Source organism: Pelecanus crispus, chromosome 3 (genome assembly GCF_030463565.1).
Source record: "Pelecanus crispus isolate bPelCri1 chromosome 3, bPelCri1.pri, whole genome shotgun sequence".
NCBI lineage: Eukaryota > Metazoa > Chordata > Aves > Pelecaniformes > Pelecanidae > Pelecanus > Pelecanus crispus.
Window position 1 is genome coordinate 23,319,235 of NC_134645.1, and position 121,896 is coordinate 23,441,130.

At 38.0% G+C, this 121,896-nt stretch overlaps 1 protein-coding gene across 3 annotated transcripts; it reads right to left on the bottom strand.

Moving 5' to 3' along the window:
- Nucleotides 1–37,810: 37,810 nt before the first annotated feature.
- On the bottom strand, nucleotides 37,811–121,266 carry CEP170 (centrosomal protein 170). Of its 3 annotated transcripts, XM_009479701.2 has the most exons (19): nucleotides 121,162–121,266; nucleotides 116,102–116,191; nucleotides 110,460–110,538; nucleotides 109,770–109,828; nucleotides 109,499–109,661; nucleotides 106,629–106,763; nucleotides 98,229–98,705; nucleotides 96,287–96,457; nucleotides 95,811–96,106; nucleotides 80,714–80,863; nucleotides 67,988–68,114; nucleotides 61,547–63,376; nucleotides 55,196–55,430; nucleotides 49,531–49,678; nucleotides 47,925–48,077; nucleotides 47,531–47,619; nucleotides 41,256–41,349; nucleotides 39,771–39,822; nucleotides 37,811–38,097 (listed from the first exon to the last, which is right to left on the bottom strand). In XM_009479701.2, exons 1-19 carry the CDS (start codon nucleotides 121,264–121,266, stop codon nucleotides 37,811–37,813), a joined length of 4,740 nt encoding a protein of 1,579 aa, XP_009477976.1. The 3 variants fall into 3 exon arrangements, with proteins under 3 accessions (XP_009477976.1, XP_009477978.1, XP_009477977.1); XM_009479703.2 differs by lacking the exon at nucleotides 95,811–96,106 and having other exon boundaries at nucleotides 49,501–49,678; nucleotides 55,196–55,322; nucleotides 96,279–96,457; XM_009479702.2 differs by lacking the exon at nucleotides 95,811–96,106 and having other exon boundaries at nucleotides 96,279–96,457.
- Nucleotides 121,267–121,896: the final 630 nt, after the last annotated feature.

Consider the following 121,896-nt stretch of genomic DNA (forward strand, 5'->3'; position numbering starts at 1 on the left):
GGCCAGCAGGTCGAGGGAGGTGATTTTCCCCCTCTACTCCACTCTCATGACACCCCACCTGGAGTACTGTGTTCAGCTCTGGAGCTCCCAACGTAAGAAGGACATGGATCTGTTGGAGTGAGTCCAGAGGAGGGCCACAAAGATGATCGGAGGGCTGGAGCACCTCTCCTATGAAGACAGGCTGAGAGTGTTGGGATTGTTCAGGCTGGAGAAGAGAAGGCTCCAGGGAGACCTTATAGCAGCCTTCCAGTTTGTGAAAAAGGCCTACAAGAAAGCTGGAGACGGACTTTTTACAAGGGCCTGTATTGATAGGACAAGGGGTAATGGCTTTAAACTGAAAGAGGGTAGGTTTAGATTAGATATAAGGAAGAGATTCTTCACTATGAGGCACTGGAACAGGTTGCCCAGAGAAGCTGTGGATGCCCCATCCCTGGAAGTGTTCAAGGCCAGGTTGGCTGGGGCTCTGAGCCACCTGGTCTAGTGGAAGATGTCCCTGACCACAGCAGGGAGGTTGGAACTAGCTGATCTTTCAGGTCCCTTCCAACCCAAACCATTCTATGATTCTATGATTCTTTGAGGAAAGGCTGAGAGAGCTGGGAATGTTCAGCCTGCAGAAGAGATGGTTCGGGGGGGAAGTCATCAATGTGTACAAATATCTGAAGGGAAGGTGTAAAGAAGATGGAGCCAGACTCTTCTCAGTGGTGTCCAGTGATAGGACCAGAGGCAATGGGCACAAATTAAAACACAGGAGGTTCTGTTTGAACATCAGGAAACACTTTTCTACTGTGCAGGTGACTGAGCACTGGTACAGGTTGCCCAGAGAAGTTGTGGAGTCTTCCTCCTTGGAGATATTCAAAAGCCATCTGGACATGGTCCTAGGCCGCCTGCTCTAGGTGGTCCTGCTTGAGCATGAGAGTTGGACAAGATGGCCTTCAGAGGTCCCTTCCAACATCAACCATTCTGTGATTCTGTGAGTGCTCTGAATCATTAATGCTGATGTTTGGTAACTCTTGGAACACTGGCAAAATTCTAGATAATGGAAGAAAATTTATGCTATGACAATATTAAAAACACCTATTAGAGACTACCAGTCTGACATCAGTCTTGGCCAAGAGACTAGAATGGATGGAAATTACTCTATTAGTGAGGAATTAAAGATGACAGTGTAATTAAAGCTAAGCAGCATGGGTACAAACAGTGGATATTTTCATTCATGTGATTGTTTAATGGCATTACAGTTTGGGGTGCAAATACACCCACCCAAAAAAAAAAAAATGTTGATTTAATAAACTGGTTTATGACGGTTTTTGTAAAAAAACACTTTGACAGAATTAAAATTACATGTATAGAATCTTCACATTTAAGCCAGGATACAGCAGTTGCATTTATAATTAATTCATTCAGTTTTTCATCCCTCACTCTGAAGTACAAACTCTGAACCTAAAAGAAGATATAAAATCATTAATAAGATTTACAAGTGAGATTGGAGATCCAGAAAGTAGTTAAAAGGACAGATTACTGACAAAAGTCCAACCAGGTTTCTGGGTAAACTGTTCATAAGTAGGGGGAAAAAAGTAAGCAAGCAAATAAACAGCCCATACTCACCAAGAGAATATGGAATGTTTTACTTATGGGACAGGAGACTATATGCTATGTCTTAAAAAGACTGTAACCTGCACCGCATGGTCAGATCAACATAAGCATGCTCTTTCTGAAGCTGTGACCAAGAGCAATAAGGAAATGATGCATATACAGATTGGAACTCAAGATTGCATGTGTTAAAACATTACTTCTTTTTGTATCCATGCTAATGCCACTGGAGTCATGTGACCAGTTCTAATGGCTAAGCCTTAAGAAGAGTAGGAAATAAATTACAGAAGATAGAGAAAATAAATCACAAGCATAACTAAGATGTGGAAAATGTTCCTTACAATGGAGGACTTTTAACTGCTTCCAAAAAACAGACTAACCTATTTAAAATGAGCATAAATCTCTCTGCATTACAAAGTGGTGAAAATGTCATCATATGTGACGCCCATCTACAAGAAGGGCCAGAAGGAGGACCCGGGGAACTACAGGCCTGTCAGCCTGACCTCAGTGCCGGGAAAGATTATGGAGCGGTTCATCTTGAGTGAACTCAACAGGCAAGTGCAGATCAATCAGGGGATCAGGCCCAGCCAGCATGGGTTTATGAAAGGCAGGTCCTACTTGACCAACCTGATCTCCTTTTATGACCTGGTGACCTGCCTGGTAGATGAAGGAAAGGCTGTGGACATCATTTACCTGGACTTTGCCAAAGCCTTTGACACCATCTCCCATAGCATTCTCCTTGGGAAGCTGGCAGCTCATGGCTTGGACGGGCATACTCTTCGCTGGGTAAAAAACTGGGTGGGTGTCCAAGCCCAGAGAATAGTGGTGAATGCAGTTAAGTCCAGTTGGCGGCTGGTTGCAAGTGGTGTTCGCCAAAGTTCTGCTTTGGGGCCAGCCTTGTTTAATATCTTTATCGATGATCTGGATGAGGGGATTGAGTGCACCCTCAGTAAGTTTGCAGATGACACCAGACTCAGTGAGAGTGTCAATCTGCTGGAGGGTAGGATGGCCCTGCAGAGGGACTTGGACAGGCTGGACCGATGGGCCGCGGCCAACTGTATGAGGTTTACAAGGCCAAGTGATGGGTCCTGCACTTGGGTCACAACAACCCCATGCAACGCTACAGGCTTGGGCAAGAGTGGCTGGAAAGCTGCCTGGCCAAAAAGGACCTGGGGGTGTTGGTCGACAGCCGGCTGAACATGAGCCAGCAGTGTGCCCAGGTGGCCAAGAAGGCCAACAGCATCCTGACTTGTATCAGGAATAGTGTGGCCAGCAGGAGCAAGGAAGTGATTGTCTCCCTGTACACGGTGCTGGTGAGGCCGCACCTGGAATACTGTGTCCAGTTTTGGGCCCCTCACTACAAGAAAGACATTGAGGTGCTGCAGCGTGTCCAGAGAAGGGCAACAAAGCTGGTGAAGGGTCTGGAGCACAGGCCTTATGAGGAGCGGCTGAGGGAACTGGGGTTGTTTAGCCTGGAGAAGAGGAGGCTGAGGGGAGACCTTATCGCTCTCTACAACTACCTGAAAGGAGGTTGTAGTGAGGTGGGTATTGGGCTCTTCTCCCAGGTAGTTAGCGATAGGACGAGAGGAAATGGGCTCAAGCTGCGCCAGGGGAGGTTTAGATTGGATATTAGGAAAAATTTCTTCACGGAAAGGGTAGTCAGGCATTGGAACAGGCTGCCCAGAGAGGTGGTGGAGTCACCATCCCTGGAAGCGTTAAAAAAACAGGTAGATGTGGCACTTTGGGACATGGTTTAGTCTAGTCTAGCCTTGATTGTTTTAGTGTGGACTTGGTAGTGTAGGCTAATGGTTGGACTGGATGATCTTAAAGGTCTTTTCCAACCTAAACGATTCTATGATTCTATATCTCTGAGATGTCTCTTCAATCTAGTAAAGTCTAGTTGAATGCTGGAACACACTTAAGTATAGCATCAACTACATTTAATTATTTTTTATGTTTCTCTAATTCTCCAGCCCACCCTGTCAAGAAAGAAACTGCTAGAGATCTTCTTAAGACTTCCCAGTGGCTGATGACTCACACAGTAAAGGAACTTTGTGCAGCAGAAACATAATATATGCAGATAGCTTTTTCAGTTACCTCAGAGAGCCCCTTTGGCTCATCTCACTAATTCAATGCACATATTGGAAACTATATGCTTTGAATTATTACTTTTTTCCCTTCAGAATGAAAATATTACCAGTTATACAATGGAAGTCCTGACATTTAGCCTAAATTGTTCATGTCTTTGAACTTCACTAGCCTCTCCTGAATTTGTCTAAAACTGCTGCTTGTCCCTGTTTTTCTGTGTTGCTTTTTCAATCGTTGTAGTAATGCTTGGGTCATGACTTCAGGCAGGAAATATCCAAAAGGATTTGCTGAATACTAATAAGATGATCACATAGACAGTAAATTTCTTTAGTAATAACAAATGTGGAAGGAGATACAGATAATAAGGAATGGTACTGCGACAGAACTGTTCTAGTTTATGTCTTTTGTAATGTTCCTTGAAGCATCAGGCATTCAAACTGTAAATGACACAAGCAAACAGTAACGAGTTCTTTTGTGTAGAAAGCAGTGAACAGCCCCACTAACAATACTATTGTAATCCAACAGTATACCTTTGAAGTTAACAAAAGAAACAACCGCTGAGATTAAACGATTAGCCAAAATCTGTATATGATAAGAAAAGAGTTAAGCAACTATCACTTTGATTTATAGCTGTGCAGCTAAATCCACCTAATATCAGGAGCCTCAGTAAGAATCAGATTCCTGATATAGCCTTTGGCTATATATCTGAGTGAAGCCAGAGAGAAAGTTAAAAAGTCAACACCATATCTGAAAAACTCAGTGTAAATGAAGTCATCATTTAATGAAGCCAAGTAAGATCTTTTCAAGCCAATGGTTTAGCCAAGGCATTCTGAAACTAACCGCAAAAAAGACATAATCCAAGTGTTTGAATCCATGGTCACTAATCAAAAAACTCTAATTCCAAACTTCAGCCTCCCTTGACTAATGTTTTTTAACAGAACTAGACACTGTTGCGACAGTTCCACCAAATTCTTGCCATTTTTGTCAGCTCATTTGCTTCCTTCAGCATCAGTCATACATGGCTGGTTCTGACAGATAGGCTTGTGATAAACGCACAAACTTAATTCATCATCAGGGAAGTGGTTGAGTCACCATCCCTGAAGGTATTTAAAAGACGTGTAGATGTGGCACTTAGGGACATGGTTTAGTGGTGGACTTGGCACTGTTCGGTTTATGGTTGGGCTCAATGATCTTGAAGGGCTTTTCCAACCTAAATGATTCTATGACTCTATGATCTTAAATCAGTTGTACTTATTTACCCCAATGCAAAGTGAAGTAGATGATGATGTTCTAATTGAATAGCACTTTTTAAACTTGCCTACCATACATATAAATCAGAATGCAGGCTTATGTAAATTTTTGTAGCTTTATTGGTAAAATCAAGTTACTTTAGAGAATGAATTAGTATGGATTCTTATTTAAAATATGTTTGTTTACTACCATATCGTAAAGAGAAAAGTGTCATTTGCATGTATCTCAAGCTGTTAATGCATCTGATTTCTTCTTAGCACTGCAGTATATCAGAGACAACTTCTAAGTTTGTAAACACCAACAAATTAATGTCAGTCCCTCATGTAGGAGTCAATTACATTTTCATATGAGCCATGCATTGCATCTATTTTCCATACGGATAGTAAAACATTGTTTAGAAACAGTCTTTTGGAAGGGAAATGCATTTATCACTTTCCATAGGATGACAGCCATTGATTTCAGACTGTTGTTTTCTGTCGCATTCTTTGAATTTAAACCACAGATGTCTGGAACTAAGTTGTCTTTGCGTATACAGACCGCAGAAAAATGCCAGCCTGCATCTAAGTGATATTAAATTCTGTTAATGGTATGACCATTTGCAATCATTGTTTAAAAAGTATGCACCCATTCAATGTTTTGTAGCTTTTCCTAATGGCTTATGAAACTTTCTTCAGCAGCAATGAAAAACACTGCTAACCTTGTCACTGTCACTTGGTTCAGCAGCTTCTCTGTATTTAGCCGTGACTGGGCCCTTCCTCTGACTTTTCAGTTGGGTCCCACCTAAAGCTTTAATAGGTCTTGTTTCATAATATCTCTAAGACAGTCTTTCCACTTCTGCACCACCCACCCAGGTTTTCTTCCTCTTCTGTTTTACCTACTACAGCCTTCTCTTTTATGGCTTTCACAGATACATTTTACTCCACTCTTGTGCATTCAAAATGCTGAGGGAAGCTCATTTCCCTTTCTTGCTGCTGGTTCCTCCTTCACCAGACTAAAGAACTCAATTTCCCTTTTGAGTAGCAGAAGGATGAATCTCCATGCTACTCATTTCCACCACTGAAACATAGACCTCTGCCAATAGCACCAGTCCGTCTGTTAAATTTTCATACAAGCAGCTGAAAACTTTCTACCATGCCCCAACATTATGTGTGTAAAGAGGTCTTCAAACTTAGGTGTCAGCACCCTGAGAACATCCCCCCTGTGGGAGGTCTGGCTCCCAGGGCTAAGGGGCAATTTAGAGCTGGTGCAGCTGAGTGCAGCCCCCTTCCTCTGGTGCCCTTGGAGGAAGGCTCCCAGGCAGCACTTTGGGGAGGCCTCAGACGGGGCCAAGCCCCCTTCACTTGGTTTGAAGCTGAGGCTCTACTGATAGATCACCTGGGCTACGTATTGCTCCTGCTGCATCACAGCCATGTATGTGGCTGGCCACAAATCCTGTTGATCCGGACTCTGACCCATGGACTGATTTCCTGGCCTGGCTTCAGCCTGACCTGTCACCACCCCGAGGCTGTGTCTGATCCTGGTTGCCTTCACCAGGCCTGATCCTGGCCCCCACCTGGGAGCCGATGGCCCATCCTGGCCTCATCCCTTTCCCAGGGAGGTGCCCAATGCCTACAGCTGGGGCAGCCCCGGTGCCCCCCAGCCTGCCCCACTCTCTGGCTGGGGCGGTGGGACAGGCCCTGGCTGGTGATGCCCTGCCCTGCCAGCCCAGGAAGCCCCCCGTGGCTCCTGGTTCCCTGGGGTGCCAGGGAGCAGCTGGCCCACACTGCCCCGACAATAGGCAAAGCTACCTGGTTACCTGCCTTCAAAGTCCTCCCCATGAATCTGATCTGTGGTGAAGATAAAAGCTAAATCAAAGTCTGGTTTTGTCTAGTTTGGCTTAGTATATTCGTAGTGCTTCTTGTGGACCAGTACACAGTTACATGTTGTCATTCTCACTTTTTCGTCATGTTCTTAGCTGCTTGTACAGAGCCATGTAAAGGAAGATATTAATTCATGGCATATTCAGTCACTGGGAAATATTACTGGCATTAGAGAAGTCAGTAGCTTAGAAACTCAGTGTTAATCACTCTTATCTGGAAACCTGCGGATGAAGTTCTGAATTAATTTACTCTAAATTAAATCACTGCTCTAAAATGATTTCTTTTATTTTAGTCTCTCTACAAGCTATATGGTTTTGAAAAACCAAACAAGAAATGGAAGGAAGTTGAATATTCTGCGTTTTGAAGTCTTGTTATGATTTGGCAATCTTTAATGCTTCCCATGTGGAACAAGAGGCCCTTTTTAAAATCTTGGTTGGCTGTACAGTGAACAAGAGTCCCTCAGTCTGGGGAAGACAATTTATCTCTACACTCTGAACTATTTGGTATTTTTGAAAATTCAATATTTTCTCTGCATATACTTCCTATAAAATGAGGTCAAATTCTAATATCGCTTTTGAAGTGTAAGTCAGAGTAACTTCATTGACTTCAGACTGGAGACCTGGAGAGTTTTAGTACTTACATAATTTCATGTTTTCTACTGTCATCAAGACGGCAGCCTTCCCAAAATCTGTATGGATGACAAAATTATATCCCCAGTTACTTCCCCCCAAATGATATTGATTAGTTTAATAGCTTTTGGCATTATGCCCAGAATTGTCTTTAATAAATAATTTTCCTACTCTCTAAAGATTTTTTTCTGTCTCGAATTTACATAGTTTTTATAACAAGTCTCTTTGATTAAAAGCACTATTAAGTATAGTTAAGAATGAATGGAACCAAATTTGAGCAATTCATCATTTTCAATTCCACAAGCCAATATTGGTAAGTATAGAATAGCTCTGGCTGTCCTTCACTGAGATATGGGTAATTTTTCAAAGCATAATGCCTGTCCAACCTGGAAAACAGCCACAGGATATCTTATAAAAATTCCATTCACCAGTATTGTTGCCGCTATGATGCTCAATAAGACTCTGCAGAGGTTGTTGACTGGTCTCTGTAGAGTTTACAGTTCTTCCAGACTGTAAGTGAAAATTTTGCTATGGCTTCCTCTAAATGACCTTGTTATACTTCCATGCTTTTCACTAATAGTTACTAGATGTCCTTTTTTCAGGTAGGTATTCCTAAACTCAGACACAAAATGGAACCGTATGCTTTAGGGATGAGTATCTGCATACTCAGGTGTGTGGTCTGCAAACTCAGAGGAAGAAAATTGCTCTTCTTTCATCCTTGCTGTTTTGTCTAATGTAACCAAGCCATGTTCACCTGTTTACATTCTGTGCTTGTGGGTGTTCTCTGAATGGTATTAGGATTCAAAACTAAAGGATTTCTAAGAGATGGACAGACTGACAGATGGACAATGATGTCTGTGGTGGGTTGACCCCAGCTAGCAGGTCAGCCCCCAGCCAGTCTCTCGATCACTTCCCCCAGTGGGGTGGAGGAGACAATCAGAAGGGCAAAGTGAGGAAAAAACCTTTTACGTCAAGATAAAGACAGTTTAATAAGTGAAGGGGTGGGGGAAGAAAAACCCCAAGTAATGCAAAAGCAATCACTCGCCACCAGCAGACCAATGCCCAGACAGTCACCAAGCAACAGCTATTTTAGAAAAGCTCCCCCCCCTGTTTTACTGCTGAGCATAATCTTATATGGTCTGGAACATCCCTTTGGTCAGCTGGGGTCAGCTGTCCCGTGGCTGTGTCCTCTCCCAACCTCTTGTTCACTCCCAGCCTGCTCACTGGGACAGCAGAGTGAGAAACAGAGAAAGCCTTGGGGCTGCACAGCAATAGCTAAAACACTGTTTTGGTTGACCATCTAAAACACAGCACCAAATGGGCTACTGTGAAGAAAATTATCTCCCTCCCAGCCAAACCCAGTACAGTGTTTTTTAAGAAATGGGCATGTGTTCTCTTTCCTGAACAAGCCCTAGGGCAGAATTTATTTCAGTCCACCGTGAATTGTGTGGAGCTTGTTTGGCTTAATACACTGGGGGTATTTCCCTGACCAGAACCAGGTGTCTTTTGGTGGTACTCTGCTTAAGCACAGTCTTAAAATTTCAGTTCGTGGGAGTATTCATTCAGACAGATAAAAGAGGATTCTTTAATATTACAGAATAGAAAGAAGATGGACACAGAAGTCATTGAAGTACTTTGCAAAACAGAGCTGAAAAATATAGGTACTACTCCCTGTGCTGTCAATCTGTCTGTTCACTGAAGAACTGCAGCATAGTGGAATCATGCTCATTTGCAGACAGAACTTGGCTAAGAGTAGTAGTGCCTTCTTCCAAGAAAGCAGATGTGCAGGCTGTCTTCTATACTATTAAATAAAACAAAGCCAGTGATGGTTCACTGGCCTTGAAGCCAAGTGGCATGAGCTATATCCCCACTGACTAGCACCTGACCCACATTCTCCTACGTGGAGTTTTTCAGTTCTCAGAGGCTGTGCCACCATACCTTGGAGAGGTATCTTTGTAGGATGAGACAAAATGTGTCTCTTCTTGCCTCTCTGAGTGTGAAACGAGGGCAGGCAGGAGCATCTGAGCATACAAAGCTTGCTGGACAGTGCTGAAGGATCAGGAAGGGCCAAAGGAAGTAAGCCTTGTGCAGTATTCTTTATACAATGTGTTGGCACATGCTTTTACCTGGACTGTTCCTGGGCATCATCTCAGAGAGTGCTAGTTGGCACAGACCAAAATAGTGTCAGGAATTAAGCAGTGTGAAGGATTAAAGATACCTTACTCAATCACATGTTTTAACCCAGAGCTATTGCACAACATAGACAAAGCCACAGGGTCTGAAAAAGACCTTTTGCACCACAGCACACAAATAAATCAGGCCATGCTCTTATGGATGTGGGCTTCTATTGCTATCTAAGATACAGCTTCCCCAGACCACTATAGTTGCATGGCTAAGCAACCATTGGCAAGCAACTGTTTCATTGCTAGTAATGAAGGGTTATATTGCTGTTGCCAACTGGCAACTTTTATTTTAAGAATGTACCTGAAATTAAGTATGGTTTCCAGATAAAGTTGATTTCCAACTGTAGCATAAGTTGGAATGATGCATATAGTTTGTGCTCAGACAAAAGCCAAGAGGCATGTTAACCAAGAGGAGGACTGTGTTGTGGATTTGGGAAACTACATGAACATCGCTGCAAAGCACTGGCAAGTTGCAGCACAGGATTCTCAGAATATCCAGCATTCATATTCTTTGACTTTGCCAGTGACGAAGCAATTATGAGGGTCCTTTTGACCACCTTTGTTTTGGGACTTTCTGTCTTTTCTTCCCCAGCTGATGGCAAAACCCTGCGTACAAACCATGTGACTGCAAAGGAATTCAAATATGCTTTCAGCATTTGGTGCTGGAACACCTGTTTGAGAGGCTGAAGGAAAAGTGGCACTTAATTCAAAAGCACAAAATGCAACTATTACAACCATTGCACAGAACTGCAAGTTCACACCAGGATATGTCTACAAAACTAAAGAGAAGTATTTTGCATGCTAAAGTTCACTGTTGTTGAAGGACTCTTTCACCAGTTCACACAAGTGCCCTCTCCCAAGCAATACGGAGCTAGGGTCAGGGAAAATTAAGATGCTGTACAAATTAACATCTATGCCATATGTGGTGTTGTGATGAGTGATCGATTGCTAATGCTTGTACTGTTTTATGGGTTGTGAAATACCTTGGGACATGTTTTAATGGTATGTTACAGGGTATTGAAATGCCTGTTGTGCTTATTTTTTTAGACTCCTGGTGTGAATGGACTGCCAATCTTCAAGGGTTACAGTACGCCAAATTAATTTTATAGATTGTGTTGGTAAAGGTCGATTCATTTAGCAAATAAAATATCAGTTAATTGCATCTCTGTGCTTGCTCATTAGGGACATGGGGTGCCATTTAATTGGTCCATGTAAATTGCTTAAGCTTTTGCGTGTGTCTGTGCACATTTTAATAAAAAAATTTTGCAGATCAGTGGCTTCCTCTTTCTTGCATTTAAAGCACTGAGAATGCGTGCTTGAATGTGCTGACTTAGAAGAATACTGACAACAAGTTATTGTACTTCAATCACTAAATGAGGTTCACCTCGTAATTCAAAAATGGATGGGAAGGCATCTTTGGTATGAAGAGAGGAGGATTTCCTGGTAGATCAGTACTGAATTCAGTAGAAAGGGAAATTTTGTGTTTTGCCCGGTGTGTTTGGCTTAATTATTCTGCATCTCTTTCCCAACACTGGATTTTCAGTATCACCCTCCCCAAGGAGGTCAATCCCCACATAAAAAGAAACTGCAAAAAGCACAATCCAAGCACTAAATGTAGTACTGCTTCATAAAAGTAACAACTTAATGCATCATAGGCCAGTTGGGAGTTGTTGCCCAAGATCAGATGCTGGGAGCACTGTCAATCACATCTTCAAATTGCACAGATAGGAGGCTTTGCTGGACTGCTGGTTAGTGTCTTTTGTCTTTCATGATTGTTCATCTGGCACTGCTACCCAGACCTATGAATGCCCAGCTTAGTGAGATTGCATTATGAAGATTAATTGTTCTGTTACTGAAGCCAAAATTATGGTGCTTGGCCTATTCATCTGTTCACCAGAATATAATTGTCCCTCTCTGTGCAATTATCTGCATAGGAACACATCCTTAGCTTGCTGTAACAGGTGTTAGCTGGCCATCAGGAATCAGCAGGTCTCTGCGGGTACCATGTAGGAAATATGAGGGCTTTAATGCTGAGTAAGGCTTTCTGAAATGCCATCCATCTTCCAGTAAGTAGATGGACAGATGGTCAGAAGACACAGAATCAAGGAGCTGTAGGGATAACAGGGGCTGGGGCAGGGGTCATCTGTACTCGAGGCTGTCACCTGCATCTTCATGACAATCTTATTGCAAGCTAAACACGTAGAGAGGCCAGAAGTAAGAGACTGGTGTATACTTGAGGCTTGAGGAAAAAGCCTCAAGATGGAGCCTGAAACATCTTTGCTACATTATTGGCATACTTTAAGTGGAATCCACGCTGTTCCTGTGAGAACTGACTTTCAGGAGGAAAATAACCTCATAAAACCTTACAGATAAATTCTGTAGAGAAGTAAGCAGCTCCCAGGTCTTTGGCCATCTTAGTTTGATGGGGGTTGTAATTTGTATTTGTCAGAGTAACTTGATGGTTCAGAGCCAAAGCAGGGTAAAACTTCAATAGACTTGCACCACTATAAAACTACTGTGAGCAAGAGAAGAATCAGCACAGGTATTGCTTTGTACCTCACGCTTGAGGCGTTGAAGAAGGCCTCAAATCAGAGTTGATCCTCAGTTGCACTGCCTCCATTTATTTAACATGGCATTGCAACTGTTTTAATATCCCACAGACAGAAAGGGGATGACTAATTCAAGAACCTTCTTTTATTAATGACCTAGATATTTAATCAGCAGCTGTTTACTTCATCCACCTTTCAGCTATTTAAAGATATTCTGCTTGCTTATCTTTGAAGTTCCTTGTTTACCCCTCGTTGAGTGTGTGACGAGTTTTGACATCCTGTGCTAATTTAATTTTGTTTTTCAAGTCTATGGCATGAGAACAGTTCTTAAAGCTGTTTTTCATTGTATTTTTATATTCTCATGGCTGAGAGAGAATCAGCTAGATTCTTCCAGAAGCTCTGGAGGTTGTAGTACTGTCAGTAGAAAGAAGATGGAGCACTGCTGCGTCCCAGAGCCTGCAGAATCTGCACATGGGCTACACCATGACAGTCTATAAATAGAAGCTGCATGAGGCAGCATGATAAGCCCTCCATCTCGCTATCCTGATGTGAATTGCCTTGTTAGGAGCTTGAAACATAGCCATGATATCGCCAAATAGCACTGCATGTATACCGAGACAACTTAATAAAGCTTACGTTAAGCTAGTCACTGTGGGCAGGAAGGCCCTCAGGTGATGGTTCAACTGCATTTATTTGGTGAGGAGTAATGAATTACTGCTGCTATGAAGCATGAATATTTTATGGGTTGTGATATTTGTTAATAAATGAGTGTTTGGAAGATTTGGGGTAGCAAGGGGAGAGTTAATGCCAGGCTCTGTAGTGTTGAAACACAAATCAGGTATTTCTTGACTTAAATAGATAGGATAATGCAAACTTTCCCTGGTGGAATGAATCTTACTGACAGTACAATTCTTCTGCCAGTATTCATTATGCTCTGGGACAAAAATGTAACTGTTTCGGTTTTTAAAAAAAATTGCTATCTGAAAACCAGGTATTTTGTTTGTTATAACAAATTGCCAGTTATGTTGATGAGTGACAGATTTTAGTAGTGCTGACATCTGGAGTATGCTAATTAGACACATATCAGCAGTACCCTTATAACAGGAGTGCAACATTTGTTTGCTTCTATCTTGCATGGCAGTGGAATACACTTGAACACAGAAATATTTTTCAGTTTTAGAAGAATGCATTCAAGCGTTAACCTTCAGGGTATCAGCCATTATCTGTGATTAATGACCAACTGGTAATAAACAGCCCAAAGCAAACATGAAATTAATGTTGTAGCCAAACATCAGCAGATAAAATTTGGCTAAACAGCTGCATTTCTAAATCAACTGTCACCTAAAATGTCACATAATCTGTGTCATATTATGAAGTAGATGTTTTGCTCAAAAGAGGATCTACTGATAAGTATGCTACATTGTTAAACTGGAACTGGGCTTCACCTATGAGGACTTTTTTCTTACGCTGACAAGTTGCTGGCCTGCTGGTGAATGTATACTGAAGTGTTTTCTTTTTCTGTGGATGACAGTTCAGACACTGGGCATTTCTCAAAGAAACAGAAAGAAACCTAGGATGCAAAGCTCTTGTTGTTTTACCTTATTTGTTTATATGACAGTTTAAATGGGACAAGTGTGTTGATACAGAAGACTGCCATTTTTTTCCAAAGAAAACAGGGAGCAGGAAAGTAAATTTCACATGATTTCACTGTTGCAGTTTCTCCAAGAAGCAGACTAGAGGGAAAGAGGCTGATGCAACTGAAGAACATGCACGATTTCTGAAATCCTGCATTTCATACTATTTCACTTTATTCCTTCTCTAAACCTTAACTAATATATTTGAGTTCATTTGTGTGGGCACAGGACACAGAAGGTCATTTTCTTAGGTACAGAAGGGAAACTGCCAATACTTTGGGTGATGTGACTGAAACTAAGATTTTAGAAAATCATCTTCAAAATCTAAGGAATGTAAGTTTTTTTCCAGAGCTCCTAATTTATATGAATGCCACCTTCAAGGAATGCCACAAAATAAATCACACACATGAAGGCTTACAAGACAGGAAAGCTACTAAGCTGGGCTACTGCCTAGAAATAAGTTCCAGTAGCACCTTGTTACAAGCTACTGCCTCAGCCACACAGTGCTTGTGTGAGTTATGCATACTGAAGAGTATGAGAAAAGGTGTTACACAGAGTAAGTTTGACATTCAGAATAAGAAGCCTTTTGCCTTCCGCTTTGAACCTTCTTGGAGGTATTTGGGTTAAAGTTTCAGAATGATTTCCAAAAGCACAGACATGGCAAAGGTTTTCCTCATAATAAAATAGGTGTGGTCCATACCAGTAACATCATTCCATGGGTGGCAAATTAAATAAAGCATATTGTCAACAAAGCCTACATTGTAGTATGACACATACTGTGAAATATATTGCTGTGGCTGTGTTACCTAACACAGGAACATCTATACCAGCGAAGCGCTTCCTCACGGGTAGTTTAACTCTGTATGCTGCTATTCAGCAAAGTTAATTTGTATGGCTTGAACTACAAATCAATATTTTTTCCATTAACTTTGCAATAATGAAAGGTACTGGAGTGAAACTGTTGATATATTCAATATCTAATTCCCAAATAATAGTTTTGGAAAGGATTTGGGCTGACATTATTTATCATCTATGAGAAGGGTTTAAGTTTCCAATATTTTGACGACAGAAGTTACAAACCAAAACAAGTCCATTAACCTTTAGTCTGTGTTCAGCCATACTAGTTTCTGTATGGGCACTGCGTCTTTTCTTCACTATGGCTTGGACGGGTGTAGTTTTTGCTGGGTAAAAAACTGGTTGGGTGGCCGAGCCCAGAGAATAGTGGTGAATGGAGTTAAATCCAATTGGCGACCGGTCACAAGTGCTGTTCCCCAGAGCTCTGTTTTGGGGCCAGTCTTGTTTAGTATCTTTATCAACGATCTGGATGAGGGGATTGAGTGCACCCTCAGTAAGTTTGCAGATGACACCAGACTCAGTGAGAGTGTCAATCTGCTGGAGGGTAGGATGGCCCTGCAGAGGGACCTGGACAGGCTGGATCAATGGGCTGAAGCCAACTGTATGAGGTTTAACGAGGCCAAGTGATGGGTCCTGCACTTGGGTCACAACAACCCCATGCAACGCTACAGGCTTGGGCAAGAGTGGCTGGAAAGCTGCCTGGCCGAAAAGGACCTGGGGGTGTTGGTAGATAGCCGGCTGAACATGAGCCAGCAGGGTGCCCAGGTGGCCAAGAAGGCCAACAGCATCCTGGCTTGTATCAGGAATAGTGTGGCCAGCAGGAGCAAGGAAGTGATTGTCTCCCTGTACTGGGCACTGGTGAGGCCGCACCTGGAATACTGTGTCCAGTTTTGGGCCCCTCACTCCAAGAAGGACATTGAGGTGCTGCAGCGTGTCCAGAGAAGGGCAACAAAGCTGGTGAAGGGTCTGGAGCACAGGCCTTATGAGGAGCGGCTGAGGGAACTGGGGTTGTTTAGTCCGGAGAAGAGGAGGCTGAGGGGAGACCTTATTGCTCTCTACAACTACCTGAAAGGGGGTTGTAGTGAGGTGGGTATTGGTCTCTTCTCCCAAGTAGTTAGCGATAGGACGAGAGGAAATGGGCTCAAGCTGCGCCAGGGGAGGTTTAGATTGGATATTAGGAGAAATTTCTTCACGGAAAGGGTAGTCAGGCATTGGAACAGGCTGCCCAGAGAGGTGGTGGAGTCACCATCCCTGGAAGCATTCAAAAAACGGGTAGGCATGGCACTTTGGGACATGGTTTAGTGGACATAACGTGGCATTGGGTTGATGATTGGAATGATGATCTTAGAGATCCTTTCCAACCTTAATGATTCCTAGTTTTTACTCTCATTAAAAAATAATCCAGCCACCAAGCCAGGAAACATGAAATTGCTACTCTACCCTTAATTGGTTTAGTGGTGGACTTGGTAGTGTTAGGTTAGTGGTTGGACTGGATGATCTTAAAGGTCTTTTCCAACCTAAACGATTCTATGAGTCTATGATTCTACAATTCTATGCTTCTCATCTGCTTGGGTGTCCTCTTTATCTTATCTGATATTTCTTTACTGGTGAAGGTGTAAATTTTGATTATGTGTGGACCAGAGTAAAAATACCTATTATCTACAAGTAATCAGAGCAAAACCGTAAGCATGCCATTTCTCAGATTCCTGAAAAGGGATCAGATGAATGTCACTTAGAAGAGATCTAAGACCTGATCCTGGATTCCTTGTCCAAATCTTCCACTGACTTCAGTGAGAGTTTGAGGACTATAAGAAAAAATGGATGAACAGCCCTAAAAAGACAGCTTATGTCCATGTTGCCAGGGTTCCTAGTGGTTTATTCATGAAAGACTTTCCTCTTCTTTCTCGCTGCTAGTTTTGTTCCACCAAACAGAACAAGAAGTCTCACTTACCCAAGACGTACAAGTTTTGCATCCCATGTAGAAGCAGCCTGTGAAACACAAACCAACAAATCTTAATGCCTTCCCATGCTCAGGTACAGATGACGAGGAAGACTCGTCTTTGGTTTCTGTTCCACAGGACAAAGGATAAACTCTCCACTGATCCAAAAAAGGGATATTGACACACCCCTCTGTTTACCCCAACCTGCACCATGTGGTCACATCTATCTTTTTTGACTTGTCTACTGAGTATATCAGCTGAGAGAATCACCTTCAGCAAGATACAGCCCACCTTAAAAAATCTCTAGTAAAAAGACACTACCAGTGGCGGCTGTCCCTACAGCTTTCCTCTGCCTCAAGAACTGGGACAGTCCTTTAATTCATACCCAAAGGTCACAGCACAACTCTTAGCTCATTCCTGAAGGTTAAAAATTCAGACTTTCACAGATGTGGTAAAATTTAATGATATTTCAGAATTGAGATTGAACCCTAAGAGAAGAATGCATCCAGTTACAAAGATGCACCACTAATTTTCAAATTGCACCAATTCTAAAGGTCTTTTACCAAAATCAATTTCTGTAATGTGAAAGGAAAAAAAAAAAAAGTTGAACTAATAGCCTTTTCCCTGGATTCTAACTGAATCTGAATTTCCATTTAATATATGCTATTATAAATGGCCAGTCCCACATCTCAGGACAAAAACACTTAATGCATAACAATGCATAATACACAGAGGAAAAAAATAATGGGGGGAAGTAGAAAGCCACTTAGTTATCTAAGTTCAGGATCAGTTTTACTGCACAGTAGAATTAAAAATGAACCTGATGTGCTGATTCTTCCCTGGATTTCCTGCTTCATTACAGAACAGCCTTACCAAGACTGGAAATTATTACTATACTTTAGTAAGCTTCCAAACCTGCCTGGCTTATTTCCAGTGAGTTGAGAAGAGTTAGGGTAAATTGAATGCTTATGCAATTAATTAAAGAAATGCAGCACCTTCTCCACAGATAGACCTCAGTCCTGTGTTTTTACTACTTACTAGACCTCTTCCTTCTTTTGAGAATATAGAACTTGAAATTACTTCTGAGAACGAAAGCTCCCAGCAGTCTCAAATCCCAAACCCAAGCATTTTCTCAGTATACAAATACCAGTCTCATGGAGTAAACCACAGCAGAAAACAGGTAAAGAGAAAGATAATAATGAGCAAAAGACGGCATGCAAAGTAATCTCTGCATGTATCTTCCTCAAGAAGGAAACGAAAGTGACTGCACTGGAAATTGTTGGAAAAGAAGGTGCTTCCTACAAATGAGAAAACAAATCCCTGAAACGTGCTGCTAGTCACAGTGCATTGCAGAAATTCATGTTCAAGTTACCCATTCCACTAAGCTGCAGTGGGCTTCTCAAAGTTGGCAAATGGTTTCTTCATAAAGAACAAGGCAGGTGGGGGGTGGGGGGTGGGCAGGGGTAAAGGGCAGTGGTTAAGGATATGAGGCACTTATTTGTGGCTTAAAATAAAGACAGCACACAATACTGTGTGCTGGGCTCCTATTCATTGCCCTTTTTCAAATTTCAGGAACAGACATCTAAAATAACATCTGAAAGCACCTTATTGAGATACTGGAGGAGCCTACACCTCTCTATCTGCAAACTAATATAAAAATCCTTGTTATCTGTCCTCCACAGGCCACTTATTTTAGTCATTTACAAGTAGAGTTCCTAAGGTCCTTTGCATGTTCTTTTAAATATGAGGTCCTAGATAACAAAAGCTGCTTCAAGGAGGCACTGGTGTGTACAGCCTGACCTGACCTTCACCTGCTTCAAGTACAAAACAGACCAGTACATACAGATAGTAGTCGGACAGTCTTGATTTTTTTCTCTCCCCATCCCTATCTTGGATACTAGTACCTAAAGATCAAGTATCTGTATCTAATGTAACTGTATTATACACAGAGCAACAGTCTCAGAAAAAGCATCCACGCAACTTTATTCCTATATACCATACTGGGACTTGTATGCACTGGCGCATGTACACACACAGACGCACACGCAGAGCAATTGCATACGTAATTACCGGCTGTTTCCCATCTGTAACTTGCTGTTTGTCCATGCAGTTGCTGTAACTGTGAGCAACACCACAGTCATGGTTCTGAAACTTTAGGCCGATGTGCCATCTAGTGACAACACAGATGATCCTGGAAACCAAACTCAGATTCTTTCTACCATTTTATCTGAAATAGAAATCACTGACTCTTGCCACATGAGCCCACTTAAGTTTGGAAGAGATTTGTGTTTTCAGGTTTTTACTTTGTGCTGCAGGAGAAGGTTTGGGCTCTGTATTCATGAGTTTGCACACAAACCTGCGTGTTTGTTTTGAAACAATGCTTAGCCTGCAATGGACAACTTTGAAGCTGCTTTCTCCAGCATCTCAAGTTGTGTTTACTACTCACATTCTTAGAAAGTCCTCCTTTATGGTGGTCCAAGAACCTCCCAGGTATTTGAGACACTATACTGGCCACTAATAGTCCTTTCTTCTTTTTCTCTTTTTCCTGTCTGCAGTTAGAACAGCTTGATTAGTTTATGATGAGGTTCATTTATATTTGAAAATGTCCAACTGCCAGGAAATTGGCGCATGAAAAGCAGATGAGGGAAGAGAGTTTAACGTTTTATTCTGAAAATGCCCTTAATTTAAATATTGGCAAGAGGTGATCATTCAGCAGTGCAATATCATCATCTGCATTACAACCATACCTGAAAGACAGTGAAAAGGAACAAGAAAGCTGACAGAAGACCTTGCATTTTTATGGCTTGCATGGGGCTTTGTTTTAAATAAAACATTTCTTAAACTAGTTATGTATTATTGTATATATATGTTAAACATATATACATATCTGTCTGTCTATCTATCTATGTTAAAAAATAGACACCTGTCAAATTAACATCTAAATGAAGATTAATTACTCCCAAGAATTCTTGAGTGGCATTTTCAAATGGTAATCACAAGAGAGACAGAAAACAGTAGCGCAAGGTGCATACCTGTACAAGACAGCTGACACAGGTCAGAGCTGCCATGATAAAACACTGGAACCTACAGAGGACTTGGCTAAAAGTCATTCATAAGATACACTTAAGCATGAATAAAGGTTGAGAAAAGGAATCAGCTGTTCTCAACCATTTTGTAAGCAGAAGATAAACACTATTCAAACCTTTTTTTTTTTAATTGAAATTACTCACTCAGCTGCTACAAAAGTAGATCGAGATCAGAAGAGCTGATCCAAGCTGGAAGGTACTTGAAGACCTCAAAGAGAAACAGACAATTAACAAGAGAAACAATTAACAGAAAAATGTACGATCAGCTCTGATAATAGAAGTGGCCACTAGATGCGGTTTTGTCTGAAGAATAAATTCATTCATCCAGGCTAATGTCAAAGTCACATTCTAAAAACAAGATGTGTACAGCAGTGACCGTTGTAACTGTTTCTACTGGCACAAATTTTTTAAAGTGACTAGTAAGTTTGGTTACCTCTAATTTTGGCATCCAAAGACTCCAGTTTGCAGGCTGTGCTGCACAGCTGATACCTGAATGTACCTTAGTCTTCTTATTGTTGAAAATTTCACCACAGAACTATATAGCTACTTACTACAGAAGCAAAACTGCTCTCTCACCTGCTTTCATGGGTACAACATTCCTAAAAGAAGAATAAATACTGTTTTATCTTCTGAGTTGAAGTTTCTACACAGAGGATGTTTAGCAGTGAAGACACAGAAATACATCTATAGTCTACAGAGGCACAGTGTTCCCTTCCCAAGGATGACCTGGAGCACTAAAAGGGCGCTGTATTGACTCAGTCGGAGTAATTCAGTCTCTAGTCTGCATACTTCAGTCACAGGATACACAGCTTTACAGATAGGCCCACCAAAATTATAGAATCATAGAATTGCTTAGGTTGCAAAAGACCTTTAAGATCATCAAGTCCAGCCATTAACCTAGCACTGCCAAGTCCACCACTAAACTATGTCCTGAAGCATCACATCTACACGTCTTTTAAATACCCCCAGGGATGGGAACTCAACCACTTCCCTGGGCAGCCTATTCCAATGCTTGACTAGCCTTTCCGTGAAGAACTTTTTCCTAGTATCCAATCTAAACCTCCCCTGGCACAGCTTAAGCCCATTTCCTCTCATCCTATCACTTGTTACTTGGAAGAAAAGACCAACACCCACCTCCCTACAACACTTGTGCTCCAGACCCTTCACCAGCTTTGTTGCCCTTCTCTGGACATGGTGCAGCACCTCAATGTCTTTCTTGTAGCAAGAGGCCCAAAACTGGACACAGTATTCCAGTTGTGGCCTCACCAGTGCCAAGTACAGGGGGATGATCACTTCCCTAGTCCTGCTGGCCACACTATTTCTGATACAAGCCAGGATGCTGTTGGCCGCCTTAGCCACCTGCGCACACTGCCAGCTCATAGTCATTTCTTCCAGAGCCATGAGCAGAAAAATAGACAGAAATGGTCATGATAGAACTCTCTTTATCAAGTATGTGGTACACCATCACTTCTTGTAGGGCTGTGAAAGTCCAGGTCAGCATGAAATCCTCTCTCTCCGTGCTCTCTGATGGTCTAGAGCTAGCAGACAGCCAGAGCGCATGGTCTGATCCAGGTCTTTTGCTGGGACTCAGACCCAATGGTTGACCAGTCCCCTCCTCTTGCTTTCTTCACTTAAGTTTCTTCTCTCAAGGACTGACATGATGGGACTGAGTGATAACAGCAAGTTACTAAACCTGACTCAAGCGGCATGCAGGTGGTATACCTTGTCATAGTTGGTATCTCTCCTGGAAAGGATGTAGACCTGTGAAAATTTACAGCTGCAGGGGAATTTCAGACATTACTACAGCAAATAGTAGATATAACAGTGAAAGATCTATACAACCTGTCATGTATCTGTATGCAGATGGACAATAGTGAAGGTCAGATTTCCTTTTACTGCATATTATCTTTGTTTTCCTTTGGGAAACACCTTTTCCAGTAGTATAGGTTCAGGTAGTAACACCACTATTTTATGTTAATATAATTGTAAAATCTGTATTCCCAGTAAAGGTGTGGCTTGATTTGTAGTTCTTCAGTTTACAGTGCTCCACTGAGCTGAAGTAATGCACTTCAAGAAGCACCCCGAGACACAGAGGGCATCTTGGATCAGACTCTAGGAGGTTGGTCAGATCCCACTCGGGTTGCCCCCATGATTTCTCTTACCCATAACCATGAAACTACCAAAGCTGTACAGAAGGAAGAGCAGAGCTCCCACTGAGTTCAGCTGGAGTCTAATGGAGGAGTTTGGAGTCATTTCCGTGTCTGATGGGTTTCGGATAGCTCCCTGATAGCACAGAGAAGGGTAGTAATAATGGCTACAGACTGAGGCAGGGCAAGTGAATCAGTAAGGATGAGGGAAAGTCACACAGTGAGGTTCCTAGCTCCACTAAATCACACAGGATTGGAGTATCCCTAAAGGGTATTTTGTGCTATCTGTTACTCTGACAGGCAGCAATCTGCAGTGCAGAGACTCCAGGCAGCAGGGCAGCAGGCAGACACAGGGAACTTCGAGAATTATCATCTTCCTGTTTCTATTTCTGCCCACAGTAGGTAGGTAGTGGGGCAGGAAGAGAAGGGGCGAGCTGTGGGGAAGAAGCAGCTCCAACCCCACACTATCCAGTTCACTCTGCTTTTACTCCCCTTCTTGTACAGCTCCACTCTCCTCCTTCTGTACCTCCTACATTAAGTAGGAATGGTAGTGGAAGGAGCTTTCTACATTGTATATGGCAGTGCTGCTTCTCCTTCAGTCCTCTACCTATTGTCATATAGCAGCTACAAGCCAAAATGATGTTTCTGTCCCTTTCCCCCATGATCGCTGCATGTAGGGCATCATCCTACCAGAGCCTCAAGTGGCTGAAGGAGACAGCACTTGAGTTTTACTGCACATTGCTACACAAATGGCAGCTTCAATGGCTTTTAAATCCAAGACCTGTTTTTAAGAATCGTGATGTCTGCTGCAGTCAAGCAAGGCAATTTTACAGTTTCTAAAAGCCCAGAACAATTGAGCTACCAATTGCAAAACTGGGCTGAGTCACTCACTATATCAGGTTTGATATTTATAAATAATTCTGCATGGATGTATATAGGACAAAGTACAGTTTAGCCATCTGCCACACAACTGGATGGCTTGTGTCAGACAGTGGCTGATTTGAAGGTTGACAGGTGTAGCTTTCCTGAAGGAAAGAAAGAAAAAAAGAGAGACAGGGAGAAGGGAACAAGTATTAGTGCAGAGGCATAAAATCTCCACAGTCTTTTCTAGTTTGTGTTTGCTCTTCTATTTCCCTCACCAATGTCCTATTTCAGCACCTCCCAGGTGCTCATTCAGCGGCATAGCTGGGGCATCTAATGTGTGTAAGACTTGTGTGCTGGCTATTTTGACCTCTTTGGTCAGAAACAAGAGCCTGTGCCAGTGAGATGCATATAGTGGAGGGGACAGAGATCTGCCAGCTACCACCACGGTCTGCTGACTCCCTCATTTTAGTTACAATGAACGTTTGAGTTCTGGATATGTTTCCGTTGCAAAGAAAGTAAGTGTAGAAACACTTCCCTCAATATACATCTATTAAATAGTCTGGTCTGATCTGTTTATTCTTTCCCAAGACAATAGCACCTCAGTTTGCCATCTGGTGATGTGTAGAAGGTGAGCAGAAGAGTTACTTGTGTGGGGTTGAGACAGAAAAGTTTCTAGAAGAAATAGCTGCTGAACAGCAGTAATAGATGGCACAGAGAATAGAAAACCTGAGCATCTGCTCTTCTTTTCTAAGGCTTCCCCTCTTGCTGAGCTGGGAATGATCAAGAAGCAAGAGACAGCCAAGTATCTGTGCCAGGAATCACAACAGCAATGCCTCAAAGTCTGTACATGGTAAATAGCCAGGATAACCTTACAAATGTTTAGAAAAAGCTCAGTATGAATGTGGGCTGACATGGTAACATTTTGAGTTGATAGAGTGTAGTGCAGGCACTCAGTCTAGAATAATCGACCTGATTTTCAGCAGTTCTAATTACCCATATTCCTTGTAATGGAGTGAGTGTCAGTGAAGGGTAAACAGCTGAAATGGGGTAGTGTGAACTCTTGGTTTAAGTACTAGAAGGTAAATCAATATAATGCAAATCTTTCTAATCACTTCGTACTTCAGCTCTGTGTCTCAGCACAGTCTCCAGAGATGAGCAGGATTTAAAGGGAAACAAAAAATGAAGAAAGGAAACAGAAAATTTGCACGTTCTTGGGATCTGAAAAATCTAAAATGATTATTTCATATCATACCTGAAACCATGATTTTAGACATGATTTCACCTTTTCTCTTAACTACATATGCCATATTCCAAATGTCTATAGAATAAAAATCTAAGGCTTTAAATCACTAACTTTTAGAAGTGCAGTGAACTCATTTCATGTCCAGATGCCAGTCACATGTGAAATGAGTTTGATATGACCAATTCATTTTCACTGCTAGCAGAAGTCTTGGTTCCTTCCTTAGCACCACAAGTATGCATGTATATAAGGTTTACAATCTAGCTCACATTACAAATTATCATCAAAGTTCATTGGCAAAGCCACAGGGAGTTGCCTGCAAGAATTTGCTTGCAAAATGTTATCCAGTTGTTTTAAGAGTTTCACTACAAATTCCTCCTATTAATGAAAAAATTTCATAAAGCTAAGGCAAATGGCTATACATAACATAAAAATGAAACAGGATGAAAGATGAGAGAGGTTCCCCATTCCTCAAGAGATTGATTCTTATTTGCATAAATCTGAAAAAACTGGCAGAAATTCACAGTGTATATGGGAAGCAGGACCGAATACAAAGCAAAGTAAATGACTGTTTTTGTCAGTTTGCCTTGTATGCCCAAAGGAATACTATAGCCAAAATTTGCAGCCACAGACACCAGTCATTTTTTATGTCAGCCATTTACATGCCCTCACCATTAATTATCTTTGTCTGAATTGCTATATTTGGCTGCGCAGTTGAGACAGGAGTGTTGAAATTTAGCAGAAGCTATTGCATATTGCACTGCGAATCAGGAGGTGGTTTTAATGCCATTTGAGAAAAGCCATGTTGTAGTTTGAACTTTAATTTGGTATCATTAACGTACTCCATGACTAATGCTGAAATCCTAAGGGCTGTTTCTCATGGCCTCAAGCTTAATTCCCTAATTATCAACTAGCATGTTATCCTCACTGTCTGTAGTTTCTCAACTGTGCATTGGAAATGTAAAAGTTACAAAGGCAGATTTAATCCTTCTGTTGTATGATGGAAAATGTCTAAGGAGTTATAACCAAAAAAACCCTGTAGCTTTCTTACAAACCACTTTGTCAGATTCTTTTCTCTAAGTTCAATGAAGTGCCATGAGATAGACGAGACAAAGAATAAAGTATCCTGTAGGTAATGAGAGCACCACACGCAAAATTTGATAGTGAACTTACTTGTGTCATGTTGTTCTGAAGTGTAAATGTGAAGGGCAGGAATTAAAGGCCACTGATATCAAGATTATAATGTTTAGTATCAAATAGGAGATACATGTAATTGTCTTGGTTTAATTTCTCTGACGGCAAAGGAGCCTCTTCAAGGTGAAGGAAAGCCAGACTAGGAGACTGACCCAGTACTCTCATCTTCTCATATAAAATCACATCCCTTATTCTCAGACCATCAGGACCAGGCAGTCGTGCTGAACAAGCCACAACATATCTAGGACCACTCTAGGTGTGCTGAAATGTGGAAGAATTACCAGGGCTTAAGGTTCAACTGGGCCTAAAAAGAAAACGGTGAAGGCAGAGCAAGAGAAACAGCAGTAAAAGCTGGTGCTTCTTTCAGTCTCAAGGTTGGAGACATTGTTTTACATTTTTTACCTTTTCATTTCATGGACAGTAAGCATCCTGCCTACCTGCAGCAGACTTCTTTCAAGACCTTCAAATTCAAATTCCGCCCTCCTCCACCTCTCTGAAGTGCACAACCTGTAGCAGGAGTTTTGTTATGTGACCTGGCTGGTGATGGCCAGCCTTCCTCCTGGCCGAGGCAAAGCCTGGCCTTTGCTACAGCTATTCTTCCCTGAGTGAGCCAGACTTGTTTTAGTCCTCACTAGCAGGTTGTTTACAGGAGCTGTAAACTCTCCACAGCTGCACTGAAATCAAGAAGAGTTGTTGTTGTTCAGCCCCCATAAGCACCTGGCCGTAGCAATAATAATGTCACTATTGAAGTGCTTAAGGCACAATCTCTTCATGCGTTCCACTGCTGAGATTACGTAGCACAAATTGCTTATTTATAGCAGTTTATTAAAGCTATCTCAAGCTAATTTCTCATCTAATAGCTATTGTTCATCACTGCTCAGGTAACTCACACTCCTGGAAACAGTCAAATGTGGTAGCCTACCCTTTTCATTTACATAATTTTTGAAAACTCAGTTATAGGTCATTGATTACTGCATCCAGTTCTGGAGCCTTCAGCACAGGAAAGACATGGACCTGTTGGAGCGGGTCCAGAGGAGGGCCACAAAAATGATCCGAGAGCTGGAACACCTCTCCTACGAGACCAGGCTGAGAGAGTTGGGGTTGTTCAGCCTGGAGAAGAGAAGGCTGCGGGGAGATCTTATTGTGGCCTTTCAGTACTTAAAGGGGGCCTATAGGAAAGATGGGGACAGACTTTTTTGCAGGGCCTGTTGTGATAGGACAAGGAGTAATGGTTTTGAACTAAAAGAAGCTAGATGTAGAGTAGATATAAGGAAGAAATATTTTTACGATGAGGGTGGTCAGGCACTGTAACAGGTTGCCCAGAGAGGTGGTAGATGCCCCATCCCTGGCAACATTCAAGGTCAGGTTGGACGGGGCTCTGAGCAACCTGATCTAGTTGAAGATGTCGCTGCTCACTGCAGCGGGGGTGGGCTAGATGACCTCTACAGGTCCATTCCAACCCAAACTGTTCTATGATTCTATGGTATGCCTTTTGATGTAAATAATAATACATGTTGCTGAGAGCACGACAAGTCTGGAAACCCAAGATAAGTACCAAATGGCATTTTGCAGCAAAGGGTTAGCTTCTCAATATGAGCACTTAATTACATTGCTTGGCACAGCTGACGTATTAATTCTTATGGATGTTCCCCTGGAAAACATTATAGAGAATTAGGGAATAAGTACAGGCACAAAAATATCCAGCTGAAACATTGCTTTTGCTTCTTGTGTGATGTCAGCAGGATGGAGTCTCTGTGACTGTACCTGTGTAATGGATGCAGTGTTGTGGTTTAACCCCAGCTGGCAGCTCAGCAGCACACAGCCACTCACTCACTCACCTCGGTGGAATGGGGGAGAGACTCACAAGAGTAAAAGTGAGAAAACTCGTGGGTTGAGATAAAGACAGTTTAACAGGTAAAGCAAAAGCCATGCACCCTCAGAGTGCTGGGGCATGTATGTAAAGTCACCGACTGATCAGCCAGTCTCCGACCTGCATCTGTAACAGCTCATACGTGCATCTTTCTGCGTGGTAAAAGTTGGAAACTGTTCATTCACACGTCACTAATCTTTCTTCTGAATATCTGTCAGCAGGCAAACACAAAGTACTTACAAAAAAGGAAGTAATGGCCAAAGTTATTCTCTTTGTTAGGCATTTGTAGGTCGTGTGCTGACATGGAGGGGATAAAAATATTCCAGTTACTCCAGTTCCCAGGAAGTCAAAAATAAACATAGAAACGATAAACTAGTAAATGTGTAAGTTTAGCCAGAATGATTCAAATTATAGCTCTGTCATGAGAACTTCACTTTAAAAAAAAAAAAAAAAAAAGAGAAACTTTGAAATGCAGAAGGATCTTAAATTTGGGGAATAAAATTATTTTTGCCTGGACCACATATAAAGGGGAATTTCCATGCAGGGAATACTCAGGATACCTTTCCATTAATTTTTCTCCAATTACTTCCTGTAATTAAATCCTGACTTCTTGTTAGTGCTCTACCAGCTCAGTTAATAAGACTTTTTGCCCAAAGTTCAGGGTCCAGCTTTCTGATTTTTAATATCTCGACTTTTCAGTCATTTTCCCTGTTTGACCCCGAGCAATAGCATTTTGGCTTCTCCATCTGTCAGCATTGTTTGTACATCTGGGAAAAAAACTCCTGCGTTTGAGCCAACCTCCTGATTTCTTGATTCTGTGGATCTTATTCACCTGTCAAATGCCTTTTATTTTTTAACACTCCAGATTTAGCAACAACACCTGACTGGTTCTGGTATCTCAGTGTAGCAATGGCCCTTTACTCCCCTCTCTCATGTTTTTTGAACCAGTTCAAGGGATTTTGAAAGCCCCTGAGGAATTTGCTTCAAGCAACCCCATGCAAGAACCACTGTTTCACAGATCTGTTGTTTCACTGAACATCTGCCCTCCTTTTTGCATTACCAGAAGTTTCACACATTCTAAGAAACAGATGTAATCATTTACTCAAGCTTTCAAAAGTGTTCAAAATGTCATGAACAGGATCAGCACCCTCTTTTTATCCTGTAAATTAGACGTAGACTCACTTTCCAGAGCCCTTGCTGGCATTCCCCTCTTTTGTGTCTGCTGGAAGGGCTGGAAAGGTTGTCTCTGTCCCACGAGTGACACAGCCCACAGCTGCTCTGGCTGCCTCAGCCGTCCCTGTGACCAAGGTCTGCTGAACTGCAGAAATTGCTCTGCCAACCGCTAGCTCCTGCAGTTCTCCTGCAGTCCTCGCTGTTCCTGAGTTAGAAAATTAATGAGTTAGAAAAGCACAGTATGCCCTCTTACCTGTGTCCTCCTGGGTGAGGAGAGAGCCTCCGCAGGATAGCCTGATTTTCCATCCAGGCAATCGACTTCCAAAGAAATCTCCAACACTTTGAATTTCTTTGCAGCGTGACCTATTACTTATTGAAATCCAGACTGGGAAAGTTGTAGCTGGGTTTGCAGGTTTACCTGAAGATTTGGTAGAGGGTGGTCCAAGCAAAGCTTTATTTTCCTCAGTTCTATCTGGGAAACTGAAATCCTGTTAAAAAATGTTTTCTGTGAAGTTACTTCCTCCCCCACCCATTTTATTTACTTGAGAAATTTCTAGTCCTGATGGTAATGTATTTTGAAAACCTTTGATTCCCATGAGACCATTCATTATTTGTTGAAGCTTGGTTCAGCAGGAGTACCAGGTCACAATTTCTTTCCTTCGAAGCTCTGCTGCTATGAATAGCAGCACTGCTTTGTCTTTATCATCCACTCATTGGACTTCAGTGCACTGGTTTCTATCAGAGGCAAAATCAGTGAGACAAAGCTAGTATGATATTCCTTGGTGAAATTGCCTTGCAGGAGAGCCAGAGTGCAGGCACAGCTAGAGCCGGGAGGGGCCAGGGAGAATTTGACTGTCTTAAAATGATCACTGTCTCTCCTGCCTCCGGTTTCTCCTTTGACAGCGATGCCAAAAAACTTGTACAGAACATGGGATTATCCACTCAGCCTTGTCCTTCCAGATCCCTGAGTAAAATGAAAGCTTGATCTGCAAGCCTTTCTGGTTCGTCATTAACTTCGTATAATTCAGTGATAGCCGTGACAAAGAAATTAGGAAACTTGATCATTTTTCAAGGGAAGGCAGATTTAATAGGCCATGTGGCCTTTCTCAAGATAACAACTTTAATACGTGAATTCTTGGTAAAATGGCAGCTTAACTAAAAAATTTTAGAGGCTTCAGATCTTATTTTTTTCTCCCAGATGTAATCATGTGATCAACAAGATACATCACCGTATTTTTCTTTTTTTCCTGAAAAGTTGACAGGCAGGTGAATGGCTTTAGATCTTTTCTGAACTCTAAATACCAATATTATTTTTTTGGTATCACAACCCTGTGGACATTTAACATACATGAACAATACACATGCAATCAGTAGCTGAGGCTCTAGACCAGAGGGTTTCCTCAGAACCCTCCAGAAACACCTGAGGTCTACAGCTGCGCACCGCCTACAGGAAAACTGCTTTGTGACTAACTCTGTGGAGGTACAAAATATCATCTTTCATATGTTGCTGATAGTTTTTGGATAATTGAACAAAATACACTTGCTTAGATGCCTTTCACTCTGGGCTTCTGCATACATTTGGAAATGGAATCCTTACCTTAGGAAACTAAAATACATGGCTACATCAGTGCTTCTGCAGTGCTGCAAAACTAGTTAACAGTATTTTGCTGGCAGCAAATCTAAAGACCCAAGTGTCGGTGGCTGAAAACTTCTATTAATATGATCTCTGTTAGTCCATTAAATCTTAAGATAAAAAAAAAAAATTGGACACATTTAAATATATGCACATAAATCAAGATAATTTGCATGGAGAATTAGAGCACTTCAAGCAAAGGCAGACCATATTAATTCAAACAAAACTGATACACATCACTGCTTTCAGTGTTTCTAATGGACAGAAATAAGGATAAACCTGAAAAATAAATTTTCAGGAGACCTATGAAAATGTTGAGCTATGGACAGCACTGAGGATTACGTGTGTGACAACTCCATGTTTAACAGAAAGTATCCCAAAATGCCAAGTTAGCCTCCTGTTCCAACCGACCACTGGGGAGGCTGCCAAGGCAAGCCAGCTAACGCAGCTTGCTCGGAGAGATACTTAATCTCAGCAGCTCCAAATACGCCAGCAAGGAGCACTGTTAGAAACCCAGACAGGGGAAAGAGAGGGAGAAGGGAGCAAAATTGATCTGGCTGGAAAGACAGAGGTCATGAGCTCTGCCACATCCACCCGGGAGTCAGGAAAAACTTTGATATCAAAAAATGGGCACTGTCCAATCAAATGGTGCGTTATTACTACCGCCAGGCTATATGTTGTCACTTACTGACATTTCAGTCGTGGCACAGCCTTGCCTCAGCACTTTCTAGACAGCAAATACAGTAAGATTTTTCTTAGTCTGTTTTCCCATCTGTAAGACCAGGATGGAGCTATTTCCTCACAGAAATGTCTGTATGGAATAAATGTTTGTGAAGTGGCTTGAAAGATTTCAGAAGGAAAGCACCACTGGAGGGTAAAATCTTGTAGCTGTTTCTTTGGCTTCAGTACTGCCGTGCAAGCCTACAAGCAATACTGGTGTTTGTAACATTATCGGGGCCAATCTTCAGCGCTGCCGTCCGGGAGGCTCCACAAAGTGGCAAGACTGGTTCATTGATCTGCAGGGATTCTCCGAAGCTCATTTAGCTACAATCTTTTCATCGCATCTCCCTGGAGAAAACCCTTAATTAGAAATTTCCTGCAGCTATGCTTTTTAATCTTATCTATTGCTTTATAGATTTTTTTTTCTACTATCCTATGCTTTCCATTTTTTGTCTCCCTGCATTTTAAGCAGTAAGACAAGTTCCAGCATGTTTCCTCATCTGGAGGAATTTAAATATCAATTAAAATAAACCATTGATGTCAGCCAGGATGAATTTCTTCCTACTAATTTTTAAAATCGTTGCTTTTGCAATGTCACATTAAAGCTTATAATCAACTCATTTAACAATGCTTTTAAAAAATGCCTGTGCTGGGGGGAGCAGCTTTTCTGAATTTTACAAAACTGAATATAAGCAAATCCCAAAATGTAGTGTTCTGGTTTTGGGCTCAGTTAAGCAAGTACGTAACTTCAGTTACATGAACCTTTCCATTGACTTCAGGGAGACCGGCTCTGCGTAACTTGTAATAGAGTGCTGTAGCATTAGGGGACAAATGCATGATTTTATTGAAGACTTTTCTCCCAGTTGCATAAAATCCACATATTTGCCCAATAAAATCACTTCATCTTTAATAAGGAAATGACGGCTTTCTGTGTTAATGTCACTTTGAACTTTGGAAAATGCTTAAATTGGCCAAAGTTAGAAATTTAGATACTCAGACAGCTTGGAAGCCTGAAAACATATTCTCAAAAACTCCAAGCGGCAAATGCTGCTTACACCAAAGAGCAAACCCTGCTCACGTAGATGGAAACATAGCACCTCTCCTAAGTTCAGTATGCCTGGTGCTAATGGCGGCGCTGAGATAAGGCACTAGGCTGTGTTTTCAAATTTGTATTTGAACTTCTGCTGCCCTCGGAATAATTTCAGTGAAGCTACAGATGCGATTTTTCAGTAAACCCCAGCATTTTTAAATGTGCAAAGGTGTTGGAGAGGTGCTGTCTTTGAGGAGGCTGTACATTTAGAAGATCAACTCAAGAAATCACTAAAGCAACATTTTTACCTCAGACTTGCAATGGGAAGAAAGCAACTTGTAAGGTGTTAAGAACATTGCATAAGTTGCATTAAAAAAAGTTGATTTTTGTAAATGACTTTTATCAGCCGTCCATCGTACTGACGGCAGCAATAACGTGAGGAGCTTGGTTTGCATCTAACCTTGCACATTCGGAAACAAAGAAAAAATGAACAGGGTTGTGCGGCACATTTTTGAGAGCACTTGAGTTCCCAAGTGTGCAGATAATAAGATCACAATATTATACACCTGCATCTTTAGTCAGCCAAATAAATTTCACCTGTGAGGTGCAAAAATGATTTTAGGAAAACAGCGTAACATACACTGCACTGGAGGATATGAGTTTGTTTGGGCGGGGGGGTTATTCCTCTGTATGGAGATTTCTATTGTTTCAGTCAGTTTATTTGAGAAACTCCGGCTACTCTGCAGAGAGAAAAGTGACGCAATTACTAACACACATAGTAATGCCTAAGTATTTCCAGCTGCCACCCTCTGCCAGGGAGCAGGGAGGCTGCAGTCTCTCTTGCACCTGAGGCACATCTTGGACTAGGAAGCGTGTATCCCTGCATGGCTTCTGACCAGCTCTGCAAGCACCGTGCTCCCGGCCAAATTCTGAGGTGCCATCTGCACCTCCCAGCTCTGCTTTGCACTTGAGGTGCCTCAAAGTAACTGCACCGCTCAGTACCAGGTACTACGCTGGCCTGGGGCTCGGGATTTCCTCCCCAGCCCCACTGACTTCTCTCCTGTCACTTGATTTCTTCCTAGAGTTCTTAGAAAAGTTTGCTTAGCCTTTTGCACTTTATTTAGAGTCTCCTAATCCAATAATGTCTGCTGAGAACATGGTATTTTGCCTGCTTATTTATTAATCATTCGTCATACTGGGAAATACCATTTATGTAATTTTCGCCAATAACTTTATTAAGGCATTTCACTTCTAAATGCTTTTAAAATCTCCTGAAGTATCTGCAGTCATCTCTCTCATCTCTCAAGAAAATGAGTCAGTGATAACCTGAGCCACAACTCACATCCACGTCTGTATTTTTCTTCACTGATAAATAACGTTACCTCAGAGGTGATGCTGTGAATGAAATGTGAAGTCACCCGTTAACTTTTTAGAAGTTTATATAGAATCCTTGTTCTTTGTGCCCAGCTTCATACAGGTCCATGTGTGCATGAATAGCCATACAGAACTTAGAAACCTCATGTTGCACATCTTTTAAAAATCCTTATTATTAATTCAGCTTTTTCTGTTAAGAAAGACTACAGTTTGCTTGAAAGATAAGTCATGGTGCTGCTAAACTGTTATTTTTTTAATATAATATAAAGATCTCTAGAGTCCTGATAGGGCTTTTAGCTACTCCATAGGAGCAGAAAGCTTTATAAATTTTAAATGTGTATTAATTTTTAAAACAGGTCTAAAAATGCTAGCCCTAAGGAATTGATGGATTATAGCAATATTACTTAGCAAGGACACACGCTAATTGCTAAGTCAAAGTGCAGGATTGAAATGAACAAATCTCTATCCCCTCACTCCACCCCTAAGGTCCTACTGCTTGAATAATTTTTGCAAATATAACTTTTGAAAATGTTGCCCTGTGTTCCCATGAAGATATTCAATAACTACGAACTCGTATTTTAATACAGCTCCCCCCCCAAGAGGGCATTTTGTAATACCCTGGCATTTTAAGAGCTCTCCTCAGATGTGAGGTAAGAGTGTTAACATCTCACAAAATAGTAACTGCTCGTGAAGCTGTTAGCGAGACAAAGTGAGCACTGGGTTTAGTTTTTCACTATTGACGCCGGTCTTGTCGGAACAGGTAAAGATCAAGATCTTTGACAGCAGGATTCCAGTTATCTTATCCTGCTTTAAAGTATTTCCAGGACTGCATAATCCCACTTATTTGCTAACTACATTTTTTCCCCCAGAAATATATGAATACTGAGAAAAGAATCTGGAAAGGAAATGCCTTGCTCCCCAACCACTTCTCTGTTGGCTGTCACTTGCAGGAACAGCACTGGGTAAGGCTTACCAAGTTGAAAACAAAAATCGTTTTTATGAGATTACTGAGCTAGGGCAGCTGGAAATGGTGGTTTTTAGCATTAGGCAACTCTCCTTGGGCAATACTGCCAAGACCGGTATTGTCAGATGTATTTAGTATCTGGCAAGCATGGCTGAACTACTGGGACTGTAACCCTGTCAGCATTTACAGATGTGCTCTACTGGAAGTCAGAGATGACATTCTTGCACTTTTAAAAATCTGATTATTCATCAAGATGAAGCCAAGTGACTTGTATGGTGAGTGGCTAAATTTCATCCTTGTAATTCTCTTCAGATATGAAAGACTTGGTGGTGTAAAATCTCCTTGTCATGTAGTGAGTGGCCTCTTTTTACTGTACACGCTATTTCGCAGAATGCTTCACACATTCCTGCATGCCCTTGCTTTTCATGGCTGCCTGTCAAAGCAGTAATTGTAGATCTTTTCTATGCTGAAAATCCTTCCAGTTAAAATTACAAAGGCCTTCCAACAGGCATTGACTGAAATTCAGTTTTCAGTATGAAGCAGCATTTTCTTCCGAGACTGAAGTACCAGTTGCTTTTGGTAGAATGTACGTGCTGTAGTGAAACACCGTCTTGCTGTTACCAGGTCAGGCCCACAGATTATACTCAGCTTTATTTCTGTATGCTACAACTAGATGTGTCATACGAAGTATCCATTGGGTGTATAATTAGAACAGCGCGTGTAGCAAAGGGAGGAACCAACAGTGCGGATCAGAAAAGGGTTGAACTCCGCTTTCTCTGTGACACTGCATGTCAGCCTCACTTGCTGATGTCAAAAGGAAGCAGGGGACTGATGCACTCCGGCTGGATTTCCTAAGCACTTCCAAAAAAACATCCCTGCATAAACTTGGCTCAAGTATAGTGGATAGACGAACATATTCTGTGGGAAGAAACAACAAAATGCTACACTATCAGTTATGTAAACAGGGCTCTGCGCATGAGAATATTAACGCAGAAGTACATTCCCCTTACTTCTGCGAAGATAGGGGGATGCCGGCAACAAGCGAGGAAACAAGTGAGCAGCCAGTGAAGTTGGGGAATATGAAAAAGTCCTGAGCACCTGGAAAGCCCTTCAAACTTTTCCATGTCTTTGACCATACCAAACTGGCATCTCTGAACACCGGTAAAAATCTCCCGCCCTTCTAGAGCTGAGTGCTATTGAGTGTTCCTGTGTGCCACTACTGCAGTCTTAATGCCGTCAGACTGGGGATACAAAGGAGAAATAGGTGCGCAGAAGCAAGATCAGAGCTGCCTGCTGTCAAGTCGCAGCAAAGCTCGGCAATGCCGAAATGCGTAAGCTGGGAAGGAATTCTTGGAGCTTTATACTAAACTCACAGACTTGTTCTTGCATGAAGCTAACTACAGAAGAGGAAATTTAGTGTCTTGCAGGGAAGTACGTATGGGGTTGAAGCTGGGACAGAAGAAAAAAAGGCACCGGTCCGGAGCCAAATCAGGATGTTCAATAAAGTTTTCCAGTATATGAAGCAGAAGGAAAAGCGCCTCCTGCTGCATGCGGCAGGTGCATTAAGACTCATTTACTTTCATTCTACAAAGGGAAACACAGTCACTATTTGGTGACTGGCATACTGGATTGTTTTGGCCTCTAGCTTTGCACACAAAAATCAATTCAAGTGTGGAAATGAACCTGAGTATGGGAAAGTGAGCCAATACTGTCAGCACAGAATAAATGATGCAGCAGCGGCAATAATATAACACTTTCTGAAGAAAAGACGTTTATGAAAAAATGTCATTTCCTATTTCAGTACAGGAAGTTAGACTGCAGGAAGACTGTGTGAACTTCCCAGCTCTCGATTACATATTCACACATTTGTAAAGTTCCAGAAACACTTTATTTAAAAATGGAGTTGTAAATGCATATAACAAAATAACATACATAATAAATGTAACAAAAATAAATAAGGAGAACATGTTCATACAAAATAAGAACATAGTAATGCAAAATGCTTATTACAGAACATAAAGGTATAAACGCCTGAAAGAACACAAACAGAATCTCACATGAAGAGCCTACACCTTTAATCCTTCCTAGCCATTTCCTACTTTCCACTCGAGTCTGCGAAAAATTATTTTCTCAAGCATTAAACAAAAGAAGGAATTATGGTGATGGTTTGGTACACTCGGTTTTCAATGCCTAGCTCTAGTTTCGATTTATTTTTGCCCTTCTGCACCTTCTAAAACTTTTCTTGTAGCCTCTGTAAACTAGTGTAGTTCAGGCTTCCACAGTTAGCTGGAGCAGAGCATATTGAGTCATACATGAAGGCTGCTTGCTTTTAATTTTTTTAAAGAAAATATGAAATCCATTATACAACAGATTAGTGGTTTTGTTTTTACATCTCTACAAAAAAAGTTTTTGCATTTTTATTAACTGGTCCAACTTTTACTGACTTCTGAAAGCCTGTACAATTTAAAAGTGTACAGAAAGTAGGTTTTTTTAAACAAATGTCATATAGGATTATTGCTGAAATATTAAAGACCGTTTCATAAAAGCTGCAAAACTGTATCTTTAACCTTAATATATAGAGACTGATGCAAACATAGGAAAATTCCAGTCTATTAGTTACATTTAACAGAAATAACATTCCTCCAAATTACAGTGTTCTGGAAATACAAAGTAATTTATTTTTATTATTATTTCCAAATGTTAAGTTACTGGGACAACTTATACGGAAAATAGGCTTATATAGGAAACTTTAAATAGACTTGCTTTTCAGTGGTAGAAGCAAAATGTCTATGTTAGCAGTTGTCTTCCAGAATCCTTTTAAATATGTAAGACAGAGACAGCTTTACTAGCAAAACTACAGGAAAATGTACAGAAGCAAATTAAATCATTTGCTTGGGAGTGCACCTATTGATCAAGCAAATTATGACAACTCTATTTCCAAGTCCCCTAAAGAAAATTTTACATCTCACGACCATTCCAAGGAACAGTAATTTCTTCTGTAAGCTTATCTTGCATTTGACTTGGTGAGAGCCCATTTGCCTCAACATGCTTTAAAATGTCCCACATTGCTGTATGTTTAAATTTGTTTCCTAGTTTCAACAAACATTTGGACAGAAATGAGATATGAAATACTTCTACTTTCATTAACATCAAAAAGACATTTGAAGATCAAAAAGTGCCAAATAGTCCTTTCAGAAAGTGGATTAAAACACTGCAATGATAATACAAGTACAGTATTATCAGTTTTCTATGTACACCAAAACACTGCTTGCTGTTTAATGATATCGATATGTTCACCTATCACTCCCAGCAAATCTTAGTGCAAACATAACATGTGAACTTTGTAAACCCCAAGACAATTTACACAGCAATAAGGTTGTATGAATCACAGAACTGTTTGAGATTTTCAGTACGCAAGAATGAACACTCTCTGAAATCCGTCTTATCTTTTGCAGTAATGTCTCATTGTAGTCAAAGATAATGTTTCCTATATAAAACATTTAATTCAGAATCAAATGTAACCGTTCAACAGTTCTGTACAAACTTTAGTGGAGGAAGTCCATTCATTAGAGCAGCTTGGCAAAGAGATTTGGGGTTTCAGTAACATTAGATGTTAGACTGCTTGCATGGCTTTTAAAAAGAAATAAATCCATTAAGGGAAAACTGCTGATATAACAATTCTTTTGCAAAGCACACAACCACAAAGGGCAAACCCGCCACAATCTGCTTTCCTACACTGGTATCTATGCATATCTTTATGATTTGAAAAGGATCTGTGTGACAATCAAAGCATCACAGTTAAAGAAAACTGGTTTAATAAAACAACTGCTGCTTGACCAGGCCTTTTTTTTTTTTTAAATTATAAAACCAGTATTATAATTTTTCCTTTATTCCTAAACATTCCACATGAAAGGTTTTTGTATCAACTCTTGAGATGTCACTCAGGCAGGGTGGCATCTTCCTCTTCCCCATCTGGGTTAAACCTATTAAAATGTATGCTGATATCCGACTCGGATTCAGCATACTCAAATTCAGCTGCCACAGGGACGGCGGCGGGTCGAAGAGCCCGAGCTTCAGGCTGGCAGTTTGGTTGCACTTGAGGGCGGGTACTTTGCAAAACGGGACTGGACTTCGGCTTCAGCTGAGCTGGTATGATGGGGCTGGCGAATCCCAAGTTGCTCAGAGCATCCAGCGTACCATCAGGGTCGATCATAGCATTAATTGCTAAGCAATCAAGAAAAGATGAAAGGGATAGGGAAGAAACCATAAAAAATACCATTTTCTGTTACCATAAAAAATATGAAAATCCTGTTCTAACACTTGTTTTTATGATGACAGACATGAGCTTTTACACGTGTTGCCCACTACAAAGGAGTGGTGTAATCAACATATATGTAGCCGATACATATATTTAAAAGCATTTACATACATTAAAACTTTAGATGAAATGAAACTGCACAAACTAAACACTGCCTGATGTGCGGACAGGAAAGAGAGATGACAAACCATCTATGATTAGCTTACAGGGACTGAAAGATGGGACTTTTAGTCATGTTCAAGGGGCTTTTTCTCTAATATTATTACCGTTATATTATGCTTCATTCAGCCACACCCCCACAAATATCCGTAGCTGCTAATTCCATGATTGAATGAAATTTGTATAAAAGAGCAATAATTTATCGTTTTTAATGCATAATGATGGACTTATTGTCCCTCGCCCTCCACATAGTGAGGGCAAACTGAAGTATCTAGTACAATTTCATTTTACTGTACTATTAACACAGTCACATTTAACAGAACCTCTCTCTTTTTTATTTCCAAAACTGTACTAACATCTATTCAAAGACCATTGCGTACACAAGGAAATGATTTGGCCTCTTTCTCTGGGCCTTATTTCTTTCTTGTGTTCTCTAAACACAATATAATTTGTAATAAATTAACATTTTTTAATTCTAGCTGAACATGAAACATATAATATTTCTCTATAAAGGTGGCTAATGATTCCTCCTGAAACAATCTTTTTTAAAACATGTTTTATTGTAGGATTAAATTTGAATACTAAAAATAACAAATGTAGGAAATTTAAAACAAATACAATAATGATTAGATATAAGCATGAACCGCTAATCCATTTGACCACTCCAAATTAAACAATAAACTAAATATAAACAATACACAAATAAGACTGCAACTTCTTTTTAAAATATGTTCAGTTCTTAAGTTGATTTTGATGAATGGAATATATGTCCAAATAGCAGACTTTTTAAGCACAACATACTTCTTTCCATTTTATATATAGATAAGTCTTTGCACACAAAAAGCAAAGTAACTTTTCTATTTTGTAGTCTGTGGGCTCCACAATTACAAAGAGTGGATTCAGTAGTGTGAAGGAAAGATGTCAAGAGCTAATCCTAAGTTTTCATTTTATTGTATCAGGTAAAGTTTTTTTTTTTTTTTTGAGATTTCCTATAGATTATGGTCTCAGTGCATTCTTTACACTGAATTGTGCCACACAGGAGGGTATTACTAATGTGCAAAGACTATTTTATAAAGCCTAATCTCAGAATCCCATGCTTCAATATTTACCCACAAAAATATTTGTATTAAGAATGTTTCACCAATAATTCCTCTGGGATTCTCTGGACTATTTCATTTTTAGTTGAACCTTTTCTCACCTGTATAAAAAGATATCATCACTCTCCTGTTTTAAAATAATTGTGATGTTTCTTTACCAAATGTGCCGGCAATTATATGATATTAATGTACATAACTGATACTGTGAATATATTTTAATAAAATGTGGTAACTTCGTTTCATGACATACATACATATATATATGTATTAAAAAAATTTAAAGCAACCAGCAACGAAAGAGAAAAGTGAAAAAAGATTTGTACCTTGCAGCTGTTTCTCAACTCGTTTCAGTTCCTGTAAGATTGATGATATTTCCTAGGAAAGAAACAAACATTTTTCATTAAGGAAAAAGAGACTCGAACTACCTATCGGTAGTACACAGTCCCCCTCCCCAACCTTTGCAATATGCTATTTGGGTTGTCCCTCCTGGTATCAAGAACACCCTTGCTGGTGGTGGCCCAGCCACGTCTGCCATGGGTCCTGGGCGGCAGTGCTTGAGGCTGGACAGCCACAGCCCACTCGGAAATCAAGAGCTCCTCTGCACTGGCTGATTGCTAGGGTCAACAAAACCTCACTCTGCCCCTTGCTCATCTGCCTCTGCTACTTCTGCTCAAGCACAGACTTATAGACACCATAGTTCTGTAGAAATGGGGCAAAGGAACAGCAAACCTTTAAAGGAAAGTTACGGTATGAATCCAGTATTAATAGAATAGGGTGATCTATAACCTTGTTCAGATGGGAGCCAGAATAGTAAGATGACTGCGCCAGGATTTTGTCTGCAACCATTGGGCCCTGTGCCCATGAGACCCTGTGCAGCACACCAACGTTGGGTCCTCGGCGCTCGTTTGCCTTACAGATTGTTTCTCCTCTGTGCTGCACTACTTGCCGACACAGACGTAGCCACAGCAACGTACTCAGGAACACAACAATCATCAAATGTACCACATCTTAAATTATAAATATGTAAATCCTACAATTGAAGGATCCTACACGGAAGAGTACTGTTAATCCAGCTGCTGAGGAGAGCTATCAGTGGTCTTCAAAAGCTGAGAATTTTCAAAGGCACTGACTTCAGAAGCCCATTTAACCCATTTCAGAAACCCATTCTGTACTAAGTAATATGATTTTTGTGGGTGGCAATGATTACCTTGGATGTTACAAAGTCATTATCTTTAAGCAGATTCTACATTTGAGCTGGACATAAATGTCCCAAGGACAAAACAAACATCAGTTACAATTGTCCTCTGTTAACTTTTAATAACATTCTGTAGTAAAAATAAGCACTGCATTTGAACAATATATTGCTCTGAAAACTGAGCAAAAACTTGAAAATCAGTCCATAGACAAAAAACACCCCCACACACTTTCAAACAATGCAAGATGCTTTGATGCATTGAAAAAAAAAATTGTAAAATGCTGAACTTAAGAATAAATATACAACTAAATCTTTTTCTTTTTTACTGAATGAATGCCTTAAAACCCCATTCATGGCATTTAGAACATAAAACACTGAACTCTGATCTTATTCTGGAAATGGATAAGAGAAACTCCTTACATTATCATATTTCTAAAATTAGAAACTTCCATTAGTAACTTGCTTAGTTAAACTTTAAAAAGAACCCCAAAACTGTCAGTGTATCTAATAATTGTAACACTGAGTAGTACTCAGTAGTACTACATTCCTCTACTGATTATTTAGAAATTAGATAAGAGGTTCATTCAATCCCAGAAAAGATAACTATTCATACCATGCTTGATGTTTTCACAATAGGAACTTCACTTTCAGCTCGCAACTTGTTTTCAATTTCTTCCCAATTTCTGTCTTTGTCCTTAAATAATATTCTAGAAGAAAGAAATTCAAGAACAGTATCTTTAAAATAGACAAAAATAAACAAACTAAAACTGAAAGATTAGACACACGATTCAAGAAAGCAGCACAGGGAGCACTGAATAAAACTAAAAACTGAAATACTGAAAACTGACAGAATCCAACCATACTGTTTAAATTTTCAGGGAAGAATACAGGGTTTCAGCAATACCATTATTACTGACATTAAAATGGCAGTTCTGTAGCTAAATACTTGCTTATGGTGTTGAAAAGACACAGCTGATTCTTTCCTACAGCACTGAGACTTTTTTTTGAAAATCCAACTATTTTACAGTAGTCAGAGAATTCCCTATTTACACTGCATTTTCCAACAATTGCAAAACAGAAGAGAAAGATTAACAATGGTAAATAAATGCAACTCTCTTACATTTGTATTTTAACTTAATGAAAATAAAACACTTCAGAAAATGCATTTCACAGAAGTTTTCATTGAAAAGTCTCAACACACAAATTGTATATACGCGACTTAGTAAAGTATCACTTGTATTACATGTTTAAAGAAGTCACTTCTATTATTTGTAAAACCCCAGAGCATACTGTGAGATTCCCCATTTTTTATGTTTTGTTTTCCTGCTGTGATAAATAATTTTTGTTTTCATTGTCATATTATAAACATCATTCAAGTAGTCTACATTTGCACAATTTAAAAAAAAAGGAATGTGCAGATATTTAAGGTCTGGGTATTCTTTTTTTTTTTTTAAGTGACACCACGATGACATAAAGGAGTCCAAATCCACTTCTTCCCTAATTGGTACTTCAGAGCTAAAAGTACAAAAATAGCTGCAGTAAAACTACTAAGCAAGCAAACAAACCAACCAATTAAAAATAATGACCAAAAAGTAGTACATTTTAAAGAAGTTATTAGTGTAGGTAGGTCTCTATGGAAACAATTTTTAAGGTGGAAATTCATGATACCTTGCATCTCATAAAGACTAAGAATTTGAAAGAAAGCTGGGAGACTTAGTACTGCATTTATGTTAATCTTTCTTCAGTTATTTATACCCTATGAAAAAATCCCTCTCTATTATTATCCTGTCAAGAAAGTCTAGTTTTTCAAAACGTGTACCCTGCATTATCTTATCAGTACACAGATGTCCGTAGACAGCCCATCCAGAAGCTGCTTTAACTCTTCTTCTGTCTTTGAGGTCTTCACTCGCTGCTGCTTCAGATCTTTTTTTTTTTCAGATGTTTCACTGAGAGGAATTGCTACTCTCATAACACAACGTCATGGGATCAAGGCAAATGACCCCTTCTGCAAGTGACTTTAGTCTATTAATGTACAATGCATGCAAAGAGTAAACATTAATACGTACTTCTTCTTGGGGAAGGAAAAAATAAATTAAAGGTAATCAAAACTACAGTGACGAAAACATGAAACAGTTCATGGCCTCAAGTAGTGCCATCATGGTGTTCAAAAAACGGGTAGATGTGGCACTTGGGGACATGGTTTAGCCTAGTCTACCCTTGATTGGCTTAGAGTAGACTTGGTAGTGTAGGTTAATGGTTGGACTGGATGATCTTAAAGGTCTTTTCCAACCTAAACGATTCTATGATTCTATGATTCTATCATCTTGTAACAAAGCTGATCATCAGAGATCTGACAAGATTGCTTTTATGTTCTGGCAGGGAGTGAAAAAGCTTGCAAAGCCATACAACTACAAATCTGGATACCGGAAAGTCCAATTGCAATGGAAAATTTAGGACTTTCCTGACACTGATGAGTTTAAATAAATAAAAACCGGAGCCAGTTAAACCCTTTATAGGATCTCACACTAAAAAACAGGCAACTCCTGGAAATATTTGATTCAGTATGCAGAGAATCTTACACAGCTATACTTTCCATCCTTTAACAGCATTTATATCACTCTGGAAATCAGCAGGAACACAGAAAATAAAGACTTATTTAGCAGTAAACAGTACTAGTAAGAAAACTATAGAAGTTATTGTGACACTGGTTCTTCATTTACCTTCTTGCTCATGTTCTATTAAAATACTTCTATCTTTATGTATGTGATTAATGCCTTTGCTTGTGTATGTGGTGTTTTCAGTCTTACTCCCATTTAGAGATAATGTTCTTTCTTCTCTTTTACAGTTTGAAAGCTTTCCATTTGATAGGTCATTTTATTTAAAAAAAGGAGGAAACAAATGAAAACAGTAATTTAAAAAATGTTATTATTTCCACTATAAAGTGGACAGGCCAATTTGTTTTTGCTATAATTTTAGGAAGCCTATTTCCTTTTTATAACATTTTTTTCAGTTCTTCATTTAGTACATTTTAACCTCCCGGGAGTCTTCGTCTCTGTCTCCTTTGCTGTTCCTCCTTCTAACCATACTCGTAATATTAAAAGAACATATTTATAAATGCCTGCTGCCTCCTGCTCTTGCCTTTCCCAGTCCTCCTTTCTGGGGCAAATGTACCTGAACTTTCTCATTTGGTTGTGCTCAGTGCCTATTTTTCTTTCATTGCACTTTGCAGGATGCACAGCAAACTGCAGAGACTGACAAGTAGTACCTGCACTGACCTGAATGCTTCAGCTAGATTTTGCCTGACTGAAGAGGTACTTTCCTGCTACAAAGCAAGCCAATAACACTGCATTCACATTGCAGAGCACTGATAAAACCATGTAGGTCTTCTCACTGCAAAACCTACTTACCTCTTCCCTCCATAATCTCTGAAAATTCCTGCAAACTCATTGTAACATATAAATTGTAACATATAAAAGACAGAAAAGCAAACAACAAATTGTGTATATGCTTCTTGAGAAGCCACCACAATAATTTGTTAGCAAAGAATGGGTTGTAGGATACATGGCAAGAATGCTGCAGAATTTTTAAATATAATGTAGTTTTGTGTACACCAGCCGATAAGAACCTCACTGATTATGCAAAGTAATGAATAAAAATAAATTATAAAAAAAGGTAACTTAGCAATACCCAAGCTATGACCTTATCCTGAAGAAAATTACAAGAGGATTTGGTGAAAGGCAAACCAGGCACCTGAATCTGGTTCAATCTGAACACCACACGAGGACTTGGGGAAAAAAAAAAACCAGTTTGGCCAGCACTGGGAGAAGCTAGCCAAGGAATACAGTGTCAAAAGCTTCCCTCAATCCTATTTCTTAATATGAGGTAGGGACGATGACAGAACTCAGTGGAACTCGGAACATTATCTATAAATTAGAAAATAGAAATGGCAGCTCTAATGAAGTGGGGAAGAAACTAGTCAAGCAAAAACATATATATGTCCTTTTATCCTCATCTTAATTTATTTTCATGATTGATTTCAGCTCATTGTAATTTCTGATAGATCTGCTTGTCAAGAATGACTGAAAATATTTATGTTCTTAATACTTTAGCCAAAGTGAAACTGGTCTTTTTGCAAAGCTAGCTATTGCAACTAAAATACAACGAAGAGTGTTCACATTCACAGGAAGCATGTCTGTCTCTATTTGGACCCAAATAGGAAGGATGCAATTTTTTAATATGTGTGATGCAATTTGTAAGGACTATAATTGCCCTATACTGTCTGTGCTCTCGGGAGAGAGGTTTACACTGGTGAACATGAAAATCTGAGAGAGGACTTTTAAAACACAGTCAGGCTTACTGGCTTACTCTTAGTGGTGCCTCTATAAATTTCTCCTCTCCTTTCAGGTTCAAGTACTTTGGAAAAATACACACCTGCTAGCTTGACAAATCCTGATTGATTCTCCTTGTATCTGTTCTGGGCAGAAATTTTAACTGGCTTAACTCCAGTAAAAGGAACAGGAGCACAGCAGTTGGCTGAACAACTCTACATCAAAACAAAGCTAAGGTAAAATCTGTAAAAGTTCCTAGGTGCCTTATAAGCGCTCTAAAAACAATTCTGAAACTATTGTTTTTCTGATTCATTCTGACTTATGGCATTATGAATAGCATCGTACTATCCAAATCCATTCTGAGTAGCAGGAAAAGGAAGTTTTGATCACAGCTCTGGGGAATATGTTAAATAATGGCTTATTAATTAAAGTTTCTCCACTGTATTTTTATAGGAATATGCAATGCCACTCTCTTTAAAGGTATATAAAATGTTTACAGGTATGCTTATATTTATAATATTATACATGATCACATCATTATTACATTCATTACAATGTAGCTGACTTACCTTTTAAGCTCAGAAAATTAATCAGAAAAGTTTAAGACTTGATTTTAGTTACCTGCTTTTCTCAGAATGAATTTGCATACATAAATTTGTTTTAACTCACTGTACTAAACTCAGTTTTTTATGTTAAGTAAACTACAGCTGTGCTAGCAACATATTTACAGATCAGAAACTGCCAACCATCAAGAAAAATCAGCATGACGAAAAAAGTAAAGTATCTACTATCTACTGCTTCTGGGGAACTGAAGATACATATCATCCTAGACGCCTACCACAAATAAGTCAGTCAATAAGCAAGATTCTTGTTCCAATGATGCAGCTTTAAAAGGAAAAAAAAATATACGGTAAGCAGAGTTCCTTATGGATGTCACTGTATTTACCCAGAGAATTATGCACAGAACAAAACTTAATGTAATATTTTGTTACATTTCCAAATTTCAAACACCTTTTAAAATTATTTTCAAAGAATGGTCATGCTTAAGTACCTCTTTGCATGTATTTATTTGCTCTTTTTTTTTTTTTTTTTGAGATCAGCTATTAAAATAAATGATAGCATGTCTTTAGTATGATACATTAAAGAATGTATCTGGGGAAACCAAAGAGGGAGAGGCAGTAAATGGCAGATTTCCAATACTATAACCCTGCAGCCCCAAAATGATGAGTTGGAAAAAGAGAAATGAGATGAGTTATCAGTCCAGGAACATGTTCCAAGATAGTAGAAATAAGGTAGTCACAAATGTTACCTGTAACCACCAGTAAAAACAACACACCAAAAACCTTAAATAAGAATGGGCTGCAGGCTTTTAAAGACTTGATTCTTCACTCAGTGATACTCTTCCTACTAGAAACAGAAGGACTAGAAATGGCAGATAACCTACAGTTTTTACTGAACTACATAGATTATTTTTTTTCTTCTTGATTTCTATGGTCAAGTCTTTTTTTGTACTCCCACAAGAATATAACCTTCAGATATGTTAGTATTTTGCTGCTTTTACTAGTTACATCATCCTATGCTGAAATAAATTTGTGATTTGGTGATTAATCTGTCACCCATCTACGATTTCAATGTCTGACACTTCCTAGACAAACTGATCCAATTACAAAATTTTCTCACATCCAGAAAATTATACATGAAGTTCAGCCAAATGACTTTCTTATTTTTAATGTACTCTATTTTTAAATTATTAACTGCACAAAGACATGAAGAATGACATGTGACTTACACAATCCTGAACTTTGCATTTAGAATTTTCATTTATTCTTATCAACCAAAGTGGTCACCAAATGGTTGTATGCCCACATATTGAAGTTAAATGGAGCTGTTGGTAGAGCAACATGTTATCATTGTTGACATGTCTATACTTCCTGTTAGCTACTATGACATTTTATGCAGGAATCTAACTATCTAAGCAGGAACTTTCAATTAAAAATGACAGATGGTTACATCTGTTATTTTAGATTTCCAACTCAATAGTGACCACACTGTCTCCAGATCAAGTTCTTCTTCAGAAGGATGTACTGAAACTGCTCTGCTCTCTACCATTTTTTTTTCTTCCTAGAATGGGTGGGTGATCTCTACAACAACTTGGCAAACATACAGGACCCAGTTTTACAGTTCAACAACATTTTAACCTTATCTTCTAATGAAGGGATTTTTACAAGACTTGCATAGAGGTCATGGAGATTTTGCACAGCATTTGCATGTGTTGGAACAGCTCCTCTGCTGGAAGTATGATGGGCATTGTTCTGTCCATGTAAACTTCGCTGATATTTATCTTCATATAGTGTGAAATACACACAAGCAATAATGAAAAAATTATTCACCCCAAATCTTTCTGAATGCTAAAAAGGCCATCGGTAACATTGCTTTTGTAAAATACAAGTTGCTACTAAATACATTTCCTCTATCTGTATTATACATATCTCTTCTACTATTAGGAATGTTGATGAAAGCAGAACATTTTCAGTAATAACAACAATTTTTAAAAACCCACCTGATTTTGCCAGCTGTTTTGTCTATGGATTGCCTTATCTTGCGAGAAAATTGGAAGACTGAGGACAACAGCAAAGTGTCCCCCATAACCTGTAATAAGTTTTCAACAAAAAAGGATACTATTAGTTTAATAGGAATTAAATACAAACAATTCCATATATTTTGAAATATTTTTAAACTTTAAAAAACATACTTGTGTTCTAATTAGTATCACATACAAACAATCTTATTTGAACATTTTGCAAATTAAATAATACACAAATACATTTTTCCACTATTAATGCCACCTGCTACAGGTAGGAAAGAAAGGATAGTGTGTAGAATATTAAGTGGGGAGACAACTGTAAAAGCTTAAAACAGACACGTTAGTAGAGAGAATTCTGTTGTGTACTCACTTCATCTCTGCTCCCGGTCCTTCTCCGGGTAATTGTTGGGGGATCGAGGGCATCTGTTAGCTGAGGCTGACCATTCCCCTCTGGTGGTTTGGCATGCACTAGTGGAGGGATTTTTCTAAAATTGAGACTTTCATCAAATACTCGGTCAACCAACTGGGGGGTAAAAGAAAAATGCAGTTTATGAAACCTACTGGATACATGCAAGATCAGAATAATTTTTTTTTTTCTAAAACAGTTTACAAGAAGCCTATCAAATAAAAATCATTCTGTTGTCTTGCATAGTATAAAATGATGCATCTCCTATGTAACAATACCTTGTAAAAATGAAGGTCTTTTTTTCAAATATCAGACACACATGGCAAAATTAAGCTACCCCACAGAAATTTTGCTTACGGGCAGGTAACTTGATAGTTACCTATAAACTGGCATTGAATAATTTATTTCTTCGATTAATGGACTATATCTGTGGAATTAAGTATAGTCCTATCAGATTTAGGTTTTTTTCCACATTAGTCATAGTGTTACAAAAACACCTATACCTACTTAAAGGAGATACTGCCACCTGCAGTAGTATGTACATACTGTACAATATTTTTTTAAGAAGAAAAGAATTATTTAGTATTATAAAAATCAGAGTGATCTAACTGGATCTGAGAAAATGAGCACTTTACTTCCTTAAAGTTTAGTTGTAAGTCCACAAGAATTAAAACCAAAAATCTATGTGACTTCAGTTACAATTTTTCTGAGTACACAACTCACAGATTTCTTATCACTGTTTATATCTTTTTTTCCACAGAAAAAGACAGTATTATACTAAACACAGTAAACTAATGTATTAACCAAACTTTATGCACACAAAAATGAATAAACACATTTTGAAAGGAATACTATGAAGAAAAAAAAATGCAGTAAACATTTACAACATACTAGGGTGAATTGTAATATGGTAGAAAGTGATGATTTAAATTCAGTTAACATGTTTACCAGCATTAGACCTGTGATGGTTACTAGAACAAGTTAGTCAATATATTCATAGAACAGCACACCAGAGATAGTCAAAGAAAATAAGAATTATTAGAAGCACAAAGCAAACTTATTTCAAGGCAGTTTTTGACAATGTTATTAAGAAAGAAAATCTAAAGTTATTGGTAACTGATGGTACCTAAGTATTTCAGTGTTCAGAAGAAGAAACTTTAATTTCACCTGTAAAAAGAGGGACTTTTTTGTTTTTAATAGCTATGCAAAGTATTAAATGTATACATTTTTATATATTTGTGCATACAAACTAGCATCTTTAAATGCACTTAGATACTATCCAACGGTATCTAAGGCTACAGACAAGCAAGAAACAAATAACTATCTTGTCCTATGTTTCGTGGAAAAAAAGAGACAGACAGAAAGTATGCATCCTTTTGACAAGCTGTGTTCATAGAATAATTTCTGCGTTGTTTGTTGAAACACAAAGGAACTTTAAATCAAAAAACAATGTAGAGATCATGCATACGGGTTGAGTGGAAATAACTAAAAAAGGCTATGCAAAAAGCTAAAAGCAAAAGAAATAAAGAAAAGGAAGAACCTTATGCATTTCTCCATGAAGATCTCCTACCTCTTCTCTAGTGTCTATGGCAGAGCCAGGGGTGGTGGCAGCAGTGCTTACTGTGGTACTGGGGGCAGTGCCTGATGAAGTCACTGAATCTATCTCTCCTGCTACATCGTTGATTTCCCGTGCGATGAGAGCCAGATCTTGACTGATCCTAGTAATAAAGAGAGCGTTACATTCTCCCCTACAAATACTTCTGGACCAGTAGAGCCCAGCCTCCAGCCTTTGAACTTCTAAGTTCTAGTTCCTGATAACTGTGCTATGAAAATGTGTATGCCCTTCTAAACTGAAAGTTCATTTGTAGAACCATAAAACAAATTTTTAACTGAAGCTTTTAATAACATGCCTTTCCAGAGGAAGAAGGTAGAAGGCAATCTCAAAAGACAGAGTGTCCTTGTTTTCTTTCTAGGATTCCCAGGCAGAGATATGTGCAACATGCAGTAAGTCCAATGCATGGGATGCACTGGAAATATGCTGAAAATACTGATCTCTCTACCTGCAGTAAATCTGAAATGTCCAGAACACATTTAATTTATACCTCGGTTTACCTACTTGAAAAGAACTTCTTCAGGACCTCTGATTATTTAGCAGCCCTGCAGCTTGCTCACATCAAGCTACTTACATGTCTGAAATTCCAGACCAGTACCCTAAAATCCTCAAATTTCATCAAGACAAGCTTTCTAGTTGGAAAAACAGAGCACGCCTGTAAAAACCTGGATATGATAGCACTACACAAATACATCTGAATTCTCAGCTGAAGATTCCTTTTCCTTTCTTCTGATCCACCACATCTGCTCTGTATTCTGCTCAGCACAGGGAGGAAGCTTGCCTAGCTCTGCTTGTGCTACTCCTCCCCAGGACACCCCAAAAGAAGGAGGGGAAAAAAAACCCCAAAGGCAAAGCTAAAAGCCCCCTACTAACTATGACACCCTGAATATCCAGCTTGGATCAAGCTGTTCAGAAGACCTGGAATTCAGAGCAGCCCACCAAGTATCTCCTTTCACACTTCTGTCTGAGAGGACTGAAGGCATAGAAGTCAACAGTGCCAATTCTGCACCACCAAGGACTCTGTGAACAGCAGCACCTGCAACTTAAATGGAAGGAGTTGCACAGCCATGTGACAGTGATGCACACCGTGCTGGCCAGTGCTCGTTAAAGGTGAGCTTCTTTCTGCTCTTTGTTTTCACTTTGTCTTCAAGTCAAAAGGAATGGACACCGCTGATCTAGAGAGTGAGCAGAACATAAACTAGAAAGGCAAACATAATCCAACACTGAATTTTGTGGCTAACCATCAGCAATCCGCAATGAAGTGCAACCTTGTGCAGCACAGATACACATATAATTGGGATAAGGCTGTAGAAGAATATATGGCAATTACCCATAACCACTCAAGAGAGTAATTCCGAATTCAAACTATCAAAGACTGGAACACTAAAGCAGAAACTAAGTCAACTGCTCATTTTAATAAATTAAAATATGGTGCCTATTACTGCAGTAATTAATTTAACCTAATTACTACATCTTTTCGGTCAATTTTAATTTATATTTTGTTTTCTTATATATATGTACCATTAAAACTCCGAGGTTTGAGCTAATATTCTAAGTAGTAGAGATACTAGAGCACCTACTTCCTTTGTTTCAGACAACCATATCACTTTTTTCCTTAAACAAAGAAGTTGCTAATAATCGTATTTGAATTTCTGGGACAAATTTTGGTATCTAATGAATAGCTGTGAAGAAAATAAAACCCAGGAAATTTCAATTATCAGTAAATCCTCCAGAAGACAAATGTCATTAAACACCATAATCAAAAGTAGCGTCAACCAACTAAGACTTAACTCTCCACAGAAATCAGCAATGCTTCAACATGCCACATCCACTTCAACTGAGTTCTTACTAAGCAATCAAAATTACACAAAATGTCAGATGTTGACATAAAAATGAATTCAAATGAATCCTGAAAATATCATAATAAACAACTCTAACACAGATGGCAAGCAACTTGTTAGACAATTGTCATAGTCAAACGCTAGTCAAGTGAACAAAATCTGGAATTAGTTTCAATGTAATAGTAAGCTATAGTCAGTACTCAATAACATTTCTGTATAGAAACAATACAGACAGAGCAGTAAACAAGAAGTGCTATGAGAAAGATAACTGGAAACCAGCTGAGAGTGGGTCCTGACTTTCATAAATGAAGTTTTCAAGTCATTCTACATTAACTTTTAGAAACAGAAAGTATTGCTTAAATATAAGGAGTATGTTTTGTATAATCAAGGACAAGAGACTTAGGCTTTAGGTACACGCTGTTTACTCTTGCAACTGTAAGTTGCCTTGCAGATTTCTGCTGCTTCCTGCATCAGACCTAGCAATCATACAAGGCAAATCAACTCACAAGGCAAAACTAAAATAAACCTCAAATTCCCTAACCTGCCCAACCCACTCCAGGAAATATTGCTATTAGATTCGCTCAGTGAGCAGACTCCTGCAGCTACACAGTTACATAAGGGACAGACACAATTTCCAACGCAAGGGAAGAGGTGAGATCACGGGGATTGGGACGGGGAGAGGATGACCATCTTTTTCAACAGCCTGGAACTCTAGTTCTTATTTACCTGCAGTGAAAGAATACCTATAGTATTGGAAAAAACACAATGAAATGCTGGAAAGCTGCCTGGCCGAAAAGGGCCTGGGAGTGTTGGTAGATAGCCGGCTGAACATGAGCCAGCAGGGTGCCCAGGTGGCCAAGAAGGCCAACAGCATCCTGGCTTGTATCAGGAATAGTGTGGCCAGCAGGAGCAGGGAGGTGATTGTTCCCCTGTACATGGTGCTGGTGAGGCTGCACCTGGAATACTGTGTCCAGTTTTGGGCCCCTCAATACAAGAAAGACATTGAGGTGCTGGAGCGTGTCCAGAGAAGGGCAACAAAGCTGGTGAAGGGTCTGGAGCACAGGCCTTATGAGGAGTGGCTGAGGGAACTGGGGTTGTTTAGTCTGGAGAAGAGGAGGCTGAGGGGAGACCTTATCGCTCTCTACAACTACCTGAAAGGAGGTTGTAGTGAGGTGGGTGTTGGGCTCTTCTCCCAGGTAGTTAGCGATAGGACAAGAGGAAATGGGCTCAAGCTGCGCCAGGGGAGGTTTAGATTGGATATTAGGAGAAATTTCTTCACGGAAAGGGTAGTCAAGCATTGGAACAGGCTGCCCAGAGAGGTGGTGGAGTCACCATCCCTGGTAGTGTTCAAAAAAACGGGTAGAGGTGGCACTCTGGGACATGGTTTAGTCTAGTCTAGCCTTGATTGTTTTAGTGTGGACTTGGTAGTGTAGGCTAATGGTTGGACTGGATGATCTTAAAGGTCTTTTCCAACCTAAACGATTCTATGATTCTATGAAATATGAATGCTTCTAAGATATCTGTAATAGTTCTGGACTGCTGGATTACCAAAAACATTTTTATGCTTAGTCTGCTATGTCACATTTCCTACACTGAGTCAGTTTATTCTGTAATTATACTTTAAAATCCTTCAATAAAATATATGTGAAGCTCCTGCTATTCTGAGGGTATATATTCCCTCCAGGCCAATGTGGTTTTAGATCAAATATAGTTGTTCCATTAAGTTTTTTTAAATGCCTCTTTCCAATTTTATTAACATCTGTAAATTGTAGAGTCTGTGAAAAGTGCAAACTGGGTGAATCTTGGAAGACCAGTTAAAACACAGTATGATGGTAACATGGATGCAATGAAATGTTTGTCATACAGCCTCTACACTACTTTCAGCTGCACATTTATTTTAAGAAATACTTATCTTCACACCTGCCTTATCTAATCAGTTATTCAACAAATAAAATGAAATCAAGCCATTTTAGTAAGAACATGTGTCTTTTCCTTTTTTAGAAACTCTAAACAGAGTTGAAGGGACTCTGATCATAGAGGCTGGACTGAGGTCTGAGAAGGAAAAAAAAACCAGGGTGGACAATGACAGAGAGGAGACTATAGTTAGTTAGCAAGGCAAAGGGAGCAGAGACAAAAATGATCTTATAAAGGACAGAAGTTAAACTTAAAGCCAGGGGAGCAATACTGTGAATCAGAACAAAGAGATACGAGGCACAGAAAGGATCAACTAGTGACCTAGAGCAGGGGGGCTGAGCAGAAGCTAACCAAGGAAACTGGTGTTAGAAGCAGTGACAATAGATGACAGTCTGGCATTTCTCAACTGCTGAGTGCTAGCTTTCTTAACTTTAAATATGCTCATTTAATGCAGTTTCTGTGAAATTTCTATATACAATCACAAATTTGGCAATACCAATTTGAGCCTCTCACCACTTCCACAGAAATAAAGAAGCTGAAAAAGGCAGGGTAAGTACATAGCCTTCAAAACAAATTTAAAACCAGTATCTAAAAGAAGAAAACAGTAAGAAGCCCCAGGGAAGAAAAAAACCTGCAAACCTAACCATCAAATAAGTTTAGACTGAATCGTCAATTACTTCCAGTGTCAATCTCTCCTGGATGAGCAAAATGTACCAAGAAGTTTCACTGAAGCAGATGTTCAGCAGGACTTTCTATAAGGAGGAAGTAATATGCTATGGCTATCCTCAATTTTTTCCCCATATATACACATTCCTCCCTATATCCATTTCTAACTTTAGATTCTTGGAAAGAGAGAGATGTTTTAGGAAGATGCCTTTGAAAATGTTTATTTCATGATTTATCAAGATGCTGTCAGAGTCCCTTAAGTATTTTCCCTTTGCACAGACCACACTAGAACAACAAATGTTGAAAAATATTACCAAGAAGAGGAAACAAAAAATGATTAATCACACTAAGCGAAACACAATGCTTCATATCTGTGAGACCCACAGTGTTAAGATTAATTTTAAAAGGAAAACAATTTTCTTCTTTAGGCTTCCAAATTAAGTTCTGTGAAAAGGTTCAGAACCTGAACACTGGCATCTAAGTTTTAAATAACATTTATATACTTACATAGTTTTATTTATTTAGTGCAAGCTATTTGAAATTTTAACTGCCTGGGTATTGCATGATATGCGAATAACTGGTTACCAGAACGTAGAACTGGCTACCTTTTCCTTGGTTTACTTGAAGCAGAGTGCTATTAGCAATAATGGAGGAATTGCTATACTAATCTCAGGGACTCGCAACAAAAGAAATTACTTTTTGATGAATACATATGATTTAAATCAGAAAATATCTAACATGAAATAATGTCTAGATAAACCAAAAATTACACTGTCTCTCACATTGCCAAAATCACTTTTCCCTCTCTGTCACCTATGCACTGATCTGAAATTTTACCTCAATATGAATGTACAAAACCAGATACACCTCAGCCTCAGGAAATATACCATTAGCAACTAAGAGATCTACACCAAGTACCTCTGCAAGTCCCACTAATTCAACCAGAAGTTCATATTTTGGGATCTGGCTACAAGTCAGAAATTACTATTATTTTCCATTAGAAAGAGATGTGCTGGTAACATGAGTGTTCTGTCTGCCAGTCTCTCATCAGAAGAATTTTGAATTACCCATTCAGTTAGTGAATGGAAACAGTAAGTAGAGTGATATAGAAAATCCATTAGCTCTCTTTCTCCTATATATGTACCTGTATAACTGGTGGGGTACAAATCTTTGTTATTTTAGAGGCACTCCTTTAAACCAACCTTGCTATTTCTTCTCGGTGAGCAGTCCAGTCACGAATGTAGTCTTCCTGTTCCTTTATTCTGTGCTTGAATGTATTGCTACTTTGAGCTGCTGTCCCAGTGCTCTGCAGTCGCGTGGTTTTCAGGGCTGGAGAGGTACGTAGACGGGTATGTTTAGGGGAATTACGGTTTGATCCAAATTCATCTTCTGAGGTGGAAGCATAATCTGTACGAAAGCGCCTCCATCTTGCACTTACTAAATTAGTTTAATTATTAAAAAAGAATTGTTATTGCATCTTTAATAAGAAAAAACAATATTATTTCAGTAACATCACAAAAATACACAACTACTCATTTTCAATCCCCAGATACCTCACAAAAGGTTTATTTACTACATCTCAAAAAGAAAGCTACAAAATTTGTGTTAAATAATAAATATTAATAAAAACATAAAATGGATGCTCTTTGTATAATGATGAGTGAAATAAGATGTAAAAGACAGTAACTGTATACGAGCTCAAGCAAACTGTATTACAAAACAAGGGCCCAATTCATTAACATTTAAGTATATAGTCAGATTGCACTTTTTCTGCAGATTTTTTCCCCAGATTCATTAAAAGTTTATATGATACACAAAAAAATGAAGAGATGTGAAGGAAGGATGGAGCTGGCACCAAGCCTAGAATGCATGCTTACATAAGGAAAGCATAAAAATCCTAGATGATGCATTATGTATTTAGAGCAGAAAAAATATGTTAAAATTAATGCTGTGTTATAAAAATCAGTAGCACATCTACAAAAAGAGCAGCCTCAGAGCAAAGAGCATATAGTCTCACATGTAGCACATAAAGCATATACAGCCATGTTGCTGGAGACAGCCTGAAGTATAAGAGAACTGAAACTAAGTAGGAGGCTCTCGTCCCCCTATGTCTTACTAAAGTCTGGAAAATGCATTTCAGATATGCTGTCCTCAAACATTCCCAGCAGGAAGAGATATCACTAAGTGTAAAGGAATGCTCATCATGACAACCTGCTAAATTCCTGCTGGGAATTTAGTCCCCTAAACTCACTGACATTCATGAGGCTCTAGAATTACTGCAGAAATTTTAGAAAGTGTGTGATCACCTCTTGGTAATTTAAAAATAATACATTCAAGTAATGTGTATTGGTTTTAGTATAAGAAAAATGTAAGAAGTAATAATGATTTCCCCTGAAACATCTAAAAATCATTAACAAGTGAAGTATACATCAATATGAATTTAAGTAAAAAAAGTAATTTTTAGTTGAGAAAAGATTTGTGTAATGCTCTCAGAGATTACAGTATGTAGAATATGACATTGGTGTATAAGCTTACATCCCTTCCCTCATATAAATAATGCATTTTTAATCACTGAAAACAAAAATATGCTTCTGTAATTTTTATCAGGTTTAAATGTGGGCTTCAAATCATGTCCAGTTCTACTAATTTTTTTTATATTCTAACTTCACTGAAGAAAATAAAAATGTCTCTCCAGTCACTTACTGTTCTCTTTTTAGAGGTTTCAAACTTGTTTTGATCTTAGGGAAGTAGAACATAAGCAGAAAAAGCACATTTCCCCACCAATAGCATGCAAGCAATGCGTGACGGACGTCCAAAGAGCTTTATGAGTTGGGCCCACATTTTATCAACAATTTTTGTTTAAATTCTTTGTCCCGGTTCAAATTATATGCATCAAAATAAATATAAAATTTATCTTAAAATCTCTCAAGTGAGCTAGTCCAGCAACTCAGCACTGTACAATGAGCATATGTAATCATATATTTAAAAACTAAAAATTGAATGAGAAGTGAAATATCAGAAACAGATTTGATTTCTAGTACTCTACCACTGTAAGTTTCAACATCAGGATCTGGGTCTGGGAGAAGCTTGGATTTCTCTGTGTACAAAATAGTGTTTTATCATGTTAATTCGTGTTAAAACATTCAGATTAGAAGCATTTGCTTAAATAAAATATATTGATGAGATTAGTCTTAGGTCCTCTTTTCCACCCACACTTTTTAGGAAAAGATTCTTAAATTACACATTCAAAATTACTGAATTTTGTAAAAGCTTAAACATTTCAGAAATACAAACTGAAATGACATCAATAACAATTGTCTACATAGTACCATAAAACCCCTCTACATTTTTTAAGACCATTAAATTTTAAGGCCTTAAAATGTTGTTTATTTATATATTATCAATGGGTGTCTCATTAATATGGGGAAAAAGTTATTGTAGGCTTAACAGTAAAAATCTCAAAGTTGTATGACTCATGACAAGCAATATCCAAGCACGTTTCCCATTAAGCTAGCTATACATTTGCACATATATGCTTTTAATACTATTTATAAATTATGCAGCCCCAAAACATCATTGTAGTTTATGTAGATTTCTGAAAGCTATCATGCAATTAGTTATCTCAGACGTCAAAGACTGTGAATATCAGTACCAATAACTGGAAAATCCTCCAAAACCTTGGCTAAAATAATCAGCAAACCTAATTTGGTGGGTACTCCGTGAGAAGTATAATGTGTTGACAACACCTTAAGCTGGCAAGTTTAATGATTCGGACACCATAATCTCACCTTTAAGATCTGAGGACAGAGTTTATTAAGCATATCCCTTATAAAATACTCTCATTGATGCATTGCCTTCTCAAGGTTCATCCATTTCAAAGATCCTGAAATTTCGTGGTGGTCAGTAGTGCAATAATACTAAAGTGCAGTTCATAAGTGTTGCTTTCTCTCCATGCTCAAACCTCCCCCGCCCCTGAGATACCTCAACAGCTTTGATCAACCTACCTGCTTGGCAAGCCAGCAGAGTTGCTGAACACAACTAGTTGCTCAAGGCCTCTCTGTTCTGACTCAATGCTTAATTTTACAGTTGCCGCTTAGCACTTTTGCACTAGGTCTGATCCTGTTGTTTGTTTTTCCAATAGACAGAATCATAGAATCATTTATGTTGGAAAAGACCTTTAAGATCATCCAGTCCAACCATTAACCTAACATCACCATAGCTCCTTCTGTAACATCATCTTCAATTTTCCTCTGCAATTGTGAAAAAAGGTCTTTGGTCTTCTCTGTTTTTATTGATCACACTCTACTGTTTGATGATTCAGTGCCTTGATTACATCTTTTATTGCTTGTGCTATAAAATTACTAATTCTGCTTCATATGTCTTCACAGTGTTGTCAGTTATCAAGCCTCCTACCACAGAAAACACCCTGGTAATTACTTTAATGCTGGTAATTCTCATCCAAGATGTTCCATTTATCTGCTTGCCCTTTCATTTAGAAGTAAGCAATACTTAACTGCATCAAGGATTAGAAAAGGTTCTCAAAATTATGGATCTGCTGACAGTTCTCACAATTTTAATGCTCTTATGTTGCAATTCATCCACATGAAGTACAAGACAATAAAAAAATCCAGTGACTACATCTTTTTTTGTCCCTTTTTTACAGGCATGTATGTCTGACTATTCAAAAAGATTTGGGAAATGCAGAAATAATTTTCTCTTTGGTAGACTGGATTTAAGAAGCAAGATACTGCTGCCAATGTTTAGTGATCTACAATGCGGTAACGTTAACTGAACTCTGATGAGAAGACCCATAGAACATTTTTAATACTTCTATAGCAACCAGTCTTCTGGTAAAAGAAAAAAAAAAAAAACCCAAGCCCTATATTGGTACTGATCATTCATTTTCCAGTCTTTCTAGGTCCAGGGAGAGAAGAAAATACATCACTGTTATGCCTTGATTAAATGTGCCTGAATTAAAACACGTTCAAACAGTGGAGGCACTTTTGTCAGGCACTTCACTGGTAATTTCCAAAAGTGCTAAAATTAAGTGAATTGTTGACTTTTCTAGAAACAAAATTAAATTCAGGAATTGTATGCTTTGGGTTGAAACGCTTCTGCTACATTCCATCTTTATATATTGCATACAAGTAACACATTCTATTCAAAGATGTTTTAAATTCATTTATCTAAGAATAAAATAACATTATTAATAACTTGATGTGTTGGGTAGTTATTAGCATGATTTTATAAGATGCTAAGAGGAAAATGGAGATGTACTGAGTAGTGGCCTATATATAATAGGAGATATATACCTATATACTCCTATATATACTAGAAGATTACACCACTTTTAAAGCAATTCAGGTTTTCCTAAAGTATACTCTAAATAGTCCAGTAAAAAAATTATACAATAAGCTTACTGATACAGACAAAATCTGGAACTCCAAATCCTAAACAGTAGTAATAATATTCTTTACTTACATACTAACAAGACTTGATTGATTTATTAAGCCACAATTTTTTTTTTTAAAGTATCTGACTGTTTTATTAATTGCTTTCAGATTTTCACCTTTACATTGATACAGGCTTCTCCCTGACTTTGATGTATAAGCTGATAAAGCTTTTTATGAAAGAAGTTATTTCCACTGTAGATTTTTCTAACAACGGGCTTTTTAAAATACCTAGCTTATTATGTTGGGGTAGCTCATGAGAAGATGCCATCTTTTCTCTCTTGAAAACAAGGTATTTTATACAAGCTACAGTGAACTTTGACTGTGTAATGCAAGTAAATGAAATGAACATTAAACAAAGATGACCATGATAGACTAGTAGACTGGGAAGAGAAAGATACACCCCCTCCCCTGAACAGAAGCAGCAAACCACTTCAATGCAGCAACCTGGGAAAAGTTTAGGAAGCATGCAATAGTTTACATGGACACAAAACTCAAAATCCCTATATAGTTTTGTGAAAAAAACAAGAAGCGGCAAAGTGACAAGTAACATCTGGGGTTTACCTTTTCAAAAATCAGCAGTATCACAATGTGAACTAGTGTTAATTATTGAAGTAAGCATACAGAAGCAGTCTTAATTGACACTCTTCCCTGACCTACTGTTGCCACCTTTCAGGCTGCACACATCAATTTAAAACTTTGATTAAAACTGAAAACATGCTACTTTTCCAATGATATCTTACAAGACTGTGTTTTTCTCTTAAGTTTCACCTGCTTTTTTTCTATCTTTGTAGACACCTGTCATAATATTAAACAGATTCAACTTCATAGTTCAGTGAACGCTTCATTTGTATCTCTACAGAAATTTCGATTCAGTTAATAAATGACACAGCCAAAAGATACCTGTCTGGGGAATAAACACTGCTAAGAATCCTAAGAAGGTACATTTATGATATGCAAGCAACAGAAGGGCAGTAGGACTGTGGGAAATTTTAAGTATCACAGATGTTTATATCAACTCTGAATGGGAAGCAGTAAAGGAGAATATATAATCTCAGTAGCAACACACAACACTGGAAGGTTTTTTGTTTTTTTTTTTTCTTAGATTGTGGATTGGCTTCAAATAAGGTCTAGCTGGTAGTATGACAATGCAAAAAGCAAGAGGACATCAATTCTAGATATTCATTCCACAGGAAAGTTGACTTATTTAGAATTGCCACATTTTAATTTTGGTTGATTTAATATTGCTGTTGGAAGAAAACTAGCAGCCTTTCACACTGCTTGCACTTAAAGTGTTATGTTAACTTCTAACAGAATAGTAGGTTAAAATTAATCAATTGTATGGATTTTTCCTTCCATACATAAGATAATATTACAGTAAATGAACTACCACATGAAAGAAGATCAACATAATTTGGAAATCATGATGAAATCGTAAATTGTCATGATTTGGAACAGAGAACAGAAACTACTCCAAGGCAAGGCAAACATTTCAATGTAATTTACTTAACTTTATGATATTTAGTTATGTAGTGCTTGTGGTTAATTTTTCCATTTGTTACTTCATTGTTACTGTTCTTATCAAACAAATCTCACTTTCATAGTTCTGGAAGCTAATCTTAAACTATAAATATAATTATCCTACAGATGCTCAGGGTATACCTCAGGGAACACTTGCTGTTCACCGTATTTACAAGCCTACCTCACAAATAAATATTATATCTTCTATGTAGTAAAAAGTGCTGCTGACCTTCTGAACTTCTACTATGACTTGAGCAGAGAGACATCTACTCTGTTTTTGTACTAATGCAAATCAGTGTTGCCGCAGCTGAATGCCTCAATGCAATTCTTTGTTACTGGCTTCAAGTTAAAAAAATATCCAAAGTATTGTAACCCAAAGGATTACAGTTCTTGTCGTTATGATTTTAAGTGAGAAACATCCACAAACCCTGCCAAGGAAGCCTCTGATTCCAGACAAAGACTGCATCAACTAAAACTCAACAAATGTTTCATATGAACTGTTACTTAAGGAAAAAAAAAAAAAATTCCACATAGGAAAAACATCTAGTATTGTATAAAACTAATCCAAATAATCTCACATACCTGAGGGAGAATTATGAGCTGAAGCCAAAGATTTGGATTTTGAATCTGAAAGTCGAGAAATGCTATTGGCTCGAGTTCTAGCAGAAACTTTACTACTATCTGCTGCTGATGTTAACCTTGCACCACTTCTGATAATAGCTTCTGGGGTACGGGATGAGGCAGTGCTTCTAGTTATCGTTGCTTCAGAATCACTACGTGCTGATAAAGAGCCAAGTCGAGTTCTGCGAGGCTGAGCAAGTAAGTCTATTCTGGAAATACTTCTCCTCCCTGATGGAGGTTTTGACGTAGAACTTGTAGTGGACACTTCAGAAGCCACTGAAGCCTTATCAGCATCAGCTAGCTCGCTATCTGAGGCTTCACCAAGCCGTGCTCTGCGCAAGAGAGAAGTCCTTGTAGGACGAGGTCTTGGAAGAGTGGTAGATTTACTAGACTGCCCAAGTGCAACAGGAGAAGTTTTTGATTTAGCTGACTTTCCTTCCATTTTGGAATGTAAAAGTTCGTCTGCTGAGGCAAAAGGAACTCTTCCATGTGATTTGCCAGAGTAGGTTTCCTGGTCAGATGATAAGATATCAGAAATGGCAGAATGAGGTACGCTAGATGTTTGGTCATCATCTGTCAAATCTACTGATGGTTGTCTCATTCTTCCACTGGATTGCACAGTTTTGCGAGCATCAGCTCTAGACCCACCATCTGAAGATCGACTTTTAGTTTTCTTTTCCATCTTTTCTCTGGCACTTGTTGCAGAAGATTTTAAAACATCCTTTGAAGGGGAACCAGAGGAACATCTCTCTTTATATAGGTTTGTAAAGCTCTTCCGCTTCTGTGTGGATTTTCTTTCAGTGTCACCAGTAACGAGACTGATTGTGCTGGCTGTATCTACATCTGATTCTGGCGATATGGAATTATCTCTGTTATAGCTAGGAGTCTCGGGACCATCATCAGTTTTATTTTCTTCACGCAATTTAGCCTCAAGGAAAGCCATTACAGCTTCTGTGTCTTTTAAAATGAGTGTTGTATCTAGACTGGAATCAGTGTCCATTGAATCACTTCTGTCACGTATCCTGTTTGCAGATGCTAAAGGGGCAGCAGATCCACTTTGCTTATTGATGTGAGGAATAAGTTCTATAGGTATATTTGTGCTAGGCTTATCTATAGTAAAGCTACCTTGCCTCACTAATGGTTTTGAAGATTCCTTTTTTTCTCCTCCAGATGCTTTAGGACTTTGTCCTTTAACAGTTTCTTCATTTTTTCTTCTTTTTCCCTCACTCTGCGCCAACTTCATTTGTGCTTTATTTGTAACATGTCCAGGAGCTTTGTCTTGGTTATCCAAAGTTTTGGGTGACATAGCAATCTCCTCCCTACCTTTCTCAACCTGGTTTGCAGTGGGTTTTGTAGAGGATAATTTTGTGGGCGTCCAGTGTCCTTGCTCCTTTCTTTCTTGTTGTTGAATTTTTGCTAAAGCTTGTTTCACCACAGAAGTTTCTCTGCCAGTTTCAACTCTCTCTTTACTGGAAGAGCTGGGAAAAGAAAAAACTTTGTCCCCAGTAGCTTTGGGCGAAAGGCCATTCATTGCTCTGCTTGACTTAGTTATACTTCTGCTGTCAGCATCTGAGGCACGAGCTGGAGTTTCTTTCTCCTGAAGTTCAGTGTCTTGCTTTTCACCTATTTCTGATCTCTGATGAGATGTAGGTTTTGCTTTTGAGCTTTCATTCACTTTCTCCTCTTTGGGAAGCTGTGGAAGTGTCCTCCTCTTTCGCTCACCTTGGCTGGTCATAGAAGCAGCTGAACCTGTGCTTCTAACGGAAATACCAGACTCACTGATATCTGCATCTAAAAATGAAAAAGAAAAATGTCTGAGAAGTCATTCAATAGCAAGGTAAATAGAAACATTAAATTCGTAAGACTATGTACAACTAATAAAACAACATAAAACAGAACTGAAAAAAGTCATTAGTCCATCCCTCTGTTCCATGGCAGGACCAAATTATACTTAGACAAATACATGTTTAAAAACATTTAACTTCTTCTTAAAAATCTCAGCTGATGGAGATTTGACTGTCCCCATAAGCTATTTGAGTAGATAACTCTTAAAATAATTTTCTTACTCTCTAACATGAGCTGGACTTTCTCCAATTTAGCCCATGACTGCTTGTTCTGTTCTCATTAGGCATCATCTCCTCTTTACAGGAAAGAGTGGAAACACTCCTCTTAATACAGAGTGGAAACCCCATTTATGAATTACATTAACTACCTCCAAACTATAATAAGTTGTACATAACCAGCTATATTATTTCATTCCACTGTTGCAATACATTTTGTAATAAAACCTGATCAAAATCACATGCTAACATAATTTAGAATGGGTATCTCCTGATTAAAGAGATTACATATATCAAAAAAATATTTCTGTATTACTAGGAGTTTAATGTCAAGAGCGTCATACAAAAGAACAGTTCATTCTATCCAATCCAGAGTGTTGATACAGAGCATGTGTCTATGAAAGCAATGTCTAAAAAGTTGCAATGGAATTACTGCAATGAACCATTTCTGGTTTATCACAGAGATATGGCCAGGACAGAAAGAAACATCTTCCAAAAGTGTACTTCCTAAAACTAGCATCTTTCAGGAAGAGGGAAGGAGTCATTTGAGAAGCAGGGTAAGAGTGAAAAGGCAGAATACCCTTTCCTCCTGCTCTGCTACAAACAGGTAGAAATTCTTCCCAAACATAGATAATTTTGCCTGTGATTGAACAATCACCTGTTTGTGTGGCATCCTGGGCTAATTACTACCTTGCTGACACTCTGTGACTGTATACCAGGAAAGGCTTCATGAACATTTGTGTCATTCTTGCAGAGGGGCATTTTTTTTTTTTTTTGTATTTTTTGGTATTTGGTATTTTTTCCTGCTTCATTGTAATGTCAGTATATATGTTCCATAATATGGGCTAGGATCACTCTCACATAAAAAGGAAAGTTTTCATAGATAGAATGATTTGAGCTACGTGGTATATGCTCTCCCTGAAATCAAACTCTTTTAGCCAGCTGTGTACACTGGGACCATATATATGAACACAAAGTTTTTATGCTCTCACAGTAGCTTAAAAAAGGTACACAACAAATCACTGTTATACCAGCACACCATTGCAACAGGGAGTGGAAAGCAAGTCTTACATTCCTAAACACATTCAGCACCAGATTTCAAAGCTACTGAATAGAGTAAGATCCCCCTCCTTCCTCCCTACTTGCCTGTTCCACAGCTCAATGTCTAATCTCTCCAAGGGGCTACAGCGAGACCTCCCCTCAAAGAAGAGGCTGCAGTGCTGGGAGACACTCTTTCAGCAGCATTGAAAAGACCTACTCATGAAGAAAGAACTTACTATGGTTGAGAGAGCAAAAAGAATGCTTTTAACCCAAACAAGACACTGCAGTATAGAAATATATAAAAAAAATGTATAAAGAGCATCAAAAGAATGCAGTACTACTGCTAAAGCACTTTCATTGAATTCTTAGTGGATATAGAATGCTCTTTAGGCAGAAAAATATGGCCACCCCATGAACTGTTGCAAGGAATGATTGATGCTTAATACCCCCATTTTAGAAACCAAACTTTATTTTGCCAGTGATGACTGTGCCCTCCTTGCCCATTTAACAAACATAGCAGTTGTGCTGTCAGAAACAAGCCTTTATTACTTGGAAATAATATGAATTGCTCTATGAATCGCTCTGACTTTGAGTATCTGGATAGAAAATAATTCTTTTTGCAAGTTCATTTGCCAGTTGTTGCAATATAATGTGACATACATACTAACACACATCTGTCAATTCAATTTTTACCAGGAGAGATCTATAAACAACTGCGCTGCATACACTGTTGGGATCTTTCAATCAAGGCTTGCCAACAACGTTGGTTGTTCCAGGAATATAAACTGGAGTGTAGGGCTTCCCTCTCTGCAAAAATTCTCTAAACACTTAATTAAATATCAACAATCATACTGTATGTACATAATTGTACATATTGTACAATTGTACCTATCTGGTACTTCCTGAGCTCTTCAGTCTTTCTTTTCTCTTTGCACAGTGTCACACCTTTGATGAAGAGTGCAAAAAAACTCGCAACTTTTTTTACATAATGCGTGTTAGCACACTCATTTGAGAAGCAGGAGGTATCTCTGAAATCTAAGCAAGGTTTTCTAATTCCTGGACTATTTTTCTTCAAAATCATAACAAAACTGGAGGTTCAATAAAAATCAATATGACTGCTGTCCGTGAAGACTGACTTCTCTCAGACATACCTACCAGATCACTTTTATATATATTTAGGCATGTAACTTGTTTCTTGGTGAATTTCAAACAGTCTTTAGTAGAAGAAAGGTGTGGAGTTTTTCAGCAGTGTCTTTGGCTATATACACGTTATGTGAAATTTAACTACTAAGATTCTAAAGAAAATACAGGCATCTAAGCCAACAAGACAGATTTTGTGAATTGGTCTTTGGACATACATATCAAATTATATTTTCATTATATCTTTGGTGCTTGAATGCTTTCTGGATTCTCCTTAAGTATGGGTATGCACTATGCAGTAGTTGCTTCACGTAAACCATAAAATTCTTATAATGGTGAAAGAAGCATTCACCTCTCCGAAGAAGATACTAGTTAGTGTCCCATCTGAAAGGGACAATTTAAAACAATACAAAAAAAAAGACCATCAAACCCCCTGATTAACCACCCAAAAGATCAGTCTCAAGAGCTATGATTTTAAGTGCCCTGTCTGTATACCTGATCCTCCCAAGCAGTGCAAAATTTGCTCTTGATTGCCATTATTCTATGTACATCAGATAATTTCATTTTTCCCCTTTCCATCTCCTTTGACTTTTAGTATCCTATGCAAAGTTCAACTGCTATGAGGGGTGGAAAAGCTACTATAGAAGCAGCAGTTACTGGTAAGAATTCTTCCAGGCATTGATACAGAAGTTTGCATTATGTAACATCAAAAGTAAAATTTCTTTGTAAACTTCCCCAAAATGTAAAATGAGACTATGAAGCTGGAATGTATTTTATTGCTTACTTTAATAAATAGCCTCACCTTCCGTGATTTTAAAACCATGTGACCATACTCCAAAAAGTTATCAGAAAAATAACTGTGTTTGATGAACCAGTAATTAAACATGCTTACATATACTTTCATCTGCTGAATACAAACCTGAATAGAAATTCAGTTCCTAATCAACACATAACAGCAGCTTCATCTTCGAAGAAATTCCCAATATTTCAGTTTCACCTTTTTTTTTTTTTTTGTAAAGTAGTCAAGTTATTTATTCAACTTTAGAATTAAAAGTCCCCTAAAAAAAAAACCCCTAAAAAATGCTCAAAACTATTGAAAAAATAATTTATTCTATGCACCAATGTCTAACAAGAGGTTATTGGACATGTTCTGTAGATGGTAGTATATCTTCAGAAGTGGTGTACACAGAAAAGCATTTCTACTTCTAAACCACTTTTTAAAAGATTAGGGAAAAAAACCTTTGCTTTGATGCTGAAAATTTCAAGGTCAGCTGGAATAAGAGGAAATGCGGGAACTGCAGGACAAAAAACATATCTCACGTAGTAGACAGATAATTAGTTAATTCTTGATCACTAAACAGCGTATCACTTTCAGAATATGAAGCACTCCTTAACATGACATCCCTTTGTAGTTACCAGTCAATTTTGTAATGAAGAGCTACATTAACTCCACCTCAATACACAAGTATCAGCATAAAAATTACACTAGAATTCTGTGTTAAATCATCATCTCTAAGGTGAAATTGAGAGGAAGAAAACAGCAGAGAAGTAAAGTAAGGTAAGCAACTCCTTTATAGTCAAGAGCGTAGATCTTAAAGAACAAAACCATTTAAAATCAGAAATGTGAATAGTTTGACTAAGGGGAGACATAGTCTGAACATCTGGCACTCACAAGAAAGGGAGATGTTCGTTGCTGAGGAGAAGGTTTCTATGGTTTTCAAGAAACACAGGTTTTCTATGTTTCCAAGATAAGGAAGTATGCTATGCTTCAGCTGAATAATGACTGAATAATAAAGTCTCAGGTTGGATTGTTTAACAATCCATTAAAGTCCAGTTTGGGGCCAATACTGAGAAAGATGTAAGGAAAGAAACATACTATGTAGACCAACCCAAACTGCATTCAAGTGAAAGTTTCTTTAAAGTTTTTGTATTTTTTGGTTTAGTAACATTCAGTGTAATATTGGCATTCTTCCACCACGCCAAACAACACTACTGTTGAGCTCCTTTTTATGGTGTTTCTTCTCAATGACATGAAAGAATTTCAGGTGAAAATGAGGTACAAAGAGTAAGCAAGCTGCTTATGTAGGTACATAATCACTGTTTTCTCCCTTTCATAGGTTTCTTCAGCAGGAATTATGACAAAAAGGACAGCTTTTAATACCATTTTCTAATGGAGCAGGCAGAGATGACTCCAGTCTGATGTCACCTTGGTCATGACGTGTGTGATTAGCAGCCAAACTGGCCCACTGTGATACCCAACGTTTACTTCCAGGGGCAGTAGAACCTTCCTAAGAAAGAGAAAAAACAGAAGAAAAATTACACAACTGTTTGATAGAAAGCATGTCCTCTTTCCTGGTTTTTCCTGAATAGGTATGTCAGACAGCATTTTCCTGGAGGAAGTTGACAATGAATGGCAAACAAAAAAAATCTACATAGTTCCAGAATTAGTACAGAATAAACAGCACTTCCCAGTGCAGTGAACTTTTAAACATCAGAAGCTATATAAAATATATTAGAACATGTGCTAGTTTTAAAATGAGGTTATTTCAGTCCTCAGCTCAGAAAAGCAGGAAGAAAACATGGGATGTGTGTGTGTGGGGGTGTGTTCAAAAATTAAAAACAGGCCTCAGGAAGACAAGAAAATGACATTTTACTAGTTTAGAAGACCCTCTTCTCCAGATGAAATACTGTATTTACTTCATAGCAGAATGACTACCTTAAGGACTGAAAGAGTAATATAACTTATGATGGAATGGAAAGAAAGATCATATTATTTGTTTGGCCTAAAGAAAAAAAGAAGCAAAGATTAGTTTTAAACCATTCTACTGGGTAACAATGAAGTCAACGTAATCAGTATGATAATTTTTTGCAGGTGACCTAGAAAGGGATTAATTTACTTTCTTGACAGTAAGCCTTTGGAAACCTTTAATTTTTTTAAAATGTAAAAAAAGTAGAAATAAAATTAAACCATCTTTTTATGTTGTGATGTTATAGGATCTTAAGTATTTTGTTTTCAAAAACATACACGCACACACACGCACACTGTACACTATCAAAGGCTTTACAGAAGTTCACATAGTCTAATTTATTGGACTCAAAAGACAAAGCACTGCAAATGATAGAAGTCATCGCGTACAGTTCCCAAGGAGTTATATAACCATAGGCAAGTCAAATGAGAAATCACAATTCAAGATCAACAAAAGAGGTGGGAAGGTCATGGAGATACCAGTAACTTGCTTAAAAAGGAAATTTGTAGGAGCTATTTCAAAGGTTAGCTGAAGCTCTGCTTCCTGTTCAATACTTGGCACTGCTATTCAAAACACTGATTTTTGCCTAATGCCTTGGCTGCTCTGGGATTCTAGTCTTTGACCAGGAAACAACTCCATAAATTTTATAAAATGTATTTAGCAGAAATGGAATGGTGAACAATGTCATCTAGCGTATGATGACTTCTTTCAAATTATAAGTTACTTGGACAGTTGAGAAGACTTGAATTTATGATCTTTAATTTCTCCTGATTAAATGAATGACCCTAATTAATGCACACAAGTGCAACACCATGAATCTCTTTCAGAATATTATGAAAGTATGTTACGATCCAATTTGGATGAGAGGAGGGTCCCCTTGCGTTCTAACCGGCCTCAGACGAGTCTGGGGGGCTAGGGGCGGCTAGACCGACCTCTCATTTCAGGTTGGATCCCTTCAAGTGAGATTAAGACACAAACGAGGTCAGATGTCCTAAGTCCACCCATTTATTAACGACTCAGAGAACAGAGAAAAATAGCGACAGAGAAGGAAGGAAAAACAGGAGAGGAAAATTAAGCAAGAGCTCGGGATAGGAAAGCGCAAACAGTCACCACCATGGATCCGCGGCGTCCCGGGGATCCGTGCTTCTGGGGTCTTCGGTGACAGATGAATCACACCAAGGTCTTCGGTGGCGGGTGATCACACAGGGGTCTGGGCTGGGGGTCTTTTCTAGGCTGCGTGCCTGAGGCAACAACTTCACGCTTGCGCAGAACTCCCTTGCGTCCTGCTTACCCAGGGCGACGGCACGTAGCCCGTGTCTCCGAGCACCGCTATGCCTGGGGTCTCACGTGCCGATCGCGTGCACCAGTTGCATGCAGCCAATTGTCTGCTTCGAGCGGGCTCTTACCACAGCCTTGCTGCTGTCCTTGTTGCTGTGCGAGCGGGTGACACGCCGCACGCTTTCCTGCAAGGTCCTGCCAGCTTCACAGGGGCAAGCTTTGAGAGAAATGTCCAGCCATTTTGTCCCTCACACCACCCCATTGCTCAAAGGTTGCTTCATCAGGATCCATGGATGGTTAAGAAAAAGAGTAGCTGTTTAGAAAAGGTCAGGAAAAAGCATCTAGACAATATGCACTACTGGTGGCGTGGACTGATGCACAGTGCAAATTTGTTTGGCACCATCAGGTGAAGGGGCAGTTACAAATTGCATGTTAGTTACAACATGTTGAATCAATTGAATAATACATGGAATTATACATGGCAAAAAAAATAACACTGATAAACATAACAGGTAGAACAAAACACATTTAACCCACAGGCTGCCTGGGAGCCACGAGAACACATCTAGGTTCCAGTCTTCCCACGTTTGGACAGGGACATGGGCTAACTTCCATATTTCAGATGTGATCTGTTTCACAACTTTTCCGTTGTCATCAATTTTTAAGCAACCGTTAGAATCATTAAGTTTGCCACAAACACCACCTTCTTCAGCCAGTAGGTAGTCGAGAACCATGCGATGTTGCAAAATGGCCATACGCATTTGGTTGGGTAGCTTGGTCTGCTAATAGATCAAGAGCATCAGCCGTTTGGTTAGCGATAATCTCTAACACGGCTTGCAAACGGATAACACGATTTAAATTATAAATGGGTTCTCGAGCACCACTGATCAGCTCATTGGGGTTCCATGTTGCAGGCCCATAATGTTGTATGATACGTTGAGGGGTCCGGTTGTCTTTCCCCCACAATTGGCTGCTTCCGCTAGTTAAAGTGGTGTCAATAGATCGTTTTTCCCGAATTAAATCATCATATACTATACTTTAACACCTAAATGGTTACTGTTTGTTTCTGGAAGTAAGAAAAATAGTGGGCGGATCACCCCAACATAACATACTCCTGACCAGTTTGCGGGTAGTGATTTGTATGCATGGTGTCCACAAATCCAATAGTGTCCCTTTAGGGCGACGCAACCATTTGAGAAAGGGCCTCTCCAGTGTTCCCCGCCTGGCGATGGGTCAAAATACGGAGTGGGTTCCAAACCAAAAGGATCACTATTGGCACAACAATACAATGTTTCCTTTGTAGTGTTCACACAACAAGCTAATACATCTCCACAGAGATGTTCCCAAGTTTTTTCCAAAGAGCCCAATTTATTTGATAACAATATTTACAGTTATAAGCTCCTGCGTCCTGCTCCCAAGTACAATTGTGGCCTACAAGATTACACCGAGTTCTGTTAGGTGTAAGAGTCCAAAATCTGGGAAACCAACCCAAGTGTCCTGTGTCATTGTTTACCCAGGCATAACATGAAGTAGCTTGATCCACAGATATATTCGGATATACCCATTCACAGGTACTATTTCCCACAAAGGGGCTGTCTTTTTGCACTCTAGCTAAACAATATTTGCCCTTTTCTGGCAAGTGTATGTGCCAGGGTGGGTCGTTTGGGTTTTCCCAGGTTTTGTCTTTCTTCACCTCAATAAAACTACTCACCAGCCATTTTGGTGATACTGATGTGGCTACCCAAGGCCAGCTTGCCAGACCAAACAGTCCTCCGCATACCAAACAGCTTGTAAGATTAAACGATTCAGCCACTTGTTGACCCAACATTATAAACTCATTCTGGCAGAATGAATTGAAAAGGGGGGTACAGGAGGTTCTCCGGCTATTAAAGGTGAGGATGGTGGCCAACCAAAAGGAAAACAAGGACCAAAACATTACTGACAGTAGTAGAACAGATGTGCTATGACCACTTAACAAAACAATTAACAATACTAAACATAAACATCAGTAAACAATACTAAACACATTTAGTAAAAATACTAAACTAAAGGGTTAACAAACCCTTTTCCCAGACAGTGTATCTTTTCTTGGCATCCTTGAAGCTACGGGAATATAACCCAACAGGTCGAGTGGATTCCTCAGGGCCTTTCTGCCATGAATGTATTGATAGCCCAATTTTTGCAAATCCCCATTCAATGTGGACAGGGTCTGAGGGGTGAATGGGACTGACAGCCTGATGGGCAGTTGCCTCAAACACCAATAGCTGCAAGGCCTCTTCATGGGGCTTGGTCCATTCCCACTGGGCCCCCTTTTGTAAAAAATCATATAGGGGCCTAGCAATAATTGAAAAATCTGGAACGTGTTTTCTCCAAAACACAAGTAACCCTAGCGCATGTTGCAATTCCTTTTTCGATGTTGGCATTTTAATCTGGTCTAGTGAACAAAGGGTGTCCGGTGGGATACATGTCATTCCTCCCCTCCACCAAATCCCTAAGAATTTTACTTCATGTGAGGGTGCTTGTATTTTCTCAGGAGGAATAGTCAGTCCCAAACTCTCTAGGTGGGAAATGGTATTATTTTGAGTACTCCGAACCCCTTCTATCTCCTTCCCTCCCACAAGAATGTCATCTATATACTGACAGACACTAACCCCCTCCTCTACCTGAACCACCTCCAGCTCTTGTGCCAGAGCACGATGTGCTAGCGTGGGGGAGTGCTTGTATCCCTGTGGGAGTTGGGTAAAAGTGAACTGCTGCCCTTCCCAGGTAAAAGCAAAACGATCCTGGTCCTCAGGCTGCAGCGGAACCATAAAGAACATATCCTTCACATCTACCGTGGCCATAATTGGGTGGGCTTGCTCCTGTACAGTGGCTATAAGCTCAGCAATATTTGGTACTGCAGCTGTTAATGGACCGGTATTTGCATTAGGTCTGTGGTAATCCACAGTTAATCTCCACTTGCCGTTTGGTTTCCATACTGGCCACACTGGGGAATTAAAGGGGGAGTGGGCCGGGATCACGATGCACTGCCCCTTTAAATCCTCTAATACTGGTGTTATTCCCTCTCTAGCTCCTAATGGTATCGGGTAAGGTTTGACATTAGTAATTTTTGAGGAAGGGGGAGGCGGTGCAGCTTGTAGCAGCTGGACATCAAGTGCCTGGGAACCAAATAACCACTGCCTCCCGTTATTGTCAGTCCATGTTCTCCCTTTCAATACATCAAGTCCCAAGAGGTTAAGTGGGAAGTCTCCCACTACACAGTTGTTTCGATTTTGGTTTCTTCCCCAGGCAAGTGCAGGCCAACTCTAGCCATTGCCTGTGCCTGAACCTTACCAAATACATCTACTACAAATACTTTTTAGTTTGAAGGGAAAATCCCACAGCTAGTGGCATCTTTTGTTTTAATGGCTGAAATCTGTGCTCCAGTATCTATCAGAAAGGTGACTGGGACTCATTTTGACCCTACAATCCCAGTGATAAATAAATCTCCCCGATCGCTTTTGGTGAGCCACCTAATATATATCCTACCTTCGACCCCCGCTCACCATCGGAGGGCGAAGGATCTAGTTTCCCGCCAACGCTTGGGAGACATTTATTCCTAAAGAATCAATTTCAGAAAGTGCACTAGGGGTAATGGCACCTTGAAAGTCCGCTTCCCTATTTACTGTTTTATCAGGCCACCCCATCACCAGCCTCTCTAACTTGTCTGTTGGCAGCCCGTCCATTAGGTCACATGGGATCCCCTTTTGCTGGCCCTTTGCCCACAAGCTATTGTGCTTGTTTGGGAAGTCCCTCGCCCCAGATGGTTTTATGAGGAGCGGCTTTTTTGCGCCTCCAGAGCGTGGGACCATTTTAACTTCAGTCCATCTTAGATTTCTGGTGGTTGGAGGGCCAACAGGACCATATTTGCGCCCATAATTGCTTAACTCTTGGGCTACTTCACCCCAAGTCCACACTTTCCTATCTGGGGGTCAGTGAGGCCGATCGGGAGCAAATCCCTCTACAGTTGCCTGTATTTTTCCCTGTATTTGAATCCCAGTTGGTTTTAAAGAGTCGGGAAGTCCCCTTATAAGGGGAGTCATTTGCTTGGGATCCACTGGCATCAGCATCAGGGATTCCTGCCTAGGTTCTAATTTCCGATCGTACATCATTTGTAGGCAAGCTGCTTTCTGCACACTTCCCACCAACCGATCAACGGTTCCCGTAATTGCAAGAGGATCCCCCCTTTCCAGGGGGTTCAACCCTCCTGCCCAATAAGCCGCTCGCTGGGTTAGAGACCAGGGGGCTTGGTGGTCTCCAGTAGTTAAAAATACTCCTGGCCCCCAATATCCTTCTGCCTCCCTTTCACTGAGCAAAATCTGATCCCCTCCTGATAGTGACACTTTCCACACATAGCCTGTCTCTGATTCTCTTGGGGTTCGGCCAAAATCCTTTTTCAATTTTGCCAATTCAGTGGCAGTGTAGGGGATTTCCTTAGTTGTAACTTGGGGAAAGTGGTCCTGCTCATCTTCATAACTGTATTTGGGTTTAACTAAGGGTCGCAACAAGGGTGGTTCTGATCTCTCTAATTTTTCTCCCACTGCCTGCAGATCATTAATAGGGTAAATAGTTTGGGGGGATGCCTCCTCATGGACGGTATTCACAAGGAGTTGCTCCTTAAGAGCAGCTCGTAAAATTTTAACCTGGTCCTTTTCCTCTTCCAACTGTTTTTTTAATTTGCCAACTTGTCCCTGCAGGGTTTCAACCAGGGTTTGGAGACATTCTATGGTCTGAGATTCAGCAGCACGATGGTGGTCTCCCGGTTCCACTGCCACTGCTAGGCTGGCGCCGAGAACGGCACAAATAATGGCTTTCCCTTTCCCAGAGCGGACCCAAGCGTCCTCCCACAGAGCAACCATTCGGTCTATGAAACTCTGCAAATTGTGCCAACTGTTCTGCGCCCAATCCATGCTGGGCACAGAAGGCCGGGCATTATACTTGCCCAAAAAATCAAACAGAACCTCCTTGCCCTTAGGGGCAGTTACTTTGTCACTCATATCTCAAAGAGGGGGCAGTCATCCCAGGAAGGCACCACTTAAGTTTCGAACACCTCACACTGTCCCACCCCCTATTCTTTCCCATGAGGTCTCACTTACGGCAAGGCGAAACAAGAACCAAGAACGAGTGGACAACACGACACTCTCACTTCGAGGGATCCTGTCCATGACGCCAATTAAAAGTATGTTACGATCCAATTTGGATGAGAGGAGGGTCCCCTTGCGTTCTAACCGGCCTCAGACGAGTCTGGGGGGCTAGGGGCGGCTAGACCGACCTCTCATTTCAGGTTGGATCCCTTCGAGTGAGATTAAGACACAAACGAGGTCAGATGTCCTAAGTCCACCCATTTATTAACGACTCAGAGAACAGAGAAAAATAGCGACAGAGAAGGAAGGAAAAACAGGAGAGGAAAATTAAGCAAGAGCTCGGGATAGGAAAGCGCAAACAGTCACCACCATGGATCCGCGGCGTCCCGGGGATCCGTGCTTCTGGGGTCTTCGGTGACAGATGAATCACACCAAGGTCTTCGGTGGCGGGTGATCACACAGGGGTCTGGGCTGGGGGTCTTTTCTAGGCTGCGTGCCTGAGGCAACAACTTCACGCTTGCGCAGAACTCCCTCGCGTCCTGCTTGCCCAGGGCGACGGCACGTAGCCCGTGTCTCCAAGCACCACTATGCCTGGGGTCTTCACGGGCCGATCGCGTGCACACGCCCAGAGCCAATTGTCTGCTCTGAGCGGGCTCTTACCACGGCCTCGCCGCTGTCCTTGTTGCCGTGCGAGCGGGCGACACCCCGCACACTTTCCTGCAAGGTCCTGCCAGCTTCGTGTGGGCAAGCTTTGAGAGAAATGTCCAGCCGTTTCGTCCCTCACAAAGCAGTAAGTCAGAGATGCACCAAATCATTTGTTTGAACTATTATACAAATCTCTACATTGTGAATTCATTTCTTAGAAGCAAAATATTATAAAATTCAAGTCCAGTAACAGCAAGGGAAGGTAAGTCAATATTTCTGTTATTTATGTGCATTTCTGAACACAATGCAAGGGAAAGGGTGCCAGAAAGAATATTACAAAAACTCCATGCACAAATGTGCAGCATTTATGCACTGACAGCTACTGCTGAAGCCTCATTTTTCTTTTCTATCTCTAAACTGTCTTTTCTCTATTTCCTGTCCATACTACTGAACTTCCATCTTTAACAAAACAATTAATTATAGCCCAAACCAAATATGACAAGACATCCCAATTATCTTTGCTACAGAAAACTCCAACCAGTTCCTTGTGTACCACCTAACCAGTTCCAGTAATACAGATATATGTATCAGAAATCTCAATTCCACTTCACAACAGAGAAATATATTAAGACTTTGCAGATTAACTGTATTAAAACAAACATGATAAATTAATTTTCTCTGGAAGTAATTACACTGCCAAAAAAAATGTTTTCTGCATAGTAGTGGATGTAAATGTGTGTTTTGCCAGCTCTCTGTAAATACAAGCACAAACGAAGCTATAAAAAGCAGCTTCTTTTGATGGTAGTTTAAGCATATCCAAAAGGTGAAAGGTTTATAAAACACACATTAAAAAATCACATTCAGTTATCCGGATATTCTGCTTATAATCCATATCAATTTGCATCTTGCAGACTCTTAAATAAGCAACCCTCCAAATCTCTTGAATTCCAAAAGGAATTTCCTCGTCTTTCAGAAAAGCTGGGTTTACATAAGAGATACCAGTCTTTTAACTTCATGTTAAATCTGCTTTCCCTTATGCTTATCGCGTATACAAACTAAATTGGAGTAGCAGATCTTCAGGAAGTGTACCAATGGATCTCTGTGGACTTCTTATTCAGCCTGAAGATTTAGGGCTTCAGGCTCTACATCTGAAAAAAACCCACAGCGCACACACGGCACCTTGAAGCATTTCCAGTACTTGGCATTTCAGAGCAGAATAATGTTTTTTTAAAAATAAATGTCAACAACAAGCTGAATTAAAAAAAAAAAGGTCTTTTCAGACATACTCCAGTCATCTCATGTTGTAAGAATCGTATTATGCTATCCTTTCATAAATTGAAGTGCTGTCTTGAAAGCAATTCTTTTAGTCCCTCTCCACTCTACCTGCTTCAGAACCATATTCCTCCATGGGTGATGATCGTTTTTCAAATTTCCATACTCACTTTATTTACAGCCAATGTTTTCACATTTGTTCCTGGAACAACGTTGACATCTATATGAAATAGTTCGTTCTCTTTCTGTTGCATTTGCTCCACTTACACAGCAAAACCCAGCAGTTGTACCCATCTCAGCTACTACTGTGCTACACTAAAAGAATCTTATCAATCTGTTCTTGTAAGGTAAATCTCCATTCCCTTAATAATCTGAGTAGACCTCTTTGTACCTTCTCTAGTCTTGTATTCAGCTTCTTAACCAAGAACGGTAACAATTCTAGTGCCAGTATTTCAGAGGAAGTTTCACCCACACTTTGTACCATGGCTTCCCTTTTGTACCGACAATACATTTTCCAGGGTATCCAAGGGTCATATTTGCCTTTTCACAGCCATGACACTGGTGACACAATCATCCTATATTTCAGTATAGCATCTAAGTTCAAACAAAAAGCAAATATCAAACTTCAGACTGAATGGTTTGCTCTACAGAAGGACAGGAAATTAGTGTAATTAGAGAGGACAAACAAAAGGAAACACAGCCTCTAAATACAGCAGTTCTCCACTTCTAAGAAGCAACATAGCAAGTATCTACATGAATAAAGTTACTCTGTATTCAGAATGTCAGAGGTATTACTTATTTTTTCTTCAGTGGGAAAGACATGAAATGGGCATTTAAAACGGGAAAAGGAGCATTGTAGTCAACGGCACTGACGACCCTGAAGATGCAGAACCAGGTTTCTAACTGTGCTGCAGTCTTAACAAAAAAAATTAAAAAAAGACACAAACCAAAAAGAACCCAGGTATATCCTTAAGAAGCACATCAAAGACAATGTTGATAAACCATGTACATTATTTAAGAACTGTGGTTAGCATACATAACTGGCCACTGAAAATTAAATGGAAGCTGGATGGATAAATCAGCCCAGATGTCTGCAGTATGTTTATTAATCAAGCTCACACAGTAAGAATAAATAATAACAACAACAATAATATTCTATTTGTTCTCTATCTTATTTAATTTTTGTTCTTAAATTACACTTACCTTGGTTGGCAAGTGGCAGTTTATAATACAGAAAATAAAAACATTTAAATATTTTAAATCTATGGATTTAGTATTTTTACTGCCTATCTGTAATCATTGAAAAGGCAAGAACCAGTGCATGCAGGCTCAATCCAACTGTGTCAGACATTCACTCTGCATTTTATTTAGTCTCATGACATACACTACTCCAAAGTACCAAAGCTCGTCATATCAAAGGAAGAGCTGAGAATTTCTTTATAAGAAAAGCAATTTTTTAGGTCCTTTCCAAGCACGTTATTCACAATACTTCACAAGCCCTGTAAAGTTAAGATTTTTAAGTTCAGAATAATCTTTCAACCCAAAATTGTTTTTATAAAATCTTCACAATTTCCCAAGCCATCTTTCCATCTTCCTGAATTGAAATATCTTAAATTCTTATTCTCTGGTTTTATTACATCAATCATGTTCTAAATTCACCTCATTCTGCTAAATCATCTATAGGCACAACTGTGATGGGCAGCTGGAACAAGGTCTACCCACAATCTGAGTGGATGCAAGCCTGGAACACTAAGCTGCCTTGAAGTTACCTGACTATTTACCCAAGATCTTCAATAGGTTTCTTAACTTATGATCTCCAGCTCAGTAATGCATTAAGTCTTCCAAAAACCACAAACAGAAAAGTCTGTATATAATGAGAACATAATACCCACGTACTTTGCAAATCAAACACATTTCCCTCTCCCTTTCCTAATGATAAATAGGAATAATGATAAAACAAAATGAGTGTAAGTTTTGGTAATAAGACGTTAAATATTACAATCTTCTCTCAGTAGTTATCCTAGTGATTGTTTTCCATTCTGATACTACAAAACACACCTCTCTTTCTGAATTAGCTACTCTTTTACTATTTTACATACATATCAACCAACTTCCATTTTTAACTTTCTCTGGGAATCTTTTTCCCATCTTCATCTGTCCTCATCTCTTCTTACGCTAATTCTTGCTATATCCATATTGCTTATATCAGTTTCACTCCTTTACCTACTGAACAACTTCCATTTTTTCCCCGCCATGACCCATAATAGTCTTGTAAATTAGGACTGTGCCAAATAACCCATTCCCTTCACAATATACGAAGACCTTTTTATTCAGCAAAGCATCCACAGTAATAAACAAGCATCGTTCTTGTGATTTCAACCTAAATCAAAGTGAGTTTTACTACGCCATTGCCAGAAGGATTCTTAATCCTGCCCTATGATTGCAGAAGTCTCAGTCTTCTAAAATCAAACCCTGTTATTTGAAAAATATACTTGGAAAGCTCAATTATGTTCATAAAATAGATCATACATTCTTCTGCTGCTTATGAAAATATAGAAATGGAAAAATATCAATACGTTTAATAATCTTGAAAAATGATATAGCATAAAAGAGCTGAATGCTGCAAAAGGCATGAAACCAAAGAAAGAGAAAGATTATGGTTATAGATTCATGCAAAGCAGCAAAGTGAAAGGCAAAGTGTGTAAAATTCTTCCACATGATATGCCCATGCTATATGGCAATAATTTACTTGAAGCAGTAACCTCAGAGAAACTATTCAAAGATACTAATCTAGACACAGTAACATACTTAGTGTATCAAGACTGCACAGTAGCTAAAATACAACCATGCTAAAGCACACCTCCTCTAGGAGAAACAGACTCCTAGATACTAAACCCAACGTATTTGCATGGCAGGCACAGAGTCATACTTTAAGCTCTTGATATATTCCAGAAAATTTGCTTATTTATAAAGTTTGCTAATTTACAGGATCATACTTCAGAAACAGTTTGCCATGGCAAGTAGAAGTGTGGTGTGCTTCGTTGCTGTTACCAGATTAATTCTGCTCCAGTGTGAGCCTGTTCTGTTCCCAGCACATTTCAAGTTACAGTTTATCCATCACAGTGATATCAGAATGTCTCCTAAGATTTCAATATGAAATACAATTAACATCTAACTTGTGTGCGTATTCTGAGTCATATATAAAGAACAGGCATTTTTCTTTGCCTAATCTTTCAGCAACTGATTAAATGATTCTATTCCTGAGGCAACTAAAGTAAGTGACTTCTCGTGAGCGGCTTCTCACTTGAGAACTCAAACCATGAATGTTAAAACCTGAAGTCCTCTGGCTTTGGAAAAAAATCTGAAATGTATTATCCATCTTTTTTTTTCCTAGCTGACTTTGTATCACACATTAAATGCATACACCTTATTTCTGAATTTTAATATAGTTACTTGCTTTGGGCTATAAAACATAATCAGCTTTTCCTCAGTTCTGCTGCATAACTTACAAGAAGCGTACACTGTGCAAATGTGTGCTGCAAATATAATGTTGCGAGGAAGCTCCTGCTACACTTCCAATACACTAGTGTTAGTGCACACAGAAAGGCAGCAAAGTTTAAAACACCTTCACAATGTAATGTGCCTGCCTCTGACAGAGAAGTTTTGATAATGCAATAAAGTCCTAAGAAAAATAAAATACTTATAGGTCTGAGCTAATATTTTCTAGGCAAGGTTTTGTTTGCTGTTTAACACTTACTGGTCAGTTATTAGTGCTCTCTCTTATTGGAAGAAAAAAGAAGACCATCAAAAATTAAATTCTACCTCTGTGTCAAGAAATCCAGTTGTACTCAGTGGTCTTTTTTCTTCCAGCACTACTGTAGCAGAATTTATAGCCCAATCTTTTACTAAATCTTTCTGGTTCTCGTTGATAACAGGCCTATTATAATCCTGGCTGTCATCCACTCCAAATACCTGAAAATGAAACAAACCATTACATACATTAACCCAATACCATCCTGATACAATGTTCAATGTTAATGGATGGATGGTGGCATGCTGGATAGTGAGTTTAAATAATTTCTGTTGTATTATGCTTATCTGTCATCTTGGTGAAATCTACAAATTAAATAGAAGAAATAGCTACAGCAATTAAAAAAAGAGCAGAAGTCTATGTCAACACTGTGAAAATTCAAGGCACTGCTAGTTGGAATGGTGAGATATGAAAAAATGACACTTTGATGAAAGAAACAAAAGGTAAAGCCAAAATCATTATGGAAACCATTTTACAGTCCATTCCCCAATAAAGAAGTAAAGCAATTACTGGAACCAGCAAATTTTCAGATTTTTGCTATTATCTAGTGAAAACAAGAAATACAAATGCTTACATCTGCTACTAACATGCTTATTGAATTATTTCTCTCATACAAACAAGATTTTAGTTTTTCATTTGTCAAGGACTTAGCAATGTTAGAAGTCCACCAGGTCTCACAAACCATGTAGCCTCATCTCATTCAAGCTCTGACTTGCTACAGTTCTTCTACTACCCTGTTTCCTACTGACACATATTAATCCCTTCCACTTGTGACAGAATAATTTCCCCATGATATTTAAAACCATTGCCCATAGAGAAAAATACTAGAAAAATGTTATTATCAAGGCAATTTAGTAATAAGGACTTAAGCAGAAGAGCCAGTATATTGTCTGTCAAATTAACGAATCTGAATTGCTTTCAGAATTGATGTATACTTCAAAGCTATTTTAGAGAATATTTGGTATTTTGGAAACATATAATTTATAAAAAGTATAAGTTTCTGCCTAAGAAATTATAAATTCACTACTACTAAGTATTTGGACATTAAGATGTTACAGAATAAAAATGGAAAAACCCCACACATTAAAATTGGCTGCTAAAAAGAAACTGTAACATCAAAAATTGTTTTGTCTTAGAGAAAGACAAAGAAAAGGAAAGAAAGAAATGACCTTCGCAGATGTTATCATCCTGTAAAAAAAACTACTAGTACAGAAGAGAAAAAGATATACGGAATTATTTTTTTCCCCAAAACTATTTTGTAATTCAGTTTTGCACAGTAAGTCTAGGACTGGTTTATTAAAATTCTGAACAAGGTTAGTGTATTTAAAATGGATTCACCACTAGATGGCCACAAACCATAATGTTTTTTAGTGTCTGAGAAGCAGATAAAGGAAAAAAAAAAAAAAATCATCCTGTCATTCAACTCCTGCTTATACTGTTCTAAATGTCCAGAAAGATGTTGCTATAGCATTCATACATTTATAACTAAGGAAGCTTTTTCAAATGCGTTAGATTTGTATTTTGCTCTCATGCAAAACTCCTGCTTTCTGCAATTCTAAAATTCAGGCAATGCTCCCCAATTTTCAATACATAAATCATGTCTAGATACACCTATGCACCAGTTTCTTAAAAGTGTTTCATAAGTATTTATTTTCTGAAAGAAGTGTGATATAACAGAAGTTTTCTCTTTAATGATATACTTTTGATTTGTACAGTTGTTGCAATGTTTGAAGATACAAACCAGTTATCATCCACAGCCTCCTTTCTTTGACTATATCGCTATTCTGTTGCCACTTTTTTCCTTGTTTAATGTAGTTCCACTGATTACAGTTTTACATGCTCTTTTAAATGAAAGGAAATTCTGATTTTATCGCATAGGCACCTGAAGGAAAATATTAATTCAACGCTTCCATGTCTAATTGTGATGAGAGGAGTAAATTGCTGCCTGTAAATTGCTTGATATTATCTGGTGGCACATTCATTTACCATGTCAAATTTCTTTACTTCTATCCCAAACAACAGCACCTAAGGCTTCTTTCTTTTAGTCTTACCTTTTCTAGTACTGAAGTCCTATTTAAGCAAATTTTGTTATTCTTCTATTACTGAAATTACTACAAAAGCAAATTTGAATATTGCCTGTTTTTTCTGTGAAAGGTAATACAGGTAGCAATAAGACCCCAGTAACAGATTTACCTCCTAACACTACTCATAATGCTCCCTCTACATAGAGTGGGGATATCATAGGCCAGAAAAGATAAGCAAAATATGTAGGGACACTAGTATTAGAAAGACAGGGAAAGCATCAATCTTCAGTAAATGCGTATTTTTGCACTACACATTCATTCTACACCTAGGAGCACTGGTATGTGCATGCACCTTCCCTGTAGAAGTTCAATTGTTACATAACTGTAAAGCTCCTCTTAGCAAGAAAGAAGAGATTCACACAAGTATGATCTAGTGCAAAGACTAAATTTCAGAACTGTGATATATAAAACCCCTTTGAAACAATGCCATTAATACTTAAGACTTTAAATATGAAAACTATGTAACAGATGAATCAACTCATGTTTAATATTTGACAAAATTTAGAACCTCACTTACACACCTGTCACACATCTGCAGAAAATGAATACTATCAGAGTTTCAGGATGAACCGATCCATTTGCACTGTTCAGCAAAATAATGAGAATACATCCTCAACAGAAACAGCCATGGAATAACCTGAAGGTTTCTGCTGGAAACCATCTCTACCATTTAAAGAAATGCAATTTGTACTCTATGGGTTGTTATGATAAGCTACCTGTGCAAACAGTGGGCTGTTGTGATTGAAGCCTGAATAGATAAGAGACCTGTATCTTCCTACAGACTGAATGGCGTTCTTCAAGGCTTCCAATTCTTCAGACGTTTCTGTTCCTTAAATATCTTCATGATTTCAAAGTCATTTAAGGGAAATCTAGGAGATAACTTAACCAAACAAAAAAAGTCTTGAGGAATGCTGATTACACCCATCGCTGCATCTCTTATCTATTTATACAAAAAGACTGAAGTTTCTTTCTGTCAGAAGGAACTACTATGTGTGTTTTGATTAACTGTGTTTTGGGGAAGAAAAAGATGAAGCCAGATTCCAAGATACAGGTTTGGACATAACAAGTTTTTTGAAAAATGAGAAGAATGCCTTTTTTTTGTTGTTTTATTTTTGATAAAGGAGGTAATCGGAGTCTATGCATTCATTTATGACTTCAAGAACTTTCCTAACCATCTCAGATCACACGTATCCAGCACAAAGATGTCAATGAAAAAAGAAGTTTCCTAAATCTTTTACACTCTTTCTATCACTGTAAAAAATAAGGACTTGCACAAAATCATGATCTTGCATTTTTGGAGAGAGTCCAGGGGATGGGGAGTAATATTTTTATTTTTTAACTTAGGTAGCTGCATGTACCATGAAGAAAACAATTCCTAGAAATCTTTAAAAAAAAACCCCAAACCCCAAAAAAACAACCAGATATTAATGATGTTTTTTAAACAGATGTCATTTAAAAATGAAGCTACCAGAGAAAGATATTTCCAAGCTAAAAGCTTCCTATAAGCAATCATTCTGGAAAGTTAAACTTTTCTACTCTGCTCTGTACTGTTATTGTTTATTTTTATGAAATTATATTTTAGCAGAAGGGCTAGATTATTTCATCCCAAATGCTTCAAATTTCATAAAGTTACAAAACAAAAACCAGGATAATAACTTTCACAGAATCCCTGAAATCTGACTGCTGGGGAAAAATCTAGGCATTGCACCAATCTGCACCATTACATGGGGTTCCTGCAGGGTCTCTGCCACACAGCTGTAACGGTGGCACTGTCAGAAACTTGCATAAACTGTAGTGGTGGTGTTTAAAAATGACTACTTTATTGTTATGAAGTGTGAAACAATTTCCATTGCAAATCAGGACATTTTGAATGGCAAGGGAACGACAACAGCATTGCTGGAGAAAGTCAAGCCCCACTTATGAAATGTAGTCAACATAACTGTGTTTAACCTGCAATCCAGTTGATCTCTTAAGCAAATGGATTAACAGGTGATAGACAGACTGCATCCAGTTTTGGTCCCCCCAATACATGAGAGACATTGTCTAACCGGATGGAGGTCAGCAGGGGCCACCAGGACAGTCAAGGCTGGAGCATCTTCCCTGTGGGGAGACTCTGGGGAAGCTGGGCTTGATCAGTTTGGAGAAGGGAAGGCTTTGGGGGTGCCTAACAGCAGCCCCCAGTACCTATGGGGAGCATACCAAGATGACAGCCAGGCTCTTCACAGTGCTGCATGGCAGGAGCACAAGGGATAACTCGTATAAGTGGAAACAAGGGAGGTTCAGACAGGATATAAAGAAAAGCTTTTTCACTCTGAGGACAGCCAAGCAAGGTTGCCTAGTCTCTATCCTCACCGGGTGTGAAGACCCAAAAGGATAAAGTCCTGGGCAACCTGTCTGACCTCAAAGCTGACCCTGCTTTGAGCAGGGAGTTGGACTAGAGACCTCCTAAGGCTCTTTCCAGCTTATGTGATCCTACGATCCTTAATAACAGTGATCCTAGATAATAACTTAGCATCTCAGGTCAGCCTTCTAGCTCAAAGAGCCAGTCTTGAGAAAGCCCAAAGGGAAATAAAATAATTTCTCAATTGTGGAAGTGCCAACACTATGGCTGACATATAATGAAGTCCCCCAAATCAGCACGGAAAAAGGGAGTTCCTGAAACACACTTTTCTATTTCAAAGCAATGAACGGTAACCCCTCCAAAGGTCCCCCCGTGATACACTCCATTTACATTCTGTGGTTCCACCAGTAAAACAAAGGGACAAAACAAAAGGCTAAAAATATAGCAAGTCCCAAAGCATCATGCTGTTACTTGCTGAAATGCAAACTCAGCCTGAAAAGTACAGAGGCGAAGTACCAAATAACTGATGGCAAAACAATTGCACCTTGATGTAGATATTAATAAATTACATCACTTTATCTCAGCAACAGTTTTTCCAATATTGTAACTGAGAATATAACTTTATCTACATAAACCAGCATTTTTTAAAATTCTTTATCCAATAACAAACAAGAATTGACAAAATCTATGTAACAAAATACAAGCAAGACAAAATCATTGCAAGAAGTAGTGGCGTATTTTTTGGAGACGGCATGAATTACAGGACCAAGTCTGAGCATATGCCTTGTCCTCTTCCACAAGGGCTGATTTTGTAGAAAGTGGAGTAATCTGGTTTTGGCAGGCCATATGCATTTCCTGGTGAAAACAGCTCATGACTCAGAGTACACCTGCTTGTCACCATAGCTGAAACACAGCTTTAACACAAGCTAGCTTTAGTGATTGGGAATTGGTCTTGTTCGCTCTCCTTCCCTCCCTCCCCTGCCCGCCAAAAGATGAATTAATATGCTTTATAACACAGATGAACAATACTAGAGGTCAGAATAATGACTTTAGGATTAATTATCAAAAGCAATGATTCTTTAAAACCACAGGAGCCATTTTTATTTATTGATACATGTCAGACTTTCTAGAAATTAAAACTGGTCAAAAAATTCATGGCAACAGGAACCATTTTTCTGAATCAAAAGAAAGAAAATGGGTTAGCTGAAAAAAACAACAACCCACCCCACTTGACGTTTTCCTTATGTGCTTTTTATAAACTTTGAAGTTCTTGAGTAAGAAAAAAACTTTTCCCAGTTCTATCTCATTTACACGCCTTTCACAGTTCCTCATGTTGGGACTTTATACTTACTTTTATTTAATTTCAGGACATTAATTTTAAACTACTTCACGGTTTATGAAGATCACACTGCAGTTCTACAGTATTATAATTACTCAGTACTTAATGGACACAGATCTAGTTCCTCATCCAAATCATTACTGAAGATACCAGTATCAATCGAAAAAAGGTCTTATTTGAGACTCCTAATAGATATGTTCACTCAGATTTATAGCAAATTACATATATTAGAACAGGGATTCTATTGTTCTGCATACATACTTACTACACAAAGTATTAGAAAGCATTTCTATGAGCACTAACACAAACCAGGAGCATATATTTTATTCAAAATACAAATCTGAAGAATTCTATCTCATTTTAAGATTTTGAGTTTCCAAAGTTTCCCCAACAGTCTTACCATTGTAGTCTTAACATAAAGGATATGCACTAATTACTAATACTATTATTAACAGAAAACCAAAAAATAAATAATAAGGATTCCAGTTGCAATTCAGAGAGCTAGAACTAGGAATCTATCCATTAATTATGGTATTTGTAAACTAGAAGTATTTGAATAATTCTCCTTCTATTCTTTCAGATCCTAACAACAGTTACAGCCACAATCTAGAGATGTATTTTAAAAGGATGGTGATTTAAATGCTATTAATTTCAGTGCAGGCAATTGGTATACAAGGAACAGAACAAAACCCAAAGACAAAGGGAATTCAAAGATGAACAGTTAAAAAAGCAAACTAAATGAAAGCGGAGCACAGTTAGAGGACAAGGGGCTGTACAGCACAGTGCATTGAAGACCATGGCAAAAGGACCATAGCAAAATAAAACAAGGAGCAACTGATTAAATTTAAAATAAGGTATTTGCCACTGTAAAGTGATGGGAATGCAAATTATAATAGCAATTATGTTTCATAACTTTTTAGGGAAAAGGAAGATGATGAGTATATTTGATTGTCAGGAAGTCAAATGAAAGTAGATTTCGGAAACTGAGCTGTGAACTGATACAGTCAGACCAGCAAGGAAAAAAAACAAAGTGGGGGAGGAATGAGGGAAGAGACATGAATTTGGAAACACAAGAAGGATTTGGGCACAGTTTGGATGTACTAAGCAAGATAAGCCACACTCAGAGGATGCTTGATTGACAGGAAGAGAGGATTCCAGGGAGCAGGGAAATGGAATATGCTTCAGATCCATATTGCAGATCATCTTGGCAATGCTGCGCTTAGTGTTCAGACTGAGCTCCTCATAATTCTTCCTAAGAAGGTAGTCCAGACATTCACAATATACAGTAAACTGGTTGTTAAAAGTCAAGAGTTACTGATCAAATACAAAAGACCAAAGGCAAACATTTTTTTTCCCCACCTTTGAGAAAGCGTGATGAGCCAGAGCACAATGCCTGAGATTACTTTTTGTTTAGCTACTGCACGAACCATGTTTAACCAAGTTGCTTCTGAGAAGTCTGATTTTAATAGTTTTCGCCTGTTCTTGGCAGTTATCCTAGACACCCCAGGCAAACAGACTGTGCTCTGTGTAGGGGATATCTCATGAATAGCCATGGATTTTCACAGAAGCTGTTTATGTCATTTTAAACTATATATTGAAGATACAGAATCAGATGCAAGATGCTCCAGTATAAAAAAAAAAAAAGCTACATAAGTGAATGAAAAGGATCAACATGCCAAGTTTAATAACTTCCTCTTTCTAGACACCAGTTACATATTTACCTGCATCCATATTTTCTACCTGTTTGCTATAGTGAAGAATTAATTTTCTTTAGAATTCCAAATTTAAAAGGAAACAATAAGTTTAGAGACTGTAAGACTCCTCCCCTCAGAACAAAAAGATTACAAATACCCTCTGAATGCCTGACAAAATTTATACGCTCAGATGATTTGATAGGCTTCAACTGTTCTACTGCTTTTTCAGCGTTGTATTCATAAAATACGGTCATTCTGTGACCAAGAAACTCTGTGGGGCTAAAAGGCATTCTTTCTAGAAGAAATTGCTGAAGCAATAGTAAAAACAATTAAACCCAGACAGTGTGAAAAGACAGAAGATCTGAAAGTCATTTACTGAAAACAGATATATCTATATATCTGTCTGGGTTCCTTAAACAGTCATTGAAACATGTTGAGATTTGTTTTTTTTTTTCTCCTAACTTACTGTCTGCTCGTTGATTCTTTTCAGGCAGTTTGTCATTTATAATACTGCAAAAATTTGCCAAGAGGAGTCCATAACGTGTATGTTAACTCTATAACAAGAAGAGTTATAATAACATGTTTATTAAGTATTGCAATGAAAAACATTTCTCACCCCCGCTCCACTTGTGGGGTGGATGAACACAGTTTTTCGATGAACAGTTTTAGTAAAAGAGTTCAGAATATACATTTTCTAATAACCCTTGCCAATCTTAAAAAAATGTTTTGATTTGGTATATGGCTCCATGTTTTAAAATCAATCCCTGCTATGCATCGCACACTATTTACAAATGATGGAAAACATCCGAATTAGTCTATACTTCTCATAGAACCATACTGATTTATACAAATGTAACAATGTAGTAAAATACCTATTAATGATTTTGTCACTCTTACTTTCAAAATAGTTAGCATAACATTAATCTTAAACTTGTCAGTTGACAAGTCTTCATTTAGCAGTTATTACAATTATTGCTTAATACAATGTTTCATGCTACCTGCAAGATTATTGATAAAACTTTAAGGTTTGCAACAGAGAAGACAAGATCTATTAAACAAGCTTTATGAACGCTTAAAGCAATAACAACAAAAAAAAAATCATTCAAAAGTACACAGTCCTGGAAGAACACATTAGCCAGTAACATAATATGGTATGAACAGACATATCCTGGGAGTAAAAAGAGTAAGGAGATTCCATTTTATTATAATCGCCTTTCAGAATAGATTCTCATTCAAAAAAACCCGTCAAACTGAAGTGTAAGTATATTTGTGAGCAGAAAGATGTAGAAAATAAAAATGGAAAACCTGGTGTCTATATGAACACCAACACAGCTTTCCCTCCAAAATCATTAGTTATCCCAAATTTTTAAAGAGGAAAAAAGAATCTGTCCCAAGATTGTGTCAATAGAATAATGTTTTATGTATACTCTTTGCATAGTATATAATCAAGCAAAATTAAAGATGACGGCATGTACATTAAAAACAAGCTCATTACTATTATGGCCTGTCTACCTATTTAAACAAAGACTTTAAAACAGCATCCTCTTCCAATTTAAAATAAATTTGAATAGATCTAAAATATGAGTTTTGCATTGAAAACAAAATCATTAAATGGTCACAACAATTCTTTTTGAAGATGGCAGAAGGATGGACTGAGGTTTAATTTTGGTACTTTTTTTCAGTTTTACTTCTGGTTGGGAATCAGTATGTTGAATACGAGATCTAAAATTACTGCGCAAATGAAAAAATAAATTACTTATCAGGAAATGTAAGTGAATATAACATAATTGAAGAAAACAATTTTGGGACCAAAGAAAACTTTATCTAAGCCTAATGTTTCTATATGCACATGAGCTGCTACAACATTCTAGACTCCCTGGTTAGCTAGGCTGATGAGAATTGAAACACACATATAGCATCTATTCTGTTCCTTCCCTTCCCACACATACATAGAAGAGTTTAACTCTGCTACAGTAAGTTCTACAAAGTGTTTCCATTCAGAAATACCCTGAAATGAAATTGAGAAGAAAAACATCAAAAAACCCTGAACAAAAGAAACAAAAAGGACCCACGCCAAGAAAACCCCTGAAGAGCTTGCAAAAAACTCATGGAGTTGCTTTTTATTTATTGCAGTAGACTCAAAGCATTTAATATTCCAAACACATCCAGAATTATTTGCACATTTATTTATTAAAATTTATTACTGGTAGTATTTTGCTTTATTGAAAAAAGAAAACTCATTAGGCTGATGATTTGCAGTCTTTTTAAATCAACAAAAAAAAGAGATGAACTGCAGAAATATAATTTTGAATTCTTTCATCCGCTGACAGACTTACCTTTTCTGTGGCCTAGGAAGATTTTTTTTTAACCTGATATCACTGCTGAGAACAACTTCCTTCTCATGGAACAAATTTAATTATTTCAAAAATGTAAAACAGAAAAATTATAACTCAGTGCAAAATAGAGAGCAATTGCTAAGTGTTAATAGAAGAAACCATTGAACCTATCTAAAGGGCAGAACAGCTGGATGTAAAGGAAAACCAAATCCTACAACTGTGCCCCATTTCCTCGTGTATTTTATGTGTTAAAAGTAACACTGAAAACATGCTCTAAATCAAATCAAGATCTTGAATTTGTTTTATTTTGTACTTAGCTGTTAGCTGCAACAATAAGAGTATTATTCTGCTAGAAAGAGTTGTGGCTTTCTGAAGCTGTTTGAGTAGAGAATATTGTATGCCTGGTATGTTCAAGGTGGTCTTTGTAGTATGTAAGAGCAGCTTTTCTTCTTTACACATTGATGAAATTGATCTCAATGGTAATTTTAAAAAGAGCTCTACAAGTATAAGAAGAGAGCCAGCATCTATTATTCAATCATAACTTTCCTTCACGTTATTAATGTATTGATTTTCTGAACTTGTTTGCCTACTAACCAATTCATACTTCTCTATGAATTTGAGTGACATTTGAACACCTGGATGGAGAAATATCATTGGCTAATGAAAGGACTTTTAGGAAGCAAAGTTTATTGCTATTTTTCAAGTGCTCTCTATTTATAAAGAACATTAAGACACAACCATACATTTATACTGTAGAGAACAAGTGAAGAGAACACATGAGTTTGTGAGAAACAGCACTGATATTGCTTAGAAATTATATTTTGTAAACTAAGGGTGACAGAGGACCATACGGAAACCCATGACAGAATAAAAATGCAAGTAAACTTGTGACAGAAGAAGGAAACGTACAACACATTTCCACGCCAGTAATACTGGCAGTATTCACTCGGTCTCTCTATATAAAAAAAACCAATAGGATTTGAAAGAAATGGTAGTAATGTCAAGTTACTAAAAAATAAAATGAGTCAGAAGTCCTAGAATATTGTTTTTTTAGAGAAAATTTCAGTAATACAAGATGGGAGTCTGTGTGCATGGGTTTTTGTTACTTGTGAAAAGCACAGCTGGATCCTATGTAACCACAGGAATATTGTGGAGATAGCATTCTCACCAGCTGATTGACTAAGGAGAGAAGGCAGTTACAGTGGGTAACAGCTGAAGATTGCAACTGTTTGCAAATTATAATCACTATCTCTACAATGGGAACTCTGACAAATCTTTCCATTCAGAAATATCATGAAGTGAAAATCGCTTAAGCAAAAACAAACAAAAAAACCCCTAAGCCATACTAATTTTCCTTCTATGATGGTTTCATGTGTTGATATTTGTCTTGGACACAGACATGTATATGTATTACATTTTAAAATAGAAACAACTATGACATCTCCTTCTGATGACTGCTTCCCTGTCTCTGCCTAATAACATAGCTGGAGATTCCTCCTTACCTCTACAAAATTTGATGTTTTTAATTTTTTTTACTTATTACTTAAATTTTTTTTTAGTTATTCTCCAAGATATTTGTTTTGTTCTAAGAGGCATGACACACCAATTCTAAACATAAGTAACCTGTTCAAAGCTGGCCACAAGGCAGTGATATTTACTTCCTCTGACAATATCTTTAAGATTTATGAATAAAATTCAAATAACAGCACAGAAGAAATAATTGTTAGCATTCCTGAAATACTAAGTAATTACATCAGTTCCTGTCATGGCTGATCTAAGCATAGAATATTTTAAAATACAATCAATCCAAATGATTAACTGACATACAAGTGAAACTGGAAAAATCTTTGGAGGACTCCAGGCATGTACAGGTCTTGCATCTTTTTTTTATGTTTACAACTGAAAACTCTTACTATTTTTATTATGTACTTTATTTTTTCACCCTAAAATCATATCTTTTTTTTTAAATCTTGCAAATTTACAAACAATTTAACAAATTTATCTTTTCCTACTCAGTTCAGTCTCTGTGGGCATTTACATAAATTGATTCTATTCCAGCGACCTTGCCTGTCAGATCTTGGTATCTTGTCTGATTTTCATTGGCTCAGCAAATTATCTAGGTGTTGAAAGTTGTGTAAGACACAAGCCTCAATAGTTTTGGAATCTTTCTTTTTAGGTAAGTGACAGACATTCACTCTGAGACAGTCATCATTGCAGATAAATGATTACACCTCTCAGGGAAAAGTATCTCACTAAAAAGCTTTTCTCTGTTACTTAGAAAATGTCTTCCTCTCTCCTTCTGGTTATTTTTGCATCTTTCTCACATTCTCTTTTCAAAAGCCAGGCTTTAAAATAGTCAAGAAAAAAAAAAGAATATGCTGTTTGTTATTCTGTTCCTTTTCTGCTGTAGAGACAATACTTTTTTCTTACAGAGTGAAAGAGTAGCAGAGGAAGAAATGGATCCTTAGCAATCTAAACAAAATCAAGATGTTGAATAAGCAGGACAGCATCCTTTTTGGATTTTAAAAATAATTTCACATAAGTATCTATTTTCCTTGAGTCTATTTCCTAGAATCTTTAGTAAAAGACTACATTAAGCAGAAATGGTACTTTTGAAGAAGACAATATAGCTCAACATTAAGGTCTTCCCCGCCTTTTTTTTTCCATTTTTCTGAGAATTTTAACTTTGATTTCCTGCATGCCTCTCTTGGATTCTTAACTTAAAGCAGCATTATTAATCACGCCTTGATTTTTGATAAGTTAATGCCACCCTTGCATTTGTGGTTTGCTCTTATGTTGCTTTCCACAGAAAAGAGTAGACTCTGCCTACAGGAGCAAGGCTAAGGCTAAGGTTTCCCAAGTGAATGAGTCACACTGAAAGTAATCTTTGGATATTTTGGTCATTCTCACCCTTTCCTTCCAGGAAAAGGGAAGAAATACCCAAACCCAGAAGTATTTTATTCCATAGGAAATTCTTCAGGTAAACCAGACACGGATCTTGGCAGCATTCTACTGTAAGTTGTTACCGACAAGACTGCATTACTTGTGCAAACGTTTTGGAAGGTTATCCTTGCTATTTGTAGTGCGTTTTCACCCCAATCCTAGCAAATGCAACTCTTGAATTTCAGTTAATCTTTTGACCCAACAGACACTCTTAAGTGAGACTCAATTGAGCAGGCATCGTAACTGCTGAGAAAAAGGACTGACTGGCCAACAAAGAGAGAGAGGTTATACTGGAATTATTGATGAAATGTATACCAGTAATTCTCTTAAATCCTTAATAAAGCAGCATGGCAGTCAACAGGCTAACAAAAATCCTTGTCTTATTCCTCACTTATCCACCTTCAGCAAAGTAACAGAATCCACAGCATTAGCAATTTAAAATAGGAGGGAAGCAAAGCTGAGCTCAGCTGGAGGAAGAGATTTTGGCTTCCATTTGGTTTTGATTTTCTTCACTGGCTGTTTTTCTGCACTTCAAAAAAATAGTATCATACTTCTTGCATATTACCAAATCAAGTAAGAATTGTGCAGCAGGCCTCTTTGAACTGTGTGTAAAATATGCTGTTCATAATTCTTCAGATACTAAGTGAAAAGATACAGAAGACCTCAAAGAAAAAACATCTCTGCTTTGCTTCCTAGTAAATCTTTAATTTCTAGTGGTGACACTGTTTAGGTTTGCAGTAAGGGGTATTTATGATATCCAAAAGCTTTTTATATAACACTAAGAATATTAATCAGTACTTTACTACCATCCCTAATGCTTATATTCACCTCCTGTTGTTGAATCTCTCCTGTAACAGGAAAGATTTGTTTCCAACAAAAAAATGACTGCGGATATCCTGAACGGATATTAAAGACCACAAATAATTTAAATCTTATGAAAGGTTAGACAGTATTAACATTGTTATAAAGTACATATATTGTCTATTTCCAAATGTTATTATTTTTTCTGGTTTCCAAATAAACCCTGTTGCACAACTATACTTAGCAAAAACAGGACTTACACATTTTCTGATGCAATTTAATTGAAGATTTATAACTTAAGAATTAAATGTAGATATCTGTAGTCACTAAGTCAAAGCACGTTCTTTAATATTCACTTGCTTCTTTGGAATGCTTTTAGTTCTCAGAAGTTCTTTGAATACTGACTCAAAAAATTCAAAAGTCTCCTTTTCGGAATCCATTAGAGGCAAAACCATTATCTTTATGATTTTATTGAAGGCAATCCTCCCTGCCAAATGCTCCATAAACACCTTTTATAAAATAAAACCATCTGTAATAAAATTTCTCATTTCCCTACTATGTCAGCATTTTTCTACAAAATCAAACCAATGAAGCTAGCTTGTCTGTCAAAAAATATTTTTCCATGTTTAGCCAAAACTCATTCTAAATGTATTAATGTATTTGTTCAGCTCTGAAAAAGTTTTAGACACACAAAATCAATCCTTAGATAATTCTATAACAAGTAAGCAATGAATTTCCTGTTAAATTGGCCAAAAAATCCAAATCCATTCTACCACAATGGATTGTTTAGGAAAACACACCAATAACAGAAAAAAAAAAATCCTCTTCAAGACTCAGTTAAGCTAAATTATTAAACATACCTTCTCCTACCCATGTCTTCCTGTTGTATCCAAAGAAAGACTTATTTGCAGTTATTTAACTGCAAATGCAATTTGTATTGTTATTTATATTGTTACCAAGAAGCAAAAGTTACTTTGTCATCATAAGATTCCTAAGCCTAATGAAGCATATACCTATATTCAAACCAGGACAATGACATTGCTATCATATAAACGTTTTTGGAAAATGAAAGCATTTTTATACTTACTCTTTAAAATGGATGCTGAAATTTAAGTTACTGATATTGAATATACTTTTTTTATAAGAACAGAAAACATTTGCAATCTATTTCTTTATGATAATTTGGATGGAACCAATTTATATACTGAAAACTACAGAGACCACAGGATTTTAAGAACAGGTTACTATTTCCACAGGGATGTAATAAATTCAAATCTAACAACTCTCATAAAAATACCAGTTAATTGAATTCTGCTGCCTAATATTCTTGCAGTACTTAAATCTTTTGAAAATGTATTAAAACTACCAAATTACAAGAACAGCAGTATGAAACAGAAGTAATTTTATCCAAATGCCTGCTGCTGCTTTTATGACATTCCATATTTCACTGCTATAGACTGGCTTAAAAACTTGCATCATTGCAGCAGCTTTAATAAGTAGAATTGAAGTGCTAGACTGTTGCCCACACATCACATACCACTAACACCAGTATACATTTTAGGTTTCTCACCTTGTCAATCATTTTACGGGCTTCCATTTCTTCAGAATTGGGATTTTCCAACTCAATAGTGTAAGTACCTTTGTCACTCTGGTCATCCTCATTGTCCTTTTCAGTAGCAGCAGAAATATGTTGGCTTTTCAACTTTTTGTCCATCTCCTGGTTCTGACTAGGCCTATGGCCAAGGCTTCCTGAACTCCTTAACAATGCAGCTTGTAAGACAGGTAATGCAGCAGAGGGTTCTTCTGATTTTTGTTTTAAAAGTTTTGCATGAACACCTTGTACTGCTCTGTGATGCGATGAGCTAGCTTGCACAGGTGAAGGGACTGCTTTCTCCCCTGATGTAGGTTTCACTCTTTCGGCTCGTGCATGAGGTGTTGGAGATGGAGATTCTGGGCACAGAGCTCCTACATTCTGAGAAAAAGAGTAAGAACGTCTCTTTCGAGGATGGTCTTCATCAAAAAACTCAATCATAAAGGCTGTCTGACTCAAAATGGCTTGCTCTTGCTGCTTTTCTGTGGAATGGACTTTCTGGTGTGACTTTTTCAGCTCTGTATGATGATGCCTCAAGTGTTCTTCAAGTGCTGCTGGCTTACCATAATGCCGGTGTGCACCAGCATTTTCTGAATCACTTTGTGTACCATCATCATGTTTATGCCCTACAAGCAAAGCAAAAGAATATGTAGTATAATGCAACAAAAACCCCAACAAACCAACCCAACACACACAAAAGAAACTGTCAAACTAAGAAAGAAAGAATTTCAAATTGGTTTTCTGTTTAGACTCCAATCGATTTCAGTACCTGGCTCTGCAGATTTTGTACAGCTCCTGGTAATACATTCAACTTGCTGTGAGTCAAACAATGAAACGCTTTATAAGCTGATCAGTAACAGCGCTGCCTTTGAATTACTCTTTTCACCAAAATTCTCATCTGTGAATACTTATCAGTGACTTACAAAAGCCAGTATTTTACCAGCTGTACTATAGTATGTTTCCCAATTATATTAATTTTATTACACAGCCAGTTGATTACCAATGACTACTGAAGGGTGAAGAGGAACGGGTGAAGAGGAAAAAGAAAACCCTACAATAGTCCTTCTGGTAGCTGAAAATACCCATTGAGAGCCACAGTTAAATGCTGTTGGATTCCTCACACATTTACAACAGTTTATCATGAGGAATGTCTACTGAAAATTGGAACAAATTCCTTATTACTCTTTACAAGAAGTACAATGAGTTTTTTCCATCATTCACTCCCCTCAGCATCTGATGTATGCATGTAAAATGGTTGTTATAACTTATTCATTCCACAAACTACTTTGAGATCTATGAATAAAGAATACGTATTTAATAAATCATATATATACACATATAAAGATACTTTGTAATGATACCTGAAAAAGCATGGAAGGCTGGATACTCTTACACAGTAATTCACATTTAACTCAGAGCAACTTTGTGTACAATGAAAGCGTCTACACTTTTAAGTTTTAGCTCGGTTCCTGGGAAGGAACAGTTTTGCCTTCTTTGAATTCTTTTGGATCAAGTCTTACTCATGTATACATAGAATGTACGATTTCATTTTTTTCATTCTCAAGAGGATAGGGTTTTTTAAGTTTTTCTCACATAGTTAGGATATACAGCTACTATTCATTTAAACAGTAATCACATATTGGGAAACCTTACTTATCAGACTAATAGCACTGAATATACAGCTGAAATCCTAACTTACATTCCTGTTTGCTACTTATTTGTACAGTGTGTAAGAAAATGATGTGATGGTTCATATACTTCAAAATAATAACAATAAATATCAACACCAAAGTGAAAGTCATATAATTTTATCAGTGTGACTCCAGTATAGGATATTGTAAGAAAAAGCTGAGGAGAAAACACAAAAAGTTTTTTTTTCGTAAATCAAACTTTCAAAGCAGCTAGGTATATCCTCTACCTCTATGATTTGAAAAAGTACAAGTAATGATGAGAATACAAACAGATCACAGAAGATTACAAAATTCAGATATTTATTATGGCCACATGCACCCCATAACTTACACCTCTTTCAGATTAAAATTTATCAAACTTTGAGGAGTTTCTGCCTGGAAAAGGCTAAGGCCTTGTAAATAAAGCCTTTCCTATTTATTAAAGCGACATGGCTAATATTTTAAAGAATATTCATGAATATAATACCGTATCATGAAGACCAAGGAATGCTCTGTGATATACTCTAGAAGAAATATTGTGCTATTATCTTAATGCTAGCACACTGACTTAATACTGCAATAAAATTTCCCAGCACAGATCCTTGCGCGCATGTGGAGTATCTGTGATTTCAACTGAACTCCGCAAGGGCTCAGGGATCCACTCACTGGATGGTGGTGAGGAATTGTTGCTTTCAGAAATAAGCATAGCTGGAATTATTCACTTTACCTTTCAGTCTCTTCAAGTACACTGGAACGTCACTCTTAATACTTTTGGAATCCTCCTCTGTTGGTTCCCATATCATTCTGGGAGGATTGTTCTGTGCTAGCCAATCTGCTACTTTGCTCTCTGCGGCCATCATCACTGTTTGAAGCCCAGGCAGGTCCTGTCCACTGGAGGAAGAAGGCTTTTTTGACTTGTGACGCTGTTCTGATGTGAATTTTGTCACGTGATCTTTGATTGTTACTTTTCCTGGAGTGTTGTCATCAAATTCAATGGTAAAGGAAGCATGCCCTGCACCTGCTGCATGGGAACTTTGGGTGTCTTTTGCTGGAATTTCATGAATAGTGCTCTCTGCTACCTGTGAAGGTTGCTGGAATTCTTTTGTAGGGATTTCAAAATAACTTGGCTCTCTACAGAATGGATGAAGTTCTTCACTTGCAGCTGCAGATTGCTCCTCAGCTTGCTTGGCATCTGCGCTGCATCCTATTAAGAAAAATGAAGAATAGGTTTTACAATACTTGGGAACTTCAGGTTCTTCAAGAAGTATCCGAATGCCTGTGAAGGCCACTTGAGTAATTTCTGGAATAAACAGTAAGATTGTGGAGAAGACTGAGCAATGTAGTTCTGGAAAATAATTCCAGAACTACATATAAAAAGCATTACTGAAAAGACAGCACAAGCTTTGACTGTAAGGAGTGGGAAGTGGCAAAAAACTCGCTTAGAATTTGTCAAAGGAAATTTGCATTCCAAAAACTTTTTGATGATGTGAAGGTCAGATGAGTTACTAGCACACGGAAAACAGGTAAAACACATTAGAGAAATAGTTGAGATGATCATTATTGCAATTCCAATCTATCAGAAAAACATCAAATCAAGGTGTCCCCAGAACAAATGCTAGTGATCTGGCTTTCATCTCCCGCAGTGGACAGCTGGTATAATTTTGTTTGGTAAAGTTCTTTGGAAAAACAATTTACATATTAACGCAAGATAAACATTAATTCTGGCTTGAAAAGTTTAACACTGATAAGCATTGGAAAGTATTTTGGAATTCAAACACTTCATGTTTCTACAAAAGATAAAACCAAAGAATTGAGCTAAATCCTACTGTCATCTGCTCTTATTTTACTTGTTTCACTAATTTGTAGATGAATACAAAATGTAACAATAGCTGGAAGCATGCAGAATGTTACCAAACCATGCTCTAACTGGGTAAAGAAAGCAGAATGTGGAAAAAGCACAGGGTAGTAATTGAAAGTCCCACTATATAGCCTGAACCAAGGTTAAAGCTTCTTGTGGTTGCAGCAAAGCTACCAATACGCCTTTAAGAAAACAAACCTTCTCACTGCATTTCACAAACTAGTAAGCTAACCAAAATATCTGGTGTAGAGATGTGCTATGAGCAACAGATGCTTGAGATGTTAGCAGCAATGGCAAGTTACATTCCAGCAAAAGAATTCTGCATAGTTCCTATGTGATTTATCATGAACCACATTAAGATGTTTAAGAAATCATTTTAGGTTGCCGAGGAAGGGAATAAGAATGCAATTAACAGATTTCTGGCGCTAAGAATAGCCACACTGTATCGGCTGAGACAGTTAATATTTGTGTCTGAAACTATTATGCAATAAGGTAGCAACAGAAACATTTATACTAGAGTCAGGAGTTCAAGGAACGAAGGATGCAGGATGGCATAATGCACCTATGCTGTTCTTCACAAACACATGCTTCTTGTGAAGATTTAGGAAAAGCTTAAAAATTAAAAAATAAAAAAGGATGGTAATTTGATACAGAGAAATAGAACTAATTAAGGGACAGCATAATAGCTGGTAAAGTTAAAAGAAGAATGATGTTATGGAGTGATAATGAAAATAGTACACATTCTTTATTATTGCCATGCTTGGATACCAACAGGATAAAATAACTGATGCAGGTAACACAGCTGTTTTAATTTATTTTATCTAAAAGCAGCTGTTGCAAACACAAAAGATGTTCAGAATTCAGACAGTTTTTATATTGCGCTGTTGCATTCCAAGAATACCCTAGCTAATGCTTTTCACTGCACTGTCAGCTACCTCATCTTTGTGGGGTAGTTTTCAGGCACCATTAACAGCAACTTACTACTCCCCTCCCTGGGAAATGGAATGCCTTCTTAGTCCCCTTCCTGACAACACTTAGGCCAGCAGACACACAATATAGAATGAATCTATTTTACTGACGGAAAAGTCGTTAAAAAGCCTTCTATGTTTAGACAGAAAATGTACAGAAATAAACCAAAGTCACACTTTGCAGCTACTAGGTTTTAGGTAAACTACCATCACTCTCTGTTTGTTTCATCCAGCTAACAAGCTGGAATGGATCAAGCTCTAGTAGGATCAAATCTACAGCCAGGATCCTTACAGTATGCGACGCTGTCATTGAACAGGAGAGTAATCCACCAGGGAGCCAGTTCATATGTACCTTATTTTTTCCCTATGGTTCTATTCAGAGCTTCAAGCCTACAATTTCACGCAATTCCTATAACCAATAATTAAGCAAGTTATAGTGTTCAATGCTCCTTCAAAAGATGACTAATACAGTATGCTTTGAGAAATATTTCTACTTTTGGGCCCCAGGTAAGAGCAATCTACTGGCCACACAATAAACAGAATTTTTCAGTAAATATGAAATAACTGGTTCATCACCATCTTTTGAAAATTACAAGCTTGTAGCCAAACTGCATCAGATGTATGGTAGGCTTAGGATGAGGGGATGTATTACACTGGCTCATCAGCACTGATGGACAACTTCATAAAAAAATTTTCCCTGTGAAACTTCCTTGCACCAAATTTAACATTCAAAGTCAACTGTTTATACTATAATGATACGCACAGTATCTGATTCTAGTATTTTTCATTAAACAGATGCTATAATAGCATTTGAATCAAAATTATGACACTGAGTTTAATCAAAAGAAGTGAGAAACTGAACTGCAACTAAATTGTAAAATTTTCTAAATGAGAAAAATTCTTAGAAATGATATAATGAAAAGTATCTGAAGTACAAGTTAATTTTAATTACTTAAAAATCCTATTTTCAGTCTGAAGTTCTTGCATTTTTAGAAAAGTTAAATATATCAGAATTGTTTAGAAAAAGGAATGGAAAAAAATGAGGAAACAAAAAATTAATACAGTTCCTGATCTGAACCACCCTTTGGAATTTTTCATCCAAATTCTAAATGCAAATCCTTACAGCTTTCTAAATATTACGACAAATGATCTATAAAATAGCCTTATCTTTGAAATGCTATTATAAAAAGTCATCTGCCATGATGAAGGAAATTATATAATCAGACTAAATACAGATAGCTTTAAGAGAAAACCCCCAAGCAAATACTGAAGATAGTGGTCATCCCATGTCTGTAATTTTTAAACAGAACAAGCATAGTATCTGTACAGCAAAAAAGGCAGTTGTGTGGAACTGAAAGAGTGTTTTGGGAAAATGAGGGGATGGATGGGTTGTGAACTGCAATCTCTTCAGGAATTGAAGAGATTTCTGAACTAGCAAGAGTGAAAGGAAAGGGGCAGAAAAAGAACCAAAGGTACCTGTAAAGAAGCAGCTCTCATTCTACAGAGATCTAAAGCTACAAAAGACAACTGTGCAACAGTTTCTATAAGGCAAGAAAGGAAGTACTAACTGTAGCTACGACAGAGGTGTAGTGAGACTATTAATGAAATAATGAGTCTAGGAGAGGCTATGAGTGAAACTATGTAATATTTGGGAAATCACAGGCTTAACCAAATGGCAATTCAGGGAGATTCTTTACTAGAATAATCTCAGAGATAATCATCAGAAAAGCAACATTCCCTTGTGACATTAGCAGAGTTGATTACACTTGCTAGGACTTTTCGGTTTTTTAAGTTTTATTTCTTAATCTATTACACACACAAATAGTCAGAATCTTAAAATTTTACTTGCCAGCCTGGACAAGAAATATCATAGGTGTTCTATGCTATTCAACACAATCTATCAGATATGCAAGAAATTGCCTGTGTATATGAATATATTACCATCTGCAAAGATGGGATGAAACTCAGAAAATATTTTGCACAGTCTTCAGATTTTCTAGAAATGTTCTTTTTTTTTCCTGCCTTAAAAATACAATTTTAAAAATAAATCTTGTAAAAGAAAATGATCTGAAACTAGTAGTGACCTGAAAATAGTAGTGTGTAGAAATCCCCCCCTGTCATAATAAATCATTTAACTGCCTACTTTAAAGGAGTTAAAATGAAAAAAGTGCAAAACCGATCTTACTTCAGTATATTGCTGTGATGGCTCTAAAAAGTTCTGTAAGCTCCCTGGGACATACAGTGGACATTCACTGCTGTAGCTTTGCAAAGCAAGCCTTACACATGCAGCACTTGCGCATATTCCTGGCCAAAACTCAGCAAAATTCTAGAACAAACTTCTAGGAACTTTAATGTTAATACAGTGATTAAACATGTGTGTGTAATCTCCTACACATACTGATTACACTGGAATTTCTAAAATAACAATCAGTCTGCTTTACCTTAAAATGACACTGTTTCTTAAATGTAAAGAACATTTAATCTGATACACTGTTACGCAATGCTGGAATTAAAAAACACTTCATGCCAAACGGAAAAAATTACTTCAGATTCTTAAAGCCTGTTTAAAAATTTACTTCTATGTTTTCTTAGATTTGGGGGAAAGGCATTAATAATGTAAAATTCTACAACTACTACAGAGATCAGCAGAGAATGCAGTTTTTGCTTTTCCAGGAAGTGAGAGTGTAACACATGGCAATAATAATAATTACCCACCCAGTAAACTTGCCAAAAACATGTAACTTTAACAGCTGCAGCATAAGTCACACCATAGGTGTATATGCAACCGTTTTAATACGGACTAGTAGATCTAAGGATCATTAAAGCAACGTGCATGTCTGAAAAAAGCAGAAAGGGTTTTTCTTTTTAAAGTTTTCCAAGATATTCTGCTCTGTTTGCAAATAATTTCCACTAGTGAGTTTCCATTGTGATAGAAAGACAGCAACATCGAAATAATCTTATTAACTTGAGACTGTAAAGACTAATTGTCTATAGTTGGCTTAGCAGAAACAAATCTCCCATTATAATCTCCTCATTAAACCTTGCCCCATCTGCTATAATTCATGCCTTCTATTCAGTGAATAATCACGTACCAAATCATTAAAGCATGAAGCAGATTCTTCATAGGATTAATTTGTTAAACTGATATCAGGCTTTATCGATTTGAGTTACATGTTCCAAATTGTTGTTTTAAATACTTAACACAATTTAGCCCATGAAAGAACAGATAACTGCATCAATCTTGAACGTTTTTTATTAAAGTTCACTTTTATTTAAAAAACATCCAAACATGACAGTCTTGTGAAGTTTCCAATTTCCTTTCATTAAACTGTTTCTTAATATTGTTTTCCAATCATTGTATTAATCTGTATTATAAAAGCTAAGTGCATGAAGAAAACACATACTAACTTGTTGAAAATTAATTTAAAGTTTACATGGAATGTAATTGTAGGCCTAAAGGGCCCAAAAAGCTAATGTCTTTATTTCATAATTGTATGAAAACATTCAGGATATTTTTTTTGCACACTTTACACAGACAGAGTGAGTGTTCTGAGATTGAGGAAATGGGTCCATAGAGGCAAATGTCAACTCTTATCTGGTCTGTCTTCTCAGACTCTCTGCCCACACTGCTAAAAAACATCTACAACAGTCAAAAACCAGACTAGTAAAACATACAACTAATGTCTACTCAGAGATTAAGTGATCGAGATAAATAAAGCACTTGTCCATACATGGGATTTTAGTTCCACCTCTTCCCAAATTAAATTGTTTTGCAAAACAATGTCAGTTGTTTGGTTTTTTTTTTCCCAGCAGCGTGTTTTTTTTGTTTTCCCCTGTAACATTTCACATAAGTTTTTGTTTCGTATGTGCTTATTCAAACCAAATTCCATTCTTGCAGATTTATTAGTCTTTCAGTTTGAGGAAATAGAAGCTATTCCTACACTCTATTTAGATTAATTCTATTCTTAGGAGAGAAATTCATGACTAAACAACAACAACATAAACAAAAAGGATTTCTAACATATGTTGTACATTTAAAAAAAAAAGAAATGTTGTGTTTGCCAAGAAGGCTCTGTGCCGAAATTTTATTTTCATATATAGTGTATATGTCTGGAAAACAAACAAAATCAGTTAAATACTGTAGAAACTATTAGTCTATCTTCTCTATTCATCATTTACCTTATGATGACTTCTCTAAGGCAAAGCATGGCAAAAATATCCCCATCACGGAAGTTCTGTCTAGAACAAACTCATTTTCATCTACTACTGAAACAGACTGCACCTCCTTGATTAGTTTGAGAGGAAGTTGGAATCTTGTTTTTCTCTGAACTCGGGAACTAAGACAGAAGCACCGATCACTTCCTGAAAAATCTCTTGGTAAAATAAATACAAGAGCATGTAAACCATTTGATGCAATATTGCTTCTGAAAAAGCAATTCACAATTATGAAAAAATAAAAATAGGCATGCTACTAAATAGAAGCTGGAATCTTGTGTCATACCTTGTTAATGGCAGGGCATCAAAACCACAAACTTCAGGATATTACTTTTTAATAATCTTATATTTAATGAGGGCAAAAAATGTGGATATTTTTTAAATTAAAAAAAAATGTAGATAGATACACACAAGTATAAAAAGCTTGATGAATTAACATTTTTGTTATATTAGTTTGCTGCAGACATTGGCATCTAAGCAATAAACACACAGGCACTAGAGACTTTACCATCCCTGTTTTGGTATATACAGCAAGATACAGTCACAGGTTTCGCAGGCAATAGTTAATGCTTCCTGTGATCTGGAAAGTACGGAGAATCATGTGGCTAGCAAGTCTACCAATGACGAGACTCAAAGGTGAGGATTTAATTCTTTTTCTTTGTAACTGATGACATACGTGCTTTTCCTTTTTGTTGAGAAAAATGTAAGTGGAACAACATCTAACAGTCATTGCCTCTCATTATTACTGCCATTAGGAACAAAATTTATATTTCTTAGGAATGTTTAAAAGTGTTTGAAGAACACATTTCTAGACAAGATTTGAACTGTAGCATTACAGATTACTAATGTAGGATATTAAACGTGTACTTAAAAAGCCTCCATAGCAGCACACAACAGTATACTCTACGCAGTGCTGCATATGATAGAGGAATTTTTCACCGAAAAAACAACCAAATAAGAAAGCATTCTATAACTGTACTGCGTTATGGTGCAGTAGATCTATATGCGACAAAGTTGTTTAAGTTGCACGAAAACTGTCACTAATTTAAGTATTTTCACCTGGTTTCTTTCTACTAGTCCAAATCTTAAGGGACTTACTTTACCGTCTGAGCTGTGACAACTTTAGACTAATACAAAAAAGGTCATTAAAGGCTATGACAAAAAGGTAACTCCAAAGACATTGACTTCATTACATCAAAGTGTTAGTTTAGTTTGATTTTACATATTTTTACAGTTTACTCCAATTCCTGCAAAATGGGATTCATGATAACCAAGGCAACTACTATTACAGGAAGAGAGAAATCCCCACCTAAGTTAAAGTACTTTAAAAAAACTCCAGACTTAAAACTATTGGGCCTTAAATGCGTATCTAAACAGCTAAACAAACATGGTTGAATTTTGTCCTAACTTGAGTAAGATTTGAGGTTATTCTCTTCATTAGAATAGCAGTCACTTTATTTATACGCCTGATGATAGATTTAGAAGCCTAATTATAGATACTGAGATTTAAGTTCTGGCAATACGTACTGTGCACAGACAAGCTAACTAAAAAAAATAGTACCTGTCTTATGGGAAATAAACATTACCAGTTTAACTTCAGACTACGCAAATCTTTACTGCAAGAACTATGAAATGTAATTTCCACTAATGCAGCACTATTGAATTACAGGAGAGAATATTAGCATAGATCACCATATATAGCTAAAAGCTGAATATCAAAATAATATAGCCCCATTTATTTTCAGAAATTATTTTGATAAAACATCCCTATGCAATCTCTAATTCTGAGTATATACAATGACAGATATGGATTATATTGATAAATAAGACACAATGGTTCAGGTAACATTATTTTCTACCTTTACGGATAACAAATCATACTATATACTAGAAAATTGATACATTGTATGTGAAATTGGTCTCTGGAAATGCAGTTTCTCACAGAATAAATTTTTTAAACTAACTTAATTTTAACAGGCTTTCATCTATGCAAACTGCCTATGAAACTTCCAAACATTAACATCTGTTTAGTTCCCTAATTAAGAATATATGTACAAACCCCACAAAAATAAGACAATAGACTTACCTGAAGCCCCCGTCTCATGCATTTTTTCTTCATGCTTGCTATCTGGCTTATGACCACTTTTTTCATCAGCTTCATCATCACCCCACCAGGCTGGCTGTCCATACAAAGGTGTCCCACGAGGCATGGCAGAAAGATCTATAAAATCAGCCCAAGGCAGAGGAAATTACTTTTTTGTTTAGTTGTGATATTTAGGTTAAAATAACATGAAGAGAGAGTCATTTGCTTGGATTGTTTCTCCTGGAAGTTGAAGTGAATTGGCTGCATGCATTTGCCGAAACACAAAACAAACTTGGAGGCTGGATAACTGATCTGGGTTCTAAATATAAAAGCTTACTAATGACCTGATCAGAACTTCTGGCACAAACGTTTATGCAAAGGCAGCTGACATCTCTTATTGTTACCCTGGTATATCTGTAAACATTACTTTCTGCTTTCAGTTTGAAGTCATCAGCATAGCAGTACATTCCTAAAAGCAGTCCGCTGCTATTTCTGAGAAGATTCTCACTTTTACCCACATTGACCTTTCAGTGGAATCTGAACTCACTGCATGAAAAACTGATCAAATTTTGCAACGTTGCCAAGGTTCCAAATTGCTGACAGCTACTACCATGCTGAACGTTACCTTGTATAAAACATTACTGAGCACAATCATTTTTTTTTAAAGGCAATAGTTGAATTACAATACAATTAAAAATGCTTTTTCTTATATAGGATGTATACACATGACTAAACAAATTTAAAGGTAAAGATTAAATAAGAAAAAACCACACTGATATAATTAAGATTTCTACCTTGATGATAAATTGACTGGATTAGTTTTGACTTGATCTCTTGGGAGAATACTTCACCCTACTGACATTTAGCTATTCCAGTATCATACAGATGTTCTGAAGATATTTTAAACAGTCTTTATATAAAAGAACATGATCTGTTCAAATCTAGCTTAGTAGCTTGCCTGTTACTTTGCCTATCATGAATGTCAACATTTTTATTGTTTTATTCACTGCAATTCCAAAGATGATATATAATTTCATAGCCATACCAAAAGTTTCAATATGATTTAAGATGCTAAGTACTTTTTTTAAACAGCATTACACTTTAGTCAATACTGAATTGTTTTTAAAAACTTGATGGCTGATGCTTGTGCACTGAATTAGCCATAGTAAACAGCTATGCATATATACAGCAACAGTGACTGAATCAATCCCCCAAAAGCTTCTGGGAGCTGCACTCAAATATAAATCCTTATCATTAACTTTGACTGTTACTTTTGGAAGAGCAAAGAGGAAAATGGAAGATGAGAATAAAAAACCCCACTGTGCCACTTCATAAAACTTCAAGAGGACACGAATGCTGAAAAGCCATATTGAATAGGAACATTGAAGTACTGGATAAGCTTCATGTACCCTTAACAGGATGCTAGATCAGCCAACAAAACAAACACATTAATTAGTTATACCACAGAATCCTGTATGTGGGGAAAAGAAGTGTAACTTTTGAAGTGTGTCTTCCAGAAAAATGGATTAAACCTAAACAAAACTGTACAGCCTTGACCTAAGGAGTCAGATGTAGTCAGCTCCATATTAAGGAAGCAACAATACCTGATTCCTTTCTCATTCTTGTGCTTACCTCCTGTAGTAACAGGTAACACAGCAAGTTACTATAAGATAAACAATAAACTTCAGCAAGCCTCATATTGAAGTTAAGACACCAGCAGCAGAGCCACCATGACATGTTACATAGTCCTGGTTTTGGCTGGGATAGAGTTAATTTTCTTCCTAGTAGCTGGCATAGTGCTGTGTTTTGGATTTAGTAGGAGAAGAATGTTGATAACACACTGATGTTTTAGTTGTTGCTAAGTACTGCTTATGCTAGTCAAGGACTTTTCAGCTTCCCATGCTCTGCCAGGTGCACAAGAAAATGGGAGGGGGCACAGCCAGAATAGTTGATCCAAACTGACCAAAGGGCTATTCCATACCGTATGACATCATGCTCAGTATATAAACTGGGGGGGGGGGGGGGGGGGGGGGGGGGCTGGCTGGGGGAGGAGCGATCGCTGCTCGGGAACTGTCTGGCTATCGGTCGTTGGGTGGTGAGCAATTGCATTGTGCATCACTTGCTTTGTGTATTGTTGTTGTTATTATCATTATTATATTGTTATTATTATCATTACTATTTTAACTTTATTTGAATTATTAAACTGTTCTTATCTCAACCCAGGAGTGTTTCTCACTCTTACTCCTCCAATTCTCTCCCCCATCCCATCGGGGCAGGGGGAGTGAGCGAGTGGCTGCGTGGTGCTTAGTTGCTGGCTGGGGCTAAACCACAACATACATACATATGAATGATGATGTAGAAACAAGACTGAAGCTCCAGTTTCTACAATTTTTTAAACCACAATAGAACACTTAGGTTATATCCTGATGCATCTAACAATGAATGCTAATATCTATAAAACAAAGAAAGCCCCCATGTGTTTAAAAGGGGGGGGGGGGGGGGGGGGAAGAAGCATGCACTTGACAATGGTGGTGGTAGAAAGCACAAACTGTTCCTGAACAAATATTTTCAGTTACACTGCAAAAAAAATAGCACACTTGCCTGCCAAAAATGCTTAAAGTTTGTGATTTGGGGAAAGAGAAATGCAAAAATCTGATAAATGCTTATTAAATGTCCCTTTACAAGTTTTCTTAACACGTGGATACTACAGTAAGAAAGGCAGTTATTCAATTCTGAAAGTTATTAATTAAAGTATATTTAAAATTTCACATATGTGGAGTTTTTACAATCTATATAATTTCATAAGCATCCTAGCAAAGCAAATAAATATCCTTTCCAAGTCTGTGTGCTTCTGCAGCAAAAATGCACCTTACCCATTGATTTCTCTTCAGATTTCAGTGCTTCCGTAGTTTTGTGGTGCACTTCAGCTGTGGAGTCTGTTACCTTGGACTCTGAGCTTTTGGAGCTGGTTTGCTTCGACCCTTCTGCTTCTGAAGATTTTTGGGATAATTGGAGTTGGCTTGTGAATTTTTCATGCTACATGACATTAAATAGAGAAAAAAAACACCCTCAGAGAGTGAAAAAAACCCTGTTACCAATAACTACACAATCACAGAACATTATCTAGGAACTACACATTGTTACCTTAAGTGCTTCTTCAGGGACTCTCATCTCTCCCCTAACGACAGTAAAAAGATTAGTATGTAGGAAATGCTAAGGAAAATACTGGAAAGATTTCTCAATTCACAAGAGGATTTTACAGAAAAGCAACAGTTCTGTAGCCTATTCTGCCACTGGAATGGTGACACTTGTTCTACAAATATGTCACTGTTAGGACTAGCATGTACAATCATACTCATCAAAGCAAATGCACAATACAATTATTTAGTATTTGTAAACAGAACATTGAGTAGATACCTTAATGTTCTAATAATACAAGTTCTCTTTTTTTTCATTCGGTAGTTTGCTGAGTAATTACTTGTAATTTTCTTTACTCGTATACAATCTCACGATACAAATATTTGTATATTTGCCTCCAAGAAAAGCAATGCTTCTTAGCAACATGCAAGTTACACATTAGGTTTTAAATAATAATTGGAACTTGAGGTTTCTTGTGGTGAGAAACAATGTAATGTACTTTATCCATAGTTCTGACCAAGGTACAGTCTTCTAAAACCTGCCATTTTCTCTAATATAGGCATTTTTGTAGTAATGAGAAAAATGAATATTTCAAAGTTGCTTCTCAAATAGTATGAGAACCGTTCATTTAACACAACCATACTTTTAGCAAGAAAAGTGTGTCAGGGCGTTGGGTATTTTTTATGACAAGGATATCATATCCAAATCTCAATTTATCTTCTAACTTCAGAGTGATGTATGTCTGTTCTGGAATCCTCACATCATTCACAAATGTCTACAGAAATAAATGAGGACAGAAAGAGATACTATTAAATTCCAAAATAATAAAATGACAAATCACTTAACTAGTTTTATAAGAAAGTTTTCAGCACTGCAAATTTTCACTGGGGAATTAAACTATAAACTCAAATTACCACCTGCTTCACAAAATATTTCAAGAGAAAGGTTAAACACCAGTCACTAATCAGGCTGCTGACATCACACTGGCCTGGAAAAGTTTTCTTACAAGTTTAATCTTGTTAGCAGTATTTACTGAATTGTTGATTAATGTTCCCTTAAATTAGCACCTCCATCATTATTTTTCTTATAGTTTGCTTTTTCAATCCCAATTAGCTGTCAGAATTGCTTTATCATCACATTTGTTCAGCATTTAACATTGGACATGAGAGTTCTGAGGTAGCTTATAATTTCCAAACATTGTCAAAGGACTTAAAGGAAAATTGGACCAAGTTAGTGCATACAAGTAACTCCAAATAGCAGCGATAAAGAATTCAATATATTGTGATCTTGAAAGAATAACAACATTCGTAAGCAGAAATAACATTATTATACCAGCTAGCAGCAAAGCAGAGCAAATTCCATAGGCTTGACAATACCTTCTGAAAATTCAGTTACTGTACAGTAAGTAATCCTCTCCTCCTTGAAATCACTGATGGAAACATAGTTGGAGAAATCAGACAAGCTTTCAGTGATCTGAGGAAGGTTTTACGTACCTGAAAGTTTGCCCAATTTCACCAGTCACATCAGTTGGCTGTTAGAGGCAGCACAGATTACCAATCACTCAGATTTCAAGGTCTGGATTAAACTGGACAGCAAAAAAACCCAGGAATTTGCAAAAACATGCTGGGATAAATTTTAAGAGAACCTGGGAGAGATATATATACACACAATGACTAATTACAGAGGCAGCAAGGAGGAAGAATAATACACGTTCAAGTATAAATGGATCTCAGAGATGTAATTTGGAAGAGTTGGGAAACAATTTCATCTTGGGGCGGGGGGGGGGGGGGGGAGATGTAAATAGGGCTTGACGTTCTGATTATTCAGGCCCCAAAGAAAATTCTAGAAAGTCGCTTACATAGAATTCTAAAACAGACATAAGCCCTTGTAAAGACCAGGAAAAAAAGTTTATTCCTTCATTAGAACTGTTCTGCATCTTTAAAGACTGATTTACAGTCTTAGGAAGGTAGGCTGTCAGCGTCAAGCAAACTGCCCACATTACTAACATCAGCAAGACTTGAAGTTGCATGTGGTGACTTCAGATACCAGAAACCAAGGATGCTACCACACTAAGGTAGGAGTGAGTGTCAGGAACTGACAGTGCTCTTCCCACAACTTGTCCTTTTGCTATTGGAGGGGATGCTTACACCTTCAGGTAGCAACTTCTCCCAGAACCTGCCACCTCCCAATGACAGCTCTCTAACTGACCCTTCTGCTCATCCCGAGTCGTATCACTGCTCTTAGAACTCTCCAAATTAGGCTGAATCTCTGTGAAAGTGAATTGTTTCTCAAACTGAATTTGTTAGCTTCAGAGAAAATTCTATGTCGTGTCTGTATCTTCCGAATTCACTCAGTGATAGAGAAATATAAAAGTGTGAAGACATGTTTTGTCTAGCAGAATAGAATATTAAGCTCTTGATTACAAAAACTAGAGATCAGGCTACAAAGAAAACAGTGAATGTAACTCTGCATACTATTTAAGACCCTTTCAGAGTTACACATCCTTGAAGAATCTTTCAACAGTGTGAGCTGACAGAAAACTTCCCAGCATCTTGCCTTAAACTACTCCTCACTTCTCCTCAGCATCTTGCCTTAAACTTTTCCTCAAGGCTCAATCTAAATCTGCAGTAAGAAGCCACAATTTACCCTCTAAGTTCCTCTCCCCTGCATTCTCCCCTGGCTTTCTTGAAATCTTCCCTCTCCTTGTACCTGAAAAGAATGTTAACATCTGGACTTATAAGAATGTAGCATCTTCCTTGTAAGAAATATGAATAATCAGCTATATGTGAAAAAGTCTCTTGTTCCTTGGTGTTACTTTCTTCACCTTCTTTTAAAATCCAAAATGAAGCCTTAATTTAGGGCAAACTCAAGGCAAACAAAATATTTGTGGTTAGCTGGTATGAGACTGTTGCATTATTTTACAAATTATTTATCAGCTGTATATTTTCCCATACCTGAAAAATTTTACAGCTTCTTGCTCATTTTTACTTTTCACAACAACTACATTCTAATACTACAGACAGATTAAATATCCAGGGTGCCTTTCTGAACAACATTTACTATTGGTTTGTGTCAGTTTTGGGGACTCAGAATATCACAACTTCAAATTTAAGAGTTCTACAACATGTACATGTTTCTAAGGAATGTAGCAGCTGAAATCTGCCATTTTTTATTCACTTTGAAGTTAGGGACACACACACACACAAATAAACTTGAATAATTAAGCCAAGAATCTGAATCTTTGAACAGTTGTGGCGCTCATCTAAATCTAGTATTAGATGAAGTCTGGAAAGAGAGAAACAATGTCCTTCCCCAAAACAGTAAAGGGATATTTTGTTTTATTTTCTTTTTCTAAATGAAAATAATGTTTATTTCATTATTTTAATAATTGCTTACCTACATCAAAGAAAATATCTTCCATGAGAAGTAACAATTAAAGGTACAACTATTTACTGGTTTGTAAGCATGAAACTTTAGTGGTATTTAATGCATATTTTTTATATATTCACATGGATTCCAAAGCTTTATTCTTCAAATAGCGAGTCAACTCTCTTTAAGCCTTCACAAAGTTTGCTGAGCATTTCACAATCCAGTCCTAAAACATCAGTGTGAAAGGACTTCACTATCCTGTAAATATCCCTGAGAAGAATGTTATTCAACAGGGCCATGGAAGAAATTGATAATTTTTCTGGTATGTTTTTGAGGTCACAAGTCAAAGGAGAAAATAGAGTTCAATTCTGTTGATACTGGTGAAATAATAGATTATATGTTAGCAATTGTACATATTTTCTTCAGAAAAGAGATTCCTTTGTTGTTTTTGTACAGAAAAAAAGAAACCCAAAAAAGCATGGTTTAGTGGGCATGGTGGTGTTGGGTCGATGGTTGGACTGATGATCTGAGAGATCCTTTCCAATCTTAATGATTCCTAGTTTTCACTTTCATTAAAAATAATCCAGCTACCAAGCCAGGAACACGAAATTGCTACTCTACCCTTAACTGGTTTAGTGGTGGACTTGGTAATGTTAGGTTAATGGTTGGACTGGATGATCTTAAAGGTCTTTTCCAACCTAAACGATTCTATGAAATGAAAGACAAGCAGGAATGACCAGGAGGAGTCATGATCGATTACTAGAAATAAAACTTTACATCATGTAAATCTGATTAAAATTTACTTTTCTTTTTAAATCTAGATGTACGAAGCCCAGGATGAAGACTGCTGTAACCTTTTCACTGAATTGAGTGCGAATCAACTACACAGGCAAGAACATTCAGCCATTGGGGCATCAGGTGCAATTACAGTTCATTTAGTGAAAGTATTCGGGACTCATAAAACTCAAAAGAAAAGCCCTGTGTATTGGTAGTAGCCATCTCCCCTTAAACTCTGAATTAGCTTGAGTGATTAAAGTGCATTACACCAGGAATGGAGTGCTCCTGTATACTAAGAAAAGTATGCATCTGTTCTCCAAAGAAATGGGACTAACTAGGGAAACCCAAAATAAATGTTTGCTCTTGATGAGGCAAGCAAAATAAGAATGGGTCGAAGCTGGTGAAGCACTGAAAGAGGACTTGGATGTTAGGGATGTGGTGTTCGCAGTGGAAATAGTGGCTAGACTAAAAGAATTATTGCCTAGTTAGCAGTTCACCGCATGGTACAGAGGCATTGCATATATTGTTCTGCCACACAATTAAGTACAGTGTTACAAAGTTATGTGTTTCCTCTTTCGACCTGAAACCAGGTAGACAGAGGTATGTAAGAAAAGCACAGTTGGAAAGAGATAGTAAGGGAAGCACTCAGAAGACAAAGAGCAAGGACTGAACTCTTAAGATTTAATATTCCCTGCCCCAAAACTGTGGGAAGAAATAGTTCCTTTGATGTCTTTGAGTAAACAGCTATAGAGCAACTGACAACTCAAACCTGAGAATGAATCAGATCAAGTGAAGCAAATAACTGAAAGCTCTTTATCGGAGGCAAAGAAAGGAGTCAGATGAAGGCCTTTTAACATATATTTTTATTAAATTCAAGTTTTGTGATGAGGTGATGAAAATCTGAAGGTATGCCTATTGACTACAGGAGTAACATAGAATTAGGGAATAAAACCACATGGCTCAGCAAAAAATTAGTATGTGCTGAATTCGTATTTGATCACTGCCTTGAAACAGTGCACTGACTTTTGAAACACAGAGGTATATTAAATATTTAAGGAGCAAAGTTCTTATATGCCTACAGCCGTTCAAAGGATATAACCCTTCAGGTTACACTGCTTTCATATGCAGTTGAGACTCTGACTCTTTGGAAGGCTGAATTAGTTACCTTAAAAAAAAGAAAAGCTAATAGAGACAGACTAACAGGGTTTTTATTTTGAAATGCTTCAATATCAAACATCAAAACCTAAATCAACACTAACAGGCAGTAACTTGAGATTTCTTCTTCATCTTCTATTTTTTTTAAAACATTTGACAAAGCTATTCACTACCAGTAGCTTTCTAAATATTAACTCAAGTAAGCAATCATTCATGATTTTATTCTATATTCATGACACAGCTAAAATAACAACCATAACTAGTGTATATAAACAGCTCATGAAGAAGTATCTAAAGGGCTACAAAAATGACAAAGTTACTAAGTTTTCCATACTCTATTATAATATTCAAAACATTTTATAAAAGGTGAAGCTCACCTACGATATTGTATGTTCAGTTCCTAGAAAAGCCTTAAAATGTAACATGTCATATGAAACTTAATTTTGCTCATAACTTTGCATTTTTCCTATATTAGTTTGTAATAACTTGGCACTTACACATTATTCATAGAGATTTTGACAAAAAGGATACTGAAAAACTAAATGCAAAAATAGGATTAGTTAAACAGGTTTACATACAACATGGTTATTGCATACTTCCCCCCCCCCCACATCATAAGTTTAACATTCTTTTCTATATGAAAAAAGGAGAAAAAAGGAATAGCATATGAAATAAAAATCCATTTCTTAACCAGACATTTTAGAGATTGAAATACCATTTTTTCAAACAATATAATCCAGATTTTTATTTTTTCCTACTTTTCTGAAATACAAAAGAGTAACATATTCCTTTTTATTTGAGTTTTTTCCTACTGCCAAGGTCGTTGTCTTAATGGAACTTTCTGCAGCCCTTTAAATAACGTGCAGTGGAAAACCCCAGCAAAAAACTACATTTTCCTTTTGAATGTTCCCCCATTTCCAATTTTGTATTAAACTGATATTAACATACACTTGTTAAGTCATACTCTCTTTGCTCAAAGAAAACAAACAGACATACAAAAGACTATGGGGAGCCATCCATTTCTGATGTTAACTTACCCCATTCAAGCTGCCCAAATCCTTCACCAAGTGTTCATCCGTAGAGGCATCATAGTTAAGTACAGCATGTTGCTTGTCCACACTTCGTGACTAAAATATATGTAAAAAATTATATAAAGTAAGATAAGGTATTTCAAAAACAGATCAAGATAGCATTAAAGGCTATTTCTTCAAGTAGCATGATTATTTTCTTTCTATATAGCACATTTATTCAAATTATATATAAAAAAAATTAGTCCCACATATGAAAAAACTCAATCCCAACTCTGGCCCCAGGTGCCCATAGCAGAATGCTAAAGTAAATTCAGAAGAATTATTTTCTTAATGTTTCCCCAAATGTGATTATATGTCAGATCCAGCTGTATCTTACCCAAAGATTTTTTTTTTTTCCAGTTCACCATAGTATCACTGATGTTTAATCTAACATCATCAACTTCACCTTTATTTCTCTGTCTCTCTCCTTAACTACATGCATCTTCCAAAACATAAATATGATTCCGTGGTATTGCTGTTCTCTCTGAAACACACTGTTTCCCGTCACGTATCAGTAAATCTTCCATTATGTTGCCTGGGATACTTGCCATAGTATACAAGCCTTGAAATTGTTTCTCCTTGATCTCAATTTCCTAAACAAATTAGCTATAGCCTCTTCACTAAATGAGCAGTTCCTGAATTATTATTCCCACTTCAGCATTTATCTATTTAATTGATTCTTTATTTCGCATCCAAATGTCAACCCATAGATCAGGAACAATTCTTGTTACTGTTTCTTCCAAGAACACCACCTCCCTAACAGCTAAGTCCCTCTTTTCGCGCTTGTCCATGGCCAAGTGTTTCCAGCTCGAGGTGCTGACTTCAAGCAAGGAAGAGGTGGGGCTGGATGTACGCTTCCTTCACGCATGCATGTGGTCAGCACCCTGACATCTAAAAGAGTTCGCAAGTGGATGGAGCCCACAGCTCATCTTCCCCAGCTGTGCACACTTGATCTCAGCCTGTTTGCTGGCAATTCTGCTAGTGCAGTGTCCTAACATGATGGTATAGCAGCAAATTTCTTCCAACGGCATTCTTTCCAGTTTCAGGTTTGCATCTTCTATCCTTGCTACTGAAGTCATTGCTCAGGCCTATACAGCACTGACAATGGTAAATTCCTGCCCGAGACTTCTGTACTTATTTCTGTACCAGCACCTGCAGCCCATCAGTTCTAAGAGTCCCAGGTTATCAGTGCATTAACCAGTTCAAGGCATCAGACCATACAATCATGACTCCTAAGGAAATGCTTTCTTTTCTCAGAATCTCATGTTTATCACCTTGTTTCTTCTTGATTTCTTGCGACTTGCTAATATAATTTTCCTTCCTTTTCAATTTACTTCCTTATTCTTCCTTTCCACGCCACCTTCTGACTGCTTCGCTTTCTTCTCAAAGAAGGAGTCCTCTGAAATCCGTCCTCTTCTGCTTATACTTACTACATTATTTTAATGACTTTTCATTTGAGCCAATTTGCTCTACAGTCTTGAGGTACATGAAAAGGGGATCAGGATATAAAAGGGGAGGCGAGAATTAAGGAAGAGAGAGACAAATGAACAAGGTCCATGCCAATAAAAGCTGCACTAGTATACTACATCAATTAAGTGTTCTTAATTGTAGATGAAGACATACCAGTGTAGTTCATTTTCTACTAATTTAGTAACCTTTCTTCAAGTGAAAACAAGCTATCTGAGTAAAATCGAATTCACTGATGTGGGTGTTCTGCTGAGCCTACAATGTCAAGCAGAGATTACGCTTTTCTACACTCAAGTGATGCATCAATGCAAGCACAAAAATTACCCTATCTTTACCTATGTTACGGGAAAAATTTCTGAACTTCTTTCAATTACGTTATTCAAATACAAACTGTATTAGTAATCAATTACTTTCTTATCTTTATGTGCTGCTTCTGCTTAAAAATAAATTAAAATGGAAATGAACCTGAAGACCCCTTAAAGCTTCATGATATTTTGTCACATCTTCCAAAATGGTAAGAATGATTACTTAAGGCTGTGACTTCTAGAGAAACACCTGAAATTCTGCAGAACATTAAGTTCTCCTCAGGCTCAGATTACTTGCATATAATTGGACACATTTTTATTCATTGCAGACAATCTTTACAGGTGCAAAGATTGTGAAAATCTTTCAAATGCCATTTTTCCTTCTGATTTGTTATTGCAGCCTTCCATTCAAATTTCAGTACTATCAAAATTACTTTTTATAAGACTGTGGTGCCCTGACTGGCAGCTAAGCACCACACAGCTGCTCACTCACTCCCCGCTCGCTGCCCGGTAGGGTGGGGAGGAGAACAGGAAGAGCAAAAGTAAGAAAACTCATGGGTCGAGTTAAAGATAGTTTAAGCAGCAAAGGCAAGAGGAAGAAGAAAGAAGAAATAAAACAAATCAAGTGATGCAAAGGCAATCACTCAGCACCTCCCACAAGCGGACCAATGCCCGGCCAGTCTTTGAGCAGTGGTTACCTTCCCCAAAGCCCCCTCCCTCGGTTTTTATTGCTGAGCATGACATTATACGGCACAGAGTATCCCTTTGGTCAGTTTGGGTCAGCTGTCCTGGTTGTATTCCCTCTCAACTTCTTGTGCACCCCCAACATAGTCACGTGTGGGGGGGAGGAACAGAGTGAGAAAGAGAGAATGTCTTGAAACTGTGCACACACTGTTCAGCAACAGCTAAAATACTGGTGTGTTATCAACAGTGTTTTGGTCACAAATCCAAAACATAGTACCATAAGGGCTTCTACAACTCCATCCCAGCCAGACCCAGTACAAAGATTTATATATGACTGCAGAAATCATATAAATCACAGAATAACTGTGCTAAGAGCTGTATGAATATAAAGAGGAAAACTCCATCCTCAGATAAAATAAATTTGTAATTAGCATTATTTTAGACAAAGACTCTTCAATCCAAACTACTAGGAAAATGTTCATAATACAGAAAATAAGACTATTCTTCTTTGGAAATAATTTTGATATTATGAATAATGTAGAATTTTTCACCTTGGAAATGATTCCCCCATCAAGATTCAAAAAGTTTTCTAAACATAATGGTGAAAGAAGGGGAAAATGTGGTATTTATCCACAAGAAGGACGCATTGGAGCAGCTAGCTAAATACAAAGATTGTACACTATGTTTGAACATATTTACAAAATAACCCAGTTAAAGCAAATCTGTACTACCAGACATGAACAAAACCTCTGTTAGAAGAACAGTGGTTAGGTACAGATCTGAGGTCTAATTCTATCAAGCACACAACAGAGTTGAAATGCTTTTTAATAAGGCTTTTATAACATGTTTTCTGTCAAGAGATTATGAATAAAAGCATTAAATTCTGCTTTCTTTATCATGCATTGTCCACATGCTTTGCAGTAAGAGAACAACCAAGTTGTAAAGAGTGGAAAGGAAGGGCCTACACAAAGAGCTATACATACAGAACAAGAACACATTATTAGCTTCTCTTTTGGTGGGTTCCTCCCCCTTCAGCAGTATGTGGTGTTACAGTCATGCTGGCATGTAGACCTAATGTAACAGCAGCCTAAAGAGAATGTTCTTGAAAATTGTCAGGCCCCTTGATTCTTTTTACTGCCCCTGAGGTCAATACACAACAAACAACTTTTCTAAGTGACTGGAATCTATTCACAATATTAAGAGAAGAGGCAGCTACTTTTAAGGGTGATGATGACTAAAGTTTTGTAACACAAAAAAATAAATGCTTAGAGCTTCACTCTAAGGACTGATTAACCACAGACAGGAGAAGACATAGGGGAGAGAGAAGGAGGAAAAGTCTCCCTTATTCAGAGACAACAACCCATTATAACAAGCTAGTGGTAAAATGAAAGCCTTTTTTAATTATAATCTTCTGAGCAGGAACCAATGGGGTGGGGGTTTTTGCTTGCTATTCTTTTGGCTTTGGGTGTTAGGGGTTTTTGTGTGGTGGTTCGGGATTTTTTTAAAATACTTCCCTCATAAATCACCACGACATCATACTGCCTGTCTTTAAAAAGAAATTAAGAGTATTTTCAACTACGTTCTAACAGGAAAAAGTATTTCCATCACCAATAAAACCTTTGGATGCCTTCTGAGGTTGAGAGCCAAATGTAGTTTACTAGAGATATTACATTCTCAGTAATACACATAAAAATAGGTTTCTAGGCACTTCATCTGCAAGTGAGATTCTAATTTGGCCATTAACAGCTGCATACACAACTCTTGGGAACAAAAAATCCAAAAGAAATATTTTATTGAATGGTACGAAGGATTGAAAATATTAGTTTTGAAGTTCAATCCTCTTAAGAGTTCTATAGTAACCAAAGACAAGACTTCAAGAAGAAACTCCCAAAATATTACCATTAACCATTCAAAAAAATATATACTAGATATAAGCAGCTCAAAGGACTACAGCTTTGATAGGGCAAAATGCATGCAATATGGCTACATAACAGTAAAGTTACACACCTCTAAGAGTTCCGTCTAGTGACCCTGAAAGTTGAGGAAGCTACTGAAGTATCAAACTATTTTGACTAAGACTTGTATTTTTACAGTTCCACTGAAACCATTACCGAGATTGAGTCATTCAACTTCCTTAGAGATAGAGAAATACTCTTCTCTACTAATTTCATTTGCCTTTGTACAACAAGATCAGGACATGGGGATAGAGTTACATCAAATCACATGACTAAATTGGATTACAAGTTGCAGAAAAAAGAAAGCTCTTTTCAAAAGCATCCAGTGCACTCAGCATTATGACATTTTATGGAGTACACATAGCAAAATGGTTTTCATCTTCTATTCTTGCATTCTGTATGTGATTTATACAAAGACAATGCGATCCTCTGCACTTCAACTGTAACTGTATGATTGATGGCAATATATTTTAACAAAGTGTTTCTATGAACACAGAAGATTAATCAAAACAATCACTCCCCAACACCTGGGGAATTTAATTTTCAAAAGGCATATAAAACTGATGCATTAAGTTCATGATTTGAGCAGTTGCACATGGAAGGCTGATGCAATTACCTGTAACATCAGCTCACAGTCATCTCTTCCAACAAAAATCATTTCTCGTGGCAACCTATGGCGGGTGCCTCCACTGCTCACCAAAAACCAGGATGTTAAGCTCATTTTCTGCTTAGCTGATAAATCCTTGGCAAAGCTACGTCATCCTGCAGCAAGAAAGAGAGACAGAGAAATTCATTTTAGTTATTTTTAGCTACAGTTCCCACTTAGCAAACACCATGAGCAGAATACAAAAAGCCTCTGAAAATAAGGCATTCTCAATAGCATGTACTGAATCCAGCAATCACAGGAAGTGACAGGCTCCAGATTTACATAGTCTGAGCTTCATGCAACTAGGCAAATCTAATCTGAGGTAAGCTTCTTCAATGAACATGCAGCTAGTTAATGCCTAAGTCATACGTCAAGTTGTCAGAAAGCTTTTAACATTTGACTGCTTATTATCAAGATAATTGCTACATTAATGCTTCACTATCACAACCAATAAACAACGTGGCAAATATTCACAAAATACAGCAAGTAACTTGCATGTGTGTCATTACATTTTCCTGCAAAAAAGAACTACCTCTTTTGTTTTTAAGCTCAGTTCCTCTGTACAGCACCAAGTGAAAGCTTAAATTAAACGAAGTTTTGCTTCTTATTTAATGTTAGATATTTTCAATAAAACATATCATGGAAATTTAAGTGTACATTTAGAACTGTAAACAAAGCAGAGCAAAATGAACGACTTAGAAGTTA

Coding starts and splice junctions, on each gene's coding strand:
- CEP170 (XM_009479701.2), bottom strand. CDS start 121,266: ATGAGCTTAACATCCTGGTTTTTGGTGAGCAGTGGAGGCACCCGCCAT. Junction 96,458..98,228: donor GTACTTGAAGAGACTGAAAG/GTAAAGTGAATA, acceptor CTTTGCTTGTAG/GGCATAAACATGATGATGGT. Junction 39,823..41,255: donor TTGTGAAAACATCAAGCATG/GTATGAATAGTT, acceptor TTTCTTTCCTAG/GAAATATCATCAATCTTACA.